This window comes from Typopeltis vanoorti, chromosome 15 (genome assembly GCF_054136105.1).
Source record: "Typopeltis vanoorti isolate ZY-2024b chromosome 15, IOZ_Tvanoo_1.0, whole genome shotgun sequence".
NCBI classification, from domain to species: domain Eukaryota; kingdom Metazoa; phylum Arthropoda; class Arachnida; order Uropygi; family Thelyphonidae; genus Typopeltis; species Typopeltis vanoorti.
Window position 1 is genome coordinate 60921075 of NC_143563.1, and position 144179 is coordinate 61065253.

A 144179-nucleotide genomic window follows, 5' to 3' on the forward strand; every position below is an offset into this window, starting at 1 on the left:
CCTGCTGCATTATATCTTTGAATATAACCTTTTTCCATGCAGCTTCCTAATTTCAATGCTCATCTGTTTCACTCCTACCTTACTTATATGCCCAACTTTGTCTATAATTGTATATATCCTGTGTTAAATGTGTTCTAATAATTCCCATGTTCTATCAATCTCTTCTCTTCATAGCTCATCATTCTGTAATTACTAATAAGTTGATTGTGAAGCTTTCAATAACAGGTGATTCCACTGCCTTATTCTTATTTAGTACTATAAAAATCTGGAACAGTAACATTGCTGTATTAATAATCAAGCTGTCATTAAGAAATACTTCACATATATTCATCTCATGGAAATGAGTTCTACATATATAATGCACATGGATGCAAAAATATGTATTTTAAAAGCTTTTATTTAGCATAATTTAATAATATATATCTCTTTCCTTTTATATGGATAGTTCAGAGAGAAAGAGAGATCTAATGATCGTTGTAAAGCTAATATTATTGTCTATATAATTATTCTTGTACAATGTTTATTCTAAAATAAGTAAAATAAAATTATACAACTTTACTGTAAATGTAAAAAATAAAAATAATATAAAAATAAACATTTATTTAATATAAAAAAGTAAATGTAAATACAAGTAAAAAAAATGAGTATTGTATAATAAATAGCAGCATATTGTCTCCTGGATAAACACTATGCTGTTTAACAGCATTCAGTACTTGCAATTGAAAACATTTCACTTTCGCAATCCTTTCCACAGATTGTTTTAATTCCTGAAACAGAAATACACGTTTCTAGTTAAGTTTTAGTGCCTTGAATGTATATGCACATGCGCAATTATACCTTTACTGGATGTAATATTAAACACAAGTTGTAATTAGCTCCACTTGTTCACTGTGATCTTTATCTTTACTTTTCACTTCTGTGGTCTGTTTCCTCACATCTATAAATTTCTGCTTAGGCTTTTTCTTTTTCCTAAAATAGTTTTAAGTGGTGTTATTTTTTGCACACTTTATATGGATTTTTCATATACAGACTTAAATTTTAAATTTAAATTAGGCAAACATACAAATGAAATGCATAATTTAAAATCAAGGAAGAAAGAACAAGTTTCAGGTAGGAATAATTTGAAAGATGATAAGTACAGATTAGGAGAACAGATATGAAAGAGTTACTGGAAAAGTGAAAAAAAAGAGCAAGTCCATGGTTATGTTGCTATGGTGTAACAGCAACAAACTAAGAAAAGCCTTCATAGTAAATGAGCTGATATATAGGAGGAAATGTGCAGTTTAGATGTTCAAAGTGAATCTGACAGACAGAAAAAAAAAAAAAAACCTTATGTAATGGGTTGCATTTTGGAATGGATTTGGAATTATGTCTAGCAAAAGTGTCATCAGTGAGTGAATGGCAGATTCATGGAAACTAAGGCTATTAAGGGGAATAGAGATGAGTGTACACACTCTTGAAGCAAGTGAATCTAAGAATGGGAAAGATCCAAGAATTCTAAATATAGTTTCTCAAATTTGAATAAAGTTGTCATTTATTAATCCTTGTCGAATCTTGTTGCATCGAACAAGAGTAGAAGTTTGGAAGGAGCAGGGTCTATTTCACTGCCTCTCACACACAGTGAGATAAAAAGAGAGAAAGAGAAACAAAGAAAGCAAAATATATAACCTGAGTCCTGGAAACCACAAAGGAAAGTGGTTGGCATGTCAAATTAGCTTAATAAACAGAAAGGTTATGTGGGGGAAAAGGAAATGGAATTCATCTGCTTACTCGAGATAATTACCAAAAATATGATGAAGGATATATGAGCATGCTGGAACTGTTAATAGCATTGGAGAATTTGTTCATAACCATGGTAGTTACTTTGACTTTGTCTCTGATTGGAAATGTGGTGGCTAAGCAAAGCAAAGTTTTCAGTTAAAAAGGAATGTATATGGAACTACAAAGTTGGTATTATAACAAACTTAGAAAACAGTTTACAAAGATTAGAAGTAGTGTCATGGCATAAAGTGCAAGAGAACAGTACAATGTAGCATCACAATGGAAATAGCAAAGGGTATTTGAGGCAAGCATTAACCACGCTACCGGCCAAGACGTCTATAGACGTTCACGTTATCATGGATGCGAAGTGCTTATTAAAATTGTAATACCATTGTTATAACAATGAAATATATGATGGATACGAAGCGTATGCGGATGCGTATTTGATCCATAACGGCCGGTAAGGTGGTTAATGGATTCATCATGCTCAGAGTTGGGAATAAAATGAGAGAGTGGCTTCGCTTCGTTAGGCAGATGCTGCAAAAAAATAAAGTATTATAGAGGAAATATAAAGAGAAATATAATTAGCATGCTCATGAGCAATACAATACAAGTACAGGCAAGAAGAGTGACTAACCATGATAAAGAAATCAAAATCAGATTATACTGTGTTTATTTGTATATTAATGAGAGATGATTTTTGGAGGAATATTCAGTTGTTTGCTGATGATGCTAAACTGAGGAGATAATACTAAATTAAAATTGATGTAGATATCCAGCAGGATGATTTGAACAGATTGACATTGTGGGCAAAGGAAAATGGTTGGCAATTTAATGCAGCAAGTTGTAAGGTTTGCTGCATTAAACAATGCTCATGGAAATATATATAGAAGGGACACAATGCAGAAACTGACCTGTGAGACCTGAAGAAAGAAAGAGTTAATGTGCTTTTTATGGATTTGGGATTTCTAACTGGACATGAAAAGTACATTAACATCATGAGTGAAATCTTGAGTAAGGCTTAATTTGAGAAAAGAGATCTGGTCTTGAGTTGAGCATTTTCAAAAATAGGGGGGGAAGAATTAAGATCTTTATTGCAAGAAAAGACTGTGTTTTGGAAACGTTGAAGGTAACTAGGTTTTAACTGCTCCATTAAAGGATGGTATGGAGATCAGTGTTTGAAGCACTTATTGAAGATGATTGGAGCTTGTTGGGTTTGTTCCACTTATTGGAGCTTGTTGGGTTTGTTGTATGTAGAATGATTAAGGTCAGACTATGATTTCCCATAGTCTGTTGTGAATGCTTTGTCAGTGGATGTATGTTATGAAAAGCATGTTAAGTATTATATGAATAGAGTTAGTGTTAATCTAAAGGGTCACTTCAGTAGTGACTTTTTAGATGCTGTGAAATGAAACCAGTGCAATAATAATAATAGGCTTAGTGTCTTAGTAGTTAAATAAGGTTGAGTATTTTGCTTACGATCCACTTAAAAAGTGTTTTGTTGTTTGTGTTTTAAAAATTATACTATACTACAGATATACGATATTACACAGCATACTTTAATTAATAATTCAAATTCAGGTATAATTTAAACTGATATTTAAAAAATAGTTCATTCTCTGATTAAATGTTCATTCTTAATGAAAATACATTCTAGAAAAGCTAAGCAAATCCTTTTTAATACATGCTGTTGAGTTAGAATTCATATAGCTATTAAACAATTTGTCCATTTATATTAGAATGCAGTCATTGGTATAACAGAAAATTATAATTAATAAAACTTACTGTCCAAATGAAAAAAATGTTTGATCCTTTCCAAAAATTTCAGCATCCAAGACTGTTTGGGGAAGATTATAATTCAGAGTCTCTGGAAGGAAAGCCGAACTGATACCAGCAATTATAGTAAGTCCAGCAAAAACCACAAATGGGATGAATGTATCATATTCTGCCTGCAATCAGTATTTGTGGTTAAAATATATTTTTTTAATAAGTCCTATGAAGAATTATATATATTCTATAAAGCAGAATAGTAAATGAAGATTGGGAATTGTATCATTTGGTGCTTCTAATTTGAGAAAATAAAAAAAGTGAGTAAGAATACTTAAATATGCTAGTGATAAATTACGAAGATGAACTAGTTATTTGCTAATGAACATTTCTACAACAGTTTATTGCAAGTTAAAATTAAAAATTAGCTTTTCATTTTAAAAAGCCTGGAGTCAAGTGATTTAAAAAAAAATTATATTTGCTCAAAAAATGTTTTATATGAATTTCAGTTATATAAATATTACATGTAAAGATATACACAAACAAAGAATATTGAAAATAAAGGAGCTGGGCATGTAGCATTAATTGGCATAACTAAAATTGGTTAATGGAGAGAATATTATTTTCAGGTTAACTGAGGAGATATCCAGGAAAGAATAGAAATGGAGACATGGAATTTTATGGAAGAATAGGAAGGAGAAAAGTGAAGAGACAGTACATTAATGATCACAGAGCAACTACATCTGCTACAATGGGAGTGGAAAATAGTAGTGCATGTGATGGCTTTGTGTATGAGATTGAAATAAATAGTATAACAGGATGTTGTTACAGGCTTGGGAATGTACAGGACACTGATTCTGAAATATTTAGATAAATTAGTTAGACATATATATAAAAGGAGAAATCCTAATGGAGGATTTTAATTATTAGAGTGGAGTGCAGGTTGGAAGGAGGAGATAGTGTATGCAAACAGATAGAGTGAATCTATTCAGTTTCTGAGGAATAAGCAACATGTGATGGAAGCAATTCAATTTTTCAAATGTTGGATTTGATTATATCCTCACAGGTTGTCATGAGGTGGGAGGGGGGGATATCAACATTGAAACCAATTGGTGAGACTGGTCATAGGATATTGACTTGGAAGGTTATCAAATGGGGAGGGGAGTTAGGTTACTCTCAAGAAGGGACATATGTGGAATGTAAACTTGTATATCAACTACAATACACGACTAAAATGTGCAACTGTATTAGACAAATAAGTGGAGTAAGAGGGAGTGAAATAGATGAACAGTGTCATCAGGTAAGCGGCATGGGAAAAGAGGCTGTTAAGGAGTACAAGACAGTCAGTAGTGATCAGATGCATAAGGAGTATAATGAAAGTGACAAGCATTGTAATGAAAAAGAAAAGTATAATATGAGAGAATCCTTTCTTTCAGAGTTACAAGATGATCAGCATTCATTTTTAAAAGTTATGGAAACAGCTACTGATGGCACATGTTCAGCCCACATAAGTTTTTTCAAGTTTTCCAGCAAACTCTTGTTTTAGGAATCTAAACAATAATTTCAGTCCTTATTGACCACCATCTGTGCTGTTTTTGTTCTAATGTGTCTGTGAGTAATTATGTGAGAGCACAAAACTCTCTAGCCCAGAAGTCAGCAATGCTGTGACTGCAGTGAATTTTTATTGCACTCTCAGAGAAATTATTGTAAACTGCTTTGGAGCTCGCAGGAGTAATTTTGCAGCATAGATCGCAGTATATCTGAGAGATACATTCATTACTAGTACGTGCTAAAATGCAAGAAAACATAAGGAAAACACACTGCAAATATAACACATGATGGTACAAATTAAGTGAATATTGAATCCAACATTATTTTATAGCCGAATATTGAAACTACAAGAGTTTCATGCCAAATATATAGAAACTAAAAGTTTCGGCGGATGCAAGCATAAGTAGTGCCTTATGGAGACAACTCGTAGTAAAGGTGGAGCAAGCTCCGGACCTCTTTCCTTAGTATTTTCCATAAATGTAAAGCACATCTTGCAGAGGTCAGCAACCTTTTTAATATGAAGAGCACAATATAAAATTTGAAAATTACGGAGGGCTCATGACAGGCATTTTTTCTCTCATTTCCGGCTTAGAAATTCTACAATTAGTTGTTTTTAAGAAAAATGAGATTTCAAATTTTAACATTATTTTATTTACCTCGCTTTTACAACATATTTTTGTCACATATGAATGAATATAAAATACCATAAAAAAATGAATACAAAAAGAATATTAATGTTAACAATTAGCATGTATCTATCAGATCAGATGCGAGTGCCTTGCTTTATCTATCATAATGGTAAATGTATTTGTTTATTATGCAATAATAGTGTGGCTATTTCTAAAAAAAGTAATATAGAAAAACATTTCAAAACCATTCATGCCAATTGTAATTTTAAGTTTAATTATTTAAATCAGGAGGAGTCGGCAACACAACGCCCGCGAGCATCACAGTTCCCACAGTATTGCACCCTTCATATTAAAAAGGTTGCTGACCACTGCTCTAGCCTATTATTATTATCAACAGACCTCCATGGAGTCAAGAGACTCGTTGCAGGAGGTCCAACTCTCACATGCACAGCTCATCGTACCTTGACCTAAATGCATTCACCACACTCTCAGACAATGCATTCCAATCACTATCCACACCCTTAAGCAATCCATTTCAATCACCCACCACTCCGTACAAAAAAAAAAAAAGAAAAGAAACTCCCCCCCCCCCTTGCTTACACCCACCTTATATAGCTTTCAGGTAATGCCTCTCATTCTCCTCCTGTCTCCAGATATTCTCTATGAAAAATCTTATCCACATTATTCTGGTAATTACCTCTTACCAACTTATATATCTTGATCGTATTTCTCCTGTTCCTTCTATCCACTAGGCTCTGTAATTCGCATTCTCTCAGTCTGTCTTCATATTCCACGTTCCATCATCATCATCATCATCAAATTCCTGCCATGTACCCTCAAGGGGTGTACAGGATATGACAGTACTACATGAAAAAATTACATCATTACTAACTTCCTATCTACAATTTTCCTCCAAATCAGTCTGTTACTTGTCAAGACTCCAACATTATCAGATCTTATATTTCTATCGTCTAAGGCACTTTGTACCATATCAATCCACCTATATCTTGGTCTTCCTCTGGGTCGTTTTCCTGCCAACCTGGCAGAGAACACTTGTTTTGCTAATCTTTCCTCTCCCATTCTATTTAAATGACCATACCATCTGAGATTACCTCTGCTAACGCATTCCTGGATGCTGACAATGTCAGGTTCTTTCCTATTATCCTCATTTTTAATATGATATTGCCATTGATGCCATCTGATCACGCCTCTAATCTTTCTCAGGACTCTCATATCTGCGGTCTCTAGTCTTTGGTCAAGTGTTTTACTTCTGACCCATAAGTTAAAACTGGTTTGAACACAGTCTTGTATACAGCTAATTTAGTGTTCCGACTAATTTCTTTCTTATTCCATATGAATTTATTCAATTGACTTCCCACGATACCAGCTTTGCAGATTCTGTTGTCTATTTCTATATTTAGTTTACCATCTTCAGTAAAAATTGTGCCTAAGTAGCTGAAATGTTTTACTTGTTCCACGGGTTCTCCATTCACAACACAGTTGACATTTTCAATGATTCTGCCTATTTTCATTGTCTTTGTCTTTTTATTGCTGACCTTCATACCATATCTATTACAACAGCTATTCAATTTAGTCAGAGAATCTTGCAGACTTGTAGCGGATTTATTTAGAAGTATAACATCATCCGCATAAAGCAAAGAGCTGACATTAACATCTCCAATTTTGATATAAGGTTTAATACCACATTCCTTCATAATGTGATCCATATAGATAATGAATAACAGAGGGGATAATGTACATCCTTGTCTCACACCAGATTTAACATTAAACCATCTTCCTGTACTTCCTTCAATTCTAACTGCTGACTCACAACTCAAATAAAGACTAAGTATTGCTTGATATAATGCCCCATTGACACCATATAACTGCAGCGTATTGAATAGCTTCTCTCTTGGCACCTTGTCATATGCCTTTTCCAAATCGACAAAACTTAAATACAGATCTTTGTTATATTCCCATGCTTTCTCGACTATTTGTCGTAAAGTGAAGATCTGATCCTGACAGCCTCTATTTGGCCTGAATCCAGCTTGTTCTTCACCAAGCTTTTCTTCCACAATTCTTCTCAACCGTTTCTCAAGTATACTTGCATAGATCTTGCCAGGAACACTCAGTAGGGAAATACCTCTGTAATTCTCACATTCAGTTTTATTTCCCTTTTTATATATGGGTACTATGAGAGCTCTACTCCAATCATCGGGAATTCGTCCCTCTGTCCAGGCTTTCTGAACTATGCAGTGCAGCCACTGTAAGACTCTTATACCACCACCATACTTCAGCATTTCTGGTCGAATATCATCTACTCCTGCTGCCTTTCCACATTTCAAGCCTTTGATGGCTTTTTCTACTTCAAGTATGGATATGTATTCCAGACTGCATGCCTGGTCAGTGTTTTTTATCACTGAGCAGTCATCACTGCTTGTTTCATTTAGCAGTTTTTCAAAGTAATTACTCCATACTTCAAGGATATCTTTTTCTCCTGTTTTCATTTCACCTTTATCATCTCTAATTCCTTTTACAGCACTCTTTCCTCCATTCCTAAGCTTCTTCAACAACCTCCAGAATATTTTGCCACCTTCTTGATATTTATTTTCTATATTCTTGCCAAAGTCCTCCCATTACTTTTGTTTAGCTAGTTTTACACACTGTTTAGCTTTCTTACATTTGTCTCTGTATTCTGTAAGAGTAAAAGCTGACTTATTTGCCAGGAACTTTTGATATGCTTTCTTCTTTTCCTTCACTGCCTCTTTAACTTCCTGTGTCCACCAGGGAGTTCTGATTTTTTTATCCTTGCACACAACCTCACCACATGCCTCTCTGGCAGAATCAATCAATGTTTCCTTCAGAGTTTGCCACTGAATCTCCAAGGTTTGATTCCTGTTCTCAAACTCTTTCATTTTCTTTTCAATAATATTTCTGTATTTTAGTCTACAGTTCACATCTGAGAGCTGCTCAACTTTTATTCGCTTTAAAACTTTCTTACATGTTATTCTTTTCAATATGAAATTCAATTTTATCCTGCTCAAGACTAAATAGTGATCACTTCCAATTTCAAATCCTCTGTACACTCTGGTGTTCTGCACCAGGGAGAAAACATCACTATCAACAATAACATAGTCAATGAGACTTTTCTTATTCCTAGCCTCTTCTCTCCATGTGAATTTGTGCACATTTTTATGTTGGAACATGGTGTTAGTAATAACCTGTCCATGTTCTGAGCAGAAATCCAACAAATATTTGCCATTATTGTTAGCTTTGCTCTTTTCTCCAAATTTTCCCCAAATATTTTTGTATGTCTCACAATCATTTCCTACTCCACTATTTAGATCCTCAACAAGGACCAACTTTTCCTTTTTCATTGTGTCAGTTGCTTTTTCTAAAGCCTCAAAAAATTCCTCCACTTCTACCTTAGTAGAACCTTCTGTGGGACCATAGGCACAAAAAAGTCTCATTGTCCAGTTCCCCATTCTCATATTTGCCCACATTACTCTACTTGAGACTGACTGCCATTCAAGAAGATTAGCCTCGTATTTTGTGTTGAATACTATGTTGAATTCCACGTTCCACAGACCACAAATCGACTTAGTAAATCATCCTTTTGAAAACTAGGCCACCAAATATGTGCACGGTAATCCATGTGCAGCCTAATCAAAGCCTTGTACAATTGAATCATAATATCCTTCTATACAGCAGTGTTCTCTGCATCATTCTCATAATCTGCTGTGTTGTGCTCACAATTTTAGCAAAATATCCACAAAATTTCAAGTTACCATCCACCATCATCTGCAGATCCCTCATCTCCTCCACTTTCTCTAAAATATCCCCACCTATCATATATCCCATCTTTGCTTCCACATTTTAAAACCTTACACTTTGCTACGTTAAACTGATATTCTCATGCTCGCCCATTCAGACAGTCTATTTAGATATTCTTACAATGCTACATCTGCTCCACTTCTCATAACTCTCCCCAAACTTTGCATCACTTGCAAACAATTGTATGTCACAATTTAATCCCTTTCCAATGTCATTCACATACAAATTAAACAATAATGGCCCCAAAATAGCACATTGGGGCACACCACTAGTGACTTTTCGCTTCTGGGATATCACTCCGACATACTAATATACTATCCAACCCCCATCTATTCCATTTTGACTACTAGTTTGTCATGTGACAGTCTATTGAAAACCTTTGCAAAATCTAACTCTCCTATTGTATATGCATTCCCCTTGTCCAATATATTCTTCACCTTGTTATAATAAGTCAGCAGATTGCTAAAACACAATCTTCCATGAGCAAACCCATGCTGTTCATTAAAGAAAATTCTGCTGCTGACAACTGAGTTCTGAATCCCTGTCCTCACTAGCTTCTCCAACACCTTGACCACACAAGTCCAGACAAGCTGACTGGACTGTATGTCACTCCCTTTATGAAGCGGAACAATTTTGCCATCTTCCCACTCCTTTGGAACTTGGGCTAATCTAAGACTCATTAAACATTTAAGTTAAAGCTGTTGTTAACTCCCTGGAACATTACCTTAAGACACATAGTGATATACCATCAAGTCTCATCCTTGTTGACATCAAGTTTACTCAATTCCTCGTATACATCCTTCTCACACACTAACAGTGGTTCCTCCCCCATTTCCACTGCTCTCAAGTTCTGCATTATATTACGATCATAAGGATGGAATACTTTAATGAACTGCTCATTAAACACTTCTACTATATCCTCCTCAGTATTTATCATCCTCCCATAATCATTCATTTTTCTATTGGCCACATATTGACTCCTTTTCATGAAAGTCTACATATCCCTCCATCTTTATTCCTGTCAGTATGTTATCCTTGTTCAACCATGTCTCACATATACCAACAATCTCTCTTAATGATTTGAAACAAAACAGATAACAGGACTCTAGCTTTGATGCAGTAAGGTTTTTTCCCCCACCAGAGGCCAGGCTAGCAGTGTTAATGATTCACCAAATTTAGAGTGGCTTTAGCATACCAAGTACACTGTAACATAGATTGTTTCTTTGTATTATGTGTATACTCTGGATGATGACCTTGATATGAAGATCAAAATGTTGGGTGATTGTTTTGATTTATATGAAACTAGTTTTTCTATAATGGTAGTTTTTATAATTTTTAAAAATGAATAATATAAGAGAAGATTGGTCATTCAAGCCAAAGAAAATTTAAAGATGCAATGCATTTTTAATGGTCATCTAGAGGGCATTTACCTTGTGACAGGTGAGGAGCTCTGTCACTGAATCCATTTTCTCCTGAGAATGAAGTTCTTCATCCTCTTGTTTATTAGGGCTCCCACCAACCAGGGGCAGAAGAAACAAAAAACATCAGAAGCTGCAACAAATACACCACTGTTCCTAATTATACACTCAACAAGTGAATGTTCAGTTGAAAAAATGTCACCCGTCTTCATCCAGAAGGGTTTGGAAGGATTGGCAGGAACTCCAAAAAATGTAAAGAAACTGCATTCAGGAGATATCCTTATTGAAGTAGCTACAGTAGCATAATCATAAAAATTACTCCATACAACATCAATCAGGGGAGTACTGATTACAGTCACCTCACAAAACTTTCCACTTTTCTAGAGACAATATCCAAGTGGGACCTCCTTGATCTTCCGAATGAAGAGATATACTTTGAAATCAAGGACAAAGGAGTGGCAGCCATAAGAAGAATAGCATTACATAGGAATGGGTATCTGATTCCCATTAGAAACATCATCCTTACTTTTAACAAAACAAAACCACCAATATATGTCAAAGCAGGATATTTCAACTTCTCCAATGTTGCTCTATATTCTAAACCCCTTACAGTGCTTTAAATGCTAGATATATAGTCATTGTTAAACTGCCTGTTGTGGTTCTACCATCCATGCTCAGTGTGGCAGTAATGAATGTTTAAATAAAAACTTTAAGAGCAAAACACCAAAATGCTCTTAACTGTGAGGGAGACCACCTAGCATACTCCCAAACATGCCAATGTGGAGGGACAAACAAAAAGGAGATACAAAAGTTAAAAACAGAGCAATATATCACATTGTTGGATCGTGAATGAGGCCTGCCGTTACTAGACAGACTTTCATTCAGGATACAACAAGAACAGAGCCTAAATCAAGATACCTGTACTACTGGTGCAAATTGTACTATAAATAAAAAGCAGCCAGGGCCTTTCATTAGCAAAGGAAGCTGAGACTATTTGTCGGTATTGGAACTTATAGAGACCTTGGACTGGTAGTACGAAGACCCATGTCATGTGATCTTCACATAGTGCATATATGTGTCACTTTAGTGATCTGTCCAGAGCCTTCTACTTTTAAATAATCACAGTGTTCATCACTCACTGCTTTTTCGTCTAAAGTAGTTGTGTTTTTGAGGGGGGGAGGGGAGTCAGACGAGTTGCATCAACACTGAAAAGCTTATACGCTAGTGCTCCTGATAACCTTGAATATGCTTATATCTATAACATTCTTAGAAAACAGCAATCTTGTCCTATTTGAAATTGTCATGTATTACCATGTAGAGCGTTTAAAGTTTGAAATAACAATTAACTGATTGAATGATTTATGTTCTATATGTCCTAATCTTGTTAAAATTAAACTTTGTGTTTCTTGTTAAATCGTAGTCACTAAATTGTGTTTGAGAGCAACATTGCCACTCACCAACACACACGAACTGTGATAAAAGGGGAAGATTATTTAAATAAATTTAGTAAGGCTAAGTAAAAGAGGGCACGACTGCAAAATCACTGAATCCGTACACCATTCTACCTTGCTTGGGTCAATTAAGATAAATGTCAGATTCAGGAAGGGCCCGCAACATTCAAGGGGTGACTCTAACTGGCGCAGGACAAAGAAATTTGTTAGTCCGTGATCCGAGGGAGCTTTAGATCCCAGGTCACAGGAAAGTACGCTAACAGGCCATATACAAGGCTCAGAACAAATATTCCGCAAAGTGGCGACATAACAATGGCACAGCAGTCGACAGGATGTGACTAGATCACAGTGAGCAGGTCTCGATCTCAAACACAACATCCAGGCAGTGCGAAAGAAATAATAGATTAGATAAGCCAAGAGTATAGGTATGGCTACACCATCGAGCTCAGAACTGAACAACCCCGAGTTCTTCAAAAGCATAAACCCCAAACAGATATGTCCTAAATTTTCAGGGGAAGGGAATGATGATGTAAGATCTTTCTTTTGGTATGTAGAAGAGCTAAGAAAGGCTGTCCGATGGAGCGAACCTCAACTCCTATCCTTGATACAAAGTGGGCTTATAGGGAATGCAAAAAAAAACGTTCTGCTCCCACCCCACTTTGAAGCGAGCACTAAATTATGAGGACTTCAAAAGGATGTTGACCGCTGAATTTCAAAAAAAAAAGAGTAATCAGCCAAACAGAAAAATTTTACAGGTGTCTACAAAAGAAAGGGGAGAGGGTGACAAGTTTTTTTAACAGGTTGTCAACCCTCGCCTGTGACATAAAAACCTTGCCACACGATGAGGAACACATTGAATGGCTGACACTCCAACAATTTCGGGCAGACCTCTCCTCTGAACTACAAGAAAGCGCATATATGAAAGGAACAAATGGCCTTAATGAATGCTACACAGCAGCCAGAGAGAGAAAGAAAATGATAACAGATGTGGCCCAAGCCTCTGAATGCAGAGAAATGATACTAAAGGGGGAGGAGAAAAAAATGAGGGCTGTACTGTTCTTCCCAGGGACCATGAGGGCATACACTACAGGATGCAAAACGCTAACATGAAAGGGGTAGACCTTGAAGGGAACCTTGCCCTCGTCGAGGGATTCATAGAGGAAACTCCATGTGATTTCCCGCTTGACATGGGAGCCCATATGTCTGTTATCCCTAATGCACTCTTCAAAAAACTCGACATGCCACGTGACAACATGTTGATTCCACTCCAACAACCCCACAAAATAATGGGAATAGCCAGAATCGAGCTGCCATCATCCACAAAGGTGAGAGTGAAAATATCAATACCCTGCTTTCCTGTTAACCTCATGCATGAATTGATAGTCCTCCCTGAGCTTCCTACTGACACAAAGTTGTTTTGGGGCTAAATTTCCTGACTTGTGTGACTTTGGGAACCAGTCAATATCACTCTGTGGAAAGACCTACCGCCCCAATCCCAGCCCAAACAATGACATCCACGTGAGCAAAACCATTGATGCCAAACAAATTTTTGCAGATAAGCCAGAAGGGAACCATGATGTATTGAAAGAAAGGCTGATAAACAGAACCATAAATCAGCATAGCTCTGATCACACCAGACAAGAAATAAAAAAATTCCTCGACTTAGCATACGAACGACATCCTGAGGTATTCACAGAAGGGATAACTGCCCTTACTTGCACAGACATGGTGGAACACACGGTGCAAGTAACCTCGGACTTGCCCATACATGTGCAACAATACCCAACACCACTAAAACACATGGACAAACTAGAGAAGCTCATGGAAGAATATGAGAAAGCGGGAATAATTGAAAAATCGGTTTCCCGTTGGAACAGCCCGTTCATACTGGTGGAAAAGGCGAATGGTGACCTGAGATTTATGTTAGATCTAAGGGAAGTGAACAAGGTCACCAAGCCTATTCATTTCCCCTGTATGTACAATAGAGTGGAAGGAGCAAGAATTTTTTCGCAGCTTGACCTAAACTCTGGCTACTACCAGATCCCCCTTAGGAAGGAGGACAGGCAGTATTTTGCATTTACCACAAGGTGGCAGAAATACCAACTGTGCCGACTTCCCCAGGGAGCCAGGAACTCTGCTATGAGTTTCCAGTGCCTCATGAATGACGTGCTGGCTGGCCTGCTAGGCAAAGGTGTCTTGTGCTTCCAGGACGACCTACTGATATACTCCTCTGCCATGAAGGAGCACAAGGACACCCTACTAAGGGTACTAGACAGACTGGACCAAGCCAAACTGTCACTCGAATGTTCGAAATGCGAATTCTTCCTCAAGTGCAATACCTTGGGCATGTTATGAGGGAGGCTGGGATAAGACCCTCCCAAAACAATGTGAACACCATACTAAACGTAAGACCCCTTCTACAATCAGGCAGGTTAGGAGATACCTGGGTATGGTGAACTTTTATTGAAAATTTATTCCCAAATGCTCCAAACTAATGAAACAAACTAGTTAATTTAACCAAAAAGGGGACAAAGTTTACTTGGAAAGAGGAACAGCAAGATGCCTTTCAAGCATTGACTACAGCTCCCGTCCTTACCTACCCGAGACTGGGACAGACCTTCTACTTTGCTGCGGATGCATCTAAGGATACCATTGGTGCAGTTCTAGAGCAAGCAGAAGGGACTGCACCAATGTGACGGTGCTTTCATAAGCAGGAGATTATCCCTTTTGGGAAAAAATTATTCTGTGATCAAGAGGGAGGCACTGGCAATTGTGCACAGCCTCAGAAAGCTCCGTCACATACTACTGGGACAAAACATCATCCTTGGATCAGATCACCAACTCTTATCCTTCATATCATCGATGAAGGATAAAAATCAAAGGATTGTGCACTGGTCTTTGGAGATGCAGGAATTCAGTATAGAGGTTAGTTATATACCGGGAAAATCGAACGTTGTCGTTGACTACCTGTCCAGGTCACTGACACCTCGGCCTGAGGAAAGCTCCAGCTATAACGGAGGAGACACTGAACAGGTATTAGTCATTCAAGGGACTGGAAAGGGATATCATCTGAGCTCCAATTTCAGGCATGGGAGAAGAAGGACATTATCAAAGCCCAAAAGACCGATCCAACTTGGGGGGGGGGGATTTACAAGAAACTGTCAAATGAAGAAAACATATCATGGAGGGCAGGGGCCTAAGATACTATATACATGGATGATGACCAAGCAAGGTGTCACGGGGAAGTGGAGGGAGAAAATCATTGTTCCAGAAGTCATGGTCCCTTGAGTGTTGTACACTTTTCATGACACTGATCTGTCAGGGCACCAAGGAATTCACAGAACATGGAAGAGGGTGATGGACAGGTACCTTTGGAAGGGAATGAGACATGATGTGGAGGCATATGTGTCCTGTCATTTATGTCAACAGAAGTCCCCCATCACAGGTAAGGCTCCCATCCAACCGTTCCCTTGCGCCCCTTTCAGGCCATGGCCATGGACATTGTGGGACTGCCCACCACCTCAAAAGGAAACAAATACATCCTAGTCATAATAGACATGTGCTCTAGGTTCCCCATAGCCATGAGGGACCAGACAGCAAAAACAGTGGCAATAAGCTCTTCAAAATGATATTCTCTAGATATGGAATGCCCGAAACCATGTTATCAGATCAGGGCATGAACTTCACTGCCGAGGTGATCCTACAATTATGCAAATCATTGGGGATAAAGAAACTATTCACCACCCCATATCATCCTCAGGCAAATGAGAGTGCGAGAGGATGAACCGCACTCTGAAGCTCACTTTAGCAAAACTGGCAGAAGGACAGATCTCATAGTGGGATATTTATCTTCCCCAACACCCTCTTCGCCTGTAGGACAGTCCTACATGCAGCCACTAGGAAGGCCCCCACAGTACTGCTTTATGGCTTCGAACCCCTGTTTCCCAATGATTTCAGAGCTTCCAAGGCAGAGACCGGTTTCCCCGATATTGATGAATACCTCGACGACCTCATCAGGGACAACAAACTGGCCTATGAGTTAGTAGCAGAGTCTAGTGACAGGTGTTCCCAGCACACCAGACGATACGCAAACAGGCTAAGGAATACCAAGGATCTCAGAGAGGGAAACTTAGTTCTGATGGAACAGAGCTTCAAGGGAAGGAGAAAAGGGGGAAAATTTGGTAGGGGTTCAGCTGGGCCCTTTGAGATAATCAAGAGGATAACTCCCATGATGTTTAGAATTAAGGAGACCAACCGTCGAAGAAAAGTCATCACTGTCCATTCTGATTGCCTGAAGCTTTACAAGTGTAGATCTAAGAGATTAGTTTGCATCGGCGACTCGTTGGAAAGCATCTGGGAAACAAAAGGGGAGACCGAAGGGTGGGACTAAGTAGAATAGGAAAAACTTGCCCCATTACAATCCACATGATAACTAATATTTAAGGAATTGACAGCGTATACTAGAAATATAGATTAAATAAACTTTAATATATACTTTCCGATATTTCGGCGAACGTCACATTGCCATCTTCTTGGGAACTTACTAAAAGACACGTGCACACAAGTACTAATAACAGCAAATGAGACTGAAGCTAGCGTTTCCTAAAGTCCTGATGGTGCCCCCTGGCGGGCTATATTGGTAGTTCTTGGCCTTTGGACTGAAGTTCTTCTGATAAAAGTTTCCCAAATTTGGGGCAGTTTCATGCATCCAAATTTGTTGAGGTTTGGCATGTTCCTAAAGGCCGAGGCTGATTCCATGAATAGTCTTTCATATTTGAACTTGCTGCGGTGTATTACTGTGGCTTTCTTCCATCTTATTCTGTGGCGAGTATCCAGAGCGTGGTCTGCAAGCCCAGAGTGGCTGTACTGGTAAAATCGGATGTAATCCTTGTGTTCTGAGATTCTGATATTAGCTGTCCTGCCTGTTTGGCCAAAGTAGGACAGTTTACAGCTGCAAGGGACCTGGTATACACCAGGTAGGTCTAGGGGAAGTGGTTGGTCTTTGGTGGAGCAGATAAGGGATGCCAGTTTTCTATGTGGTCTGTAACAAGTGGTCAAGTCATGTTTTTTTAGGATTTTATTGATTTTTTCCGAGGTGCCTCTGATGTAGGGAATTGTGATAGATTTAGAGTAATCTTTTTTGTGAAGGGGAGGGGGGTGGTGGGTTGTGGATAATTGGGTTAAGTATTTTTTGGAGGGGGTAGCCGTTGGCTGAGAAAGTGTCACGGATGTGATTTAGTTCAGTGGTTAGGGCTTGATCATTAGAACAGATTATTTTTGCCCTGTTGAATAATGTTTTAATAACTCCATATTGTTGTGAGGGGGGGTGGTGGGATTGTTGGTGAATGTATCTGCCTGTATGGGTGGGTTTTCTATAAACTGAGAAAACCAAGGTTCCATCAGGTTGGCGGGTGACTAATGTGTCTAGGAAGGGGAGGTTATTGTTTTCCTCTTTTTCCAGGGTGAATTTGATTCTAGGGTGTTGGTTGTTCAAGTGTGTTAGGAAGGAGAGGAGTAAATCCGGGTCATGTGGCCAAATAGCGAAAATATCATCAACGTAGCGATGCCATATGGTAGGTTTTTGTGGGGCTGAGTTTAAGGCTTTCTCTTCAAACATCTCCATGAAGAAGTTGGCCAAGGGGTGGGGAAAGTGGTGAACCCATGGCTGTCATCCACAATCACTCCAACAAGGAAATTATAAGGGAGAGGAAGAAGAGAATCTTCCTGATGAATATTCCACCTGCCACATGAGACACAGAGAGACCCCAGAAATGAACCGCGAAGATGAGCTCTGTCGAAGGAACCAAAGTGAACCAAGGAGGTCAGGTGAAAAGGGGAGGGGGGATCACAAAACCCCATGTCAAGATACATGCTGAGACCCAGACAAAATGGGAGAACAATTCCCAAAGAGAGGAGAAGCTGTTGCTAACTCTCTAGAAAGGGGGGGGGGGAAATTATTTTCCTTTTGTGAAAGAAAAATTTTAAGGAAAAGGGGGGGGGGGGGCTTTGTTGGATCATGAATGAGGCCTGCCATTAATAGACAGACTTTCACTCAGGATTCAACAAGAACAGAGCCTAAATCAAAAGATGCCTGTACTGCTGGTGCAAATTGTACTATAAATAAAAAGGAGGGGGGGTAAAGTGTATATCATGTAAATATTGAATGAGTGTATATCCGTTTACCAAAAGAGGGAAAAACACTGTAGGTTATGTTGTATGTGATATGTCAAGGAAAAGAGATATATGAATATTTGACAACCAACCCAAGAATAGGCTGTGTGAAACAGTGCATACTTCAGTGGTGACTAAAGGCCCCAAGGTCATGACAAACTCATTAGTAATCCTTACAAGCAAGTTTCGCGAAAAGAGACAAGCATTGATCATTCTCTGGGACGAGCTCTCTCACGCGTTGAAGTGCAACGTCATCGAAGCGACCATGACTGAAAGCTGCAGTACAATAGGAGTTGGTGGTCGGAAAAAAAAGGAAGAGAATAGAGAGAACATAAGACAGGAATAAGGAAAAATAAAGGGGGATGTGATCGAAGCACCGAGAAGAGGAAGCATTGACCGTAGAACAAAGGGGAGGGTGCCATTTGCAGACAGTCGGATGAAAACCTCTAAGTGCAGACCGACGAAGAAGCTCGGGACCAAGTGGAACCTCAACCGCGATGTCCTTCTAGAAGGGTTCATAAGTCCTGGAGATGCATGACGAAAAATTTCCATCGACAGCAAAGTTCCAATGTGCATTGATCCAAAAGGGGGAGTGCTCCACAAAGTGAGTAAAGTCCAACCAGGGTTTGCACGTGGTAATGAAGTGTGACTATATGCTGCATCAAATGGTAATGTAAAACTTTGCTATATCTAAATTATGTAAAATGTTGAAGGGGAAGCAGCCAGGACCTTTCTTTAGCAAAGGAAGCTGAGACTATTTGTCGGTATTGGAATTTAGAGACCGTGGACTGGTAGTCCGAAGACCCATGTCATGTGATCTTCACATTGTGCATATATGTGTCACTTTAGCTATCTGTCCAGAGATCCATGTTCTAATAATAATAATATATGCTTATATCTATAACATTCTTAGAAAATATCAATCTTGTCCTATTTGAAATTGTCATGTATTACCATGTAGAGCATTTAATGTTTGAAATAACAATTAACTGATTGAATGATTTATGTTCTATGTGTCCTAATCTTGTTAAAATTAAACTTTGTGTTTCTTGTTAAATCATGGTCACCGAATTGTGTTTGAGAGCGACATTGCCACTCACCAACACACGAACTGTGATAAAAGGTGAAGAGTATCTAAATAAATTTAGTAAGGCTAAGTAAGAGAGGGCACGACTGCAAAATCCCCGAATCTGTACACCTTTCTACCTTACTCGGGTCAAGTAAGATAAACGTCGGATTCAGGAAGGGCCCGCAACATTCAAGGGGTGACTCTAACTGGTGCAGAACAAAGAAATTTGTTAGTCCATGATCCGAGGGAGCTTTAGATTCCAGGTCACAGGAAAGCACGCTAACAGGCCATATATACAAGGCTCAGAACAAATATTCCACGAAGTGGCGACGTAACAACATACCAGGAAGCAAAGAGGCAGTATACCACAATAATAGCAACAACAGCTGCTAAACCCTCTTACACTGAGATGTCAACTATAAGGAAAGTTTCATTTGGATCATTGACAAGGATGTCGATCCCACCTTCTCACAACTACAACCTCCCTGAAAGGTATGATTTGCTCACTATTTCCTTTGAGTGAATGAAAGAGAGAAGGCATCATGGACTCACTCCTGAAGATATGCCAAAAAGGGTCCCCCTATATGAAAATCCTCTTATTAAAAAAATATTGGAACGTGCATCACAGAGGATATGTCTCCAGACCCTTTATTGGATGGCCCATTAACAGATAGCATGGATACCTCTCCTCCTCCTCAGGAAAATAAAACAATCAATATACTGATTGCTATAGAGGAAGTGAATTTAACAAAGTCTTGGATATTTTTTCAGAAAAAGAAGAAATGATGGATACTGGCCATCCACAATAATCAAAAAGGAAAAAATACAAGCCTAATGAAAACAAAACTACTCAACACAGGAAGCCAGATGATACCACCAAAAAGAAATAATGAAAACATTCCTTTGATGAAATTGTTGTGGATTCGGACAAAACATAGACGACATCAAGACTCTCTTACAGAAGTATAAACCAATGTTCTTCTGCTTGCAAGAGCAACATACCTGAACCCAAGTGATGATCCAGTCTCCATAATGTTATAATTATTCATAAGGGATGGGCCTGCCCACAAAAGAGTCACCATTCTTGGGGCCAACCACACTCCAACAAATCCAAATTAACACCAGTAGAGAAGCAGTTTCTATAAGATTCTCTCAGAAATATAATAACAGTATGCTGCATCTACCTCCCTCCCGCTGCAGATTTTTCTCAAGATGACCTTGATGATATTTTATCACGGTTACCATCCCCCTAACTTTTAATGGGGGATTTAAATGAACATAATGCTCTATGGGGTAGTGTCCAAACAAACATCAGAGGAAGAGTTAAAACATTCGGAATCAAGGAGTAATTTATGTTGCATCTCGATGGTGCAGCTTACAGGATTGCATACTCAACAAAGAAAGTAAAAAACCTCCTAAGAATCCATTCTGTCCAAAGCACCAACTTATTCAAATCCTCTTGTAGCAACAGCACATCAGAAATAACAATCTCATTTAAATTTGGATGTAGATAAGCTGTGCTGAAGGAACAGATTAAATCAAGTCAAATACACAGAACGTGAAAGTCTGATGGATGAAGAACAACCACAGTTATGATTATTATTATTATTGTTCCGGGCAACTCCAAGGAGTCGACAGACTCATCGAGGGAGACCCTAACATCATGTCAAGAACAACTATTCGACATTGACACTCGACGAATCATTCTGCCATGTACATTTTTCCTTTTACTTGCTACATATCTAAAAAACTGTTTAGGATTCTCTTTAGGTTGCATGGCCAATATTCTTTCATAATCCTTTTTTGCTTTTCTTACCACACTCGTTACCCTTCTGGCCTATGCTTTATACCGTTCATGTGCCTGCCGGTCACCTTTCTCCTTAAATTCCCTCCATAGTTGTTTCTTTTTTTGCAGCTCAAGCTTAATAGTGTTATTCATCCATTTAACCCCTACTTGATTTATTATTCGGACTCTAGGTATACAGTCAGCCACTGCTTCATGCAAACACTTCTTAACTGCCTCCCATGCACTATCAACTTCTAGTCCTTGCAGTTGTACATGCCATGGCACTGAACCAATCAAACTCCTAAGCTTGTCATACTTTCCAGCCCGATAATTCCACATGTACCCTGTCTTAATTGAATGATGGACTTGGATATAGGAGGATTAATCTTGTCTGTTGCCAGTCACTAAGTATTTTAAGATCCTTGAGAAAAAAAAGCTTGATAATGATTTTATTATTATTTAAAATTTCTCTAAATGTTTCGTTTTTACTTATTTTTAAATCACTATACATAATATAACTTACCAGATATACTATATATGGAAGTGTCAGAACTGCAGTAGCAGCTACAGTTCCACTAATCCCCATTCCAAGTGACCTCAAAGGTGTGGGATATAGTTCTGCTGCTTGCTGGTAAAGAGCCATAAAAGATATAGCACTGCAGAATTTAGCAAGGAGGGATGCAATTACGGGCATCTGGTTTATATTTGCAGCTACAAAATGCAACATAGATAAAAATGAAGTAGTCATACAAATGATGCTTTTTTAAAAAAAATACTCTTGGTGCATTTTTAAACTTAATCAGAATTTCAGAATGTTATTTTATAATCACAAAACAGTATTCTGATAATTAAGAGTTGTGTAAATCCATTATGAAAGCATTTCTAATCCAATGGAGAAATAGAACATATACAGGAATACCTTGTATAGCGCGGTTTTGAACAACACGGGTTTTGGTCTAACACGGTTTTTATTATTACACTTATCATTATTACGCTAACATTGTCAACACTGACCAGCAACTCCCAGCCGCCGCAAGTGATAATCGAGAGCCATGTTTATGCAGTAGTTATTTGATTGGCTCTAACGTAGACACTTTCTTTCCCTGTGGCATTTTATTATTTACGTTACTGTTAATATTTAATATTTTTTATTATTTAAGTATGAGTGAAAAGAGACAAAACAAAGAAGACACTGTTGGAGTAACAAAAAAACGCAAGTGGTTGACATTAGAGAAGAAACTTGAAATTAAAAATGTCACGAGAATGGCGCTTCGTTTGCTAAGATAGAACTTGAGAATTCAATGAATGAGTCATCTGTACGAACAATTATTCAGAGCAAAGAAAAGATTAAACAACATGGAATGAGCACCGCTTCTTATATGTCAAAAGTGATCACGAGAAATCAATCTTCTACAATGGAAAATATGGAACGTCTTCTAATGATCTGGATTGAAGATTGTAATCAGAAAAAGATTGCTTTGAGTCAAATGATAATCTAGGCAAAAGCAACAAGTCTATATGACAAAATAAAAGAAAATGAAAGCAAAAGTGAAGTGCAACCAGTGAAACGTTTATAGCAAGTCGCTGGTGGTTCTGCAATTTCAAAAAGCGTATGGGACCCCATAACGTAAGAATCCAAGGTGAAAGCGCAAGTGCTGACACTAAAACTGCAGAATTATTTCCCAATGAATTGAAGGAGCTTATTAAGAAGGAAGGCTACACAGATGATCAAATTTTTAATGCTGACGAGACTGGCTTGTTCTGGAAAAGAATGCCATCGTGCACATTTCTAGCAGAGAAAGAAAAAACACAAGCTGGGTATAAAGTGTCAAAAGACCGATTGACACTTTTACTAGGAGGTAATGCATCAGGTGATTTAAAATTGAGGCCACTGTTAGTGTACAGAGCGGAAAACCTAAGAGCTCTTAAGGGCTTTACAAAGAACAATTTACCTGTTCATTGGCATTCGAATAAAAAAGCGTGGGTGACTCATTCAATTTTCGAAGACTGGTTTAAAACTTGTTTTTGCCCTGAAGTTAAAAGCTATTGTAAAAAGAATGATATTCCTTTCAAAATTTTGCTTTTATTAGACAATGCGCCAGGCCATCCAACTCTATTGACCGACTTAGATGAAAATGCCAAGATTCATTTTTTTCCCTCCAAACACAACATCAATTCTTCAGCCGATGGATCAAGGCGTTATCTCCACTTTCAAGGCTTAAATAGTTCGTCTTACTATTTAAGACGAACTTTTGCCCAAGCTATTAAAGCTGCAGCAGAAGATTCTTGGACTTTGAGTGAATTTTGGAAGAAATTTAACATAAAAGATGCCATTCAAAATATTTATGAATCTTGGCAAGAGGTGACTCAAAGCAACATGAGAGTCGTATGGCATAATATCTTCCCGCATTGTTCAATTGCAACACCGAAAGAGGAAATCTCAACAGAAATTGTGCAGATGGGCAAAGATCTTGGTTTTACAAGTTTAGATTGTAACAATGTGAACGAATGTATTGATTCTTATTCAAATGATCTGGATGATGAAACCCTTTTGGAGTTGGAACTACAATGAGCCTATGAAGCAGAAGAAGACGAAGATGACCCCACTGATGTCATGGTTGAAGAATTTTCCTTTACTGACCTTTCAACTTTTGTGAGTAAAATCGACGAAGCTTCCAACTTTCTCATAAATGCCGACCCGAATTTGGAAAGAAGCATCAAAGTGAGACAAAGTCTCAATAATGCCATCAAATGTACAGAGATCTAGTATTTGAAGAGACAAAGAAGACAAGGATGGTTCATCGAACACTAAAAGACTACTTTAGTAAAAAGTAAATTACTGTATTCTAAAATTGAAGCAATATTTGTTTTGTTTTCTACAACTTTTATATCAGTTTAAAAGGATTTTATTTGTTATTTAGTTAATAAAAATAAAACTTTTTTTCATTTTTAAACATTTTTATTATCCTAAATTTTTGTAATAAACAAATTAAATTGAAAACCTTTATAAATAAACCTCGAACAATGCGGTTTTGCATAGCATGGACGCTTCTTGGAATCAATTAACCGTGCTATGCAAGGTATTCCTGTATACCTGCTTTTGACTTCCTTTTATGGCAGTATGAGTTTTTCATGCAGAACTCATTTACTCATCCATCATTCACAATAACAACAACAAATGCAGTTCTTGTGTGTGCCAACTATATTATGACTCTATGGATAAAACTGCTGGATTAACTGTAAATTCTCATGTAGTTTGCCTATGCTGTAATATACTTCTACAGGAGAATTACAATAAATTATATAAGATGACAAAAAATGAGAGAGATATTACTATATCCAAGCTAATAGTAAAGGAATCAGCAATTAAATGGTTTAGCACTATATGTATATAATAAAATTATATTCAGTAAGCATTGTTATGCCTGAAGCATAATAATGTGCATCAGATCTCAGATTGTCATGCTTGAGATTTTTGATGAACGAGGTGTAAAATAATTGATGTAAAACACTTGATGTAAAATAATTCCCTGGTTGCTTTTGTTAGTAGGGAACAGTATGTAACATTTTTGAAGCTCCTTTGAATTTCTTCACACAGTTGTAATTATTATAATATACTCATTTACTTAACCATTGTTGTAGCTGTACAAGTTCTAATTTAAACTGTATGTTGATGATATAGTCATTCATTATTTGTAGTAACAAGAAGGCCAACTTGTATAAATATAATGCAGCAAATGACATTATTGTCTGCAAGCTTTGAGATTTCAGATAATATGAAATTCTTGCTGGAATGGTACGTCTTTTCAGAGACATACAATAGGAATGCATGAGTATTCCTTTGACATCTGTCAGACTAAATTGCATTCCATAAAATGTCTGACACACATATTTTAATAATGTTATATATAGTTTTTTGATATAAATGAATGCCAGTGCTTTAAATGTAAATACTTTCAAACCAAATTCTTTATAGTTACATACATAACCTACAAGAGACATACATCTAATATATGAACATACATGTCCCTCCCATTCTAATTAGTAAATATGAATCTGTTATCCTTTAACAAAACACTCACTGTGTTTTAATAGTATGAAAAATTTGAGTTAGTGATTTGTATGCAGCGAGAACTTAGGCAAATCCAGCAGACTAATCCCTGATGATAACTGTATCAAGCTATAATCAGTGCAAAGAAATATGGCAAAAGAAATGAGAGATCTGGGAGTGGTGGTGGTTGAAATGACCTGAAGTTTAGATGTTTTATAATGGTGCAGAAATAATGAGGTTATGATTCCATTATATAAGACCATGGTCAGACCTGATATGGGTTATTGTGCACATGAATTTGGTTACCTGGTCTTTGGAATATGAGGTATGAAGATTAAGAGAATGCTTTTTGAAAAGCTTCATGAATAAGAGGAGGAGAAGAGATATGATTGATGGTGATGATTTATGGTTTTAAAGGTGCAAGGACAGCAAAGGTCATACTGTGCTATATCAAAAATTACTGCTATTATAGCAGTATACAAGGTAAGACAATCACAAACATCCATGCCTGCAGCGGGATTCAAAATCATGATTCGTTGGTTGGAGAGCAAGTATGTTAACCACTTGGCCAACCAGGCTGGCAGGGGAGGGGGGGGATATTATTATTATTATTATTACCCAAGACCTCATGGAGTCAAAGACTCATCTGGGAGGTCCTTTAATGGAATGAGACATAAGTTGATCAGGGGTTGTTACCAGGTTAATGTGGAATATTTTTTTTCATAGAATCAGAGAAAGAGGGTAGAACAAGAAGCCAACCCTGGAAGCTGTATAAGTAGAGTTTCAGCAAAGAAGTGAGGAGTAGGTCTTTGCATGGAAAGTAGTTGGTGAATGGGATGCATTGCCTGAAAACGTGGTAGATGCAATTGCATTAAATGAGTTTAAAGACAGTTTGATGAGCTTTATGTGAGACAGCATGAACCTCCATGCCCCCCCTCCCCAAAAATGAGTAATGAGTCTTTTGACTCCATTTAAGTCCAGTGTTAATAATAATACTGTAATAATAATTTCACAGGATGGCTGAGAACCTTTCAAGAAACTTGAGTTTCTTGAGAGGCTGATGGCTTTGGGTTTTTACAAAACCCAAAGCCATCAGCTACTGGGAACAAGTTTGGAATAGTTGTAAACTGTTCTCTGATGGCACTGGGTAGAAAACCAGTGAAATGTTAATACATTCAATAAATTAATTATATATTTTCCTCTGGCAGTGTTCATACCATGAAACACTGTTATGAATTTTGATCCATCAGTCATGCAATCTTTTATATTGCACTAAAGTTTAAGATAATTCTACAGAGTCCAAAAAAGCTTATTCGACTAAAAAATATTAGCTTGCTATAGTGAATGACAATATTACATTTATTAAATATAAAACTAACATTCTTTACATTTTTTATATATTATACTTTTATTATACAATGTTTCTACTAAAGAAGCTGCTATTTTATATGTAAATATTTGTTGAAAAAATTAATAGCACTAACAAATATTATTATTATTATTACCCCAAGACCTCATGGAGTCAAAGACTCATCTGGGAGGTTCTTTTATCACGCACCACATCTCATCATACCGTGTCTTAAACACACTCAAACTCCTTGCAGACACCACACTCTCAGGCGAGGCATTCCAATCATTCACAACTCTGCACAAAAAAACCTGCCTCTCACTCCCCTACTCACACCCTCTTTATACAGTTTCCAGGGATGACCTCTGGTTCTCCCCTGATCTCCCACTATTCTCTGTAGAACTTTGTGAATATATATAGTGAATGACAGTTTTGAATGTTTTTAATTTAGGGTAATAAGTTCATTGCATTTTCTAACATATTCAGAATAAACTGTAGCTATAACATCTTTACTTTCATTTTTTACTCTTTTAGTTAACTCACTTTGATAGTACTTGAATCTTGTTAGAGCAATATGCCCAGTTTTGATGTGTATACTTTTTTTCTGAATCACAACAGGCACATTGCACTTAAAAGATGTCCTGAGGCCAGATAGCCATAAAGTTAATTTGGAGAAGCCAGGCTATATTTGGTCTCAGAATGATGTCTCCCAGATCTTTGGCAAATTAATTCCACCATACTTGTTGAAGGGGGAGGGGGGGGAAGTGATTCATTCGTAGCTGATGCTGATTCAAAAAACAATGTCTCAGACCTATTGTGACTTCTGTGTAGGAAAGATATCTTCTTCCATTTAATCTTGTGTGTAGAAATATCCAAAGTGTGGTCTGACATATAGATGACCACAAATATTTTTTTGTTTTCTTCAACACAGATGTTAACGGATCTATCCAGTCTGTCCAAAGTAGGTTAAACTGCAGGCACAGGGAACTTTATACATTTCAGAACATACAAAGAGAGGGATGGGTAATGGTTGTAGTATTTTATAACAGTTGTAGCCATTGGCAAAAAATAAGTGTTGCAAAGGTACCTGAACTCAGTTTCAACAGCTCTGTCATTTGAACAAATAGCCCTGGCTTTGTGTATAAATGTTTTGAGGATACCATGCTGTTGAGCTCGGTGGTGTGATTGGTTATATAAATACCTTCCCATATGTATCGGTTTTCTATAAACAGAAAAGGATTTTGAACCTTTAGGTAGTTGTGTCACTAGTTTGTCTAGAACAGAAGACAATTGTTACTTTCTTTTTCTATTTGAAGTGTATTTTTGAATCGTGGTTGGTTGCTAAAGAATGTATCTAAACCTGAGGCCAAATAGCAAACACATCATCTACATAGTATAGCCAAACTACTGGTTAATGTTGTAGCTGTGGGAGGGGGAAATCCCACTGCAGTCCTATCTAGCTGTTTGTATATTTTTCCTTTCCATGAAAAATAACCAGAATAAATAGTGAACTGAATAATTAAATATGCTTAATAAAGCTAGGGTCTCTATCAAAGGTACATTAGTAAACAACAGTACAGTAACAAGGGTATGAAGCACCTGTGGCAAGTGGGGGGAGGTGCAAGTTAGACACTTGCACCCCCTAAAACCCAAAAATTTTGAAAAATTTAAATGTAACAAGTTAATTTTATTAAATGTAATATATTAAATACTTACTATTAACCCCATCAAAATGAGTTGCAGTGTGTTGCAGAATTTATGTGTCTAAAGCGGCGTATTGCCGAAATTTAAAAATACAATATAAAATAGCGAACTTTTATATCTATTTTTTTATTTTTTACGTTTTTGCACCCCAAACCTAGTTGCGCCCGTGGCGGGCACCTCTTTCGCCACACCCTCGTTACAGCACTGGTAAACAATGTAGTAATGTTAAAGCTAACCAGGAGGTCAGAATCTGGCAGGATTAGATTTTTTATTAATGCTTTGAAGTGAAGAGAAGTTTTAATTAATGAGCAAGCGTTGCCTGTGGGGGTGGGGTATTAGTTTTGTGAATTTTAGGAACTCCATGTATTTGAGGTGGTTTGGCATTAAGGTTTTTTGGTAATTTTAATTTTTGAAGAGCAGGAAATTAAATAAAGTAAATGTAAAAATAATAATGAGATTAAGCATGCAATCTGGAAGAAGGCATTATTGAGAGAGAGAGAACATGAAACTATAAAAAGCAGGTTAGGAAAGTAACCCAATTGGTTACCTTCCTAATTATTATTATTGCATGGGCACCTCCATGGAGTCCTTAGACTCATCATGGGAGATCCAAACTATCAACACAAAATGTATCACACCTCTCCTTGAAACCATTAACAGACAAAGCACTCACAACTGACTCAGGCAACCTATTCCACACATTCATCACTCTCCAAGCCAAAAATATAGCCCTCACACCCTTGATAACCACACTCTTACCCAACTTCCGGGGATGACCATGACTTATTTTTAACAGTATTAACAACACCAAATGAACTATTTTATAAAATGATGTTTTATCAACTTTCTTATATTTCACTGAATTTCAAATCAGATCATCATCATAAAAGCACACCACAGCATGCATATGCAACAGTGAGTAAGTGAAACAATACAATTCTAATGGACAGAAAGATCTAAAGTCCTATTTTGTCACCTCTAATGTTGAAAAAAACCTACAGCTGTGGGAGTTGCTCTTAAGATAAGTCTCCCAAATTTTTGGCTAATTAATGCAACGATATTTGTTCAGGTTGGGAGAATTCTTCATAGCCATGGCTGACTCAAAAAATAATCTTTCGGATCTGTAACGTCTAAATAGCACATGAATAATAGAGTGTTCATGAAAGCTCCGGATAAGATAAGTATTATTTTCAGTTATCGTTGATAAATTTATTTAATATTGCGTAGTTTTGTTTGCCTTGTGTCTCTTAGTGCATCTTTTTGTGTGTTTTTTTGGTGTGTTATAATTTATAATTTGATAAAATACATTGCAAGTAAGTATGGCCCCAGTACAAAGTGGCGGCCAGTAATGATGGTTCGCCATCTTTATCAAAGAACGGTAGTATAAAAGAGATGATTCAGTGTACTAGCTGCAAAATGTATGCTTTGCGGAGTGTGGTTAGATGATAATAAAGGAATGAATGTGTGTAGAAAATGTAGGGAGAATGAGAAATTGAAGAGTATTTCGGATCGTGAGTGTGATATTTTTGTCAAACTTCAGAATGAAGAAAATAGGGATATGGCAAGAAACGGTGAGGTTGTACCAGAGAATTGTGAGAGTGTGAATGATAGTATTAATGATTTTACTGAGAATAAAAAAGATGAGAGAGACGCAATGAGTGAGATCGCATTGTTGAATGGTGCGATACAAAGGCTCATACGCTCTAGCAAAACAACAGCTAGAGCGTATGAGCAAAAGTCGACTGAATGAACCAGCCAATAATAAAAAGTATGACAGGAAAAATAGACGTATGAGTGTGAACATGAACAAAATGAAGGATAGAGTGCTGTATGGAGACTCGTTAGTACGAGGTGTGATAGTAGAGGATTTGACAAAATCGTACCAACCTGGTGCGACCATAAAGGATGTAACTGAGTCTATTAGAGAGCAAAAGGAAAGGGTGAAAGAAATGATTGTTGTGGCAGGTACGAATGATTTGAAAGGAGACAAAATGGAAATGATAGAAGACCTGAATGAATTGTTTGAGGTAGCAAAAGAAAAGAGTGAGAGAGTTAGAATGTTTGGTCTTTTGCCACGGTATGACAGTGAAATGTTTAAAAGGAGGGCCATAATTGCGAATGATTTTATGCGTGGGTTATGTATGACGAGTGGTGTGGAATTTGTGGACGTGGGAGTGAGTTCGATGGGCGAAAGGAACTATATATATAAGATGGATGGCTTGCATATGAATGGTTACGGTGTAAGAAGACTTGAGAAAGTGTTGCTGAATGTGGTGGATGTGCAAATTCAGGGAAACTAGATTTATTAAGGGGGGGGGGGGGTAGATATACAGTCCTTAGGGAGGCAGTTGAATGTAAGAATGAATATAATATGCCCGAGCAAATAAGGACAACAGATCAGAGTGGGATAGTTAATATAAGGCATCAAGGTAGGGTTGGGGCTAATGGGGGTCTTAAATTCATGTACACTAATGCTAGGAGTATTAGGAACAAGAAGGAAGAGTTTTTGGCCATGGTTGGCACTTCGAGACCACAGGTTATTGGTATTAGTGAAACATGGCTGACTGTAGATGATATAGCTAGTGGGATTGAATGTGATGAGTATAGTGTGTTCAGTAATGACAGGGAGAATAAAATGGGGGGAGGAGTATTGTTGATGATAGCTGATGAGCTGTAGCCAAGGAGAATAGAAGTTGAATTGCAGGATAGAGAAAAGAACACATTTGAGGCCATTTGGTGTGAGATTGTGGCTAGCAGAACTAAATATACAATTGGGTGCTGCTGTAGACCAAGTGATGGAAAAGATGATGGTGACAGTATGCACAAGCAAATAGAAGAAATGAGTGGAAGGAGGGTAATTATTATGGGAGATTTCAACTATGGTCGCATTGATTGGAGTGAGGAGAGGACCCACGGGAGGAATGAATTGGATTTTATGCGGTTATTAAGGGATAACTATCTGCGACAGCATGTAATGGAAAATACTAGGGGTCAGAGAGTGCTTGACCTAGTAATTACATCTGAGGATTTGGCTGTAACAAATATGACCACATTGCCACCAATCGGTGAGAGTGATCATAGGGTCTTGACTTGGGAGGTGGCTAAAGGTGTAGAATTTTCAATTAAGACAGGGTACATGTGGAATTATCAGGCTGGAAAGTATGACAAGCTTAGGAGTTTGATTGGTTCAGTGCCACGACATGTACAACTGCAAGGACTAGAAGTCGATAGTGCATGGGAGGTAGTTAAGAAGTGTTTGCATGAAGCAATGGCTGACTGTATACCTAGAGTCCAAATAATAAATCAAGTAGGGGTTAAATGGATGAATAACACCTTTAAGCTTGAGCTGCAAAAAAAAGAAACAACTATGGAGGGAATTTAAGGAGAAAGGTGACTGGCAGGCACACGAACGGTATAAAGCACAGGCCAGAAGGGTAACGAGTGTGGTAAGAAAAGCAAAAAAGATTACGAAAGAACATTGGCCATGCAGGCTAAAGAGAATCCTAAACAGTTTTCTAGATATGTAGCATGTAAAAGGAAAAATGTATATGGCAGAATGATTTTAAAGAATGCCAATGGTAGGGAGGTAATTGAATCAGTTGATATAGTTGAGTTACTGAGTGAGCACTTTGCAAGAATATATCATCCAGGTGGTGACATTGCAGAAATGAATGTACCAGTAGATTATACGGGAATTGTGGTGAATGAAGTGGAGGTGAGTAGTCTATTGCATAACCTCAATGTCAATACATCTGTGGGATTGGATGGAATACCAGCTCGTGTTGTACGAGAAACAGCTAAAGAATTGTCAGTACCCGTGACCATTTTGTTTAATTTGAGTCTCGGATCTGGGTTAGTCCCGAGGGGGTGGAAAGAGGGGAAAATAGTTCCACTGCATAAAGGTGGTTCCAAGACTGCTGTTGTAAATTACCGACCGATTAGCATATCAGGAATCATTGTCAAGGTCTTAGAGAAATTAGTCAAGAAAAGAATACAGGATTGGATAGATGAAAATGGGATATTGTATGGGGGACAACATGGTTTTGTGAAGGGTAGATCATGCCTCAGTAACTTGCTCACGTTTTATAATGCAGTGACAGCTGAACTGGATAGGTTCAGTAATACTACTGGACCTTGCCAAGGCTTTTGATAGGATACCACATAGAACCCTAATCAGTAAACTGGAGCAGATGGGGATAGATATAGGGTTGGTGAGATGGATAGGAGGATGGTTGAAGGAGAGATACCAGAGAGTGGTTTATTCAGGAATGGAGTCCAAAAGATGAGGCTTGTGACTAGTGGAGTGCCACAGGGCTCTGTTCTTGGACCACTGCTTTTCAATTTGTTTATCAATGATATAGGAAAGGATTTGAGAGGAAGTGTTCACTTGTTTGCTGATGATGCAAAGTTGGGTAGAGCAATTCTGAGTGCACAGGATGTCAAAATTTTACAGGATGATTTGGATAGTTTGGAGGACTGGGCTAGGAAAAATGGATGTCAATTTAATGTGGCAAAGTGTAAGGTTATGCACTTTGGGGTGAAAAGAATAGCAGCAGTATATCGCATTGATGGAACCGTACTCCGGGAGATTGATGAGGCCAGGGATTTGGGAGTGTTGGTGGATAGGGAATTGAAGTTTAGGGGGGGCACATTGCAAAAGTGACTAAAACAGTCACCAAATTACTTGGCTTCTGAAAAATACTTTAACATGCAGAGACAAACAAGTTGTTGTTCCTCTGTATTGAGCCTTGATAAGACCCCATCTGGACTACTGTGCCCATTTATGGGCACCAGGGTTTCTTCGTGATGGGGAGGAAGTGGAGAGTATCTAGAGACGAGTGACCAAGATGATAGCTGGTCTGTGGAATGAACCTTATGAGAATAGGTTGAAGATTTGTGGGTTGCAGAAATTGGTTGATAGGATTGAGACATTCAAATTACTGATGGGTTTCTATAAGATTGATACAGAAGATATTTTTGAAAATATGACTGGTGGTGGGAGGACTAGGGGCCATAAATGGAAGCTGGGCAAGAGCATGGTTGACAAGGGTGTTAGAGCTAGGTTTTTTACTTGGAGAGTAGTGAATGAGTGGAATAAGCTTCCAGAGTCTGCTGTGGGTGCTACAACCATGAATGAGTTCAAGGCAAGGTATGATAGATACTGTGTGAATGTCGAATAGTTGTTCTTGACATGATGTTAGGGCCTCCCTCAATGAGTCTGTCGACTCCTTGGAGTTGCCCGTAACAATAATAATAATAATAATAATAGCACATTAGTTTTCTTTCATCTAATTCTATATGAAGGAGTGTCCAAAGTATGGTCTGCCAGTCCTGACTTGCCATAATAATGGTAGCGAATGTATTTTTTATGTTCTTCCAGGCGGATGTTAACAGATCTTCTGTCTGCTCATAGTTGGCCAAGTTACAGGTAACTTCATACACTCCAGAGTGTGCTAGAGGGTGAAGTTTATCCTTAGGATGGTTTTGGGATGCAAGGTCCAGATTCTTTTCATTGTGTATGTGTGTGGAATGGGCTACCATTAGATGTTGTGAGTATATCTTCAGTTAATGTATTCAAAGAGAAGGATACGATAGGTATTTAGGCTTATGTGACTAAAAAAAAAAAAAAAAGATCCCTTCCTCAATGGGCCTTTGAACTCCCTGGAGGAACCATAATAATAATATGATAATAACATTGAGAGGGTCCATAGAATGTCACTTGCAGTGCCTTATGAATAGGAGAGGAGGGGATGATATGATTATGAGATTTATGTTGGTAAAGGTTTGCCACAAGTTAAATATGAAAAATTTTATGAAATGAAAGGAGATAGGGTAGAACAAGAAGTCATCCCTGGAAGCTGTATAAGGAGAGTGTAAGCAGGGGAATGAGGAGTAAATTCCTTGCATGGAGAGTGGAATGCATTGCCTAAGAATGCAGTGAGTGAAGAACTGGTGAATGAGTTTAAGGCACAGTTTAATTAGCTTTGTGTGTGTGTGATTATGAAAACCTCTGCATAGAAGTCTAATTTAATAATAATAAAAAAATTAATGAACGTATAAAAAAAAACATTCCAACAACAAAACAAAAATAAACCAGAGAACCTGAAACCAAAAATATCTACACATTTCTCTCATATATATTGTTCTGTATTGCAAGTATCGTGGATTTACATTAGTGAATATTGGTATGTTTGTTTACATTTAAATTCAGTAGCTTGGAAGTTTTTTTTTTTTTTATTTTGGCAGGGAGGGGGAGACAAATCAGTTTTGATCAAAAGTAGAGGCGTTTTTTTTTTTTTTTTTCATTAAGTGTCCATTATGTCACAACAACTAAAAAAAGAAAAGTTCACTCTGAATTTTGCATTTTTAATAAATAGTGAAGAGTGGAGTATTTGTTATTGAATTAAATAGCAAAACATTGTGCTTATTAAGCAGTGATAGTATAGTTCGCCCACCGATTAGAGGTCCCTCAACCTGTGCATGTCAGAAAAAGGAGAATCCATTCCGATGATAGAGTAATCAATCTGTCTTCTGGGATGTGTTTGTTTATTATTACAGGTCGGAAAATTTAGCTTTTCTTTTACAAACATTGTAGATTTTAAAGTGTAACTATTTTGCTTGTATAACAGTTAGAAAAATCTACATAGAATATTAACAAAATTAAAAACGGTATAGCATAAAACAAAAATTTAACTAAGTTTATTTTTAATAAAGTTTTCTATAAAATAAAAATAATTATACAGAAAAACAGAAATTTTTTCAAATGAACTTATATATTCTAAACTTACAATTGAGAGAACTGAGACACTTTAATGTCCTAAACCGATTCATTATTTATGACTTTAACAAACCCATGCAAAAAAAGGTTGGAAAAAAATACCATTATCAAATCCTTTTAATCTTCATAGTCATCTGAATCGGTGTCCAAATCGCTTTCACTTAAACTGATCACCAAAGGTTCACATAATTCTTCGATAATTCCGTCTCTGTCCCAATACATATTTTCCAATGAGGTGACATGAAAGCAATATTTTCCCCAGTTTTGAATTGTAATACTTTCAATCGCCTGTTCTGAAAGCTTAAAAAGTTTCGACATGTCAATATCTCCAGTTACGTTGCGATGGCGAATGAAACTTTTCACTTCTGCCCAAACATACTCAATAACATTAATATTGCAATGATATGGTGGTAGCCTCAAAGCTAGAAATCCATGCTCTTTGAGCATTGTGTTGAATTAAATAGTTAGTTGTAGGCGAGTTTCTTTTGACCAAATTAAGCAATTCAATTTTTCGCATATCTGGGGAATAAGAAATGTTATTTGCAGAGAGCCAATCCATAAGAACATGCTTCTTATTAGACCAATTTGGAAATTTGGATGCTTTGTTTAATCGAATAGAGTGATATGAAGCGTTATCAATTATAACAACACCATTTTTAGGAAGGTTTGGAATCAGTTTTTCTTCTGCCCACTTTTCGAAGATCATAGAATTCATTTGCCTATGGTAATTGGCTTTGTATAGTAAGTTTGAATTCGGTAAAAAAACCCATTTCTCCACCCACAAAAAAAATTAGTATGTGCCGCGAGGCATTTCCAGTTTGTAGCACTCCACATTCTTCTTTAGACTGCCATCATTTTCCATAAGTTAAATTACTATCAATACAAGTTTCATCTAGATACACAATCAGTCTTTACTCCTCCCTGAAACGTCTTATTGCTCTCAAATACTGCATTCTAGATAAAACAATGTCACTTCGCTCCATGATAAGTTTCCTTTTATTCTTGGACTTTTTAAAACAAAATCCGATTTCATGAAGTATTTTCCTTAAAGTTTCTCTTTTCCAAGGAAAATTAATTTTTTCTTTAAGCACAGGAATCAATTTCAGAACAGTTGGCACTCTTTTCTAGACCACGTAAAATTCGTGAATAGTTCTTCTTATAACGTCTACATCAAAATCATTCAAAGCTACGGTTTCAATGGTTTTCTTTACTCTGGCGCTTTTTTTTTTAGGAGATTTAAATTTTGGCTTACCTTCACCTTTTGATTCCCTAAGAATTCTTTTAACAGTCGACCCCGATACACCCACAATTGCACTTGCACGTTTTATGACTTGAGAAAGAGGAACAAGGAGACGATTCTTTTTCTCAGAATGTCAGCACATTATTCAATATTCTTTTGCAAGAGCTACTGAAACGTTTAACAACAGAACTTGTTGACTGTACTGGATCCATCATACAAATTAATAATAAAAAAATAATGCAAAAAAGTGACAACAAAAATCAAGCTAGTACCAGTGACAGACAAGAAAGCACGTGATTTCGCATGTTGGCGACCAATTCATACATCCTTCATTTCTTTCTCCACTTCAGCATGAATTGACTATTCTTATCAAAATGCCAAGGAGAGATCTACAAACGGTGGGCAAACTATATAGTGCAGTACATAATGATATTCTGTATTTTGTTAATTATCTAAAATGTTGCATAAATTTTGTTTTCTATTTTATATATAAACACACAATAACCTTGATTTTACCTTTTGATCTGTAAAGCCTAAAATATTTTATATCTGGCCTTTCTCAGAAAAAGTTTTGCTGCACCCTGATCTCGATCCTCTAGATATCTACAATATTCATTGCTCTTGCAAACTAACATACTTTGAACAAACTCAGCTGATATCTGTCTGGAAGAAACTGTTCATCATCTACATTACAGCCATTCTGGGATGACAGATCATCAAATCCAATATTATTAAAATCCCTTTTATATCATAATATGCCACAGCAATAGCTGGCCTCGTTGGCTGAGTGGTTAGCGTATCCGCTCTCCAGCCAAAAGGCTGTGGGCTCGAATCCTGCCGTGGAGATGGATGTTTGTGATTGTCTTTGGAAATACTATTGGTAGTAGGCAGTAGATGGCATTGGTGTAGTTACAGTTGGTGGAGACAGAGAGTTGTAGATTAGGTGTCCTCCCTCGATGAGTCTTTGGACTCCCTGGAGGTGTCACGTAATAATAATAATAATAAATAATAAATAAATAAATGTTGTGTTTCCTTCTCTAAACATCAACATGAGTGATAATCAGTGTCTAAGCATCTATACTGATTATGTCATGTCTGATAAAATTCATCACAGCTGATCTAATAAGCCAGCTAATAGTGAAATAAGAGGAATTTATTCCAGTATAGCTAGAATAAGAGCCTCCATAATTCAGTTGGTATAGACAAAGCTCTTTGGTTGGAAAGACCTGGGTTCGATTCCTGTCCATGACATGAGGAACCTTTATCTGGTCTCTTTTGACTAAAGGTGAGTTAGCTGGTCTCATACAGAACTAGAGGGTTTTTACCCTCCTGGAAACTCAGGTTTTTGCGTCCCTCAGAACAAGCATACCAGCCAGTAGAACACACACAATTTACAGACAAGAATACTTAGAGGCATAGGGGTAACTGCCTATCATTTCCTAACTATAATGTGCCTGTTAAAGCCACTGATTGATAGATGGATGGATAGCTAGAATAAGTTTTATGTTATGTGTGAAGTAGAGTTTGGTTTCAGATATTTTCCTTACCTGAAGCAATGACTGGGAGAAGGCAGAAAATTCCAGTTAGTAAAAGTGATGAAACAGCACACCATCGTCTTCCTATCCGTTCCATTAATATCCAGCTAACAATATAACCAGGAATTTCCATGAGAGCAAGCAAAAAGAAATTGAGGAACTCATTACCATCAAGATTAGGAATGTTCAGCTGTAGACCATAGTATGTGATAACATTAGACACTCTAAAAATACAAAATGCAAATATAAAAATATGTGATGGATATTTATCCTGATTATCTTAATAAAGAAACTATATTGAAATTAAATACACACACACACAAAAAGAGAGAGAGAGAGAGAGAGATATCGTGAACTCAAAATACCTTAATGTTTCCTTTCTCAGAAACATAGCAGGAGATTACTGAAAGTACATTGGTCTGTTTTTTTTTGTTGTTGTTTGTTTGTTTGCTTTGCTTTTTTTTTTTATATACATACATGCATGCATGTAGTTTCCTGAATTAAGTAAGCAGGAAAAAGAAAGGAAAAACACCTGATGTTTTACTGATATCTGATATTGGTTAGGCAATAGGCTCTGAGAAGTCAGGGCCTTGCAAGTTGATTTTCTGTGTGTTATATTATTCAAGTTTAATAACATATGCAATCCGTAGTTACACATTTCTATCATTTAATTTCATCTTTTTATTCATTTTATAGATTGATTTTTCTCTATTAACAGCTCACATATATATATTTTTCTCTCGTTAAATGACAAATAATAGGCTTTAACTTGCAGTTTTTGGAATTCTGCCTTAGATGATGAATTTTTTTTATAATTAAAATATTTCTTCTTAAAAATATTTCAGAAGCTATTCAAAATTGTGCTGCTATATAGCAACTTAAGTTTAAGGCTTTTGTGTTAACCACGCTACCGGCCAAGACGTCTATAGACGTCTAAGTTATCATGGATACGAAGTGCATATTAAAATTTTAGTACCATTGATGTTACATTGAAATAATGGATACGAAGCGTATGAGGATGCGTATTTGATCCATAATGGCCGGTAAGGCGGTTAATATATAAAGGTCTACTTTAGATACCAACAAAGTCTATCATACCATTTCATAAACTTATCCACTTTCTCAGATAATGCATTCCATACACTTCCAACATGCAAAAAAAAAAAAAAAAAAAAATCTTACACTCTCTCTCTCTCTCTCTAAATCATCAGTCTCTTTCATGGATGGCTTCTTGTACTTTCCTTTCCCCTTGTTCTGTCCTTTAAATTATCTTTCAGTGACCATCACTATGGATAACTCCCAATAACTTTATCTCAGTCATAACAGCCTTCATATTCTATCTACCAAAAACTGCAAATTACATGCCCTAGGCCTATCCTCAATTCCAGTGGTCCAGACCTAACATCATTTTGTTAACTGTATCTATATCCTCTCTGAAGTTTCTTCACTTCCTTAAAATCCTATCAACCATATCTGAGTACAGTAATTTATACATGATTATCTCAGGGCTTTATGTGGTGGTACCACCATACCTTTACCTAGCATCCTTCTCAGTACTGCAGTTATTCTCTGAGTTGTCTTCATCCTTTATAATGTATCCTGAAAGCTTCAAATTCCTATCCATCACACCTACCCCAAGATACCTTGCCTCCCACACTTCCTCATGTACAGCTCCACCAATGAAATATGCAATCTTCTATCTGTGACCAAATTTCAAAACTTGAGCTATATCCCTACTTATTTTCCCACCTTCCCAATTTATTCAGTTCCTCCTGAAGAGCCCAACATTGGTATCATTACTAATAACTCTGCCGAGCTTCACATCATCTGCAAATAACTCAATACTTCCATGAAATTCAGTGACAATATCATTAACATAAAGGTGTTTAAATGCAGGGGTGTAATCCTAAAAGAAATAGTGCCAGGGCTCTGCCTTGGAAACAAAAATCCAGAGCACGAAGTGCGCCATTATTGTTATTATTATTATTATTATTATTGCAACAGCCGTATGGTAGAGAGATTGCCTCGTTTTCTGAAAAAAAAAACAGCAGCAAGCTGCTATTTTTTGACTGGAAATGCATTATAAGTCTCATTATTAAAAAATGAAAAAATCAGCTAACTCCGTTTATTCCCTTATAGGGAGTAGGCGAGGCCTTTATACCCTATATAGCTTTTGGAGACTGAGTGGGCAGTTCAATCTCCACCGGTAGCCAATCAGAGATAGCTGGCCCATGTCTATCACTAATTATAGCAGCCACCGATGAAGAGGGTGGCAAACAAGTGCTGCCATCTCTTGGTACCTAACCCTAACAAGATATGTTACTGTCTGAATAATATGGGTACTACGGTCGATTTTCTTGAGTTTACGGGATAAAAAACCCGAGTTTCCAGGAGGAAAAACCCGCTGGCCCGTGCCAGAGATCGCCTAACTCGGGAATCAGTCGAAGAAAGGCTTAGAAAAAGTTCCTCCAGTCGGCGACTAGACTTGAACTTAAGTCTGACTTCAAGTGACCAAGCGCAGAGGACGCAAGCGGCACTTCCACTGAGCTACACAGGCCTGGCATATCATTATTATAATTCTTATAATTTATTATAATGAATTTAAAATTTTGATAGTTTTAAAAAAGTACCAGGGCGTCGCCCTGGCCCGACTACACCCCTGTTTAAATGTGAAGCATGTGAGAGAAGGAAAGATTTTTATATATATTACATATTGCTTTGATGTTTTTGTTTATTTCTGCACCTAAAAAATAGGTTAGGCTCATACCACAAGTATTATTTAAATATTCTGATTCCTGTCCAGTATATTTATCAACTTTAAAACAGTTCTAGTTTTAAAATCTAGTGAATATCTCATATATTATTTTTGCCTTATATTAGTCTTGTAAATAAGATAAGAAAAATGTAATATAAAAGAAACACTATTTAATTAAATAACTATATAAATATAATTATTTACATAAAATTCATTTTTAAAAAAAATGCATAAGAGGTAAAATATCTCTCTCACATTCACCTATTTAATTTCAGGAATGAAAATTTCTCTAACAACAAAGAAAAGAAATTTCATTTCTAAAATCTTCCTAGTAGTTACAAGTTTGGCTTTCCAGTACAAATCAATTCACTCAATTTCCATATGAGAGCCATCTCACTTATTCAAAGTCAACATTGTTTCTTAATAAAGAATCTTGTGCTACCTCAGTAGACTTCAGCATAAGCAGTTATCAGAAAAATTATCCTACTTCAGAAAGTTATTCATGAAAAGAAAATGCTTAGAGTAAACTTGCTTGTGAATTATAAAATTGGAGACTCAATTATAGTCCTTGTAATAACTCATCCTTATATTCATCCTTATAAGTCATTCTGTGTAGTCTGTGGATTTATTTTGGAAAACATTAATAGTACGATACTAAAGAGAATTTAACAGAGTGAAACTTTTTATTTGATGTATAAAACAATATGAAATTCAACATTAAAAAGACAAATCTATAACAATATAAGAATAGAAAAACTGAAAGCATCAGATACGTGCTCAGTAATGAACCTATAGTATTAGTATTGATGCATATTTTAGATGAAGCATGATTTTTAGTGAAGATATCAAATGAAACATGGAAATATATAATTGAGTAAAATTCGTAGTACATTTGCTATATATCTTTTGAGAAAAACCCATGAAACATTTTTAAGGGCTTTTCAACTGAAGATGAATTAGCTGATGGGAGTCAGTTGAATAAATGTATATAGAATAAGAGAAAAATACTATAACACCAAACTGGCAGTATGAAGACAGTGTTTTAAAACCAAAATCTGTTGTATGAGCCTGAGTAATATTTCTGAAATAGCTGATTAATTTTTAATGTAAATCTCACCCATGGCAAGGACTAAGAAATAAAATCCTCCAGAAACCCTGCTCTAGACTCCTATAATCAACTGGGATTTTAGTGCCATTACTAGTATAATATGTAGTTATATTATAATAATAATAATATTATTATCATAATTTCTGATGAGGAATCAAGCAATATCTGTTTGATTCCTCATCAGGAATTGGACTTGAACAGATTATATGAGTGGGTAACAGTATGGAAATGTCAATTCAATGTTGTAAAGTGTAAAGTTCCGAAATTTGGCAGGAAATAATGGGGTGCAAAGTATCCTGGTGGGGAAATAATGGAGGAAGTTGAGGAGACAAGAGACCTTAATGGTGGACAAGGATTTGAAGTTCAGAGATCATATTACACAAGTTGTGAAGTCATCACATCAGTGGCCTTAACGTGTAGAAAAAGAGATTAAGGTCTTCCATATCATTGTCATAATATGATGTAATGACTTCACAACTTGTGCAATGTGACCTCTGAAGTTCAGATCTTTGTGCACAATAATCCATATGAGGTCAGTATGAGGCCTTGATCAGGCCTCATATTGATTATTGTGCAGAATTGGTCCCATGGTTTCATTATGATAAGGATATATTAGAAAGGTCCAGAGATGGCTGACTAAGATAGTAACTTGTCTTTGGGATATGAAAACAGGGAATACAATTGCAAAGTCTTGTGAATAGGAGGAAGAGAGGGGAGATGATTCAGACATGAGTTTGTAAAGGGTTGTTACCAAGTTAAAGTGGAAGAAATTTTTCATAGAATGGAAGAAGGGAATGGAACAAGAGCATCCACAGAAACGTATAAGGAGGGTGTGAGCAAGGGCATAAGGATCAGGTTCTTTGCATTAAGAGTGGAATGTGTTGCCTGACATTGTGATAAATACAGATACACTGAATGAGTTTAAAGTGTGGTTTCATGGATTTTGTATGTGAGAAAATGTGTCTACCCATGATGAGTATTTTCACCCAATAATAATAATAATGGAAACCATGAATATGAGAATTCTGAGAAAAATTGAGAAGTGAATCTATCAATATGATAGATTCATATATATATGATAGATATGAATTAAAATTATATTAAAAATGAAAATATTAGGAAGGACCTTGGCAATATTGGAGTGATGACAAGTGATAGACTAATTTGTAGTGTAATTATTGACAGAAAATTAGTAATAACGTAAACTTAATCATGTAGTACTGTCATAGTATCCTGAACACTTCTTGAAAGTATATATCAGAAAATTGATGATGATGATGATGCTATTTTTCTACTTGTATATGAAAAATATGACTTCTGTATTGATTTAGTTCTCAATATCTCCACAGGTATAGCTCCCACTGATGAGACCTCAACAAAGTTTGAAAATGGTCTGGGTAGTGAATCCTGCCGATGACACATAGCAATATACACATCTGAAAAGAAGTATGTAAAATACAATACTAAATCACTTAAGGAATTGACAACGTAGATAAGAATATAAATTAAATTACACTTGAATAAATATTTCCGATATTTCGGCAACGTCACGTTGCCATCTTCAAAAGGAACTTACAAAAAAAGCACGTGTACGTAGGCACTACAACACAGTAACTGAGAATGAAGTGATGAAGCTATTGTTCTTCTAAAAGTCCTGATGTAAGCCTCCCAAATTTGGGGCAGTCTCATACAACCAAATTTGTTGAGGTTTGGAGAGTTTCTTAGGGCTGAGGCTGGTTCCATAAATAGTCTTTTGAATTTGTATTTGCTATGGTGTATTACTGTAGCTTTCTTCCACCATATTCTGCGGTGTGTATCTAGAGCATGGTCTGCAAGACCAGAGTGGCTGTACTTGTGAAAACAGATGTAGTCCTTGTGTTCCGAAATTCTGATATTCGCTGTCCTGCCTGTTTGGCCAAAGTAAGACAGTTTACAGCTGCAAGGGACCTGATATAAACCAGGTAGGTCTAGGGGAAGTGGTTGGTCTTTAGTGGAGCGGATAAGGGATGCCAATTTTCTGTAGGGAATGGTGATGGATTTAGAGTAATCCTTGTTGTGGATGGGGGGGGAGGGGGTTGTGGTTTGTAGGTTTCAATATTTTTTGGATTTTTTTTGGGGGGGGGGGGGGGGGTAGCCATTGGCTGAGAGGGTGTTGAGGATGTGATTTAGTTCAGTATTTAGGTCCTTGTCGTTAGAACAGATTAGTTTAGCCCTGTTGTATAGTGTTTTCACCACTCCATATTGTTGTGAGGGGGTGGGGGGAACTGTTGCTGAATGTACCTGCCTGTATGGTAGGTATGGCAGGCCCTACATCCGAGGCACCTTAGAAAAAATTACCAAAATCTTAAAAAAACATGACTTGACCTCATGTTACAGACCATACAGAAAATTGGCATCCCTTATCTGCTCCATTAAAGACCAACCACTTCCCTAGACCTATCTGGTGTATACCAGGTCCCTTGCAGCTGTAAACTGTCTTACTTTGGCAGGACAGCGAATATAGAATTTCAGAACACAAGGACTACATCCGTTTTCACAAGTACAGCCACTCTGGTCTTGCAGACCATGCTCTGGATACACGCCACAGAATACGGTGGAAGAAAGCTACAGTAATACACCGTAGCAAATACAAATTCGAAAGACTATTTATGGAATCAGCCTCAGCCCTAAGAAACTCTCCAAACCTCAACAAATTTGGTTGTATCAGACTACCCAAAATTTGGGAGGCTTACATCAGCAGACCTTTAGCCCAATGGCCAAGAACACCTACTTAGCCTGCTAGGGGGGCACCATCAGGACTTTTAGGAGAACAATAGCTTCATCACTTCATTCTCAGTTACTGTGTTGTAGTACCTATGTACACGTGCCTTTTTTGTAAGTTCCTTTTGAAGATGGCAACGTGATGTTGCCGAAATATCGGAAATATTTATTCAAGTGTAATTTAATTTATATTCTTATCTACGTTGTCAATTCCTTAAGCGATTTAGTAATGCATAACCAACGTATAAGCTTGTCTACGAGAATTCATATACAAGTGGCCTAGTTATTAAGTTACTTCATACACAAACTTAGTCTACTCACACTTAGGTAGGATACATAAATGATAAAAACAAGAATATAATTTCTCATTTACTATAATTTTATTAGTAGCTATTGCGTAGCTTAAGCGATTTAGTAATGCATAACCAACGTATAAGCCTGTCTACGAGAATTCATATACAAGTGGCCTAGTCATTAAGGTACTTCATATGCTAACTTAGTCTGCTCACGCTTAGGTAGGATAGATAAATGATAAAAACAAGAATATAATTTCTCATTTACTATAATTTCATTAGTAGCTATTGCATAGCTTATCAGACAAGGCAAAATATATTTTATTGATACTTACAGACACAAGGTAATGATTAACATATGTTTTCTGAGACGAGAATAACGAAGGAAGATGGTTGGTGACAGGCTATTTTCTGCCTTCTTTTCACTCTGGAATGTTCGACCTGCTTCCTACATTTTAAACAAATAAAGAAAATGTCATATTTTTAATGAAATGAAGTGAAAGATTTTTATTTTTATAAAATTAGAAGAGAATATAAACCAGACTAATTATCACATTTTATTTAAAATTATTTGAAAATATCAGAAATTAATTTTTGCTGGCTTGGCCATGTGGATACCATATTCACTTTGCAACCAAGAGGTGGTGGATTTGAATCCTGCTAGCATGGATATGAAAACCTTTAGGTAGTGAAGCGATTTCACTGCTTGATATGCTTATAGAGATCAGTGTCATAAAAGACCATGTTTTGTGTATAGAATCGAATTCCTGTATCATCAGCTACTTGCCTTCTTATGGTACTTTAGAATACATAGTACTTGGAAATTTTTAAATTTCCTTTAGGGCAATTTTATGCACAACTTTCTGTGGGCATAAATGGCTCCTAAGCTCTGATAGCATACCACACCAAAACCAGATGTGTAAATTAAAGCAAATTGAGATGAATATGAAAGTGGTCGCATAAATAAGACAGTGGCTAATGGATAGATATGTCTGAATATTAAAAAGTAAAAAAGATAAAAAGTTTATCTTTTTTAATTAATAAATAAAAATTAAAAAAAAGATAAAAAGTAAAAGATAAAAAGATTCAAGTTCTGGGATTAAATATAGATTATTATAAAATAATAACTGAAATTGCACTGTCAATGAAGATTTTTATAATTAGGATCAAAACAGGTGGATTCTATATATTTTATGCTAGAATTTAAAAATAGAATAAAGACAATCCATTTGGTCGAACATACCAGCATATACATAGTATCACAATCCAACATTCTTTCATGTGCACCTAACATGCATGAGATATTATTCACCACATCACCCAGGATAATCCTAACCTGTTACCATGAGGTTTGGCTAGGTACACTAGCAACCAGTCCATGATGCTGTTTTTTTTTAGGGCGATTAATCAAAATAATAGTCTCACTCAGTAGCATATAGTCATCTATTTTGCACTTCTTTCATAATAATGATAATAAATTGCATTCTCACTACAGTACCTCAACAGAATCTGCCATCCCACAACAGTACTGTTATAACGTTCTGTTATCTGCTTGTCTTTATTTTCTTTACTTAATATTCGTGAATCGTCGACTGCCTTAACTATTGACTGCTGCCATTTATCTATTTCTACTGTATCTTATGTTGTAACGCCTAGTCTAACAAATTTATTTGTTTTATGGCTGCAGCAGTTAGACTATGTATTGAGTGTGAGATTATAAGATTTTAAACTAAAGACAAAGCAGATATTGTTTGTATTCCGCACTTATATTAATCCTTACCTTAAATTAATTGTGGCTTAATTATCGATCACATAAACTTCTATCTTGTGCAGGTTCAAAATTTTCAGGATAGTGCATTGACAGAATCAATCTAATGTGTTGTTCACAAACCATTTAATTAAATCCAACAGGAATATTTGCAGTTTGATTCTTATTAACATATATATATATATATATATACAATTCCATTAAAATTCTTTTGTTATTTTCAATTCTTCCTAATTCAAACTTAGTTCTAATTTTCTTACTTTAAAACTAAATCACAATCTCGAATATCCTGTCAGTCGTATATACACAAACTGACAATAAAGCATACCTAGGATAACGTAACCTTCATTCAGTATCAATTTACATTATTTTATTGTACCCATAAACAGACACATTTTATGTGCACTCTTGTTCGGAATTATCACATATATGGCTACTTAAATCTTGTTCAGCTCTGCCTTTAACATGAATCCTTTGTTCACACGAAAGTGCTCCTTCTTGTCTTTCTTTCCTTCCTTCTGCTGGCTCGTTCTTTATTTCTCACCTAATTTCCTCTTTGTCCAAGTCGTCAATTATTCTATACCCTTTTGGACCCTTAACATGGCAGCAGACCAAGGTAAAAGATTCAGAAACTTAAGACCTATGGCTCTTCTCTCTCGATTACCGACCTCAGACCTCGTGGTGGCAGACCCAGGTAAGAGAAGGTGAAAACTCTAAGACAAAGTCCTTTTGACGATTCGGCTCTTATAGGCCCAGACTTTTGTTGTATGCATCTCTCAAAACTTCCATATATGGCCACGTATTGACATCTGACCATAATGACATCATACTTTGAAAGTCTTTTGAAATTGCCATATATGGCAATTTTTAAAATTCTTCACTATTCTTAGAATTAGACATGAGATAACAGTATTAACTCATGATGACGTCATGTACCACATTATTTTAACAAAGGCTCATGGCTAATTTATTACAGTTACAAGATTATTACATACAAAAACTGACATTTCTTTAAGTGCAATCTCCCTAGAAAACCATGTAAAAACGAACCTGATAGTCACATAGTAATATATTATGAGAGATTTTACAGTACACCTGCATGATCACAAGATGCAACAGACAATAGGCCAGATTAACTTTTAAAACAATATTTTCTTTAAAACGAATATGTTACTATTTTGCATTGTGTTGCATATTTCTTGAAGTTCTTTATGAACCTCACCTAACAGGGGAAGAATCTTTACAAGGGCTTTTACTGAAGATGAGTTAGCCAGATGCATAAAGATTTCAACTCCAGGAAACTCAAGTTTCTTTTTGTTTTTTTTTCATTTGGCAAAACAGGCCAGGATAACACATTCAATTTATGTAGAAAAAGAATATGACCCACCTTATCTTATACCTTAGCAGGCAGTCTTTCCCAAGAGTTTGTAAGCACCACTGATGAATGAATGTCAGATGTGCATAGTATGAATCATATTTATGAACTACATTAAAAAAGAAGTTTCGATCCCAGTTCGCATATCGTTTTTGTTTTGAAAAAAAAAAAAAAGAACTTCCTGAACAAAAAAAAAGTGTCATTTTGTTGTTAATTAATGCTTTAATTTAAACCAAAATTTATATGATATAATTATATGTAATAATTAACAAACGTGTGTTGATATTATGATCAAGTGACCTATACAACTGCTGGATATCAGACCATGAGAATGGCAGGTTCAGTAGTGCCTTAACTTTGGAGACTAAATAGATGGGAAAAATACCAGGTCTCAATCCAGAGTTCCAATGTACCATATGTTTACAGTGGATGGGGTTAAAATTAAATGGGGGAAAAAACAAAAGATGTTGACCTACTGATCGATTTATTGACCTGAAAAAAAATATGTTCACCAAAATGGGGGAAGGAAAATAAAAACATTGATCAATAGAGGAAAAGCCCAGGATGCTCTTTGTCTGATGAGCTAATTGGTCTTAAGATCGACAATGCTGAAAATAATGACTAGTCACATCTCATCTTCATGTCATGAAAAAGTAACTCAGCTTTATATAAATGTATTTGAAGCTCTGATAATCATGTCTGTATTGTCTTTGTGGGGGGAGATCTTTTCAGTTAAAAAACCCATATAAAAGTCCCTCACGACCGACCTGATTCTAATCCAAGTTTTTCAAACAACGTAATGTAGCTACTGATTGAGGAAAAAAATTATTCCTACAAAGATAAGTAAATTTTAGGCGATTCTCTTCAAATGAGCTTTGAGAGAAAGAGAACATTGCAGTTAAATAATTGATTATAAAATTGAGTCATTCAGCTATATTCTGTTAAGTGCTGAACAAATACGCCAGCCTGGCTGGCTAAGTGGTTAGCATATCTGCTCTCCAGCCAAAAGGCTGCAGGTTCGAATCCTGCCGTGGGCATGGATGTTTGTGTTTGTCTGTGGAAATACTGGTGGTGGTCAGTGGTAGATGGCATTGGTGTAGTTGTGGTCAATTGGTGGATTGAATGGTGGAGACAGAGTTGTAGAGCAGGTGCCCTCCCTCGATGAATCTTTGGACTCCCTGGAGGTGTCGCATAAAAAAAAAATAATAAATATCTTCTCAAGTTCTTTCCATTTTGTCTTGAATTCTGCTTATCCAAATCACTAACATTAGTATTCTGGTAGTTGGAATTTAGGCCGAAACTACTTGGTTATAAAGACAGTGTATAACATATGCTAATTGTGCATGTGTTCTACTATTTTTGCAATGATAAATCCTAAAAGAAAAACATTTCTACTAACGTATGAAAATAGCTAACTCAGATTCACTAGAAAATCCCTTGTGACTCCTTACATCCTACATGGGATTGAATCAAAGACATTCTAACCAAAGGGCCAATCTCGCGAAAGGGTTATGATAATAGTCTACCATTAGAATTCGTTGTTCAAAGGTTTCACTATTAAATTCTCCACTTTGAATATGTTTCTTATAATTGACCAAAATGTTTCCATCCCATTCTTCTTCTTTTTATTTTAATTGCTAATTTCTGAATTTAGGACAGCTAATTCTCTCAGCTTAGCTAAATTTAAATAATTCATAAATCACTAAGAAGAATGTGAGGTCACAGAAATCTCAACCGAGCCATTTTAAAAATAACATCCAGGACTGTGCTCTTGAGTTTAAACATGTTTAAAAATTTCGACATTAAATGAGTAAGATGAAAATAACGGTTATTTTCATGCCCTATTAAGCAAACAGAATGGTAAACATGAAAATTATCTGACCCATGAACTCAGACTTATTCCAAAATACGACATACGTATACTGATAAATGTTGGTTAGACATACGAGATCCCTCCCCCCCACCATTAGGGTCTCCTGTACTACAAGAGAATCCATTAAATTTACAGCTGTTGTTGCTGTGATAATTAATTTTCAAATGTTATTACTTGATGACATTTCAAAAATAATTTTAATTTTAGAAAGATAAGGAAATTTAAATATATATATATATACATTCATACTTTCTATGGGTCCCAAAAAATTGGCCCTAATTTTTTTGTGCCCCTAGCTAGAGCTTCATGTGCCTTTGCATAAGATCAACCTTGCTTTCTGCAGTATACATGCAAGACACAAGTCCAGGATAGACTCCACATTTGTATATCACATTTTAATTAAGGAATCACTTATTCTTATATTTTTATGAAATGAAGTATAAAATCCATTCCATCAACTTACTTTTATCTGTGTAATGAGATCATTTGAAAGCGACCCTAGTTTTCCATTGACTTTGGCGATGCGAATTAATACTTCAGCTGCTTCCTCGTAGCGTTGTCGAGACAATAACCAGCGAGGAGATTCAGGTAGATACCTGAAAGAAATATCCATTTAGAAATCTAAGAGCTTTAGAAATGATTTAAAGGGGGAGGGGGGGAACTCAATTATGATTATCGTTACTTACCTCCAATAGAGAGCAAATGACAAGGTGCAAATGGAAGAAGTAATTACACCAAGAATAACCCAGTGACGAGATAAATAAGCTATTAAGGAAAGGGCACACATCCCTAGCGTCCAGACAATGTTACTAATCCCGTTCATCCTGGTTCGCATTTTTGGTCCGACCATTTCTAAAGCTGAAAACAGGAACGTGTTAGTTGTAAGGTGCAACTATACTGTGAGTTCATATACATTCATTGCTTGTGTTTATGTGAACAGTATCAAATATGTAGTACAGCAGCATTACTAAGATTTTTGTGTGTGTCACAGGTGCAATTAGTTCTCAGAAGGGGCTTTGAGAGTTTAAATGTCCACCACATTGCTGCGTTCCCCAGTATAGTGATTAAGCCATTGCCTCTTCACTTGATTACATTCAGCTCTTGTGCTGCCATGACTAAGTCAAAGGAGTAGTCCTTTGACTTAGTTGCATGAAAACTATAAAAATTAGATGATTTTCTTGAAAACTGCTATCAGGACAGATTTTGGCAAGACTGCTGTTCATCCGAACTGGTGGCAATTACTCCAGAACTTTTGAATGAGTTAATTCAGAGTTAAGTTCTAAATTTATCAAACATTTCTTTCTCTTTTACTATCTTACTGCTACAATTCTTCAAAACAGGCCTCTTCCTTTCACATTTGTTGGGATGCTTATCCAAAAGTTCTCCTCTAGCTATAAAACAGAAGAACGATCTTACTTCCCATCCCCAGAGTATGTATATGTTACCGCTAAAGTGCAGAAATCAGTTATTCTGCAGATTATCTAGGTATTGTGCAGATTAACTACGGTGATCCGTTAATGTGCGGAAAATTGTTTCATTTCTCAAATTACCTAGGTAATCTGCACATTACCTACTAGGCACTCGTTAAAGTGAAAATAAGATCTTTGCTGGAACAACAGCAACGTTTCTGTACGCTTAAATTAACATAATGTTATTTATTTATTTTTCGATATCTAAAGAATCAAGTTAATACAATCAACGAATTAGTTGATAGAATCAATCATCAATCAATTAATATAATACAAGGAATCAAACGGTTTAAAATATTATTACAATTAAGAAAAAAACATATGATAAAATTATGTTTACTTATTAAAAACCAAACTAAAAGTGGAGGGAGAGGGGGGAAGGAGTAGGGAAAGGAAATGAGAGAAACAAACTTTTGAACTTTAACGATACGGAAGCCGTTAATGTGCACATTAACGGTTTTTGCACTTTAGCGGTAACATATACACTAGTTTCAACCACTTTTCATCTCCTAAAGCAGGTTGTGAGATTTTTTAATAGCATTTTGGTTTATGCATCATATTTTATTTAATTAAATCTATGGCTTCCTACCAGAGATATTTTCACCCTTCGAATAATGTTGCAGATGATCTGCTTGTTGAAAAGTTTCCTGATTTGTTTTTCAATCTTATGAGTGAATTCTCGAAATGAAATTTTAAGAACACATGACCACATCATCTTTTGTTAAAATCTAACCTAACCATATCCAATGTTAATGTCTTCTACTTCTTTAACCGTGAGCCGTTCAATACGTCTTCAGTATCATTCTTAAACCTTTGATCCACATGAAAACACTTGCCCTACCAACGTTCGTCAGCAAATGCTTTTTTTAAAGATTTCCTCAGCGTCCATGCCTATTTTACCAAGTTTCACACGAAATTTCAGTGCCTATGCGTTCCTTCTCTACAGATGACGTGTTAAAATGCATGAGAAGCGCTAAAATCAAGTGAACAAAAAGTAAACCACGAATCATTGCAGAAGTAACTAAGTGAACAATCCGAATAGGACCCATATAGCTCCGTGACTGTGTCTTGAAATGTTTCTGAATTATGGCAGCAATCAGAGAACTTTTGAATTGTGCAACGTACCTTACTAACTGCCTTTTCAGTTCCCCCCGAAGTCGTCTAAACTGTCGGTTCTCCCAAATTTCGGGAAGGGGGGGGGCTAACCTTCAAAGAACTGAAACCGTTTTTGAGAACTTCCAAATAAAGTGCTTACGATCAAACAAATGATAAATAGTTAAGAGATTCAGCTACTAAATAACTACCTTGTTTCCAAACCATTCCATACTAGAGTGGTATAGAGCTTATGATCTATAATAGAGTTGTTTCTAATTAAATTTCTCCAGTGCTCTAATTTTTAAAAGAATCGGACATAAATATACTAAGATACTTAAGGTTATCAAATGCTAGTAAGTTCAGAATGCTTCTAAACTTATCAAATTAATTTCTTAGCAAAATTGTATAACATACAAAAATCCAGCATTATCGTTCCCCCATCCTTTTTGGCACAATGGCCTATCACAGCCAAGTAACTTGACTTCATAGAAACCTCCATGCCTCACAATATGGCTCATATATGATATTTTTCTTTTGTGTAAGTTCTTTATTAATTCCATGTCATCTTTGTATTAATTATTAAAAAAAAAAACAATTGGAAAGAAGTCAACAGACACCATAAGTGTGAGGAACAAACAGCCATACAGCCATGGCGCCCACCTTAATAAGATATAGAACATTCGTTCACTGCGATGAGTTTAGCAATCCTATGGGCCATCCTTTCCATAAGCATACGATAGCAATTAATGGGAATTTTGGACATTCTTCCTGTAGGCATGTAATGAGGTGCTGGACTGTTGTAGTGCAGACGTCTCTTGACCACACCTGACACTCTACATCCCACAGATGTTCACTAAGCTTGAGAACAGGGCTCTGTGGAGACCAGTCAAGTGTGGTGCCATTCACGTCCATACTTGAACCTGTAGCAGCAGCCTTATGACATGGTGCATTGTCTTGCTGGAAAAGACTATGGTCAGTTCCGTAGAAACATCACAAAGTAGGAGGTTGCATTGTCCAGAATGTTCAGATACCTCTTGAAGTTCAATGTTTGTGGTACCACAAACAGAGATCAGAGGCCAAACCAGGAAAAACAGTATCGTACCATCACACCGCCACCTCCAAAATTCATAGTTGGGGTTACGCACTCTGGTAAGAGACTTCACCGGGCATCCACCACACCTACATCTGTCCATCTGCTCAGTCAAGGGTGTAGCGTTATTTGTCGTTCCATTAACACAGCTTTGCAACTTCCACGTCCTGTTGTACATGCTCTTTGCACCACTGAAGACAACACTGCATGTTGGGTGGGGTAATATGGGGCTTGCATATTGCAGTCCTACTATGGAATCCCATGTTGCGAGCATCGGTTCTGAATGATTTTGTGCTGATTTGAGTTCCAATCGATATCTGCAACTCCGCATTCAAAACGTGTTGGCCGACGAATAGCGATTTTTACATATTATCCTTCATAGCACCCTAACGTTCGGTGAGTGTGGTGAATCGTCCAGTGTGTCACTTGCAGTTGATTCCCTATACTTCCGTCATCGTATGGTGTCACTGATTATTGACTTGGGATGTCCCAATTTGTCAACATGCCTAACAGGTATGTTGACAAATATGAACCTAATAACATGGCATTCTATCACAACGTCTCTTTCAAACTCCATCGGTTTCCTTCTTGCAGCCATTTCACCCGGACACAGTTGCACTGACTTGGGAGCATCATATTCCTCTAATTTATACCAGCTACAAACACGCAACTTGTTGCACGGCACGATGCACCTTGCCCTTGGGGTGTCTATTGATTTATTTCCAAGCAGTGCATGTTCATGCCACTTTATAATTTTAAGTTTGCATTCTATTAGCAACCATTTACGTTTCTTAGGCAGTGGCGTAATTAGGGCTTTTGTCGCCCCTTTCAATAGACATCAAAAATACTACAAAAAGTCAAAACGACGTATAGGGAAATAAATTAAAACACCATGTTTATTTTTGAAGTAAAACTTTAATTTCAGCATTCTAAAATGCTATTTTTCTTGTTTTCTGTTAGCAAAATCGTTGACATTGGCGAAGTCTATTTCATAGTAATGTACATAATTCTTAATCAATTTTATTTAGAAAAACTCCTCTCACAACTAGCAACACTTACACCATTGTGAGGAAAATTCGCAGCAGTATTACAATATTTGGAACTGAGTTCTCGAGACTGTATTTTAGAATTAACTGCAAAAGTTTAAAAGGTTTAAAGTGTCGCCCGGGGCGGACCTCCCCCTCCGCACCCCCCCCCAGCTACGCCACTGTTCTTAGGTGCCTCACCTCCTTTACATTTCCTTTTTTCAGCATAATTGCGTATGAAGAGATAATAATTCACACATGAAAATCTCGAAAAGCAGTCGCATCTTTGCTGCTGCAATCCGAAACTGTGGCCAGATATTTGAATGCAATAAATATGGACAAAAACGTTTGAGAAGTTTTTGGAAACGCAGAACTTTTTTTTTTTTTTGTAGTATTCGAAAACGTATCCCGCCTTCATTTTGTATTGGCGTAAAATGTAATCAATAAACTGAGTTTCCAACAAAATTATAATCAATATACTGTAAAGTATTTTATACTCATTAAAAACCGCATTATAGTGAAACCAGCACTCTTTGAAAGCTAATTATGCGAGGCAATTACTGGACTATTATCTAATGCTGGAGGTATGATTCGTGGAGCGGTTACATACAGAAAAGGAACTGAATGATTGCTTTCCCTGATTGATGTGGGTCAATTTCAACTAAAGTCTGATAGTTTAACAAGTAATTGATATAAGTGATTATAATGGTAGATTTGTTGTGTTTAATTGAAATTTACATGTTATTTATTTGGCTGTATTCTTTTGCCCTGTCTGCTTATTAATTTACTTCTTGCTTTTATTTCACTTACCAATAATGTAAGGAACTTGAAAGGCTACAGGCATCAAACTACCACATACCATCCGGATAACGATGAAGAGAATGAAGTTGGAGACAAATACAGAAGATACTCCACTAATGACGGTAATGGCTACGAGAATAAAAAAGGTAAACCTTCGACCTGTTCTGAAACAGAATTAATAAATAAATCATTACTTTCGTAACTTCGAGGATGACACAAGTTAGTGAAGATATAAATGTATAATCTTATCATACCAACTATAAACATTGAACAGAGACGTTCTTCAATTAAACTTGCATATTTGTTAACAAATCTAGATATTTTGATTTATTTTATTCATAAGTGAAAAAATATACAAAACAGTAAACGAGTCTGGAGGCTTTAGAACATACAGGGTTGCCAACTGCCCTTTAAAACTTAGTCGAAAGCCCATGCATTTGTAAATATCCATAAAAAATTTAGATTTACTTTATAAACTTCATTAACACGTTTTCAAGATACATGCACCAAAAATTATGAAAATCACCTAATTCATTTTCAATCTGTAAATAAAGTTAAACGAAATTGCTCAGTGGAAGTGGTGCTTGCATCCTCTGCGCTTGGTTGCTCGAAGTCAGACTTAAGTCTGAACTTTTTCTAAGCCTTTCTTCGAGCGATTCCCGAGTTAGTCGATCTCTGGCACGGGCAAGCGGATTTTTTATCCTGTAAACTCAAGAAACTCGACCGTAGTACCCACATTATTTCAATCAGTAACATATCTTGTTAGGGTTAGCTACCAAGAGATGGTAGCACTTGTTTGTATATATATCTAACACAAGGCAGGCTTTTAAGTCTTTTTCCTACAAACGCCAACTGAAAGAATTCTGGAACTGTAAAATGTTCCTGAATTCTTTCAAAAAACACTAATGACAAAGCTGCAGCCTAATTTATCTTTGTTAAGTATGTAAACAGCATATAATATGTTAAAACAGACATAAGACCGTGACGAAAGCGAAGTATTCACAAAGCAGGAAATTAGAATAAAAAAAAAAAATCAGAGGCTCGGTAATTAACCCATTCCAGTTGGAACGGATAAAAATATTTAAGGAGGGCTAACGAGGCTCGTTCTGCCTTTTAATTCCTAAGATAATCCCCCCCCCACACACACACACACATGTGTGTGTGATCTTAGCTGATCATTTCTCCTGTTCACTGGCGACATCCATCGCTAGATAAGACAATATAACGGAAACAATTCTCTAGTTGAAAACAGATTCTTCAGAAAAAATCTCAATGTAAAAATCGACCGAAAAGTGTAATAAAAACTATTTCTTACAAGCATTATTCTCCCCCATGTGGTCATTGTAAGCTATGCGAGCTTCATATACCATGCAGTTTACATGAGTCGCACATTTTACATGAATATCATCGGTTGTTAATGTACTATGTGTAACCCTGTGGAATTTCCATGTTTTTTTCTGGCGAATAAATAAAACAGTTTATTCACTTAAATGAAAAAGAAAAAAAAAAACAGTTACTCTGCAAAATTTACTCAAAAATCAAATAAGTAGTAAACATTCTAATGAAATTAAAATTAATAGTTCGTTTAGGTTATCCATTTGTAATTTATTTTATGTACTACGATTTGACTAATACTGTTCAGAGTAATAGTTTAATATTTTATTAGAATTTATATGGATAAATGAATGCCAGAGGCACAGTGGCGTAGCTAGGGGGTCAGAGGAGGCGGCACTTTGAACCTTTTTGAACTTTTGCAGTTAATTCTAAAATACAGTCTCGAGAACTCAGTTCCAAATATTGTAATACTGCTGCGAATTTTCCTCACAATTGCTGTAGGTGTTGCTAGTTGTGAGAGGAGTTTTTCTAAATAAAATTGATTAAGAATTACGTACATTACTATGAAATAGACTTCGCCAATATCATCGACGATTTTGCTAACAGAAAAGCAAGAAAAATAACATTTTAGAATGTTGAAATTAAAGTTTTACTTCAAAAATAAACATGGTGTTTTAATTTCTTTCCCTATACGTCATTTTGACTTTTTGTGGTATTTTTGGTGTGTATTGAAAGGGGGGGGGGGGGAACTTAGGGATCGTCCCGGGTGGCAAAAGCTCTTGCTACGCCACTGCAGAGGCAATGACTGCTTGTGTGAATACAAACTGCTGAATCGTTAAAGCGAAACTATACGAATCAATGCGTCATGCTTCATTCTTTCAGATATTTTTCAAATATTCTCACTTTAAAAGTGATTTCTCACTTTTAAAGTGAGAAAAACAAACCTGGCAGTGTCATTTTGTTACGGTTCAGAGATGGGGAGTTCTCATTTCTTTAAATGCATTATCCAATTAAGATGACAAAAAGTTTCTGACCTGTTAAAAGGCTTTCATTTTTATTACGAAAATATAACAAATTAACCAATTATAAACAAATTAGTTCACTCATATGGAGTAAACCATCCTCTTTTGAAACAGGCAAACCGGCCAGAAGACCACACGCAATATACAGACATAGGACGCTACGGGAATAGGGATTAACCAACCCATTCCGTTGGATATGGTTTCGAAAATCTGCGTGGAATCGTGTCGGTCTATGTGTAAGCGTAAAACAGGAAGTATGAAGTTTAAATTCAGTAATTCTTTCACTTAAATCTGTAGTGAGGCGCACTATCACAGTGAGAATAAAACTTTCCAGGCTGAGGTAGAAATGTCGCACTGTAGAATACCCGTGATGTGAGATATTGCTTAGATACAGCTATTGGCATGGTGTCAATAATGAGTATGAATGTGCCAGTTCCATACCAAGCCAAGTGAATATTCTCTAGTTATTGTTCTACCTAACAGAGTTTGTACATTGCAGATCAAACTGAAGAGTGCAAATCTAGATTCATTTAAACTATGCAGTATTTTTTTCAGCTTCAAAATTAAGTCAGTTCAAATGCTGCTAACAGCACATTTTTCTGTCTGAAACAAGTAGCCTAGAAATAGGATAATAGTTCGAAATTATATGATTCCAGCAGTCCGTATGAGTTAATCTCGAGTTGACTTAAAGATATCAGTCATTCAACCAAGTTTTTTCATAGTTTTGTGTTTCTTCTCTTATAATCTAATGTTTTAGTCCCAGTTATCCTTACCGGAAGTGAATCTCCCCCCCCCCCCGCTTTCTCTAACTATTTTTTATACTAAGCCAGCAAAGGTTGGCCGATTGGTAGAGCCTCTGCTACTAATGGCTTGCAAAAAGTTAAGCAAGTTTGAGCGAGGTTAGTAGCTGGAAGGGATCCAATCGTTCGATGGTGTTGGCACACTCTCCCTCGATGAGTCTTTGGACTCTCTGGAGGTGTCACATAATAATAATAATAATACTTTTATAAGATTACTCAAAGTAATCAATAACATTTTCAAACCTAGCCAGTTAAAAAGTATACGTTTATAAAGTTCTGCAAACTTTCTCTGCAGTATGAAAGTGAAAACGGACCATAAAAATTACAGGGAGGAAAATAAAATAAAATAAAATAAAACAAAACAAGAAGAGGAGAAATGAAATTCATACTCGTAAGTGGGCTGTACGCTACGAGTATATTTTCTATATTTAGTGTTCAACATATTTTTTTTATGGGAAATTCCACCCACGAAGGATTGTAAGCCGTTCGTGGGTTTTTAGTGAGAAGACTATACTTTTATTTGCTTTCAGTGTACATTTTTCTTTTTTTTTACTAAGAATACCACCACTGCTACTGCCCATCTTTAAACCGTCATTTGAACAAAACCGACCAGCGAACAGACACATCATATCAGTGAGGAAGCTGAGAGTTAGCTAATCGAGGACTTCTTCTCTACATACGAAACACGGTATTTTTTCAATGCACTTCGGTCTCGATAAATAGAATTGATCTTGCACCGACTAAATGAAAATAATCATCCATCTAATTATATATCAATATCAGTATATTTTGTATTTATTAAAATAATGTTCCAATTTTTATTTGGTCTCAATGCACATCGTTGATTTACTAAGAATATCGGTATTATCGCTAATCTGTCATCTGGAAATTAGGATCTGAAAGCGCAAAACTTTGAAATTCGTGGCAAATTAAAAAACAGAAATAATAATAATAATTCGAAAAGATTACATGGCCGCAAACATTTTTCTAAAATAGTTTCTCGTTTAGTATTTTTCGAATGAAATAAACCTGTCTCTACTGAATTCAGATTTTCGATATGTGATAAGCCTGAGAAGAAATCATAATGAAAGCAATTCGACAGTGGAAACTAGCAAGGTAAACTAGATAAACAAAATAACAACAGGAAGTAATGAATATTAATCGATCGATTAAATGTGACAAAGTATGCTGGGACATTTCCAAAAACAACAGATGGCGAGCTTGAGGGATCTAACACGAAGATCGATCATATTTAGCGACAAGGATAAACAAACAAATAAAAAATGGAATGTTTATTACGCCTCGATGATGCAACTGATCGGACGCGCCTTTCAGCTGAAAAGATCTCGATTTGATTCGTGTGCACGAAGAAGGAATTTTTTTGCTATTCGATTTTCGACGACGGCTGATTTAGTCTCGAACGGAGATTAAAGGGAAAAAAAAATTTAATCCAAATATATATATTTTTTCATTTCCCAAGATAGTAAATTGCGCTAATTTAGTCCCATTCTCTTATTCTTTTTTTTCCTCTCTTTTTTTGACATCGGTAGTCACTCTCACCATCGCCGGGAAAGAGTGCATCCTAACATTAACTAGTATTTACTAGTTACGTACTCGCATGTGTTCCGCAGTCGTGAGTTACCAGATTAAAAAAATCCTACTGAAAAAAAGATCTAAGAAAAAGTTTCTCTAGTACAGTGGTTGTCATACTTTTTTCCCTCACGGCACAGAATTCTTGTGTAATGAATCGCAGCATATTAAATGTCTAAGTTGGAAACAGTACAGAAGTGGGAGACTCACACATGCGCAGTTTGCCTTCGATAATAGCAGCTATTTTCATTATTATCAAATCTCCATGGAGTCAAAAGACTCATCGAGGGAGGCCCCACTGTCACACATACACAGTTTATCGTACCGCGCCTTAACTCGGGCAATCCATTCCAATCACTCACTACTCTCCATGCAAAAAAAAAAAAAAAAACACTTGCTCAGATTCTCCTTATACAGCTTCCAGGGATGACCTCTTATTCTCTTCCTGTCTTCGCCCTCATTCTATAGAAAACCTTCTTCACATTAATCTGGCAATAACCCCCCCCCCTTAACAACTTATGTATCATATCCCCTCTCCTTCTCTTATCCACTAGTTTCTGCAAATTGCATTTCTTAAATCTGCCTTCATACTCAACATTCCAGAGACTAGAAACCACCTTAGTCAATCATCACTTGATCCTTTCTAACACATCTTCATCTTTTTGAAAACCAGGTGACTAAATCTGTAGACAGTAATCATTATGTGGGCTGATCAAAGCCTCTACAACTTTTACAACTCGGTGCCCTCCGCATCATTCCCATATCTGCTGTGCTGTCCTCACAATTTGTTTAATATGTCCCCAAAATTTTAGAACCTTGTCCACAATCACTCCCAGATCTCTCGTCTCCTCTTGTAAGACATTTCCACCAATTGCATATTCCACATTCCATCTTTGCTTCTCAAATTTCAAAACCTTACACTTTGCAACAGTAAACTGAGAATCCCACTGACTTGCTCATTTAGAAAGTGCATTCAAGTCCTCTTGCAGCATCTGCTCTACTCCTCATTGTTCTCCTCAACTTTGCATCATCTGCAAACAACTACATTATCACAATTCAGATCTCTTCCAATCATTAACATACAAGTTGAACAGCAATGGTCCCAAAACTTGTGAGTTCAAAGTTTGATGTCTCTGAGGTCGGTACGTATGTGCAATAGATAAATTTGTTTATTTTGCTTTTTTATTCAATAAATTTTTTAAATGAACAAAGAGGATGACATTTAATATGAATAAGTTTTTGATTAAACGAACAAAAGTCAATGATGAGTCAGTTGCTTTCTGGGGCTGACTTGCAATCGGTTTGTTCTCAAAAGTGAGAACAAACCGATTGCAAGTGTAAGTTCGATACAATTCTTACAGAAGGTGCAGTCTCTTCGTGCCCTTTAGTACCAAGATATTTAAACTTTGAACTTGTCCTAAAAACAGTCGTATTCCAGGATGGCCTGTTGAGGAAAGCTTAGCAAGAAAGTGTATGGTTCCCAGTAAATTGAAAAGACATTTGAATATTAATTTAAATGTTATATATATTAAAAATAGAAAAAGAAATGGAGGAAAGAAACTATTGATATAAGTATCTAGTTATGAAGCTGTCGAAATAATAGCAAGGAAAATAGCCTCAAGCCGTAGCTACGGATTTAATTTTTCCTGGCTGCAAAGAAATCCATGTGAGGGAGCCCAGAAAGAAATATCTAGTTCTAATATCAAAAGATACTATGATAGACCTTCAGATATTCAGAGAAATGTCATAGGCTCACTTCATATTTCTCGGTAATTGACGTTTTTTGACTTATGTCAATTAATGAGATAGATTTGCTGAGAAAAATTTCATTATTAGAAAAAATTCTTTTTTGTGCACTGAATTACTTTCAACTTCAGCAGGATTAGCTACATTATAATTCTGTTTTTCCATCACGATCGATAAAAATCATCTGTCTTGAGAAAAACGGTCTTTCTGTTTGTACAGTCAGTGCACCTGGAAGATTAAAGGATTTGTTTCAATAGTAAAACAAAATTCCAGAACGTAAGCTCAACTTCATACATCGTCAAGCTCTGATAATGAATATTCCAACAGTACTTAAAAAGTGTACAAGACTCAGTTGTTAAAATGGTCAAGCATTTTAACAAATGAGCCAGGGATCGGAATCTCACCATAACACGTTAGTTCTTTATATCGATATTCGCGATATATTAATTCTTGCGAGATTTTATGAATTGAGAAAGGAGCTGTTAAATATATTTATCCTCGAAATATCTCAATTAAATGATGAGGAGTGAGAGAAAATAGCAAAAATAGGCAACGCTTGCATACGTAGCCGATTCTAGGTTTAATCATTTGAATCACATATTTTCTTCTTTCGCTGGAACTCCATCTGATAATGATTTTAAATCATCTCTTACCTCTTCAGGATAAAATGAAGAAATATTTTCCTCATCGCTGTCGACAAATCAGTAGGACTGCGTGTACAATTATTATGCGATGTCGCTAGGTGCCACACTCCATCTACTTATGAATAAACAAGAACAATTCGCAGAATTTCATTCGCATCATACACTACAACTGAAATACGTTGAACCTCAAGTTTTGGATATTGGAGAAGAGGAAGAAGTCAGCGATAGCAGAAGAAGCAGTAATCTTCTGCTAAAGTTGCTATCCTTTTCAATCCCTTGCCTATTCCAGCTGAGTTTTTCTCACTAATAAACATTCAGAATAAGAAATAAAGACTTCTTCCATTGAAGGAAATGAGGGTATATTTCTTCATCTATTCTTAAATGAATGGAACTTTTGTAGGAAATAAGAAATAGCATCCCAACTTTTCTCATTAAATATTCAAATCTTCTATTGTACGCCATTTAATTTTCCATTTTACATCAGCGAAAATAAATATAATAAAATGTTGATAATTTTTCTCTTTTATTTTCTTTTAAAAACCGCCCTGTGGGGTATCACGAGGATATTTATTCAGCAGTGAAGCATGAATTCCTACAAACATACCGATATATATATACACACACCCTCTGTCCAAAAAAGAAACCGAACTTTTCGAAAATAGAAGAACCTAGTCGCGCCACCTGTTGTATCTTTTTGTTGTCGAAAGCGGCAACCTTCATTAGGGTTGTGGCAACTGTTTATGACATTTGTTTCATTAGAAGCCGAGTTATAGTGCCAAGAGTGACAGTGTGTTTTGGCGAACGGTCGGTGGTCACGATATTCTTGCTGTACGAGACGAATTCTCTCTATCAATCGCTTCAAAACTTCGAGATAAAACTCACCATTGACCGAATGCCAGGCGGAACGAATTCTTTGTGGATAATTCGCTTGGAATCGTAGAAACAAATCAGCATTGTCTTTACTTTTGACTTCTCCAAGCGACTTTTTTTCGGATGCCCCTCTTCTGGTGGTCTCCACTCAGCACTCTGGTGCTTTGTTTCGGGCTCATACTCAAACAGCACGTTCACCAGTAACGATCGTTTCAAGGAAATTTGAGTCCTTACGAGGTTTTAATGAGGTCCCTGCAGTGTTCAATTCGATACATTTTTTGGTCGTCGGTCAACTTGTGGGGAACAAATCGCGAATTCAATTTACGAAGGCCCCAAACTCTCGGTCAAAATGTTATGCACAGTTGATTTTGGAATCCTCAATTCATCTTCAATCAATCTCACGGACGATTTCAGGTTTTCTTTGATGAAATCACGCACTTTTTGGATGCTAATTTCGCTCAGTCCAGTTTTTGGACGGCCCGGCTTTTTGTCGTCCTCAAGTGTCACACGACCACTTTGAAATCGCTTAAACCACTCGTAAACATAAGTACGGGATAAGCATTCATCACCGTATGCTTTTCGAAGCATTTGATGCGTTTCGGAAAAACTTTTACCAAGTTTAACACAAATGTCAATCGCAGCTCGCTGTTTGAAACTCATTTTCCGACCGTTCGTCAAAACACACTGTCACTCTTGGCACTATAACTCAACACAACCTTCATTAGTCTTGACAGAAGACTAATGAAGGTTGCCGCTTTCGATAACAAAAATATACAACAGGTGGCACCTCTAGTTCTATTTTCGAAAAGTTCGGTTTCTTTTTGGACAGGGTGTGTGTGTATATATATATATATATATATAATCATTCCCGAAGTGCAACTAAAAATGGATTCTTCGAACTCTTGAATTAGCCGGTGTCTCATACAGTGGTGGCAAAAATTTTCCCCCCAGAAACAAGGGTTTTTTCATCCCGAAAATCGGGCAACCGGCCAGAACATACGTAACTGGCCCTAATTGCTACGTTCAGAACTCCCAAACAGCACAAAGAGTTTCAACTCTTGGGATCCTAAACATGGAAATTCATAAAAAAAAAAGGGGGGGGGAATGCCAATAAACAGCGGGTGATTGTTAAACTTATCCATACTATGCATATTGTAAGTAAGAAAAATTAAAATTCATATTAAACAAAATTATTTATAATTTTTCTTTTATTTGCATAACGTAACATCCAAAGTTTCGCAGGCACTATAACTCGACTTCTAATGAAACAAATGTCATAAACACTTGACACAAGACTAATGAAGGTTGCCGCTTTCGATAACAAAACTATACAACAGGTGGCGCCTCTAGTTTCTTCTATTTTTGAAGAAAATAGAAGAAATAGACGCGAAGGACCAAAAGTTACCATGAGGCTACGCAACCCTGTAATCTCGACGGTTTCGACGAAGCCTTTTGGTTATGGGTTCGAATTCCGCCTAGGAAGACGCGAATGACCATTATAAGGGTTTTCAACTGAAGGTGAATTCGCTGATCTTATACGAAAATGGAAGGATTTTTCCTCTCAGAAATTCACTCTAGTTTTTCGTCCAGCAAACCAGCCAGGAGAACACAAGCAGTTTACATATAAAATATACATTTAGGCATAAGACCTTATCCCAAAATTGTAGTTACGAAAATCAGGGATATTTAACAGATTATAGACCTGTAGGTACCGCGGATTATTATCATTACTCAGGCCGCTAATTGCATTATTTATTTATTTTTATGAAGTAGTTTTTAGATGTGTCACACTTTTTTTCCTCTCTAGAGTTGTGTCTTAGTTGGATACAACTTTTTCTCTCTGAGAATTCAAATATCCCCACCTTCCAAGCCAAGTAATTGGAATAGGTACTTACACAATTATGCACTTTGATACCAGTAACGTTTTTAAGCAGTCATACAATGCGTAAAATCCCGCAAACGAAAAAGTTATTTTGAATAACTTGCTTAAGGGAACACACCAACCAGTTTGGTCTTCAATCTACACCATTAAAATCCTTTCCATTTCGGCAATAAAGACTCACGTTCACGGACAACTTATTAATTATTAATAATAATTAATTTGGAGGTGTCCCGTAATAATAGTAATCAGGGCGGGCGGAAGCGGGCATGCAAAGCATGCGTCGCCGCTACGAAGGGGGCGCCGCCATCGGGGCACGATTCATAAGTTCATTTTTAAGAAACAAAATTTTTATCATAAAAACAAAAAATTCTTAGAATGATCAATATTAAAATAAATAAGGCCGGATACACCGAGTAAAAATTTAAAAAAATTGAATATTTCCGCCTCTTTGATCAGCCAGCTGTTTGCAATTTTGCAGCGAGAGCAGGCTAAATGCTTGCCTGCAGAATGTTGTGTATACTGCAGTCTATCTAAAGTGAAACGGTGAACGGTTTTTATGCGTACCAGTCATATGGTACGCATCTCAGTAGGCTAGTGACAGTAGCGCAGTGCGGACTATTATTTCGTCTCTGTGTCGTGTTGTGTAATAATTTCTTGTGGGCATAAAACAGAAATGGAATCAAAAATTTAAAAAAAGTTATCCGGTGCACAAAATCTTAAGAGTCATGCTGCAAAAGAAGCAGATATTAAGAAACAAACTGGGACTCTTAATAAATTTGTTAAAATATTCTGATGCAGATTGTAACCAACTCGATGCATCAGAAATCAGAGTTGAAAAACCGTGCACATCATCCAGTTTGCATGAAAGTATTGTTGCAACTATTGAACAAGATAATTGAACACGATTTAAGTGAAAAACAGTTAGGAGAAGATTTAGTTGTAGTTGACCACGAAACTAACACATTGTTAGTCTCTGTAAATTTAGAAGATCCAGGTGAATGGGGAAATATTGATGAAAATTTACGAGTTGTTTTAATTGAAATGGGGCCTGTTTAAAAGAAAAATATATATCCCAGAGATACATACAGATACATATGGTCGTAAATTTGGCGACACGTATTATAATAGAAAAATGGTAAAACGGGGAGCTCGTGCCAAGAACATGGCTCATTTATTCCGAAACTTTAGATTCTGTTTTTTGCTTTTATTGCAAACTTTTCGCACCTACTGAATCAAGTAGTCTTGTAGAAGGTTATAACGATTGGAGAAATGTAAGTACAACTTTGCAAAGACATGAGACTAGTTTAACTCACATGAAAAATTTCTTAAAATGGAAGGAACTTGATAAAAATTTAAAACACAAAACTCCTATTGATTGCCAGACTCAAAGCATGTATGAAATGGAAAAGAAACATTGGACGAGTGTTTTAGAACGCTTGATTGAAATTATAAAATTCCTTGGTAGCCAAAATTTAGCTTTTCGCGGATCATCTGATAAATTATATGAAAGGAATAACGGCAATTTTTTAAAATTAGTCGAACTGTTTGCGAAGTTTGATCCCGTTATGGAAAATCATGTTGAAAGGGCCCTACAACGAAACAATACACTATTTGAGTAAAGACAGTCAAAATGAGATACTGGAAACTTTAAGTAACGCAATCAGGGATACAATTTTATTATCAATTCGAAAATCTAAATATTATTCCATAATTTTAGACTGCACACCTGATGCCAGTAAAACAGAACAAATGAGCATTATTATTCGCTTTCTTTCCTGTGACAATGGAATTGTCAAGATCAGGAAAAACTTTTTAGGTTTTGCAGATATATCAGATTCCACAGGACGTGGTTAATGTGCAACAATAATGGAACAACTGGAAAAATGGAACATTCCCACTGAAGACATGCGAGGTCAAGGGTATGACAATGGGGCAAATATGAAAAGGAAAAAATATGGGCTCCAAAATTTGCTTTTGAACAAAATTCCTCGAGCTTTTTACGTGCCATGTGCTGCTCATACTCTAAATTTAATCATTAACGATGCAGCCAAAGTGAATGCAGATACAATTAGTTTCTTTGCAATTATTCAAGAAATATACAATTTCTTTTCATTCTCTTACAAACGTTGGGCAATCCTTTTAAAGTTCGTAAAAAAACTAACATTGAAAGAACCATCAAAAACGCGATGGGAAAGTAAAATTAATGCAATCCGCCCTCTACGATATCAGTTAGGAGAAATTTACGCTGCACTGTTTAAAATTTTAAATAATGAAAATTTTAATAAAGAAACTCAGCATGAAGCACAAACATTATGTGCTAAAATAAGGACTACAAATTTATTTGCTCTCTTATAATTTGGCATGATTTACTTAACAAAATAAACCCTGTGAGTAAAATGATTCAAGACGAAAATATGAACATTACACTTGCTTTAGAATCTGTCGAAAACTTAAAAATAGTCTTACAAGAGTATCGGCAAAAGAACTGAGTGAAGAGATGGATGGAGAACAAGAATTTAAAATTGGTACGGAAGTTCGACGACGAAAGCAGACACGACAATTTGACGAAACGCCACAATCGCCAGAAGATAAATTTAGAGTGAATGTTTTTTATACACTTCTAGACGTTGCAATGTGTTCGTTAATAGGACGTTTTGAACAACTAAAAACATATTATGATAATTTCAATTTCTTGTATAGATTACTACAAATTAATAACGAAGATTTACGAAAAAATTGTGACGATTTAGAGATTCTCTTGAAGGACGGCGACAATAAAGACGTAAATGCAACAGAACTATATGACGCGTATGTGCTTTCCGGGATATTTTTCGGAAGGATAATTTAAATATTCAAAAGCCCTTTCGATATTCTTAATTTTATTGTGTCCAATAATTTATCTTTCCCTAACTTTTCAATTGCTTTAAGAATACTATTAACCTTACCTGTTAGTGTAGCGAGCAGTGAAAGTTCCTTTTGAAATCGATTAAAACCTACTTAAGAACACGTATGTCACACAAAAAAAAAGGCTTGTTAGTTTGGCGTTAATAGCTATTGAAAATGATATATGTGCGGAATTAGACGTTAACACCATTATTTCTAATTTTGTGAATATGAAATCAAAAACCCTAAAATTTTAATTTAAAAATTTTCAAGTATATTTATGTAATTTAATTTATTTTCTGTTATTCTGTAAAGATGTTATTTTTTGAATATTTATATTAAATGTTCTAATTATTTCTGAATTCTTTCCTTATTTTCTCATCTATTTTGAGTTTCTTTTATTTTCCTAAAAGATAGTTCCCCTTATAAAAATTATTAAGAAAATTTTACAAGTTACTAAGAATTTAATAACTTGTAAAATGCAAGAATTTTTTTAAACTTTAGTTCAAATAAATTTTAACTTTAAGTGAAATTCATTTTAATTTTGTTAGCGATTCTGGTCGCTATAATCCCTGTATCATTATATTCAACGATTAAAGTGAAGTGGCTTTATCAAAATTTGCTTCACCTTTTGAGAATTTTTTGAATATTCTGGTTTTTAAAGATTTTCCTGCCTAGTCAACACCCCCGGTTCGTTACATTTAGCGAACCAACGCGTGGCGGTTCTGTCAAAATTTATTTAAGAAATTTCAAATAATTTAAATTTTTATTATCGTAAAAGAACCACACACGCCCGGATCTTAGACAGAAATTACATGCGGGCGGCAAAGACCCTAGCGCCGGTTCTGATAGTAATACTGTAGTAATTTTAATCTTAGCAATCAATTATTCTTCTTTTCATTGGAAGCAAGTGCTATATAAGTAATATAAGTGCTATAATAATTAATAGCATTAATTATTATAGCACTTTTCACTTCACTTAGAACTTTATATTTGCTTTAACAACTATAAGTGCTAGGTAAGTTTAGCCTGCAACCTCTCTTTAGTGTTCTACACACCATCACCAAATTTATTAATTTTCATCTATTACTATCTGCTTTCCATTCTCATCGTGCGAGAGGAATATTTATATGGGCTTTTGCAATGGTGAGTTAGCCGATCTCATACAGTGGTAGCACGGTTTTTCTCCAAGAAAGTCGGTTTTTCATTCCGCGTACAAACAAATCGGCCACGAGAACTTATGCAATTTACAGAAAAAAATACTGTTGTTGTTGTTGGTTTAGTGGACGGTAGATGGCGCCGATTGTAGTAGTAGTAATGTCGTTGTGCGTAGCTGGAAGATTGAATAGTGGAAGTAAATGTTGTAGTTGGAGGATTAACTAGTGGAGTAGAGGGCTTTTGGAGGTGTCCCGTAATAATAGTAATACTGTAGTAATTTTAATCTTAGCAATCAAATATTCTTCTTTTCATTGGAAGCAACAGCACCCTTACTTTAAATCTTATCTGTCATTATTGTCAAAAAACAATATTTTATTCTTAAAATAATAGTTAAGCTATTTGTAATTCACAGCGAAACACCAAAACAGATGTAGAAGCAACGAGGTTATAAACAAAGTTCACGAAAACTGCTCATCTGTTGATTCACGGGAGCGTTATGTCTCTAAAACTATTGTATGAGCTAATGCAGCGTGGTAAATGGGTATTGACAGGGCTGTCGCCAGATTAGATGTGCCTTGAGGCAAACAATTAAATGTCACCCCTGATGAATTATAAGACAAAAATATAAGAAAATCTCCAATCGCGAGTTTGTTTTTATTACAAGAGAAACATTAATGCAAAACGATTACATAATAATATTCATTAAAAGTTTGCTCTACGGGGATATCGCACAATAAAACTGTTTATAAGCGCTTCTAAATTTAAATTATAAGCTATCTCTGCCTCTATCGATATAGTTGCTAGACCAACCCATCTTTCTTGGGTCATTGCTGTTTGCAAATAATTTTTAATCAGTTCAAGCTTGGAAAAACTGCTTTCCGCACTTGCAATGCTAACAATTCCTGTTAGCGTAGCGACGGCGTCTACCGCAATATGGCTGAAAGAGCGCCCTTATTAAGCTGCGCCGTGAGGCAGGCCACCTCTATGTTACACCCTGTCGGCGGTACTGGGTATTGATCATAACTGAAAAACGTCGACGTCGTAAAGCGAAACGTCGTAATGCGGGGTATTACCATACTCTAATTTTGCCATGGCAAATTGTTCAATGGAACCAAAAATATGACACAATGGAACATATGAGTTCTATTTAGAAACTATTCGAATCAATGTGATTGCGAGCGAGCGCACACATACAAAATGACACATTAACTCTTAAGAAAGTGAGTAAGATTAATTTCATACAGTTTTATAAAGAAATGACGCATACATCAGAATTTACAACGCAATAACAAGGAATCCGTACATTCTATTATCAAAATCGCAGTTTCCACAATTAAGCTTGACATGACGCATTAACTTGAAAACAATTTAAACGAATTATGACATCGAGTATTTCAAGAATGAGAAAATAATGCCTCGTTACCAAACTCCAGCATCCCACTTCGCTAACATTAACGAAAACTTCTAACAGAAAAGGAAAATAAAATAGTAAATTAGCTTGAATGGTCATGCGCATTTAACTATCAATGCACAAAATGTGAATTTTCCTCAATGAAACGAACTTTCGAAACTTCTTAGACAATAGTTTTCTACTTTCTACTTCTCAACTAAATGCCATTCCTAGTCGACCTCGTGAGCTCATGGCTATATGAGAAGGGGGAAAAGAAAGCCTTGACTGAGAAAATAACCTTGACTCTTGATCGGTACAATAAGAATGATAAGTTGCATATATGCCCATTGTGATTACACCTAGCACAAGTGTTCTCTCTCTCATTTTGTCTAGTCAGCGATTTTTTTCAACAGACCTTCTGGTTTTCATTGATAATATCATTAAACTAGTACAAGGGTGAAATGCATTTTACGGATAATTTGCTATTGTAAACGTATAATTATTGGAGAAGTAGGTTCATGTGCAAGAAACTATTCATTTGATTCGCTCTAGCAGACTGCTGCACGCTTTATACAATATACTTAATTGTTCTACTGGAGCATAGTGGAACAAAAAAAAAATAATAATAATAAATAAAAAATAACGCATGCGTATAAAGGTTTTCCCAAAAAATAACAAATATTAAAATAAAGTTTTAATATATTTAAATAGTGTGCACACGAATTGAGAAACTAAGAACAAGTACTGCAATGAAGTGAATGAAGCAAACTGTACACTAATTTAATTGAATTTTTGTGGTTCAAATTTAGAAAATTTGAACTAGAATTTTTATCGTTCAAACTTTTATTCAAAAGTTTGAACGATAAAAGTATCGGAAAAAGCAGATGAGAATTCATGCAATAGGAGCATATTATTTTGACTTCTTAAGCAAACAAAAATGAAATACCGCAAGTACGACAAAAGAAAATATTAACTGCTACAACTGAATAACATCGCCACGCGTGAAAATAGTATGCGTTTACCAGGTGGTTTATCCGTCATGGAGGATGAAATACACTTGAGTTTTCGAAAGGGTAACCCTACCATTACTGCATGAAGCCACTAACTCACCTTCGGTGGTAAAGCTCTTATGAAAATTCTTCGTGTTCTAGGCGGATTTAGATCCAAGTCTTTCCGAGTGAAGCGCCAATGTTGCATCGTACCTGAGAACTAAGCTACCGAGAGAGAGAGAGAGAGAAGAAAATCGCACACCAGTCTGGACTTATCTTATTTGATAAGAAATAAGACAAGTGTCAAGCTTCTAAGAAACTGTGATGTCAGATTAGCCTATTCGTAAATGTGCCATTTTTTATGATATTATTATTATTATTATTATTATTATTATTATTGCTTGTTGTTAAGCATCTGTTTCACGAGCTGAAGAATCCTAAGTACATTTTTGCTATGCTTACTGGAAAATCCAATACCAACAGTCGGTCAAACTAAAATTTCCAGTTTTGATGACACGTCTTATACTCGAAACTTCTTACTTTCACTAGGAACAACTATCCTTGACCTATTGAGGGAACCCTTGCTGGTTGTCGAAAAGCACCGTATACATTTGTAAGACATTGGCACAAACGAATGGGTAACGCATCTCAGCAAAGAATTCACAAAGCAGTTTTTAATTGCAAATGTGAACGAATACGTCTGTGCGCATGACTCCCTTTTCCAGTGTTTTTGGGTTGATATTAATGAGGAATTATGCGTAAAAGAAGAGGAATAATGTAAAAGAGAATGAAACGAAGTAAGAATATGATAAAATTTTGTTATTTAACAGAGAGCGGACAGTTATTTTAGTATGAACCTCGCATTAAGAGATTTACAATATAAACACGAAAGCCACGGGTCCCGAAGCATTTTACGTCAAGGGCTACTTCTCCTGGCAAACTATCTTGCATGCTATGAAACGTGCATGTGAGGTATTGCAGGAATATCTTTATAGATAAAACCCAAAACGTAACAGCAAATAAAGCATTTATTATCAACGATTTATGAAAAATTTGATACTATCTTCATGAACAACACTGATCCCTCTAAAAAAGGACAACTATTTTCTCTTGGTCTAAATCAACAAGCTATGCAATGAACCCTGAATAAGACGATAGTCTTATTCAGGGTTCATTGCATAGCTTGGATATAATTATGGATATTATGGATATAATTTGAACAATCATCATCTTCTTTTTCTCTCTAATGGCTTGTCAAAGCCAAGTACGTGGCTTCATACAAATCTAATCAATTTCATAGACAGGTTAATCCTATCTCCATAGTCTGCTATGTCAGTCAAGTGCATGTATTCTCCGGCTGGTCTGTCAGTCTTGCGAGATGAATAAACAAATTTTCCAAAGAAAAATCCTGCAACCGTTTTAATTTAGTAATGGATTGAAAAAATAATTTTTTTTCTTTTTCATTTTAAAGATTCAGAAAACAACGGATTTATTCATATAAAACCTGCATTTATCATTCACAGAAACTAGAGAAATAATATATTTTCAAATTAAAAGTGTCTCTTTCCTGCAATAATGTGTTAGATGATTTAACCACCATTGCCTGGGAGGCAAGTCGTTGATATACACACCTTTAGGTCAAAAAGACCTAAATTCCAATCAGAAATTAAGAAGCTTTTTTTTTTCTTTTATTTTCTGGTTTTTCCTCTGGAAACAAACAAATGTTTAGAATACGTGCCAATTGACGAGTATAACGTACTAAAGCCTTGTGCCATGTCTAGGCGATAATCCAAAACACCTAGCAATCATCTATTATTCTTGACTAGAAAAGGGTTGCTATCCTTGACTCTTACCCTTGGACGGTGTCTTTTAAGACAAAACAACTGTCAGGAAGTTTCAAATTCCTTAATTGAGTGAATGCAGTAACAGATTTCGAAAATTAGTATTCAGATCGCGTGCTGGATTAGCAAGCCATGACGAGCACAGTAGAGAATCATATATCTCGACGTGTTAAGTGGAAAATTTTTGGCTTCTAATGCTTAGCTATTTGTCTACTCTTAGACTTATCACAAACAACCAAACGTTTTCCATCAAGCAGAGGAAAAAATCTAAAAGTCACTTTTTAAGCAGAATTATGCACAGTGCCAATTTTGTTTGCCAGTACGTGGATCATTGAATATACAGGTATCTCCAACATTAAAAGCCTTGAGCTTTAAACTATAGAGCAACAAGGCTCCACCCTTTACTAATCCAGTTTTTGAAGTTGATATATCGGTATTGTTTTTGCCTTTTTCCGAGAAACTCCTTATTTCCACAAAGTTCCTTGTGTATTTGGGGGATAGGTCGAGAAAACAAAAAGGACAGAAACATGATTAGATGAAAAATAGAAGAATGATTATCAGATCCAAAAAAAAAAATGTCGAGGTCTGAAGGTCATATGATGTAGCGCAGTCGGAAAATCAAAGTGACAATGCGTCCCTCAACTGGATAAGACCTTAGTTCGATTCTTCTTCTTTATGGGCTTTTTTTCAGCTGAAAGTGAGTTATTCGATATCATACAGAACTGTGTGGGGGTGGGTGGGTGGGTGGGTGTTGATTTTTCTGTTATTGCTGACAGTGTTTTCCCTCCGGGAAACGTTTTCATCCTCATCCGTGCAACATAAGCAAGTTGCTTATGTTGCAAAGGTTTCAAGTAGAAGATGACAAATGGACGACAAAAAACGGCCTTGGTCAATACCTATTGTGAATAGTTATCAAGCTTTACAATAATACTAATGTATTCGTCTTTTTTCTTTTTTTTCTTTTTTTGTCACGCTCGATAGTCTTGATTGCAACGCAAAATTAAAATAGCTATACAAAGCAAATAAGTCCACGTTCACTTCTATTCACAGTTTACAGAACATTATGCAATTTCATAGTTTTTTTTTTCTTTCTTTCTTTGATCATCGTATAACCAAAACATTTAAAACTAGGAAAAGCAAGACTACACTGCTCGATACCCCTTTGTTGCGCTTAAACTTCGGTTCGCTGTTCCTAGTCGATGCTCAAGATCCGTGAGTCCACTTTTTCGTGAGTGACATCTCGATTCTCTATGTTTTTAATGATCTAGAACAAAAGAAATGATGAACTTCCGTGGCAGGAGGTATTGACAAATATTCATTTTTTGAAATGACCTGGATTTGAATCCTGATTTCGAGTCAAGAAGAAAAATAAAATAAAATAAATATATATATATATTTATTTATTTATTTTATTTTATTTTTCTTCTTCTTCAAAGGATAGAGGTTTTTGAAGAGGTGGCAAGTGAGTTTCCTTTTCTTTACAGTTCAATACTTTATTTTATACTATTTTACTAACTTTACTATTTTGGTATTTATTCTAGGAACAGGGTAAACCCTGCAGTCTCTCCTAGCTCAGTCTATCCTAACCTCCGTAATTCAGTTAGCCGTATTCGTTTAGGAGAAAAATAATTACTATAAGAGTTTTATCAAATGAATAGCGGGTCTTATACGGATGTGAAGGTTTTTCCCTCCGTAAACTCGGTTTTTCATCCCGCAGAAGAGGTAAACCAGGCAGAAACATAAACGCAATTGACAGACATAATACACTAGCCCCCTTCCCCCCTAATAGCATTAGTTGCTTCGTACGTAATTCCAAACAACAAACCAACCAGAGAAAAGCAATGTGCTCTACCCCTGTCTTTTTCTATTATTGCTTTTGTGGAAAAAGAACCGCTATTTTGAGTCATTTTGCAATAAGAACTGTATGCGACAATTTTTAAATTCAGTTGCGTTACATTTCTTTAGTGCTGGGATTATTACACTCTGTTTGAATTTCCTGTTCCCCCATCCTGTAATTTTCTTTGACAAGTTTAAACAACTCAGATGTTATCACATTATCTTCGTACATTTTATCAGTTCTGTTCTCGTTTTTTTTTTTTTTTTTTTTTAAACCTGTCCATGTGCCCTATCAAGCTTCTCAAAGAAGGTAAGTTCTTCAACCTCGGTTATACCCTCTAGTTTGTCTATTATATTCGTATAAATGTTGTTCATTGTATAATTTTTCCAATTGTTGTTTCTTTTCTGTATTTTTCGATCTGTTAAAATTTTACCGTTTTGATCCTTTATCGTGGTACTTCTTGGTTTTCTTACAATGCTGCATCCGTCTGTACACTCTTTGGAAAGAAGTCAACGGACACTATAGCGTGAGGAACAAACAGCCATGGCGCTCACCTAAAATGTAGGACCTCCTTCAACTGCGATGAGTTTAGCAATCCTATAGGGCATACTTTCACAAGCGTACGATAGGGTTCAACGAGAATTTTGGACCATTCGTTCCTGTAGGCATGTAATGAGGTCCTGGACTGTTGTGGGGCGGACGTCCCTTGACTTCACCCGACATTCCTTAATCCTACTGATGTTCGATAAGCTTGAGATCAGGGCTTCTGTGGAGGCAGGTCAAGTATGGTGATGTTCACGTCCATAAACCACACAGTTACAGCAGCAGCCTTATGACACGGTGCATTGTCTTGCTGGAAAAGACTATGGTCAGTTCCGTAGAAACACCACAAAGTAGGAGGATTGCATTGTCCGGAATGTTCAGATACCTCTCGAAGTTCAATGTTTGTGGTACACAAACAAAGATCAGAGGCCAAATCAGGAAAAACAGGACCATACCATCACACCACCACCTCCCAATTTCATAGTTGGGGTTACGCACTCCGGTAAGAGAATTTCACCGGGCATCTGCCACACCGACATTCGTCCACCTGCTCGGTAGAAGATGTAGCGTGATTCGTCGCTCCATTAACACAGCTTTGCAACTTCCACGTCCTGCTGTACATGCTCTTTGCACTACTGAAGACGACGCTGTATGTTGGTTCGGGTAATGTGGGGGCTTGCATATTACAGTCCTACTATGGAATCCCATGTTGCGAGCCTCAGTTCTGAATGTTTTTGTGCTGATTCGAGTTCCAATCGATGTCCAGATGGCGGTTTTTACATATTATCCTTTAGCACCCTAATGTTCGGTGAGTGTGATGAATCGTAGAACTTGCAGTTGATTCCCTGTACTTCCATCTCAATATGGTGTCACTGACTATTGACCTAGGATGGCCCAATTCGTCAATAATTTGCTGAACAGATAGGCCTGCAACGTGGCATCCTATCACAGTGCCTATTTCAAGCTGCGAGAAGGGAACTGACGGAAAGAAGTGTTAAGGAAAGAAGTTTTTCAGGTTCTCTTCTTCTTACTTTGCCAAGTCATTTTTCTGTTCTTTATTGTATCATATCCTTAATATCTGAATTTTTCCTGAAAAACTTCTTTCCTTAACACTTTGAGTCCTAGACCTACTGTAAATTTTTTTTTCTAAGAATTTGCTTCTTTTTTTTTGTCATTTTTTTCTCTGAAGCCCTTGTTAGCATTTAAATTCATTCGTGTTTTAAGTGAGCATGCGCTTTTGTGTTTGTTATTTGGTGAAGTGGAAGAAGTTTGTTATACTTTAAGTGGGAGATGAATTTGTTCGCCTAGTGTGAGACCACCGCCTCGTTTACTGGAGACCTGAAGTAGCTTGAAAAAGTTTCATGTTTTGTCTGTAGAGCAGAGTTTCCAGACTACGTAAAAATAAAAAATTTAAATAAATAAATATATATATATATATATATATATATATATATATATATTAAATTGATTTAAAAAACAGGGGAAATGCTTAGCCCACCTACGGTACAAACGTACTATAGGTTTGAAAATAACCTTTCGTGAGTGGGAACCACATTAAAAAAAAAAAGACAACATATTCAATAGAATTTTCACATACTTTTCGATCTGTAATTCATTCAGTCTTCGCGCTGATGGAATTCAAATTGCCGTTAAGAACTATTTAATCTTACCTGTCACAAAGAAATCCATACAACGGACTTCCCAATGTTCCTCCAAGATATGAAAGAGTCATAATGAGACTGACGTAATGACTGTCGTCGCACACCAGATTCCACTAAAATAAACCAAAGGAATATATATATATATATACAGTTAAATGAATTTATTAAATATTTAAGGATTTATAATTTAATTTCTAATATGCTCACCTTTGTAGCAGCGGTCGCATCATACGCAGATGTGTTATACTCCCAGCCATTATTACATTTCTGAATAGGCCACTCTGTCTGTAACATTTCCACCGTCTCAGTCCAGTTCTCTCCCCATTCTGGGAGAGATGCTAAGATATTGGTGTAATTAGTGGCATACATCTTACACTGACTAGGTCCGGAATCCGTGTGAACCCGTGACAAGAACTGTTTGTGCTCGGAAGACAAGTTAGATGAAAAGAGTTCGGGGACGTGGCACCAGTGGTCTGGGACAGCCAACATAAACAGAATGTTCAACGAATACAAAGGAACCAAGAACATGGAAGGGATGACAAATATAATCAGCATGGTGAGCTGGAAACGGCCAAAATCCCCAACTTCCTTGAGAATGTCTTCGAACTCCATGGTAACAACTCAGTTGTTTCTTATATAGAATATTCAACTGAAGACCTGAAAAACAGATAATGGCGTTTATTTCTAAAAGAAATAAATATGCACAAAAATAGCTGGAAAGAGTAAATGTGAATGGTTATTAGTTATCATTGTAAAATTTCGGTAATCAAACATAAGGTTCTGTAATAAAAATAAAGTAAATATGGAATCTATACATAATTATATATACAAATACAAATCTATACAAATACTAAACCTCATTCTGGGACTTTTGTTTGTAGCTCTGTAAATATCAGCTAATAACCGGTTTTTGTTGGTTAACTTGACTGTTAACCGACAAAAAGAGTTTCAACGATGCATATGCAGTTATAGTTTGTAGCTAAACCAATTGCCAATTGAAATACGATTCATAACTATCTTTTGTGCGTGTGTGTGTGTGTGTGTGTTGTTCCCACCCACGAAAGGTTTACTTGTAAACTTATAGTACATTCGAACGTTGAGTGGGCCAAGAAATTTTTTTTCTATTTCTGATATATATTGATTTTTTTTGTATTTTTATTTATATATAAAACAAAACAAGTAGTGATACAAATATTTCCTAACTACTCTCTACTACTATCTTAATCTGCTGCGATTGGTACAATCCTTGCCCCCCCCCCACTCAGCTAGGTTAGTGTGGAAGACACAGAATCATTTGCCTAAATTCTGTTCTGCCCTTTTATTTATTTATTTTTTTTTTTCATTTACATACCGGCCACCACTCAATTAGAAACCTTTATGCAGATATAAACGTTACTTACGCAGCGTATATAAGCAAAATACTTGCTCGTGTGCATCACCACGTGTTCCAGGCAACTATTTAAGAATACTGCTGGTCAATAATTGTCAATAGTGTTGATCACAGTGGAGAAACAAAGGATCTTTGTTTATTTTGTTTATTAAACTTCTGAAAAATCAGTCGGCTCTGCTGAAGACGAGTCGATACGTGGGGGTACGTCAAAAAAAGTTTTATATTGATAGGAAAAAAATTAAGTAATTAATTAAAGATAAAGAACATTACTTTCTTTCATCAATTAAACATATATCTAATATAGACAAAGACGTTATAAAGATCCCGTAAATTTAAATTTGCGAGTAGCGCACATTGGGCGACTTTGCATACGTAATCGTCTGTGGCAAAGCTGTCATGTTTTTTAAAACTAGGGAGTAAATCTCTTACTTCTTATCACTGCCATTGTTTGTAGAGCATCCTAGTGTTGACAAGCCCAACAATTACGATAAGTGGTTATTAATGCTATGCTACCTTGCTGATATTTTTGAAAAAGTAAACATGCTTAATTTGTCTCTTCAAGGAAAAGGTAACATCTTAACAATGAATGAGAAAATAACTGCATTTCGAAAGAAAATGGTGCTGTGGAGAGAGAAATTTGAAAAGGGATGTTTAGAAATGTTTCCATCTTTATCTTATTTCGTTGCAGAAAATAATGTAAATGTAAAACAAACAAAAAGTCTAATATCTGCACATTTAAAAAGTTTAGAGACATATTTTTGTAACTTATTCACAGATCTTCCTGGCGAAGAATTTCAATGGATTTTATACCCATTTGCAGAAAATATAAAAATTGACCACCTTCCGATTATTTTTCAAGAGCAATTAATTGACATTAGATACAACACAACTTTGAAAAACTAATTTCAACAGAAATCTCTTCAGAATTGGTGGATGGGACTGAAGTCCGAGTATAGCAATTTAGTAAACACAGCAAATGATGCACTCCTACCGTTTAGTTCTACTTATTTATGTGAGGTATCATTTTCTGCAATGACAGGTATTAAAACCAAATATCGAAAGAAATTAAACTTGGAACCAGACCTTCGTATCGCAGTATCAGAAGCCATCAAACTAGAATTTCAAGAAATTATGAAAGAAATGCAAGACCATTGTTCACATTAAATATTGCAATAAATATGTTTGTAAGCTGTTAATAATAAAAATAATGTGTAAAAATATCTAGCTTTTTTAATTATTATATGATGATACAAGACATATTTCCTCTTTATAATACTTATTACAATAGATTTTGGCTCAATCAATTGGGGGTACGCGCTATTTATTTTTTCTGTCTTGGAGGGTACGCGATCAAAAAAGTTTGGAGACCACTGGTTTAAACAGTGGCAAAATAACCCACATGGCCTGTCTAAGAGGCGTAAGAGAGTCAGTCAGGAATGAGATCACCCGTCGTGTGAAAATGCTTGTACGGACAAACAGAATTTCTCTGTGCAGAAATTGATCCCGCAGCATTTAATGAAAGCTATTCCCGACCCATATCTCACCGAACTATGCGCAGGAAATCGAAGAGGATCGGTATCGGCAGTCGCATGTTTATACGGAAACCACTGACTTCAATGGGCGGTATGTGAAGAACTCAAATATCGGCAAGCAAAACTGACGAAAATGTGATGAGAATGAAAGGAGTTTTCCATGAAAAGAGACGGTTCAGTTTGCAATTTAACTAAATAGTTGAGAAGCTCATTTGGATCATGCCGAAGAAGTTTGAAACAAGATCCAAATATGAGAGACATAACTGCAGCAAAATCTGTATTTTGCAGCGCAGAAATTTTTGACCAAAAAGCGAATGTTTTGTATCCTTCTTATTCCTTTAAATCTTGCCCCCCCCCACGATTTTTTTTTTCCAAAACTCAAGAGTTTCCTGCATATGTTTTCAACAATGACTCAAAACGTTGGGCTCACTGTATCGTATGCGCAAGAAAACTACTTCGAAGGGAGCAACATGGAATACCAAGTAAGAATTTGAAAGCTATGTCTCAAAATTCAGTAGTCAAAAGCATAGAGCAGTGCTGCAATATTAGCTGGTCTCGTGAGGAGGTAGCAGTATTTTTTCTTCCAAGAAAATTCAGATTTTTCATTCCACAAAACAGGTTAGATCACAGAATCTACAGATAATAATAACACAATGGCCCCCATGTCCTTAGTTGCTTCGATTGAAATTCCAAAACAACTTCTACGCAATAAAAAATAAAACATTATTTTACCTCTAAACGTTCTGTGAGTATTATGTAGTGTACAAAATTGCTGTTTCATTCCCCGTATTTTGCCAAACAGTCGAGTTCTGTAAAACGAACTAATATGTATAATTCTAAACTACATCTGCTTGAATCACCTTTCATTTTGGCAGTTAGAGTCCAATCTCTATTTATTTCACAAATAGAATAGATAGGACTTTTCCTTCTTGTTTATGAATTGTATGTAGAATTTATATATAATGCCAATAATTATGTATATATGCGGTTAAGCATATTTTAACTGTATTTAGTAATGGATATAGTAGGCCGATCAAGAGACAGCAAGCCTATATTATCATGCGTGCTGGTGTTGGAAAACAGCAGTTTGAGTATTAGTCTCATTCTTATCGTTTTATGAATAAACAAAAGCAACAACTAATAAACATGAACTAACATCTGAAATCGTTTCAGAATTTCCGCGTATTTAAATCTATAATTTTGGTACAGCTTTTTTTAAAAAAACTAATATAACACCGAAACAAACTTATAGCCAGTTTTTCAAAAGATAACTGATTATTATCGAACTGATACAGTTCGGATAACGTTAAGTCAGTTTCAGTATAGCTATCGCAATCATGGTAAGTAAACTTTCTGTGAAGACGGCCTTTTAAAGCTGATTTGGCAGATTAATGCAAACAACGAAACGGTCGAATCACCGAGCAAAATGCAGCACTTTGGCATATGTGAAAAACTTCGTATGGCAGCTTGTCGCGTAAACAACAAGAAGAAACAGTCTTACCAGATTCTAGGTGTTCTCTTCGTTTCTAGCTCCCGTGAAAGAATATCAACTACAAGCCATGAACTTTAAAAAAGAAGCATATAAAGTTGGATCCTGAATCATGTGATATTCTGTTGTATAAGTACTCCACCCTAGCGGCATTTGTTTGAAATTGTTAACTTGTGAGGAACTGAACATCGTCAGGAAATGATTTGACCTGAATTCCTTTTCTGATTTTCCGATCAAATTTAATCACCTCTGACAAGAGCCAAGAAGATTAGTTTAGTAAGAAGATTTATCAGGATTTTTCAAGCTCCTCTTAATTCCGCTTGGTGACATGGATGTCTCAGGCGAAGGAACAAAATCTCTCGACACCCTATCTCTCAAGTGTTATTGCACTGTGGCGTTTGAAATAGAGGCGCCAAATATCTATAGATAGCTTTTGTGATACGTTAAGATCCAAAGTAAGTAAAGGAAAAGTAACTTGTATTAAAAATTTTTTTAATATGAACATTCAAATGCCAAGTCACTAGCTTATATCGCATGAACCTCGAACGCCTTCACAAACATCTGGACGTATTATTACCAACGCAGCAAATTTTCAATAACTTACATATAAGTTCATTAAAGAATTCATAGCCCAACAAACGATAACTTGTGAACAAGAATAAAACGGTCTCTACGATTTTGGTAACCTTTAGGAAAATTTATATCGACATAAGGAGACGTGAAAACAATCAATAAATGGAACTAAAGGAAAATTATGAAACTATCTAGAATACATTAATTTTCTTTATCACTGTCGGAAGAGGTTTTTTATACTTATTCCTTAATTTTTTTTAAGGCTGAATAATTTCAGCCTTTAAAAAATTAATTTTAACATTTTAGAATTTTAAAGTTTAAAAATAATTAAAAAATTGAAATATTTAAAAAATATTTGCTATATAAAGCAAAAATTATAAAAAAAAATTAATTTTCCCTCACTGCAGGTGAATACCAAGGATGGTGCGAAAGATGAAGCGAAAAGAAAACTGCCTTTTCTTAGAATATTGATCTTCCTAAAGTAAAGGCCAAATTATTACTAGTCATCTTACGTTTATTTAAAAATTATACACCTTTCTTTTCTGCTTTGAACTCTTTATTAATGCATAAAACTTTTTTATGCGAATCTCATCCGTGAAACGTTTATGAATTTACTACACATTAGTACCATGTGGGTGCTAATTAGAAACGCGAGCTAAAATCGGAAACCCTGGTCTAGAAACTCAGGTTTCGATAAGCAAGGCTGTGGTCTCGTCTCACACTTGGCAATGAAATTCGTCACATAAATAAAGACAGTCACAAACATACATTCAATTGGAATCGTAACTCGTGAATGGCGACATTAGGAGATTGACAGAGACAGCAAATGAACTCGATCGAAAGGGTAGAGAGAGACTGCCACTACGACGACTTCCTCTGGGAACAGAGCTAACAGAACGGTGGTAGCAAGATTATTTCCTAGCTGACTTTGAAGAGCGCTGCCATTACATTTATTCCAACATACAATCCGACGGCGTAACTATTTAAAAGCAGAACCTCAACAAGAAGAAATACTGGGTCCGTCCATGATTCTGGCGTAACTGTAAAATCACTCATACTGCATACATACCGGAAGAAATAAGGAAAAAAATATACCCAGTGTGTGTTCTGGAGTATAAATGGCTTTTGGCCATTTCAAGTTTCCAATAAGCAAAGCGGTGTATTACATTGGACGAGGAAACTCATCTACTGTCTAATATCACAGAGACCTGACCTTTCCTATGAGGAGTATTTACTCCACACTTGAACCATGTTAGTTCACTCTTAGAAAGTTTCCTGCAGTCTGTTTAATGCCTCTTGGCTACGCGATATATCCAGAGCTATTAACAGGCCCATCGCGTAAAGAAGTAGGCAAACGATTTGTTTGTTGCAGACAGAATTTCACTGAAGTTTGGGATATGTGGAAAGTGGTGACCTGAAATCATTTCCATTAGCATTTTATTTTATAGGTCTGAAGTTTAGCTCTACACGTTGAAATAATACGACCTACTTGGATATCTTGTTAAGAATATTTTCGGTCCCTCTCCAAGAGTTTTTGGTAAAATTGCTCAGAAAATTTGGTATGAAAATCAGCATAACAAAATATGTCAGTCGGCAAGGAAAAAGAAAACCTCAAGCTGCATTCCCAGTAATGAACCTCCAGCACCAATTACACATTTTAGCTAGTTACACTACTATTTAGGTAAAATGTTTAGTAAAGTTCACAAATAAACTATCAAAATATAAAACAGATTCAGTAAAATTGTTATGGTTGGAAGCCAACTGAATATATTTATATGGAACAGCAAAGAAATCAGCCAAAAAAACAAACAAACCCAGAGTCAAGACAATATCCAAACCAACTTTAACATATACATCGGAGAAATGGGTTAGAGATAACACAGTTCATCGAAGAATGAAGATCGGAGATATGAGAATTCTGAAGAAAATTAGGAAGTGAATAGATTGCATCAATAGCAGAATCATATTAAAAATAAATAGAAAAAAGATGAACATTATGAATATTTAAAAACGCATAATATCCAAATTCATATGCGTATTCTGTAGTCAGGAAAGTATCATATCCGTATTTCACAATATATACATACGAGGGTGGCCTGAAAAGTTCTCGGCTTAATAATGAAAAAACGAATTTATAATTTCAAAACATAAGTTCAAAACAAAAGAGAGAGGGAACCAAATGTAGAGAATAGGGTGGATGTTCCAACAATTCACAGTGCAGACCCGTTAATTTTCTCATTGCCAAAACACCTTTGTGTGCAGGTGCATTGTCCTGATGAAATATGACTTTTTTTCCTTCTGCAAACCGGGTATTTTCTCATGAATTTTTTCGTCTAGTCTGGTTAAAATATAGGAATAATATTCCACAGTAATTGTTTTTCTCTTTTCAAGATAATTAATAAAAAAATGCCTTTAGCATCCCAAAACACCTTTCTTGCTATTACCTTTCCTGCTGATGGAATCGACTTTGCTTCTTTGGCGCTGAACAACCGGCTTCTGTCCACTGCTTTGACTGCTGTCTGGATTCTAGTGTGTTATGATGAATCCGCCTCATCCATAGTAATAAATCGATGCACAAAATCAGCTTTAGTCTTGTTAAAACGCTCCAAGCACTGTTCAAAGATTTTCATGCGAGTGCGTTTTTGATCTGTTGTGAGCAAGCACGGAACCCATCTTGCGCAAAGCTTTCTCATTTGCAATTCTTCATGCAAAATATATCCTGCACGTTCTTTTGAAATGCCTATAGTGTCAGCAATTTCAAACACTTTGACCCACCGGTCATCGAATACCATATCGTGCACTTGATCAATGATTTCTGGTGTTGTTACACTTTTTGGACGTCATCTTCAAGGCTGGTACGGCCACGTTTCAACTCGGTAGCCCATTTCTTAATTGTGGAAAACGAAGGAGAAGAGTGCCCATAAACTTTTATGAACTTCGAATGAATTTCTTTTAGCCTTCTTTTACAAAGAATTTTATAACAGCACTGTATTTATCCATTTCAAGGGATACAGACAACACTTTTGCTTCAGACAGCTGTATAAAACAAACTATTTTTTGAAATTTGCAATTTCACATGATGCGTATGGCAGATGTTCCAACTTAGAAAAAAAAATCTCGCCGATAGTGTTGCCATCTATGGTCGAAGCCGAGAACTTTTCAGACCGCTCTCGTATTTCCTCCCAAAAAAAATTACGTTTGCTTCTAACGCATACGGAATAATCACACGAGTTAGGATTCAAACTCATAGCCTGTATTGGCAAATTTTCATTAGTTAGCAATCGGTCTGGTGACCGACTGGGTGGTGCCTCCTCTCTCCAACCTCCAGGCTATGATTCCGGGAGAATTCTACTGCAGCATGCGTATTTGTGAAATTCTTTAGGTATATAACTTCCTTCTGAGTGTGCGTTATGTTTCTTAGAACAGAGTTCTGTAATTATCTAACTTTTAGTCCATCCCTTAATGCACTATAGGAATCTAATCTTTCGTAGCTGGAAATATTAAAAAACTTGGAATGATTGAACATATCGAGTAAATCATTTAACATATCGTTCTTAATTTCGGATTCTATCTAGCGATTCTATCTATTGGACGTTTTCAATAAATAAAATTTTGTTACTGTCGAGAAAAATGCTGGGTAGAACAAGGGACTAGACATGTGATCCCGTGAGACGGATATCCCCTCAGGAGGAAATGTCTAGTAAAAGGCGCCAATATTTAGAGACATGACTTTCACAAGCGGTGATGGCAGAGGCCACCCCGTCTCTGACAGAATATCCTAATAACAATTTCGTAAACATATTTTACTAAGAAATAACCTAAAGATTTTATCAGGAAAAAACTTGGAAATGGCCGTTGGTGAATAGAATCGATTAAAATTGAGCTATTCCACTAAATAGTCGTAACAATCATATTTAACTCAAATTTGGTTTTTACCAGTCTTGGCCAACTTTTTCTTGGTTTTACCAATCTTAGGTAACTTTTTTTTTTTAACAGCAAAGATTTTAAAAATTGCCATTTGCGTGTTACTGATGCCAACGCAAAAGTAGGTGTATGTAGCTTTCACGAAATTATCTCGATAGACTCTCTCTCTCTCTCTCTCTCTCTCTCTCTCACACACACACACTGCAAAATTGCTTAACATTTCTTTCAACAAGTTACTGCTGCTTGGGTTTTAAAAAAAATGCACTTCAGCGGCATGACTCAAGCAGAATATTATCATTTCAGACCAGTTAAAACCGGATTTATTCTCACTAAAAGACGTTATCGAAACGCCACAGGAGCTGCACACACACACACACACACACACATGTTGGCATTTAACCTGTAATTATGACGCACGCTTGACAAAAGAACCGAACTTATCACTTGGACGAACCTGAACAGCGAAAAAAACATTTAATGAAATACCCTTTAGTTGAAAGAAAATATTTTTAATTTTCCTGGTATTTTACAAGACACAGTGAATCATGAGTAATAACTGGAAATGTCTTGGAGCTATTTTCGTACGGTCGATACATATTATGTCACAAGTTTGCTTTAATTTAGTGGGGTATTTATTTAGCTCTCTCATAACTGTAATATTGTATCACTATAAGATTATTAAAATGCTTAATTCTGTTTATTGTAGTTTAACTTAAACTAACTTTATAAAGTTCGAATAAAAGTGAAGATGACAGTGTTTGCTTTACATATGTTGTTTGTTTTGCTTTGGTGCTCATGGAGAGCAGAGGGGTTGGGGTACTGGAATTAGACAGCCTGTGTTAACAACAATGAATATACATCATGGACTGGCATGAGCCTCAAAACACACACAATCTGGACCGTGCAGCAATGAAAATATATTCGATAGAGCGACGTCATCCTTCACGCACTCCCAGTCTAGTAGACGTGTTTAAGCAAGGAGGAGGAGGAGGCTTGAAGAACACTTTCGACCTGAGTGTATTGTCCAAATACACGTGTATGAAGCTTGGAGGTTACATTGTAATTATGTCGAGTTGCTTTCCATGAAATCAATTATTCCAGTGATAGCAGTTAATCACGACTGTAGGTTTCGCACTGATGTCCTGAGCAATTTTGCTTCTCTTCCCTTGAGACAGATAATGTTGAAGTTTTAGCCCTTACATCTTCAAATACGATAATGCTCCAATGTGATAGAACAATGATTATAGAAAACGTGGTTTGAAAAGAATAATATCAGGAAATTGCGTGGGCAGCACAAAGCCTGACATCAAACCAAAAGAATATCTGTGGAATGAAGGGAAAGGCAGAAATTAGATCATGGCCTATTACGACATTCTCTTATTTTATTAGAACATAGATTCATCACCATCAGGTTTCTAGTAGAAATTGGCAGAAAATCCTCCACGATAGAATGAGGCAAAATGTATTAAAACTTCTATCAAAAAAAAAAAACATTTTGTTCATCATGTGTTTCGTAAGTTTGTTAGTCTCATGTTCCGTACTAATTAACTAAGTACAGGTATTAATTATAATATAATGACATGTTATTTTGTTTTTATAAATTCTACGACGAATGTGTCTGTAAGTCAAACATTGCTGTTCATTCCTTATTTAAAAAATAGCTTAAATTCTAATTCACAAGCATAGATGCAATACGCGTTTTTTTACATCTATTTGATGTTATTTTCTGCATTTTTTGAGACAGCCCTTATCATTATAATTCTGCTAAAATATTTTTGTGGATTGTTTTAATGTGGTCGTTCAAATATTACTGTAATATATATGAAAAACGATTTTATAATATACAATGAACAAAAGATGATTATTTGTGAAAGTTAAATCACAATTTTGCTTCTAATGGGGCAGGTTGTCATCCATGATTACATAAGAATATACGACACTAGTATATACGAGGGTGATCTGAAAAGTTCTTGGCCTAACAATGAAAAAACGAATTTATAATTTCAAAATTATTTTTATTTTTCAACATAATCTTCCTTAAGACTAATACATTTATTCCAGCGCTCCAGCGCCATTATCCCGTCCCTTAACGGTTCTCAGTAAGATCTACAAAATACTCCTCTACAGCTGCAATCACCTCTTGATTCCAAGGAAAACGCTGACGAGCGAGGAAGAGTTTTAGTTTTGAGAAGAGAGAGATAGAAGTCAGAGGGAGCCAACTCTGGGGAATAGAGTGGATGTTCCAACAATTCATAGTGCATATCCCTTAATTTTCTCATTGCCAAAACACCTTTGTGGGCAGGTGCATTGTCCTGATGAAAGATGATTTTTTTCTTCTGCAAACCAGATCTTTTCTCACGAATTTTTTCGTTTAGTCTAGTTAAAAGATCGGAATAATATTAACCGGTTATTGGTTTACCCTTTTCAAGATAATTAATAAACAAAATGCCTTTAGCATCCCAAAACTGATGGAACCGACTTTGTGTTCTTTGGCGCTGAACAACCGGCTTCTGTCCACTGTTTTGACTGCTGTTTGGATTCTGGTGTGTAATGGTGAATCCAAGTCTCATCCATAGTGATAAATCGACGCACGAAATCGGTTTTTATTCTTGTTAAAACGCTCCAAGCAATGTTCAGAGATTTTCATGCGAGTGCGTTTTTGATCTGTTGTGAGCAAGCGAGGCACCCATCTTGCGCAAAGCTTTCTCATTTGCAATTCTTCATGCAAAATATATCCTGCACGTTTTTTCGAAATGCCTATAGTCTCAGCAATTTTACGCACTTTGACTCGTCGGTTATCCAATACCATATCGTGCACTTGATCAATGATTTCTGGTGTTGTTACACTTTTTGGACATCCTTCACGTGGATTATCATCAAGGCTGATACGGCCACGTTTAAACTGGCAACCCATTTCTTAATTGTCGAAAACAAAGGAGAAGAGTGCCCATAAATTTTTATGAACCATAGACTTTTTATGGTTTAACGCCAAAAGAAAATTAATTTCTTTTAGCGTTAAACCTTCTTTTGCAAAGAATTTTATAACCGCACGATACTCAATTTTATCCATTTCAAGGGATACAGATAGCTGTATAAAACAAACTACTTGATGGAATGACTTGCAATTTCACATGGATGCTTATGACAGATGTACCAACTTAGAAAAAAAATCTTGCCGATAGTGTTGTCATCTATGGTCGAGGCCGAGAACTTTTCAGGCCACCCTCGTATATATATTGTGTGTATATATATACACACCAATCATCATCATCCACTTGGCTGTCCTAACTCAGCTGTTGTATTATTGCGATATGTTATTCTGAGCACATTCACTGGTCGGGGTTATCACTGACAACCCCGACCAGTGAGCATATTCACTGGTCGGGGTTGTCAGTGATATATTTTGTGTCCTATGTCTGGAAATTTGAGAATCCTTCAGTTTCTGCTGAAGGAAAAAAAATCTCTAGTTTGGGAGGAAAATGGAAAATTACGACAAGACTAGCTAACAGCGCTTTCAAAAACATGCACACCACACTCAATGCAGACTTGACTTGCACTATTGTTCTTTTCCATTGCATTTTCGTACTTTCGATCTTTTCGACAGTAATAATCTTCATCTCTCTCTCTCTCTCTCTCTCTCTCTCAACATCATTCTCCGTGCCTAGTTCAAGGGCGAGGAAGTGTTGTTCTATTTGGTCATTAGAATATCCGTTTAAAAATTTAAAACATCTTAATAAACTTTCTTGTAAATTACAAATATTTCACCCTAAAAAAATTATAAAAACATGATATAGTAGAATATAATGTATGCACTCTTGTTAATATACTTTCTAATAGTTTTCAATATACTTGAAATGCATATGTGACAATGCATATCCGTAATGGATATGTGGAAATTGTATGTACTGTATATAATTTCCACTGTCCACAAACTAGTCTGTATCCTGATGAAGACTCCTTCGAGAAACTTTTTGGCCTTCTTATGAAAGGTTCCCAAGATCAACTCAAAAATCATATTCTATCAATTTCGTCCATTTGATTAATTCCATAGAAGTGCAAATTAAATGCAATGTTCCTTTTAAGGAACATGTCACAATGTGTCGGATCGTGTCACGTATGAAGAACTATAGCAGAAAATGACCTCATTAAATTTCACAAAAGCTGAGAAAAAGAGCTGAGGACATTTGAAGACTAGAAAATCATCATCTGGTGTGGTGAATTCCGATTCCAGTTGTTCCTTATTGGAACAATTAGAGATACATACTGTAGGAACTGGGGAGGGGGGGGGACTTATAGTTACAGTCGTACGTTTGAACTGCTCGGTGTCTTTTTAAAGACACCGAGCAGTTCAAACTAAACATGATAAATACCAACTCACCGAAACTGGCGTTCCTCAAGGCTTCATCCTAGGTCCAATTTTATTTCTATTCATATCACCTATGGTCAATGAATCGGAAAAGGAATGTAATCAATTATGATGATGATATAGCTATAGTTTTCTCCTCGACGACATACCAAACTTAAGGCGTGACATGGAACGTGCTTTATTGAGGCTGCACACATGGTTTGGTAAAAATAAATGAAAAATGAATATTCAAAAAACTAAATTTATCCTCTTTGACCCTGAAAGGAAGGGAAGCACGCTTGCTAGTTAAATACCATTCGATGTCACTTCCCGTAACCCGAAGGAACTGATGGCGATTCATTCGAAGTGTACATGGACCGCAATTTGAAATGGAAAACTCATATTCAATTTGCTACTAACAAATTATGCAGATACAAATTATACAGATTACATAATTACGCATAGTATCTCGTAACTTTTACAGAGACATCATTATGCAATAATATATATTCAAGAATTCAACATGGAATCTGCAGCCGGGAAAGAACATACAAAAATATTCTTGGAAAATTATATTTATATAAAAGAATCGTAAAGAAAATTTTAAATATTATAATCATACTGCAGTTAGTCAATCAACCTAAATTCCTTTCAATGTTAGGCAGTTATATTTTTACGGAATACTTTTTTCATACTTTTTTTTATATCGAAATAAACAATGGATTAATCTCAGTGATCAACAAGGTATCCTTGAGCAAGAGGTCTACTTTACGAGACAACTCACACGATAAACAGTATCCTGCATTACCATTTTGTATTCCTGGCACAAAGAACTTTCTCTCTTATGAAAAACGGAAATGAGAAGTTGGAAGTAACCTTTAAGAGAGAATTAAGATTGTTTCTTGGGGCCATAAATGACGCTGAAACATTGTTCACTTTTCGGTAGACAATAATAAACTTTTAATGCAAGTTTGTTTACTTATTTTATGTCAAACTTTTATTAAGAACAAGAACCGTGGAGGCATCAAACCGATTCCTTAGCTTCAAATTGTAAATATTCTAGAGAGTAATAACATAGATTTAGAAAGAGACGGAGGAAGGAGTCAGATAAGGAATTTACATCGACCAGAAAAATATGTAAAAAGCGATATAGATTCTTATAGATGGGATTGGAACCCAGATCTATCCTACCAGATGACACGGTCGTTACCAACAGCGCCACAAAGGTTCTCTCATGACGAAGGTATAGATATATATTAAGCAAACCACAGGCCTTCTGACAAAAAAGATTTATATAGGAAATGCCTTCTCTATTCCTAATATTATATAGCCTTGCACTGGTTAGATAAAAAAACAGCAAACTTCTTATTACATTTTAGTTCATGACCTACCATATGAACAACAAAATACTTTTATCTTGAGCTCATTTCATCAATTCTTCAAGAGGTGTAACAAACTTGTATCTCACGGATTTTCATGATTCAGAAACTTCATCTGAAGGTGTGCATAATATGTATTTCTGACAAGTTTGTAATATTTTGTTACCTATTTTTCATTATAGATCTTACAAAATGTGTCAGGACTATTTGCACGAGCTCTTGATGAATGACAAAATATGGAGTCTAATGTAGTTAGTCTTCATCTTTTCCTACACATTACAAAATTAAATAAAACATTATGTTAACGATTTTATTCGAAATCGGTATCTGAATTACCAAATGACAGTAAACGTTTTTCAGACTCAGTAAAAATCAGTTATGCATGTCAGTTCAGAGCCACCTATAACTGGATGGATTTTGACAACATTTAATAATGGATCTTTATTAAAAGTTGTTGAACTGTATCAGTTTTTCGAAGCCGTTCTGTCCCCGAAGACACTATATAATCATCCTAAGTATGCAACATCAGTCATCCATCCATGAAAAATCACTGAACCCAGTAAGAATACTTTATCGAGACACCCAGTAGTAAAATTTTAATGCAATTTGTTTGATCTTTTACGAAAACTTTCCGAGGCACTTCAGTTTTCTTTTCCAACGTATCTTTTGTTAAGTACGTTTCACAAAATGAACAATCTAATTACATTCATGCAACAGACTGGTCGTAAGTTATTTCAAGATTCTAGCGAAACAGATCTTAACTCAAATTTGGTATTTGGAACCTTTAAAAACTTTTGTTGAGTCATTCCGGTTTTTGTTTCAATCGAACCATTTAAAAGGGAATACACAAAAGAATAAAACATATCGATATTTTATGTATCAATAACTCCTCTGTGGTAGGTTAAATTAAATAAAATCTGAGATTTAGTATCCACACAAGAAGATGTCTAAATAATTCAGGTAACTCTGTTGCAGACATTATAGTAGTTCTAGCGAAAAATAAGGGAAATTATCGACAATTGAAAATTAACCCCTTATATAAGCAATTATAAAAGGCGTTATGCTGACATACGTGGCGGAGTGTAAATATAATACTGTACTAGGAAGTAGTTGTTCAACTTGTCATCACTTCAAGACTTGTAGAAAGATCGTATTTCTTTCTTTTCTTTTCGTTTCAATGCAAAATAAAAATTTGAAATGATAATACTGTTTATTTTGTTTACTGATTATAACTGAGCTGTTTTGATTTGGTTATCTACTGTAAAATTATTCTACAGTAAGTAGGCAAAAAAAGTAAGGAAATGATCATATGCAATCATAAAAAGGCGAATTAATTAAAAGCATTTTTATAGTGACATATTCGTTATTATAACAACTAAATCCAGAATCGTTTGCTGGTATATGTTTGTAGATATGATTTCGTTTTATCTACTTTTGATGTTTTTCTATAATCGGACAAATAGTCCAATTGCAGAAAAGAAGAGGGGGGAAAAATTACTGAAAAATTATTTCATGATGTAGGTTGAACGAAAGACTACTTGAACAACGATAGTCTTTGTGTAACACTGTCCGTTCCACAATTTATGTCGGTAATGACAAAACTGGGTTATTCAAAGAACTCTATCGAATAAACGGTACCTTTGTAAAAGTGTTTATAAAATCCAGGGTGTCAAAAGTTATGGCGTGTCATATGGGTATCTCCATGGAGTCAGAAGACTCTCGCGGATACGTCATGACATTGATACGTCAACTGATTTTTAACTTATGTACTCTAAACATCAAATTCTGTTTTTTGTCGATTTCTCTACAAAAAAGAACAAACTGAAATCGAAAAGTTTCGACAAATATATACAACAGAATGGCGCAACAAATTTTTGTAAGAACTCCACATATATCAAAATTGGCGCACAATTCACCCTGCCAGTGCAAGATTTCAGATAAACTGCATATGTTTATTCGTACTTTTGTACGAAATAAATTTGTGAGTGTAGCTTCGATTAGGTTGAGATGATGACTTTTTTTTTTACTGTCTTTTTTTATTTTCGCGAGAACAGACCCTTTTTATCCTGCTTGCAGTCTTTGGATAGTTATCGGTATAATTCGGCGTGGCTTAAGTAATTAATCCCTTTACGCATATCCGATACACGAGTCCAGAAAAATCCTTGCTCGAAATAAATAAACGAGATTAGATTTTACTTTTTTTATTTTCAATGAAGTCACAGAATGACTTCTGTAGAGCTACACATAATCACATAATCTGAAGATTTACATCGTTATCTCCTTTAACCAATGCCATCTCGTTTTATTCCTCCAGCATGCCGTTCGCCTTCAACATACATGTAATAAATTAATGCGCGTTGATGTAATTATGTCAAGAAAGAAAAAAGACTTCTTATAGGAACTGTTTTATTTAAAAAGACCTTGTTTTATTTAACTTTAACTCACTCCGTATCCTCTGCGTTTACCAGAGGATACGGAGTGAGTTAAAGAATACCAAACTTATGTAACTCTTATAACAAGTAGGAAAATAATTCGAGGCAATCATAAAAAAAGGTCTCCTAATGCGACATCATTCCTTATCACGGTTTTAAGCTCCTTTATTCGTGATAGAAAAGGCGAAACATATGCGAGTCCCTTTTTTAAGTCCCTCTGTCTCTCAGTTTATCCATCTCTACATATATAACAGCTGCGCGATTATGTTTTTTAATCCAGATATTTTGTTAAACTACATTTCCATGTTGCTCTTGTAATAATAGTAATGATGGAAATAGCAAAATGTATTTGGTGATGGAGCTATCCCCCTTACTAACCAAAAGGCAAATTTACATTTAATAAAAAATTACTTATGATATAAAATTTAGATTATATTAAGGGTAGTTTAAAAGAACAATCTTAATAGTGCAATTTCAGAAAGTAGGGATGACAAGATATTTGGAAATGACATTGATGAATCCAAACGTATAATTTGAGAATGAAACTCAGTTATGTGAAATTTAGACACATACCTTGAATAGGCAAAAATGAAATATGAATATAAACAGTAAACATCAGTGGAATAAACTACAGATTTAGAATCCAAAATTATGAATCCTAAAATTTGGAAAAACTAAAATTAAATAATAAAAGAGAACCCCCCGCCCCCAAAAAAAATAAATAAATAAAAAAAATATATACAGGACCAGCGACATGACGGTCTGCTGGCCGTTTCGTAGAAAAAAATACGGATAAGTTTCTAAAAGCACCACACGAGCGAGCTGGATCTAAGATGTAGACACGCAGAATGATGACAGTAGGTTTGACATAACGAAGTCAAAAAAATAACGCGGCAGATAAACGGCTTATCAAGGCTTCTATTCTGAACAAAGACAGAAACAGGAATACTTGAAGGTAAACAGTAAATTAGACCTCGTGGAACTTTTGACACAATGCCCCAGACAGAGAATATCAAGAGTCAGTGAAGGAGATAAAGTAATCTCCGGAGATATCGTACCTTGAACAAACCAATTACTCATATTTTAATATGAAAGAGAAAGGAATTTTTACGAATACACAATAAACAATATTTTTGTTTTAAAAAATCACATGCGGTTGCTGATGTACTGTAATTTCAATTGTCTAATGACGAGCTGACTATTTAAGATGAAGGAGGGGGAAGTTAAATGTATAAGATGTATAACAAAACAGATGCACCTTCGGCTACTATGAAGCGAGTGCACGTGACATGACGACGCTAGGCTCACCATACGTGGATGAGATTCTTCGAAGCAAGAAACGAAAATAACTAACAGTCTGATGATTTGTAAATTCGAATTTCTCCAATTCGACTCAGCCCATATGATTGCTTTATCCTTCTACTCCTTAAGGAATGTGGATCCAATAATGATTGTAATTATGCGCATACGCTTAAAATTAAAATCGGGGATTCTGTAATTTTTGACAAATGGAACGTGAAAATTTTCCGTTTCAGATTAAAATTGCTCGAAAATGAACTACCAAAGATAATAAGGGTAGTGTAAGGAGAGGATGTCATTCGAATTTTTAAGTGCTCCGAAATGAAAAATTTTTTTAATTATTTCTTTTATTTATTTGGAGCAACTTAAACTCACAATTTTTTGGGGATTTCTAACTTTTCTCTTCTTTGTCCCACGAAAGTGGGTAAACATTTTGGTATATTATTCTTGGTAGCTTTCATATGTATCTGTTAATAGTTTTCGATCTAACGATCTGGGGGACCCTGAAACTTGCAAGATCCTTATACGGAAGCTCATGAATAAATGAATTCCATCTCCACCAACAATGGCTTCTCCATCCTGTCACTTTATTATTATTATTATTATTATTATTATTATTATTATTATTATTATTATTATCCGTACACGAACTGCGACCCGCTTTACATGCAGACCTCCAGTAGCTTAACTAAAAATGAGTGCAAGTCTCTTAGTCTGAATGGCGGGTGGTAAGCTCAGCTCCACTTAACAAAATGGAATCGCTCCGAGCATATATTTCATGCTTTACGTCAGTGGCTACAGTTGAGGAAGTTTCAGCAGACATATTAATCACAACCTATTTAAGAGAGAGAGAGAGAGTCAGTTGTGCATAACTGGTTTGGCGATGAAAGCTTAGTTGTTATTATTATGTTGTATGTGTTTATTTTGTTGTATTTCCGTTTTATCGAGAACAGTTATTGTGCGTTTAGCCTGCAATTTATGTCCCGCAGGTACCAGTAAAATAAAATATATGTGCAAATACAATTAAAATTATTGGACTGCTTTTTCTTTTTTTCTTTTCTTTTTTGCTAAGTAAATTTAGTTGATGGTGGGGGGGGGGTTACAGTTTTTGAGAAAGTTAACTGTCTATAAAAATATTTGCAACATCACTGAGTGCGTTTCACGCCGTCTTAGATTTCAATATTCTGAAAAGAAAATACAAAGTAATCCCGGATAGCCGAATAGATAGCGTCTCTACTTTTTTAATCCCATAGTTTAAAAGATAACTACGTAACGCTTTGTATGGAAAGATTTGCATTTGAATCCCATCAAGGAAACGAACGATTGTAAGGACTTTTCGACTCATGGTGAGTTAGCCGGTCTCATCCGGGGGTTGTAGAGTTACCCTCCCTAAAATGCTGGTTTTTCATCAGGCAAAACAGAAAAATCGACCAGAAGAATACACGCAATTAACAGACACAATACACTGGTCTCAGATTTAGCCGCTTCGGCTGCTTTGAATGCCATAATTCAAAACAACAGACATTACATGTTTCTGAATGTTTTTAGAATAGTAAATGAGTCACATCTTACGGTAGGATATCACCGCACTGCTGTATGGAAGCCTGTAGTCACAGTGTTTCTCAAACTTCAGATGTCCGTGTATCCCTTCCTAAATTCTATCTTATCTGAATTAAGATATACATGTAAGAAAAAAAAATGCTTTATTTTTAATAGAACAAAATTAATTCATATAATTACTTTTTTATCAGTCGCTATCGTACGCTCTTCGTGTTGTTGCTGGCTCACAGCGCACGTTCATATACGAAGCTAAACAAAGTTCAAGAGTGATCGCCCGCGAATTTTGAAAACTATGAAGCAGTTATTTCAGTAGGGGAATTTATACATAATATATAATTTATTGAGAAATATATACGTTTAAAATAATTCTTTTTTTCTTAATAATGATTCCATGCATTAATGATGCATAGCCGAAAATTGCCACGTACCCCCTGAAGACCTTTCATGTACCCCCCCCCCCCCAGAGGTACGCGTACCACACTCTGAGAAACATTGCTGGTAGTGGATTGGCAAAGTACCTTGTGTGGTCTCTTAATTAAAGTTCTCGGATTATCTAATCCTTACTTTGACTACGATAATAACGTTCAGTAGGTCTAAAAGTTTTCGTCGGTGAATGGGTGGGATTCATAATAAAATAAGAAAATAAAAAAACAAAAAATAGTTTGAAGTATGGCGTATTCAAATGAATTATTAATATAAAGAAATAATTGAACGACAGATGACTATCATGTCGTTCAATTGACAATCGACAGATGACTAAGATGATTTTATTATTCAAAAAAATAAAATAAACATACAAAATAAACTGCAAAAAATGGAAATTCGGTCATTGTGCAAAAGGGCGAGTAAAGCAATTACGCCAGTATATTATGTCTAATAATTTTAGGGCCAATATGTGTCTGTTTCGCAGCAAAAACCTTGCCAACTCCAGATGAAGCCATTCTAATTCATCTCCAGTTGACACGTCCTTATAAAGGTTCCTCGCATCCTTGTCGTTGATGGGATTTAACGTAGGTCTTTCCAATCAAAGAGCAAAGGTTTTGACTTTCCCAACTTTTCGATCAAATTAAATTCCATTAATTCATTATCTAGAACTCAGAGAGACAAGATTACTGAAGACAATTTTTTTCTCCGATGTTACTATATATTCTCAATATTCACACAAAAGAGAACGACAGAGAGAGAGAGAGAGAGAGAGAGAGACTAGGGTTTCTTCCACAATCCCGTAGAAAATTCATTTTTTTAACAGGAAAACAGTAAACGATTCCTTAAAAAATGTCTACAATTTATAAACGCAAAATGAGTCACAGCCAGTGCATGGATGAATAGTTTTATTAAAGTTTAATTAAGGTTACTGCCACCAACGAATGGTATTGTGTTTATTGGAGGCAATAACCTGTATATAACAGAATAGACGACCTTGGGCTAGTAGTATTATCCTCGTAATTAGAAACACTGCACTGTGTCTCCCTCAATCCTGATACAAAGGTTTCCAATACAAGCTAAATATTTCTCAAAAAAAAAAGAAAAAAGCAGAACGTATACATTAAAGGAAAACATAAATTCTATATTAGCAATTAGGAACTGCAGCACTACTGATACATGGATGGAAGGGGGGAAGAGAACATTTCTTATATAAACTTGTCTCTTTCCAACAGCTTGTACATACTTGCGACAAGGCCAGTTATTCATAACCCGTTGTCCGCGCCTGCCGGAAAATATATGGAGGTCACTAAAATGGCGTCATAATTCGACTCCACCCTCCTCAATCTTCCGCTAAAAAAAAAAACAGTAAGCAAGGTCATTAGCTGCCGTGGACTTCAAAATGACCATGAGAAAAATTAAGTACATGCATAACTTAGACGATATTACCAAAGAAGAAGAGTCAGATTCTAGTTGTCAGGTGTTTCCACCCATAAAAGGTGACACATACTTAAGTAGTGCAACATTTATAAATCAAGTTTTTCCCCGCCGCTGGGGATATCATAATAATCGATTATGTTAATAATCATTCAAAGATTAGACTTTTAAAACAATATTATTATTACTATCATAATCAGTCCTCCATAGAATTCATATAAAAAAAAAATCCATCATGGGATATCAAAAACAAATGATGCATCCGTACGCTGAGGAGTGTTACACACATTCCATAATGGTTCTTTTATTTGATTCATTTAAAATGAAAATAGCAGGTAATGAGACCCCATAAAATTGTGGTTTACAGCGGAATGGAAATTAATTAATATGCTCTTCTGAAGATAAGCTTGTATATCTGCTATCCATCACATAAAAATAAAAAGTACACAGTTGAGAAACGTGAGAAAAGAAATCAACTGAAATTACAAGTCATGGTGATGTTTAAGACGAAACAGTGAGTTCAATGAAATTACAGAATTGATCCCTTAAGTAGAAATCCCAATCGATCATGTGATAAATTGTGTCAAATAAATTATATTAAGTTTGAATTCAGAGAAGCTAATTAATTTGTTGTGAATTAATTAAAAAATGCAATTAAAAATTTATTTAAAATAAGTCACTTGGAACAAATAATATAAATCACAGAGCCAACTCCATCCGCAGGCTGGATCTTACTGTAGTGTAAATCTATTTGGTCCGTACAAAGATCAAAGTGTTTCTCTAATCATTTTTTATTTAAAAATTAATAGTTTGTTAATGATTGTTTAAATGCGCAGGATGTAGGAAGAAAAAGTGCGAAATATAATTTGATGAAGAGCTATCTCCATAATAATAATAATAACTGTGTTGTATTTGAAATATATTTCGTGTCCCTTTCCAATCACCTATTTTGAAATATTGCAACCGACCTCAGATGATTTAAAGGAAAGGAGTGTAGTCACAAGATTATATATTTAGGCATCATTGGAGAAAATAAAAAAATAGCCTTGGCATTATATTTGTTTAGTATAAAATTTCGAAAAAAATTAAGGCTCTAAAAAATAATAAATAAATAAATAAGAATGCGGAATAAAAAATATTACAATTCTTATTCTATCCTATTCTCTCATATATTCCCTGACTGAGCTACGAGGCTCCGCAATTCTTATATACAATAAGTAATAAAAATGCAAAAGTATGGAAGAAGTAACATTTCAAATATAATATTAATATTATTGAACAAAATTAACACGAAGGTTTTTTTTTTTTTTGTGATGGAAGATCATGTATGAATACAGTATATGCTTTGAGGTAATTCGTATTCATCGCTTCTTTGACCTAACAGTAGCTTTTCATAAAATAGTGAATCACTGTTAACATCAGTTTTTACAGACACACACTTTTAAAATCAAGTAATGAGCCAGGAAAAACTATTACACTCATGGAACAAATGCACAGAAGTAACCGGTGGAAGGAAAAAAAGAATAAAACAGGATAGGGTGACTCACTTCATCTATTTGATTTTATTACGGGGGATATTATTATTATTATTATTATTATTATTTTTACATGACACCTCCAGGGAGTCCGATGACTCATCGAAGGAGGGCACCTACTCCACAACTCTCCGTCTCCACCATTCAAATCCACCAACTACAACTATACCAACGCCATCTATCGCCCATCTATAGTAAGAAATACTAAAGATAAAAAATTATCTGTTAAGATGATGCTGTTGAAAAAGCGAAAACTTGCAAAAATTACTGTATAAATTTATAAATCCTCAGTAAAAATAGAAAGGCGTTTTGTGAGCATATCAGTATCAAATATAAAACTTTTTTTAATAGAAATCTTATTTAATGGTGTTGTGCTTATGCGTATAATCTCCTTGCGCCTTAATTTGTTTTTAATATTCAAATTGTGATCCAACGAAAATACTTATAAAGATATCCCACCACTCATCTTAAAATAAATTTCCTCTAAAAACGTGGCGCAATTTAAAACAGTAATCGAAATTATTACCTAATGATAGCACTTACAAAAACGGTGCTCAATTGGCCATTCATTTTAAAGTTTATATTTTACTAGTGTAAAAAACAATAATAATAAAATAAAATAAAATGGTAGGATTCGAATTTGAACTATCATTCGGCTATATATTCATATATTTTTTAAAATTTGTTCAATAGCCGTGAAAACCTAATCTATAATATATCCATCCCTCTCGTCCGTCCTAGAACGGGTTGAGTCCCCTCCTGATGGGGGTTAGTGGAGTATTAATGCAGCCGGTTCGCCACTCCTTTGCTGCATCCCCTAAGGGCAATATTCATGACTGTAATCCGTGGATGTTCACGGGGACGGTTTGCCTGTTCGCGGGATGAAAAACCCCAGATAAACTGGGGAGAAAAACCCTGCTGTCCATGCCCAAGACCTGCTAACTTGGCTATGGCTGAGGAAGATCCTTGAGCTCCTCACGTCATCGATGGGAATCGAACCTAGGACACTCCTTCCCCAGGCATATGGTTGCGAAGTGCATAGCCACTAGACTAACCGCGCGGACTCTATAATAATATATATAATACTGAATTCTGTAATTTGTTATTTGTTTTCAGTATACAAATTGTAATCCAAACGAAAACTTCTATAAAGATATTCAATCATTCATTTTAAAATAAATTTCCTCTGACATGGCACAGCTGTACAAAAAAGGAGTTTTTCAGTAATATGAATTGTCACCTAATGAAAGCACAAGTGATGGAATTTTAAACTTTATATTCTCCTAATGTAAAAAAAAGAGAGATCATCATAATAATAAGGATAATAATGATTTATGCTACAAGCAGTGGTGAGCTATAAGGGGCTCGCGCGAGCCCTTTGTTAAATTTTTCTCAAATTTGGGAGCCCTTTGTTTTTCTTGTTTACTTTTTTATTTTTGAAACATATTAAGCGACAAACTCATAAGGTAACCTAACAAAAATTAGTCTATTTGGCAGTGTATAGATTATTTGGAATTATTGTTTCAACTCCTCTATAACGAATGCGCCCAAGTTTGAAAATAAAATAAGCGCATGCGCTATCTTTACCCTTCTTCCTTCTGGTAGCCAATCGTATCGTAAAACCAGTAGTCAATCAAATGTTTTATAAAAGATTATAAAAGATTTCGTTCTTATTATATTTTGATAGTTAAAAAATGTTTTTCTTCTTATTATTATTATTATTATTCCTGACACCTCCTGTAAGAGAAATTAACACCGTTGATTGTTTGCAAATATTTCATGTTTAGATCGTGAAATATTTGTTTAAAAATGATAGCCTTCAGAGGTTGATTGTCCTCTCATACGTTTTGATTGAAATTTGTAAACAAGCTGTATTAATAAAAGTTTTTGTATGAAATACGGCTTCTTTTTTTTTTTTTTTTTTTTGCTCAACGATGCGAGCCCTTTGTTAAAATTTCCATAGCTCACCACTGGCTACTTCTTCTTCTTCTTCTTCTGCAGCTTCTCCCACTTAAGTGGGGTCACTGTTTGTTATGAGTCTCCTCCACACCTTCCTGTCTTGGGCTGTCACCACATCCAAGTTCTTCATCTTCAAGTCCTCTTCTACCAGCTCCCTCCATCTCAATAGGTGCCGGTCCCAAGCCCGGATAAATGCGAGGTTTGATGTCAGGAAGGGCATCCGGTCGTAAAACTTCAGTGCCAACTCAAACTATGATTATGAGCTCACCACTGGCTACAAGGAAGGAAAAAACTAAGTAAGGCTCCAAAGGTAATATCCCCCTTTAGAGATGACTTAGTTAATGAGAAGTGTTGTTTTCCCATCATGAGGGTCGATCCTATGAATGAATCGTGTACTCATTGTTTTTCATGTCAAAATTCCTTGTCACCACATCTTGGGCCAAGAGTCACTTGATGATAAGCTGCTGAAGAGCACACAGCTGAACAGTTATAAACAACTAACTGATCACGTTCAAGTCGAAAATTATGAAAGATTTTATACAAAAAAAAATTTAACATGTCAACGTATATTTACGCAAAGAAAATTAACATGTCTACATATATTTACATAAATACGATACGTTTTATCCAATCTTTCGTTCAATCTAAATGCTGAATGCAATCTCCGAATGAAAGCGTTTAATAAACGATTAAAATTCTTGTTGAGTACAGTATGCTAGTGATCGAATTATTTATTACTTCAATAAATAAAAACATAAAATAAAAGGGTTAACTTTTAGGTCTAGCAGAAGCAGATACTAATAATAAAGAAAAGGAAAACACTGGGTTGTTTCATATTATTCTTGGAATACTCAATTCGCAAGTTTCTTTCTCTGATGCATCATAGAGTTATCGGCAAAATTATTAAAATATTGTTTCATGGTGAATTCAACAAGAGTTGCAATAAGAAAAAGAAGGGGGGGGAATCAGTTATTCCGACTAACGAAATAACACGTGACCATTTTAGGATAAGTCAACCTCAGATAAAGGAGTAACCTGACTTGCTACAAGAGTTTATATGTCTTGTTGTTTCAGTGCTGCAGGCAACTTAAACTAGGTGATAAACTGCCATACATTGAACTGAGAGTAAGCTTCGTGCACAAAGAATTGCACTTCAAAGTGGTAAGGCAGTCAAGTGTCCTAAAGAGCTGGTTTATAATCTTCTCTTTGGCAAGCCACGCCGGTTATAATGCACTGAGAAATTTCAGTTTATAACCTGATAAAAGTTACGTCATCCTCAAAATGTTCTTGGCTGTTCTTAGGGAATATTTAATTAAAATTGGTTCAGAGTAACGCAACAACACACTAAAAAATTGAGGTCATTATCGCAATAGCAATTTTAAATTCTTTCTATAAAATAAATGTTGGGAGAATCCCATAAGTGATAGCTACGAAATCATCCAAAACATATTTTCTTTATTTTGTTTAATCTTACTGCAGCTTATTTTAAAGTAGATTTTTTTTTTCTTTGTGTAGAACATTACCTAGTTTAGAAACGTTTCCAAATTAGGTAACCATAAAATACTTACACCACAGCTAGACAAAATATGTTACACCACTGAGAGTCATTCAATGCAACCACAACTGGTGTTAAAATTAAAATCATCACATAGCACCCACCTCTTTCCAAAATAGTAGAATAAATATGCTACGTAAATTCTTTTATTATGTGTACAGTATAAAATAATACAAAAATAGTACAGTGTAAAATAATTTTGACTTCCATAAAGAAAAAATAAATCATGCAAAAACAATAAAAATTAACTTACAAAAAATAAGATAAATGGCTTTATATGCTAGAAAGACGTCTATTTTTTTTTTTTTTAATTCTTTGAACTAAAAGCCTTTCCGCATTATTAACACTTATATTTCCCGAGTCAAGATTAGATAATTGCGCCTCCCGATGTAGTGTGTAAAAACAGTTATTTTAAGGGGGAGGGAAAGCATATTGTAATGGTCGCCTGAAATGTTATAACACGCACATTATAAACACTGTATGGTATTACGTGTTCTGTTTATTTTACTTTTTCATCTTATTATCTTTTTTAATACAATAACGAATATTAAAAACTTGTCTATTTCTGCTCCTCTCCCAATCTCGTGCGCCGAGGTTAGTGCCTCACTCTCCTTGTCCTGAATCCTTTCCTACAGTATGCTTTATGTTAGATAAATTTAATTATTTTCGATAAATATAACTAAGATAAACATAATTATTTATTTAATTCCAACTACAGTGCCGTAACTACCGTCATAGGGAGCGGTACTACAAGAGCGCTGTCTCAAACTATTTCTAATTAAAATTATTTATGCTTATTCGTATTTAAAAAAAAAAAAAAAGGAAGCAGTTTACTTTATTGTAAATGCTAGCCTCTTGCAGTTAGAGTCGTCGCACCTTGACCTTACCGTTATTTATCATATATTATCGCCGCATTGCTAAACTAGTGACTGTAAAAAACGCATTTTCACATTAAAGGAACGTTTATCCATTTATTTACAACTGATGTCAAAATTTATCTCAATAAGTTAAAAGCAGTGCTAAAGCGGTAATAACTGCAGCAGTAAATTTCAAAACTTGAAGGTGTTCATTTTAATTCAAGAAAATGAAAAACTTTTCTTTTTGTTGTTGTTGTCCCCCCCCCTCTCCTGAAAAGTAATCAAATCCACATTAGTTAGTTTAGCATGGTGGTGACGATATGTCCAACTGTGTCTTATCAATATAGCTAACAAAAAATAATAAACTATATCTATCATACTTGATTAAAACAATTACCTCCTAAATTTTTTGGAGTACTGGTTTTATCAAGACAGCTGATCTCGTTCTGTTTCTTTTCAGATTGTTTTATATACATTGGACGGAATTTTAACGAAGTTTATCCTCTATATACAACTTTTTACTGTTTTACATCGACAGATGACAAGAATGACAACTATAACAGCATGTTGGAGAAGAAGAAAAAAACACTATTGTAAACCTGATTTCTATACAGTAATTATGTCACGTAGAAAAATATGCCGTATTGTACCACGTAGGTTTGTGTGGTTAATATGCCGAATTCTCGAAAGACATTTTGAACGCATTCCATATCGCACTAGCAGTCAACTTTTGTTTTTGAATGCAATAATCTATTCCCTATGATTCTAAATTACTTAACTACAATTTCTAATTGATAAATAAAAATTATTAGAAATACCAATAATCAAAAACTCATCGTGGCGTATTCTCACATACAATGAATTATATAAAAAATTAAAAAAAAAAACATTCTTTATTATCAATTTTAAACTGTTCCAAGATGAAACATTTTTTATGATTTAAACAGATTTAGGAATTCAGTTGTAAATAATATTCACAAAATAATCTTCTTGTTAGAGATACTATATATTTAAACAATTTTTAAGGTAGAAAGCGATGTCACTTTAATCAAAGGAAACATTACAGGAAACATTACACACTTTATTACGATGTTTTAATTATGTTCGCTTAAATCAGAAATACGTTAATGTATTCATTAAATTACCTTCAAATCCAGTCTAAGAATGTGTACTACATAACCATAATGTTAAGTAGGGAACAGTCGTGCAAATAGGTCGCAATCAATGCTCTTGTAGTTACTCAAGTAAAACCGGTAACTACTTTTGTTCATATCTCTACTCCATCTATGCAAGAGTGATTTCAGCTAGAAAATTACACATTTGGAATAAGCTCAACTCTGTAATAATATTATCCATAATATCTAACCTATGCCTGAAATTCAAGTTTGTTTGCTTTTTAAAAAAAAAAAAAAAAAAAAAAAAAACGTCCGAGAAACACTTCGCTGGAAGTGTAGCAAAAACAAAAACATTGATAATAATTTTAAGCAAGAATATGGTCTCTACAGAAAAGTAACATACAAATAATAGAATATTTTTCTCACTTTCCAAGTAAATTTCGATATTTTAATGACATTAAAGCAGCAAAAATTCTCCAAACGATGATTATTAAGTTTCCACCTATTTCGTTAACAACTTAAGTGGCGCTAATGTCGAACTGCTTAAAACATTTTAGAAAAATATAATAATTACAATATTATTCCAATAAAATCGCAATTATTGTAATTTATTCCAATGATAAAATTACCTGAAAAAGTATGAAAATATTATTTAATTTTCTATTCTCAAAAATTAAAATCTAATTTAAAGTTAAAAAAAAAGTAGGTCAAAACTGACAAGTAGAGATCACGGATGCAAATTAAGTCATTCACTTTTTAAATTTTAAAACAGTTTCTAAATATGCGGTCTTAAAAAAAAAATTACCGGTCCCCAGAAAATATAAAAATTCGAATATTCTGGCACTGAGCTGTCAACAGAGAAAATCAAGCTATAAACAATAAAATAATAATAATAATAAACGCTAAAATGTCTAACTATTGCTTATTCAAGTTTAATAACATGCACACACATATATAAAAAATATTTAATCCGAGTCCGTTACCTAACCGATATCAGATAATAATAAAATATATTTTTATTGGTATCGCAAATTTATTTATTTATTTACGTCTGCAAAACTACATAGATGTATGTAGTTTTGCAGAAGCTATGTAAATTTTATATAAAACGCTGATTTAAAATATATACGTCAGCATTTATGATACTGACTTTTGATAATAAATAGCAAATGATTACATTTTATTATATATAAATAACTGCGTGAAAATTGAGTATCTTAGATAAGTTACTAACATTCATTTTTTTTTGTTAAATCTAAGTTATCTTCATTAGATGTTATGTATCTATATTATGATTTCATTTATGACAATTCTTGTTTACCGAACTGATATCCTATACAAGGTTCTACTTACTGAAGCTTCTTGAGTTGTTATCCAGGCTCACGACTAAGCAAGCAAGCACCCCTTACCTGTCACCTCTAACCAAACCTATCATCGTGTGTTCAGGTTCTAGCCGTCATTCTGACTTACTTTGTATTTCACCAGCATCATCACAAGGCCGAACACACGCACACAAACACACACCGGAAAACCACCCATCTACTGACGTTGGTGTTGCAATATACAGAGAAATGCCCGTGGTGCCTTCGGCGCTATGCTGTCATGTATGAGGCTAATGGAGGTAATTTCCCCATTTTTTTTTTTTTCTAAGTAGTCTTAATATTTAACCAATTCATTATGTCAGGAATTTCCAAAGAGATATATTGGTTGATTCATTTTCAAAGAAAGCACCGACCTTTGTAATATAGATCACAGAAACAAATCAGTGAAATGATGGTGTAGAAAAAATTTGCCGATGGATTAGATATAATTTGATAATGAAATTTTCTGAAAAAAATATTTTAAAAAGAAAGAAAATGATACTTGAATTAGTTCTCAGAACATAAAAATCGCGTTCACAAGTTTGCCAATATATATAATCAAAACTCAAAAAAAAAAAACAACGAAAAGTTGACTCCACAAGTAACAAGGTAGTGAAATTTTCAATACTACCCGAATGTTGGATAGGAAAACTCCAGTATTATTAAATTTAATCCTTAAATTATCCTGGAAATCTACTTTTTTGGAAGGGGGGGGGGAAATAATTTTGTAAAATGAAGCAAACGTTTTTATCCACTTTATCTTCGAGGACAAAATCCTGCATTGTAATGAATAAATGGACGTGTTTTTATATCACTTCCTACCCAAAACTGCCCACTATTTTTAAAGTAAAGAAAGAAAATGATCAAATAAAATATATTTCATTTTTCAGTGTTTCTATATAATCAATGCATTTTTTGAGAAAACAACTCTTTATTATTATGATGATGATTTGGGGTTGCTTTTCACTATCTAGAATGTCACAGTTTGTTTCTTTCAATTATGTGAGAATTCAAAACCTATGTTGCGGATGCAGTTGCAGTTAGCTGGACATAAGACAACAAGAATTATTCTTGCATGACAAACATGCTCGTGGAACGAGAATCCCAAGCACAAATCCAGGGGGCGGGGGGGGCTACAAAGAGTACAAGCAACAGTACAAGAACGCTACGCTTCATAACACTTGTAGTGAAATTATATTTTATTATTTGGTCTCGACCAAATGACTTTTAAGCTGCACTAAAACCTTTCTGAAATGCTCTATTGTAAAACTGTAATTTTTTTTTCTAAATATAAAATTTAAAATAAATGGAACCTTCGATGTTTTTCCTGAATAACTGGAGTTGCAATCCTAGCAGACACTGAGGAAGACTGTTCCAGAGGATAAGGTAGTGGGATGAAAGAGGAAAATTAGAAGTCGAATTGTGAATGGATGATATAGACCACAGTTGTTCACATTTCAAAAGGTTTAGAGGAAAGTGGAGGAATGATGAACTAGCTCAGTAGAAGCGCCCATGAAAATACCAAATGAAAAGGCAAAGAGCAGAAATAGAACGCTTGTTTAAAAAAAAAAAATTGCAGTAAACTTGTTAGAAAAGTCATCAACAATATATATATATATATATATATATATATATGAAAAAGTTTTAATGACTGTTACCGAGAGATAAAAAGATGACAAATATATTTAAAAAGATACTACTAGTTTACTAGTTTCGTTGAATAGATCAACATCCTCAGGTATCACAATCAAAGAAATATATAAAAAAATTACAGAGACTTAAAATTGTAATAACAGAACAAGTATAAAAAGACAGTAGCGTGTTTGAAAAACAAATGCGAGTATGAGTTCCAAACAAACGTATACTACGCGCTATCGCGAGTGCGCCAGTACTGAACAGAAGCAATGTGTGCGTCAGAGAGATTGTAACTCAAGCTGTTGTTGATATGAGAGGAATCCAGAGAAATTTCCCTGGATTCGACAATCTTTCTTTCGATTCATCGTAGCACACATGGATGTTAGAAGTTTGAGTCCGGTTTACAATGTGTTGGCGGCCTTCGTCTGAGTTAGCTGAAAAGAGAACGTGGCTAGAGAGAGCGCTAGCTCTAGTCCTGTTATAGGAGATATCTCTACGGTGTTCTTCCAAACGTAGAAGGATGGATTTGGCAGTCTGCCCATAGTATGGCTTTCCACAATCACACAAAATCTTGTACACTCCTAGAAACTGAGTAGGAAGATGTTTCTGTTTATGTTTGCTAAGTAATGAACGAAGTTTTGGAAGCGTAGTGAAGCAAGTTTTGAAGTTAAATTTCTTGAGAATCTTGGCCAGTTTTGGTGAGAGAGAGCTGATGTAAGGCAAGGAGATGACGGCTCTTGGGGAAGAGGGATCTTCAGAAGTAGTTGAGTGCCTGGGGGAAAGAAATTTGTCAATTTTCTTTGGAGAGAAACCATTGTTAATGAAAGTTTTTTTTAAGAAAAAGGGGTTCATTTTTAATTTCTGTTTCTTCTGTAAGTAATGATTTGGCTCGGTGAGCTAAGGTGGAAATAATACCACATTTTTGTGGGGGATAGTGATGGGGAGAAGCATGAAGGTATCTATCAGTATGAGTAGGCTTTCTAAAAATTGAGAATTTAATGCTCTCAGCACATCTGGTAAGTTTGAGGTCTAAAATGAGCTAGCGCTCTCTCTAGCCACGTTCTCTTTTCAGCTAACTCACACGAAGGTCGCCAACACATTGTAAACTGGACTCAAACTTCTAACATCCATGTGTACTACGATGAACTCGAAAGAAAGATTGTCGAATCCAGGGAAATTTCTCTAGATTTCTCTCATATCAACACAGCTTGAGTTACAATCTCTCTGACGCACACATTGCTTCTGTTCAGTACTGGCGCACTCGCGATAGCGCGTAGTATACGTTTGTTTGGAACTCATACTCGCATTTGTTTTTCAAACACGCTACTGTCTTTTTATACTTGTTCTGTTATTACAATTTTAAGTCTCTGTAATTTTTTTATATATTTCTTTGATTGTGATACCTGAGGATGTTGATCTATTCAACGAAACTAGTAAACTAGTAGTATCTTTTTAAATATATTTGTGATCTTTTTATCTCTCGGTAACAGTCATTAAAACTTTTTCATAATATTCCAACCGAGTAAAAATGAATTCGCATAATATATATATATATATATATATATATATATATATATATATATATATATATATATAACGAGATGAGGAAACTGAGTGCGACGCATGGAATCGTTACAAAACCATTTTATGTAACATAGAGACATGTTGAGATTGGTCCACGGTCCTCATTAACCCCCCCCCCACACACACACACATACAGTTTCTATGTGGGTCATCTATAGTTTACGAATTAAGCTTTCAAATCTGCATATTCTTCGAAAAAGAAAATCAGAAACTGGGATTTTTCAGTGGGTACACACACACAATATATATATATATATATATATATATATATAACGACCCTAGCCTGTGGCCCAAAGTTGTTGTTGTTGTCAGGGCCGGCTCTATCGATGGTATAACACGTGCATTTTCACGGGGCGACAAAATTGGCTTAAACTAAACGGGAAATAAGGGGGAGGAGCGGCAAAATATGCTACTGCACGGGGCAGCAAAATTTCTAGGGGCGACCCTGGTTGTTGTTCAGCAATCTAGTGCTTAAAAAGCTTACAAACATCCATGTCAACATCTGGAGTCGAACATATAACCTAAGTAAAGACGTCTTGCATTTTTCCCGGTAAAATCGATAATCCCATCTGATATTCTAAAATTTTTCTTCGTGGATGGGAAAAATCGCTAACTATAGTCCTCGGAGTTTAAAATTCTAAATATCTTATGGTCGAGGTTAAGTACAAATGCCCAGGGAAAAATTTAAGGGATTACCCTTTAAAATAATATATTATTTTTACGAAATACGGAACTTGCTAACCGCCGTCCCTATTTACGGGCGAACTCCACTGAATGTACTAGATTTCTTTGTACGAGAAGCTGAAGGTTAATGTTTATGCTACACTGGCGCCGAATGAACATGCTTTGCGTGAAAGGATCATTTGCGGTTGTACGACAATCCGGGACTTCTCAAAAACGAGTGAAGTTATTACAAGTCCCATTCTCTCCACGCAATTCGCTAGGCATGTTGTCAGGATACAACTGTTTTCGACTAAAATCTGTAAAGGTGGATGGCTGGGGGTGAAATCATATAAGCATGACACGTGAACACACTAGGTGGTAAACAAGCAGATAAAACCTCGTTTATTAATAAAACAAAATGTGGAAAGCGATGTCATTAATCAGGCTTTGGTTCTGTAACTCAAATCCCAATGTTTCATCATAGATAATTTTCTGAGTAACTTCCGAACTTCATGATTCATCCTGGAACATAATAAGCTCTTTCTTGTTACTTTAAGAAAATGAACTTCTTATTTAACTTACTGAAAACAGTAAATAAATGTGTCCCAAATCTTTGTTATTATACGTGCAAGGATTTCAAAGGTAAAACTGAAACAAATAATATACAGTTCACTTTTATCCTCTTAAAGAAAGGTGTTTCTTGACTAAGCTTGATTCTATGTTGTGGTCACCTTGAACGAATGCCTAATAACTTGCTAATCCAGCCAGTCAGCAGGTTAATAACCCGCTGAGATTTGTACGAAACCTGAGCGACTCGTCAGTTCAGTAGAAAAAACAATGCGATAAAACTTCGCGGCAGTCTTTGACATTGTTGTAATTGTTTTCAGGTACTGCGTTTTAAAGATGGTCATGCCATACGACAGAGCATTATTATTATTATTATTGTTATTATTATTTTAGGTGTCCATGTAATCATCAGACTTGTCGTTGGAGGTCTTCGCATTCTACGCACAAAGGAAATTGTCATACCTCATCTGACATTATCAGTAGCATTCAATAGCTTCCCCACCCGCCCACCCACTCTGAAAATCCATTCCACTCCCCATGTACATAACCATTTCCTGCCCATTTGCTCACAGCATTCCTTTTAAGCTTTCAGAAGTATTTTGTCATCACTCGTTCAAAATTTCGGTAATTATCCATGTATCAAATTTCATCAAAATTCGCACATCCATCAGATAGAGAAACAGTACACGTGAAAGATGAGTGCATATTTTAACCCCCCCCCCAAAAAAAAGAATCCAGAAACAATAGGATGCAGGAAAGAAAATAACTCTTCTTTATGATTTAATTTGTGTCATTCTAAATATGACGTGCAAAGGGAGAGTCGTCACTATGTTGTGCTTATTGCTAACTCTCAAACAACCAGCACGTAGCAGCCCAGGTGAAATAAGCGAACTCTCCACGCAACGAAACAAATGGGGTCGCAAAACCTAGTTGAAATACCTTTCTTACTGGCCTGAAATTCAGTAAAAACATATTCCTTACCGGTTTGACAACTTATGGCACTGTAGACAATTACGCTCCGTCTCCATTCATCCTTTGTCTGTGTCATCTTCACTGTACATCTAACTTTAAAACTTCAAAACTAAGTCTGTATATTTATTAAATAGTTGTTTGTGTTTAAGAATTAATCTATTTCCCCCCCCCCCCCCGCCCAGCACCGAATTGCTTTCCTTCGTGATTTCTTCTTCTCCCCCCCCTTCAAAAAATCTAAGCGAGCAAGAGACGTAATTATCCTATTATTTATTTATGCACTATAAAAAAAAATATCCGTGGCGTAAAATGGGTCAGAACACTGAATGATTAGAAATTGGAAAAAACATTTCACCATTTTAATACAGACAAAATGTCTATTTCATTTTCGAGGATGTAAGAGGAACCTAATATTGTCATGGAAACATTACAAAGAAACTACAGTATTTTATTGTATCAAGAAACAATCATATCTAAATATTTAAGAAATTTAACAGAATTCCAAACTAATTTTTTTAAATAAAAATTTGACAAAACAGAACATCTTTATCATCTATCTTAAATGATAATTATTATTCTACTAATATAAATGAGATAAAATTATAAATTTATGTAAATAGCCTTTTCCATTAATCCTATCTTTCTATGAATTCTCTTGACGCTTTGTCATCTGGTTTTTACGACTTTATGCAATCTTAAAAGGAAAAGCTTTATCAAGGAAATTTAACCGAATTTCTTTTACTAATGGGTTCGCCAAGTGAGTACGACATAAGTGGTTTTAGGAGCTTGCATGATGTAGTGGATGTGGTTTCCAGTTCATGCTCCGTTAAGTGTGCCTACTGTTTCCTGTTGACTATCATAGTATTTCTCAATCCATGGGTCCTGAGATACAGATTTAGTTAGTTTCCGATGTTGATGTGGTTTTATAACTTTGTTTCTTTGTTTAAAAGGTACCGTGAGTATAAAAAAAAAAAGTTTTTTTTGCACGGTTGATGACATTTGTGGGCTAAGAAATTTTTTATGCTTTAGGCGAGTCTCAAGAAAAACTTTTCTTAGGTAGCGTATCTGGGTCGTTAGTCCCCCCCCTCCCTCCCCGATAGCTCCTATAGCGATTGGAAGCTCGCGATGTAGTGATCATATCATTGAAAATTCGCAAGGTAAACACCATTATGTCTTTTTTTTATTTATTAATAAGAGCACTTCTTATTATATATAATAATCCAATGAGAAAAGACAAATTATAGTTATGTACGATAACATTACCAGCGCTGTCGTATATAACTATTGTATGTAAACAGAAAAATCCAATAAAATTTTAGTAATATTTCAGGTTCCTAAAAAACAGTGTCCACTATCTTTATCTACACTAGTTATTATTAAACTGTGGGTTGTGAAAAAGATTCTAAGGGGGGGGGGGGTGCAACAAACACTGATAAACATGAATGAATGAATTAAATATTTATTATAGACTTATTAAAATTATTATACACTACAACCTTTCATTCTACCTTTGCTAAGTTTGTTATTTTTATTTGTATATGTAAAGTTCGTAAACTATAAAAATTTAATTATATAAGATTCAATATAACTGTATGTGTAAAAAAATAATTAATTTAACATTACTGCCAGAGATCATTAATAATTTAATTATCACTGAAGAATTCAGTTCAAACATTATACAGTAACTTACACAAATGACCACTGATGTGACTAGATATTCATATCTACTTCTCCCTATTGACACCGAACCCAGGTGGATCATTTAGTGTTTGCCATTGTTCCAGATATCAACACCAATGTAAAAATAAGCGTCAACCTTCATTTCAATGCCTAGTTGATTCTGTTTCCAGCATCTCGTTTTCAGATCTCTAGGTTCGAATCACACTGTGTCACGAATCTATGAATATATATCGCATACACACGAGGCCGTGAGGCCAAAAATGCCGTGTGTAGGCCTTGAATCATCATTGTAGCATTCGTACTTTTACCTTTCATTTCCATAAAGTGGCGATTTGTTTGGAAGAGGGAATCGGTAAAGGTCATAATAATAATGGCTTCCCCCCCGGCATAAATTGATTTCGGTTTTCATTTAACACAGAAATCGTAATTACAATTGAGTACCTTGATGATCACGCATTTTAATAGTCATTTGCGCCGAACGAAAAGATGAGTTTCCGGATGACAAAGGCAATTATTCAATTTGCTTTTCTTCTTATACAACCTATAAAAAGTGAAGAAATATACATGCGTTCGTGAAAGAGGAAACCAGACATTCTCTCTCTCTCTCTCTCCCCCTCCCTATCTTTATTTTTATGTTGGAATTTAATTTAGCAAGAATACCAACATCTTGTGAAACGCAATAAAGAACAAGTGTCATAATAGTTGTCCTTTGCAATCTTACATCTTGATTATTTTCATTATTTTACGCAATTCCGTTTGCTTCCAGCACTGATTACTCAAGGCATGTCATTTTATCTATTTTAGATCTCGTAACTCAGTTTCGAAGACATTAAAGAATACACACTGAAATCATCATGAATATATTATTACATATTATTATACACACAAATGAAACTTTTCAAAAAGACCGTTCTAAGCAGATAAAACAAATTTAGCCCAGCTGAATTTAATACGTCATAAAATCATCATGATAACAGCCATTAGACTGGCTGATATCCGTTTGCGTAATCTGGGGGGGGGAGTCGTTATGTACGGTTTGTAAAACGCAGTACACGATAAAACTGCATTTTATCCTATAGGAAACAGAGAACCTTTATAGAAATCTTTATTTCCTTTGTCTACGCGTATTCATATAGGCCCAAGTGGTTGGATTTAAATGAAAATTTGTTTTTTGAATGTTGCGCTAATTTTTTATGTGACTTCCCACCCACGAAAGTTTTATAAACTTACAATACATTAATACCGTGGGAGGACTAAGGATTTTTTTCTATTTTTATTAATTTTATATATTTTTACGTAGGAAAACCTGCTTTAGAGACTAAACATGGAACTTTTGCGAATTCAGGCCTCCAATAAGCAGGGAAGTCTTACGCCGAGCGATAAAATTCACCTCCCACCTAAAGACAATCTCACACTATCAATTACCACGCAGGGATTCGAACTGCAGCCTGTTAGATGGCGAGTGGATATGCTAAACCACTCGGCGAACAAGACCAGCATTTTATTTTCTTCTTCCTTTTACGTCTATAACGACTGAGCCACAGCGGCTGCTTAAACTAAACTAGAATTAGTTAGAAAACGCATCATTTTATGATTCTATATTTTTATACACTTAAATTGAAAACAATAAAATGTTCGAATATTGCATGGATAATTTCAGTGAGTTCACATTCTCACTGAGTTATTTTCCGACTTTTATACTTATTAATTTCTATTTATTTCCACTTATTCACCTTCATCACTGAAGTTATAAAATGAATTCAGGATTTTTATCAGTCTTTTTTTAACGCTATTGGTATTATGAACCTTAAAGTTTTTTTTTTTTTTGTTTTTTTTTTCATTCAGGCTTTTCATCACTACATACAGTACCTGCTAGCTTTTGTTTTGTTTTAAAAACAACTGCGCCAAACTCCTGGTTTTACAAAAACTAACCAAACAAATTGTGAAGGCGGTTAAACTATCGATTTAAGAAATGTGTAATGAAAAGAACGAGAACGGTACGCACCATTTACCAAATGATGATTAATTACTGTATATTTACTAATAAGGTCGAGTTGAAATGATGAAACGTAAGTCCGTATTGGCTACATAGTGGGAAAATGTACTTGGGTAAAGTAGCAGCTAATTCATAAGGCCATTCAGGAAAGCCCTAAGGCAAAACTTTCAGAATTGAAAAATATATTTATTGTCCTAGAAATACTTGCCCTTGGCGCAAGTGCAGCGTCCTAAAAATAGCCTTTTTTTTTTTTTTTAATATTTGGAAGCAACAGCACAGCGTACTATTACTTCCAAATTCTCCAAAGCCATTATCGTCGTAGAAATATTGTCACGCCCGTCAGCTGTCACAAGCGTATTATTATTATTATAAGAGAGAGGGAGAAAAAGAGAGATTGACGTTGGATTAAATATGTGCAAGAGAGAAATATGTGCCCGAACAAAGCTAGTTACTGCTATGACGTTTTGTGACATAAAGCGTGTCATATCCCAGCTTCGCGGTTATTCGTTTTTTGATAAATGCATACCAACTTGGTTATAAGATTAAACCTTTTTTTTTCTCTCTCTAAAATACTAATACTTCATGGACTACAATATGATGTGTGAAAGACTAACCCTGCTCTGTGCTTCCTTTTTTTCTCAACGTCTTTTACATGTTCTGACATGCGGATCTCTCCAGACCGTTCTGTCTAGCCCACATAACAACTACCAGAAGTGAGCGCAATGAATTTTATAAACTCCTAGTTTCTTTATGAGCGGATGTGGAAGATTCATTGGATCTAAGAACGTACAAATCTTATACATAGAGATGGAAACCACTTTAATGTTGGAATTACGAAACATTCCTGAAATATGTTCATGACATTCTTGATGTAACTTAATGTGATCGCTTTGAAATCCTGTTGATTAGATGGAACTGTCGGAGTCATGTCTAAAAGTTTGTTAATCGTTTTCAGCTCGTACCCACTGAGGTTGAGAGTATGTCTAAGGCAGGGCTGTCCAACCTTAGGTAATCCAAGGGCCGCATTTAATTATCCATTGTAATTGATGGCGGTGTGAAGATGAATTGTATATATAACTTCTTATGCACTGAATTAATTTATAGCAATAAAGAATCTTAAATTTATTTATTTATTAAAATATTTATTTATTATTTATTTATTAAAATAAAGAATTAAATCTGACTCACTTAATATATCATCCTTCAAAATTTGGTATCTTTGCAGCACGGAAGAATGATCGTTCTTTTCATAACCTTTGTAGAAAGTCTGTTTAGACGTAAACACTTTCTACAGAACTGGAAAGGAGAATTCCTGTTATGCTATGATGACAGTCTGATTACATTTCAGAAATGCTCTTGAAATAACTTCGTGATGAGAAATCTTCTCGTTTCTCTAAATGTTCAAACAAACAGGATAATTTTAAACTCGTATTTTGAAAACAAATACAACGAGATAATTCTGAAGGAAGTTACAATTTTATTGTTTATTGCTTACTAAAATCCATCAATGTCAGATGATTGTCGCGTAAAAGACAAAAAGTGTACGTGATCTGAATCGAATTGAATGGAAAAACCTGATAAAATAAGCGGCTTTTGGGAAACCCTGTTTAGTAAATGCCAACTTATTGGGTGGAGGACCATAACGCAATTTATGCTTTCCAGCGAAAGTATAATGATAATAAACCATTACGTCCAAAATTGGTTTCATTATGAAATGTTCAGAGAAGGAGGGGAGTTATTTTGTTTTGTTTTCAATGATAATTCCACCCACAAAAATTGAGAGAGAGAACTATAACATCAGTACCATGGGTGAGAACAAGGATTATATTATCTAGGAATCTACTCGACCAAACATTCTCTTTACCAAGCAAACTTTAGCTTCCAATGAACAGGATGTTAGTGAAATTACATCGGACGATGAAAATTATCTATCTTAATTGGTGCCTCAGCAACAACGCTTCGCTGCACTGCTCTTGGCCTCGTTTTCTCTACAGCTGAAAATACTGCTCACCCGTATGGCTGAACAGCGCCCATATGTATTTGGTTGATGCCCAGCTTAACACCACTATGCTCCTTATTTCTGGAACTGTAAAATCAACCCCAACCTACTGGCTCCCACTGCTAAGCAACATTCCACCTCCACACATCCGCAGATCCAACTTTCTTCTACATGAATACAGCAAAATCTTCCAATCCACGAAGACATCCCAACCCTAGAAATAAACAGGCTAAAGTCAAGGCACCCTCCAATCTTAACAGCAAAAAATCTTGCAGAGACAAGTTTCAACATGAAGGAGAAGTGGAAAGAGTCCTGGTGTAACACTTAAACAGGGATCTTCCATGAATTAGTGGACCCAACACAGATACCTTCGGGTTTTGACCTACCTCGGAAAACTTGGTCTGCCCTTAACCGAATCCGCACCAACCATGGCAGATGTGCAGACCACTTTTACAAATGGGGGCATGATTGCCTAACCCAGGTGCGACTGTGGATCACCCCGCCAGACAATTAATCATATTATAGCAGAATGTGTCCAACGTGCATACAGCGGAAACCTGTCAGACTCCTTCCATGCTACACCAAGTGCAGTTGACTGAATAATCAACCTAAACATTCGGTTGTAGCCTATTCTTGATTCTCTCTTTTATGACTGTATTGTGTGTTATTATTGTACGTATGTCTATTACTATGTCCATATATATTAAGGATTATTGTAATGTAACTTTTCATGTGTGAGCCATACGCTAAACAAATCTATCTTAATTAAAATAAAGTACAGTAATGTCTGTTTAGAGGTGTTGATGCAATTTAATTTTTGCATGGTGCTCAAGTGCTCTCCTCGCGAACCATTCCCTTATCCGAAGCAGAGGTCTTCAAGATGAACAATCTCTAGTTGATAGAATTGTAATATTAACATCGGGACAATGATTTACTCTGAGAACTAGATCGATTAGGCTGAGATGGAGGAACGATCCAACGGTCGAATGGTTCAGGCCGTGACCCCGTTGAGGCTTTCTGATAGAATGCTTCAGCAACAACGTTTCGGGTGATTTGTCTAGCATGACGCTGCGGTTGGCAACTAATTACACATATCTAATATTTATTTTTTATTTCATTTTATTTTTTGTAACTTCCATTGACGAAAGATTTTAAATCAATAGTGGAGTATATTAGTACTAGATAGGTTAAGGAAAATAAATAAAAAATCTGCTAAAACCTTAATTTCCTAAGGGAAATTAAGGCTTTAGCAGATTTTCTTCCAAAAACTATTGACGAGACTACTTATCCCTAAATCATGCTTGAAAACTAATGGCAGCTATTCTCCATCCTTAGCCAATCACAGAACTGCTGACCCAGATCTATCAATGATTTTCAATGATTTTAATTGGCATCTGGAGAGGACAGTACGGCAGACAACTGCCGCCGTCTTCTGGTCCCTAACTCTAACTTTATATATATATATATATATTATTACCTGAAAAAGAGAATAGGTTAAGAGTTTTTATATTTTTATATTTTTAATTCATTTTAAGATAAAATGAAGAACTCTTAGTGTGGAATAACTACATCCAAAAACTATTGAATAATTCACCAGTAAACTTTGCCACAGATACTTTGTCATAATAATAATAATAATAATAAACTTATTACATCTAACAATTCAGAATACAATAATCTGAAACTGCACTAAAAACTAAACGAATAAGAAAGCAGATTGGATAGTATACGGCAGAGGCTATTAACATATTATAAAGGACCTACGAAAACAATAACTAGATGTTTGCAGTACAGTTCTAGCTACATACAAATTCCATCCACCAAACACCTCTAATAGAAACACGTCAACTGAGGAGGCTGGGACACCAATTTAAAAATCTACCTTCACCATATTAAGTACTCTGTATACAGATCAACTAATGGGCACAGGGAAAGAGGAAGAGCATGAAAATAGTTTTGGCAATACATAAGGAATTATTTATTTTTTGAAAAATTAGACTCATGCACCTCTGACATTTACCAGCTGGCACGTAAGAACAGCAACTTGAAATATAAGCATATTTCAAGTTGCTGATGATGGAGACAGTGATCTCACACTAGACGATGTAATTCACAAACATCCATAACCAGGACGGAATTCGAAACAGCAACCTTTTGGTTGGGAAGAATACATTAAATTCTCGGTCTACTAGGCCGGCCAATTAATTGCGAAGTGTGATTAAAAAATAATAATAATAAGACTCATTGACTTAGATATTCGAACCCATGTCACTTTTCTAAAATTTATATCTTATCTGGGCAGTGACTCGATCTTTTATACACTCCCGTGTCTAAGTAAAGTAAATTTGATCCTGAATTCAATATCTAAGTTTCAAGATAGTTAAATTTTCTAGCACTTACAGGCTTATGTATATATGTTGAGCACATATATACCCAACATACACTATCTACCAATAATTGTCCAGACATCCATTATTTGAAGTTATGGAACATTCCAGGTTTGTTAATACCATAAAAACAGGCGTATAGATAGCAGGAAGCAGTATTTCATCAAAGTAGTTGAATACAGGTGGTATGGCAACACGATGTGAACTCAGTGACTTCGAGAGAGATGACATCGTGGGCTACATTGGTGGTATGCTGCTGAACGGGAGCAACCAAAATCAACGGTTGGCGATGTGATCAACAAATGGAGACGTTCTGGCATCACTAGTGCAGGAAAATACCCACGGTGGCGGCTGAAAATGACTGACAGGAACAGGAGGATGTTAAAACGGATGGGACGCACAGACCATCAGTAATTAGTTCCAGCCAGTAGCACCATGGTGAGCACTAATACCGTACGAAAATAACTTCATTTACTGGGTTTCCACGGAAGAGAAGCGGCACATAAGCCGAACATCACAACAACGAACAAGGTGACTCGTCTGTCCTGGTGCAAAGAGCACGTGAACTGACCAGTGAAAAACGGTACTCTGGAGCGATGAATCAAGGGTCACCTGTTTCACCTGATGGCAGGGTGTGGGTATGAAGGCATCCTGGTGAACGCTTGTTTCCACATTGAGGTGTAACCGCCCTAAAGTTTGGTGGTGAAGGAGTAATGGTGTGGGGTGCATTCAGCTGGTTTGGAGTGAGACCACTGGTCGTTGTCCATGGTTCCAAGGCAGCTTAGTACATTCATATTCTGGGTAATTATGTGCTGCCTACACTGTGGAGCTTTTATGGAATGGACCCTTGTCACTATCAATCAGACAATGCCCCATGCCACAAAGCTGCAGCTGTTATGAAATGGTATGAAGAGATGGATGTTCAATGACTGCCCTGGCCTGCACAGAGTCCTGACGCTAACCCCATCGAACACCTGTGAAACGAACTGGAGCGGCGATTGAGGTCCATAGCAGCACGTCCTCGATCTATCGTGGAACTCAGTGCTGTTTTGATGGAGAAATGGAGACAAATTCCACCTGTTGTCTGCCACACATTGGTGGAAAGCCTTCCTCCAAGGGTGCAGGAGGTGATCAAAACCAAAGGTGGACATACCCAATATTAAAGTTCGCCTGTTAGCATCAACTATAAATTGTTAAAGTGTCGGGACAATTATTGGTAGATAGTGTACTTATGTTGAGTACATTATATATATATATATATATACACAGGTTCGTTGTTTTGGATCCTGCCATTATCCTCCGAATAGATATTGTTTGCTTGCTTGATGCGCAAGCTCATTACTTGAGAAAGAAGTAATATTTATTTGTTAATAAATGCATGCATTTATAAGCATTCCATTTAGGCTTTTATTTTTATAGACAGAAGATGTCTTAAGCTTGCGCGGCAATAATTGAGCTTTGCGTTGTGTATCGAAGGCCGATGCTTGCTCGTCTAATCAAAGCCACCTTGGTTTGCTCGGTTGTGTGAGTTTTCAGGTCCTCTCTATAGCACTGTGATTTCATGTGCGCGCATAGCCATTTCCTCTCCCTTCACGTCGTCTTAAACACAGGCCAAACGCATTCAAAGTAGCTCTAGCTAGTGAGCTTCAGCCAGCCTTTACAAGTGTGCGTGTTGCTTCGGAAAATTAAGTTACAACCAACTTTTTATGACGATGTTATTGACCAGTTCATAAAGAAGAACCGTAAGGTAGAATTTGTATTCAAGTAGCTAAATTGAAAAAGATAGATTATCATTTGTAAAATAAATGTTGTATTTGTATGATTAAATGTACATAAATTTCTAAATATATAGTTTTAAATGGTCAGTAATTTATTATCCCGCTAATCAGACTTCAATCACACCTCTCATTCCCTGAATGATAACAAGAGTAAGCGTGAATTTCAAGACCAGCATTCGCCCCTGTCGTGTTGAACAGTTTTATACCATGAACTTGAACAGTGTTATGCTCTTTGATACGTTTGGACAAAAAACTGGATTTTACGTCGAGTTGTACATCGTCACTCTGCTCAAACTGTCGATTTGAGTTCGTAAGCAACGATACTCTGTTCACTGAAGTTTTTCTCCAAATCTAATAAAAATAAAAATACGAATAAAAAGAGGATATATGATATAATTAAACTATTAATCCACTATCCATTGACTCTTGAACTCTATTATCTCCCCGAGCTATTTTTTCTTTTTCATGTAGTCTCTAGTTCCTCCTTTATATGAATTGCATTTTTTAAAGATCTACACGCAGATTCAAATTCATGTGTAAAACTATAGAGTTATTCTTCTTTGTTCCTAACCAACCACACCATAAAAGATGATAAATTATTAAAAATGTTTCGTGTTTTTGATAACGATAAAAAAATTCATTAATTTTTCACTTCGAAAAATATTATTTGAAAGAGATAAAAGATACGATGATCTTGTTAAATAAGTCAAAAACCATTATTTAAAACGTAATTTAGGTGCTTTCCAAGTTAAGTAGTATACTATAATCATTAATTTTTCATAGTGTGTATCTCGTAACACTTACTGAATGGCAAACCATTCTAACTGGAAGAAAAAGGGTATTTTCCCGTTATTACCTGTTATTCTTCAGAAGGAAAAGTTGCACTGACAAAGAATATTTCAACAATAACTTTGAAAAATAGCAGGAAACAAGTAATAGTTCAAAAAAGTTAAAGGTCAAGGTTATGTTCAAAGAAAACATATTGCACTAAACGAACTTTAAATTATTAATATGCTATAATGTATTTGGCAAGAAACTACTGTCTTCTTTTATAAATTATAACCCGAGACCTTTTTTTTTCATTTTTTTTTTTTTTTTTTTTTTTACAGGAAGTGTGTCACCGTTCACCATTAGAATTGCATGCATGCTCAGAAAGTATAATATTTTCATTAGGTAACCTGTAAATAAAAAATAAATTGTTCTCTTTTTGGTTTGGTTTGATGAAATGGGATTGTTAGGTATTTTTATAGTTTGTTCTTAGATGGATTTCTTAATATTTTCTTTTGTTTACTATTCCTCGTAATCGTTTCAAAAATTTCTTTGAAAAATCGTCATGTAAATTGATGTCACCTACCGAGTGGTACCCACTTTCCAGCCAGTAGACTGTGAGTTTAAATATATATATATATATATGTGTGTGTGTGTGTGTGTGTGTGTGTGTGTGTGTGTGTGTGTGTGTGTGTGTGTGTGTGTGTGTGTGTGTAACTGTAAAAGACTCTGATTTTGACTTTTCATTACACTTATTTTGTAAATCTCACTGTAGTGAACACTATGTTCCCTTTTTGGTTCTTGTAGTTAAGGAATGAAAAACAACCCTGCACAACAGGTCGTTCAAATCGCAGACTTGCGTCTAGTAAAATTCCAAATTGTTATTTAGCGTGATATATTTTGCTTTCTCTCATACGTTCAGTGTTCAGAATACGAAGAAAAGCTATAAAAAGCCTAATACGAAAGAATAATACGAAATATGCATTGAATAATGGTATAATTGGAGGCACGAAGTGTGGGAAAGAGAGAGAGAGAGAGAGAGAGAGAGCTTAATGCTTTGCAAAGAAGTTAGATCATTTCTTCAGAAAAAATATCGAACTTTTCAGCAAAAACGCAACTAACATATTTTAAATTAAAAATCATTACAAATTACTCAAAATCGAAAACTGCTGAATATAAACAGAATCGCATTATTGATGTGAATGTTTATTATTATTATTATTAGTAGTAGTAGTAGTGTTGTTGTTATTATTATTATTATTATTGCATATCATGATAATATTTTTGTCTTGGTCCCTATCTATCAGTATTCTTTATAACTTTATAATTATTTATCTAAAATTTAATTTTGCACTGTCACTGTATCATGCATTACATTCTACAACATCCTGTACTTAACTGAAAATATAATACATGAACTGTAATAAAACGCTTGTAATAGTTTGTCAAACTTTGAAAAAAAAAAACATATATCTTATGGGATAAGTGGCTACTAATAGGTCATTATTCATAATGTCCGGCCATTATAAATAATGACTAAAACGACCGCGCAGCCTGATAAACATTGATTAATTTATTAAACTGACCAGACATTATGAATACATCTACATTCCCTTTGGGCAATTTGATTTTCAAGAGAAAAAAAAACTCCTAACCTAAATGACGATCATCTCCCTTTGTAATATTTTTATATCTCGTACTTTTTCCATGCGGTTTCTGCCGTCATGGCCAATAGCGATATGGGCATCATGTAATATCTGAAATATTTCTTCAGTGTAAACGTGATTTTTAATTAAATTGCCATATATATATATATATATATATATATATTACAATACCAGTATGTGATGTTTATATATTATGGGCCAAGTCACTTTGGTTTTTGATTCTTTCATGTTTTTCCATCCTTGTCAAATACGTACATTTTTGTAAAAATTTGAGTGACTTGGGCAAAGTTCCCTTCACGTCTCCTAACAAAAAAATCCGAAGAATCTCCCCCCCCCCCCAACTCCTACCGCTTCTAATAATGCCAAAAAAGGTATCATTATTATCACTTTGCCCAAGAAGATGATAGCAGTATTCATATTGACCTGTCAATATGAATCTACTCTAATATAAAATGATAAGCCTTCTTTTGTAACGTTTTTGTGTCACGTTTTTTGTCAAGTTATTTGAAAAGTTTTGAAACTCAGGGACTACCCTGAGGGTCGAGTCTTCAAAATTCGAGTCATCGGAATTCAAGGAGAACCGGCCTGCCAGTTTGGAACTCGGGGGGGGGGGACGTCAGGGGAGGAGGAGCCACCCTAGTATATATAAGCTTGGAGTGTAATCAGGGAGAATGCTGGTCTTGAAATTCACGCTTGCTCTTGTTATCATTCAGGGAGTGAGAGGTATGATTGAAGTCTGATTAGCGGAATAATGAATTACTGACCATTTAAAACTATATATTTAGAAATTTATGTACATTTAATCATACAAATACAACATTTATTTTACAAATGATAATCTATCTTTTACAATTTAGCTACTTGAATACAAATTCTACCCTACAGTTCTTTATGAACTGGTCAATAACATCGTCATAAAAGGTTGGTTGTAACTTAATTTTCCGAAGCAACACTGGCTGAAGCTCACTGGCTAGAGCTACTTTGACTGCGTATGGCCCGTGTTTAAGCAACAGGGTGAGATGACGTGAAGGAAGCAGAAATGGCTATGCGCGTGAATGAAATCACAGTGCTGAAGCGAGGACCTGGATGCTCCCACAACCGAGCAAGCCAAGGTAGCTTGACTGGCGTCGGCCTTCGATACAACGCAAAGCTCAATTATTGTCGCGCAAGCTTAAAACGTCTTCTGTCTACAAAAGCCTAAATGGAATGTTTATAAATGCATGCATTTATTAACAATAAATATTACTTCTTTCTCAATTAATGAGCTTGCGCAGCATGCATGGAGAATTCGCCACTGAGTGTAATACACCCGATATAACAGTGGTTGAAAAAAGAAAACAAGGGTGTTATGTTTATCGAAATATCAGTAGGAGATAGTCGGATTGACGACAAAGAAACTGAAAAAATTACAAAGTATCGCGATTTGCAAGTCGAAGTTGAACAAATCTGGCAAAAGAAAACGAAAGTTGTTCCCATAATAATAGCATTTTCAAAAACATTGAAAAAACATCTAGAAGCACTCGAGTTAGACGGATTAAAAATTGGGCAGCTGCAAAAGGTCGCTTTGTTCGGCACAGCTTTCATTTTCAGAAAGTATTTCCACAACTCATAGGCCCTTGGGTAGGGCTCGAATTAGTGGAATATAACCAGCCCTTTAATTAAGACTGAGGAAGCAAATCTAGTTTTAATGAATATTACACACACACACAGAGACTGAAACAGTTAATCATGCAATCTATCCTATGAAATCGTGAACTAGATTTGTGAACTAGACGTGAAGCTATTACTGTGATCGTTATTACTATTAATAACACATTAATTGTTGTACTATAAGAATAGCACACTGTGAAAAGTATGATATAAAATGAATGAATTCAACATTTCCTACGACTAACAAAAAAAAAAGAAAGAAAGAAAGAAAAAGAAACTATAAATGGAAATTGCGAATTAACTACAAATTGAAATATAAATGTAAATGTTAAACTGTTTTATAGCAAAACTATAAATTCTAAATTGTTCTTGTTATGACTACTATTAATTTTTAACAACAACAACAATAATAATATATTGTCGTAATTATAATAAATTTAATAATATGTAACAATATGTACACTACAGTCGTATAATTTCTTTAAAAGATAATAATTTGTTGTTAAAATTTATTATTATTATTATGCAGTTTTTGAAGTCATGAAAAATAAATTAAGCGGAAATGTATTTTAAAGATGAACCTATACATTTTAATAGTTCTTTTTATTTATTTTTTTGTTAATTTGTTACGTATAAAGGAGGAGCTATAAAGCTGTCAACTAAAAAGTGTCACCACTTAAAGATTAAACTGAGATTTTTTTTAATCAAATAATTTATAAGCAACTGTGCAGCAAAAAAGTCCACAAAAACGTTTTACTATGAACGAAACCAGTTCATCTCTGATCATCAAACGCGAATATTCCATCCAATCCAAATTGACTTTCATCCCGTTATCATAATATCGATGTGGCTTCCATTTCTGTTTACAACCCACCTATTAGTAACAGGAATAACATAATTGTATTAGTAACAATTCACTGGAAAATTGTGAGCGAAATCACCAGTTACGAGAAAGACGTGCTGTGAATCGTAAACAATCGTACAAGGACAAGCTGTTAATATTATAATTACACCGGAAGGACAAATCACCTTATGTATCAAATGAGTTATTTTTATTCATAAGAATAGCTTATAATTATAATAATTATATTATTTTCTTATAAAACTTAATAAAGTGATCGATATATAACAATATGCTTCTGTCTCCGGAAAATACACACAACGATTATTAATGTTACAAGACAATTCATTTCCCCGCAAAGGCAAAATGAGTTCGGTCATCAGCTGTGTCAAGTAAGCTGTAAATTGCGTTTGTATGCAGTAAACATTTAATCAGGTCGCAACGCAACTGGAAATCTTTTTTTCATTCACTTTTGTGTACTGCATTTGTTACATTAATTCCCGAGAAGAAATTGAAACAACTTAGAACAAGTGAAACAGCGCGAAAGGTTAGAACACTCCACCTAAGAACAGAAGCTGTTGCTAGATAATCGCACTTCCTGATCAACATAAGAATAGCTTTTAGCGATTAACCCTGAATGGATCATCTTACCATAAATATTTCTTCTCCGTGTATGTTAATAATATCATGAAATGCACCTAATCATAATTATTAGGTATAATGAACAAATCCAGGATATGAAAAGTGCTTTGGTCTGTGCTTTATGAAACTGGTCGCGGTTGTGAAGTACACAGCTAAGAACCTCAACGAACCGTTGAGGTTCTTAGCTGTGTACTTCACAACCGCGACCGTCTCGAGGATAAGGATGTTGGCCCTATGCTTCCCGGTGTCTCCTATGTCTGTAGATGGGTGTGTTCACAGGGTCGATTTGTCTGTTCTGTACGGAAAAAAAAACCCTACCTCCGTATGGGACCCGGCTAACTCACTTTTAGTCGAAAAGTGAGTTAGCCGGAATATGCAGATATCAAATATTTTTTGTGTTTTCAGAAAAATATTTGATATCTGCATGTTCAACAAATAACTGTGGAAGCATATTGTTATTGTTTAGCGATCGTAACGAAAATGGTATGGATTTCGAGGTTTTCATTTCTTTTCCCCATCATACTAAATATATAAAAAAAAAATCAGCAGTTGAACTGTGGCAAATATCTTCTGCTTTTCTTTATTTCTTTATTTATTTTGTTCATTTAATGCTTCTTAATGTAAGCTTAACTGTACAACTTAGGATGTCACATATCAGATCATCGCCTAAATAATGTTGTCTTAACATCTATAAAACTGAGTCTTTTTAATACCTGGCTATTAATATTAGTTACTATTTATATTAGGCATGTAAGGCTTTAAGCATACAAGGAAGGAAATCTTGAAACGCCCGTCGTTCACTGTCATTCCAAGAGCAACTGTAGGAAAAATTATCAACGTTTGGTACATGGATTCCAATAAACTGTCAGCGATGAATCGTTTACACGTCACTGCACTTGCGTCAAAATGAAGCGCTTTTTTGAATCAACTCGTACTAGAGAATGGGAAATGGATCTCCAGTATAAGTGAAACACAGCCGACAGCAGATTCTCTTGCATCTGCTATACGCGAAGTGAATTGTCCGGTGTAAGATTTCGCCCTGCTTCCTGATGGTCTGAAATGTCTTGAAAAAGTTCATGTGTGGTGGTTAGTTTCTACAGCACGATCCGGGATTATCTAACCTGTAGCTTGCCCAAGGTACAAATGTGTCAAATGATTTTGACAACCTGTCGATGAGTGAGTGGTGGATTGCCGTGTTCAGTTAACAGAATATACAGGATATGATTTATTTTTGAACTATTGCAACACAAGAAATCCGTCACACTTGAAATCGCTGTCAAACAGCTCCAGCGTTTATACAATGCGCAATAAAAAAAATTTTAAAAGACCCAATCGCAAGTGATTATTTATAATAAGGACAATGAACATGCTTATATTAAATCAAGTGTGCTTGACTTAAGTTAAAGAAATTTCTTGGAAAACGATTTCGCATCCGCTGTATAAGTGAGACCTTGTACCAAAGACCGCTAAATAACCAGAATTATTGAAGGAAAGTATCTGAAATTTTTTAAACAGTCAAAGATGTTCAGTCAGATTCTGTTTCTAAACTAACGTTATTTTTATAAACTAGAAATCAAACTACTTGGAAGAAAATTGCAAAAGGTCACAGAGAACAAAGAAAAATATACATCTGATTAAAATTCGATCCGATATATTTATGTATTTATTTTTTTTTTTAAAATGAGATTCGATAGTCTAATGCAGGGGTCGCCAAACTTCTTTGACCGTCGACCCCTTCAAGAGTTTCTTGACTTTTTATCGACCCCCTCTATTTTACTATTACGTAATTATAATAGGTTAAGCAAAAAGACTTTTGTTGATAAATACGTCATTTTGGCCTGCTTGATTGACCTCCGTAACTATTTTTATGACCGTGCTCCATCTTACAGGTCCTATTCATGTTGCTGTTCCCACGATTCACTCTTAATTGCGTTGTCATTCAGGATGGATATAATTCAAGTTAACCGAATTAAATATTACCCGTACAATGATGTCGTATATATTTGTATCGACCCCCCAATCTACCCCTGAACCCGAATCGACCCCTAACAATGTTATATCGACCCCTAGGGGTCGATATCGACCACTTTGGCGACCACTGGTCTAATGGAATGACTTGATATATAGGCAACTTGAACTAAGTTTGCAATTCTAAAATGCATTATTGTTATAAACTAAACGCAAACGTACTTTGTTTTTGTTGGAGCTTTGGAGTTTGTTGTGACGATGTTCTTCTGTTCGGTTCGGATCCCGTCTGCGATGAGAAGAATCTTTATATGGACTGTTCAAATGAATGTGAGTTAGCGGGTCTTGTATGGAAGCAATACAGTTTTTTTCTTTACAAAACCAAGCAAACCACCAGAAACAAACAACAAATCAAAATATATTTCACGAAATAGTGTACGTGCAGTGGCCTCAAGCGATGATTCCTGGAACTCCATGAAGGTGCCACGTAATGATGAATATTATTAAGAAATAACGATAAATAATTAATTATCATAATCTAGCATTAAAGCCGGTTTTAATAATAATAATAATAATAATAATAGCTTTTCCGTTTCCAACCACAACTAGCAGTCATAGTTCTGTCTGTCCTGGAAACTTTACAGACAGGAGTTGAATCCTATTCTCCTTCCTGAAAATAACTCGAAACCTCGGGTTTCCTACCCTCACTATTCGTTCATTTCCAAGCCACATTCATATTTTTCAAGACTTATTGAGATCTGGTTTGTTAGTACGGATTAATATTTATGGGAGAGAGAAATTCTTCTTCTTCAAAGGGAACATTTGATTGGAGTATTCCTGTGGTGATAAAAGAGAGAGTGATGGAATTGGGTTTAAAAGTTGAAAATTTGTCATACAAATTTTTCTTGACTATTTCTGTTAATTATAATAAAAACCGTCACTCTGACTAAATTACCAGTTAATTATTCTGTGATCGTACAGATAAACCTGATCCAAGAGGGAAACGGAACAAACCTAAAACCACAGCAAACATGAAGAAGCAATAAAATAAAATCGCAACCGAAATCAAAGAAAGTATTACTTACGATGCGTGGCTTACCAATAAGCAATATTGGTCGTATTGCAACACCAAGTTAAAGCAATATCGCAAACAAAACAAGTACAATTAAGAGAAGTCTATGAGTTACTGTCAAATTTCATTTCACAATATTAACAATTAGTTTGCCCTAAACAAATAAAATTAGCATTCTGGAACTTTTTTTAAACTTGATTTCTGTCCACACGCTTCACACCCGAGGGATATTTTTTTTATATAAGTGAAGATGAGGAGAAAACTAGAAATGCACTTGAGACTATTAAGGTAGGTGATCAATTTTAAAAACAAATAACACTCACAGAAGAGAGAAAAAGGAAACAATATAAAGAAGCTTCATGGGACAAAAAAAAAAAAATCAGCTAAAAAAGGCGTTTATTCCCGTATAGGGAGTAGGCGAAGCCGTTTTAGCGCTATCTAACTTTTGGAGACTGAGTGGGCAGTTCTGTCTACACTGGTACCCAATCAGGAGCTTCATGAAATTAAGCTGCAAAATTTAGAAGCCAAAATTCTTATATTATTACTCCATCCCAAAGAGACAAAAACGTATATAAGAAAGAATACTAAATTAAAAGCATCTTCAAACATATGACGAGATGAATGATAAGAATTTAAGCGTCAGAAAAGTCGAAAATTTTCTGGAGCTTAAATTAATGGAAATTTTTGAGTTATACGACTTGGTGATATTTTTTTAAGAGTCGCTAACCGTAATTATATAAAAAGTACACGTCATTGATGTGAAATCAGATGTCAAGTTGATATCAATTAGAGAATCTGTACCAGTGGCGGCCCGTACATAAGCACTGCGACACTGCAGCATCCCAAGGAAACAATGAAAAAATTAAATTTTGTTTGTGTTTATAAATAATAACAATGCTTACAACATTATATAAATGCAGTTCAACATATTAAAGGTTACAGCTTATGTTTTGACATTGATTGAATAGTTAATAATTGGAATTGTTCGATTAACGCTTTAGATTACGAAACAAATGCACTGCGATCTAACGCCGATATTCGTTTGCTCTTGTCATTGCACGTTACGTCATTCCCAACTGTAACTGCTCAAACGGCAGTGTATTTTTTAGTATGCTTACGCGCCTTATTTCTGTGAGATATGAAACGTTTATTATTGGCGCATGTGCATGGTGAACTATTTTTTTGTAAATCTTATTTTATTTTGTTAAAATAACATATAATTATTTATTTATTATAGATACAAGGCTGAATTATGACGAGTGTCACTGTTGAAAATATGACAAGAATAATATTTTTTCAATTATCGTTACACGAAACAAATGCACTGCGATCTGACGCACGCCGATATTCGTTTGCTGTCGTTGCACGTTACGTCATTAGATACGCTGCCGCTTGGGCAGTGTATCAGGGCCGACTCTACCGACGGTGCAAGACTTGCATTTGCACGGGGTGACAAGTTTTTTTAGGGGTGGAAAAGTTGTCATAAACTATACGAAAAATTAGGGAGAAGGAGCGGCAAAATATGCTACTGCACAGGGCAGCAAAATTCCTAGGGGCTGCCTCTGCCTGCGCTCGTTATTTCTGTGAGATATGAAACGTTTATTATTGGCGCGTGTTCGTGTGAACTATTTTTCTGTAAATCTTATTTTATTTTGTTAAAATAACATATAATTATTTATTTATTATAGATACAAGGCTGAATTACGACGAGTGTCACTGTTGAAAATATGAAAATAATTTTTTTTCAATTATCGTTACACGAAACAAATGCGCTGCGATCTAACGCCGATATTCGTTTGCACTTGTCATTGCTATTGATACGAATTATTATTGATGTTTGTTCGTGGTGAAGATGAAATATTTTTAATAAAGCAATTTTTAATATGCAAATTTATTTATTAATAAATTCGTTATTGATTAGGAATTTTTTTTTTTTTTTTTTTTTTTTTGTATATGCAACCCCCACTGATCTGTACATAGCCGAAATTTTTCGAAGCTCTTTCTAAACGTTTGGTCTACATTAGAGCAGTGGTAAACAAGTAACACAAACCCCTTGGTTGCAACCAATTCAAATTTCATTTAGAACACAAATCTTGAGAAAGTCTATTTGAGTAAGGTAAGTTAGGTAGGTTTTATACAATGGGAAGATTTTTTTCCCTCCCGACAACTTGGATTCTTCCCCCCTCCCCCAATTACATAGTATGGTTTTCCTTCGCAGCACCTCAGAGGTCAAAGAAGATGATTTTCAGCTCCGAGTGTGAGCCCGAGCGATGAAATTTATCTGCCACTTAACCCCAATGACACAGTGGGATCCGAACCCACGATTACTGATTGGAGATCGATACGCTATCCGCTTAGTCAACCAGGAGGGTATTACAACCATAACTGACACAAGTATTAAAATAAATAACTTTCAGGTGTTTTTAACTTGTTTCCTTTTTTATTCAAAATGTTTTTCTTTCTTTCTTGTTTTATTTTATTTTCGAAGAGAAGTGGATATTATCCTATGTTCTGAAGTTGACAAACCATATCATTTTTCAACTAAATATTTTAGCATAATTTCGAGTCCAAATTCAAGAATAATTTCAAAATCCAAAATTTTAGTAAAAATAAAAATAAATGGAATATTTGAACCAGCTCATAGCGTTTAAGATATTTATCTAAAGCACTTTAAAGTTTTTAAGGTATATAAAGGTGTAAAGTGGATATGCGTATGCTATTATAGTCAGAGTGAAATCCGGGCAAATGAGATGCGGCAATTTATTAATTAACGATAATAATCTAATTTACAGTTTAAACACAAAACAGTCAATTATTGTGCGTTTCATACATGCAAAGTGTAACTTTTCTTTCCGTGTGTGCGGTTTAAATTAAAGTTGCTATCTCTTATCCCCCCCCCCCCCCACACACACACAAATACTGGACAGCTGCATGCTTTGGCTGTTAATGGAATAATAATTTATGATAAAATTCATCTCTAATGCTATTTTCTAAATAGCTTTTCTAGGCTATAAGAAGAAAGAACAGTTTTGACATATAAGGTCAAGAACACATTCATAAACAAATAACATATGCATTATTATTTTGATCTAATTGAAAATGTACAACCGTTTCATAATCCAGGTCCGAGCATTTCTGTATCTAGGATTAGCGCATCTAGGAATGTTTTATTTTTGATGGTAGGCCACACGTGCGTGCATTTTCGTTCCAGGAGTAAAATACTAAATATGCGGTTCCTGCAATTTGTCGCATGCCTAGAGTAAAATACTAAAGCTTCCTCGCCAATCTGAAGAACGCCTCGTTCAATTTTTAGTTTCATTTATAAACAGTTTCTTTAAAATAATGCATCAATACATGAAATAATAAAAAAAAATCAAACTTTTTCTTTTTCTTCGTGTATTTTTTGTATATGTTGTTCCCGTGACGTCTCCTGGAGCGAGAGCACACCAGCCATCTAGGTCTCTGCCCAAGTTACAGCTCCACGCACGTGTGTATAAACACATACACTGAGATTATTGGAAAGAAGATAAAGCACGTCAACTACTTCCTCCACACATTCTCTCTTAATTGCGCTTATGAACACGAGTACTTTCTAGGTTTTACTAAATCAAGCTTTGGTAAAAAAAAAAAACTCATAAAAACTACTATGCTGTAAATCTGCCAACATGTTTGCCTTTACCTATTTATCATTCCTTTGACCTCTGAATCAGCCAATATAATTGCACTAAACTAATGATATAGAGGCACCCTGCTTTTTCATAATTATGTCACTTTTATCCTTTGCTTCAGGGACAATGAAATTTGTACCTTGACTTATTAGAATTGTAGAAGCTACTGCTTCCGGATAAGCTCAACATTTAGCACTAATGAAACATCGGATTAGTTAATACGATGTTTAATTATAAAAAAAGTATTTTATCTTACGTTGTTCAAGACGACATTCTGACCGGAAAGGGCTACCTTTATCCCACATGTTTAACCACGACTACTACTACTCTTGTTTTAAATACAGTAATCCATTTGAATACTACTATTTATACTCTAATATATTATTCTGAGTATTATCACCACTTCCTTTATCGACGAATTTTCATGTTACGTTTTTATCATCCATAGTATCCGATTATTACACCTGTTTACTCAAATGTTTTGCGCCTGCAAAACTATTTGAAGAGGAGGCTCTCTTTATGCACTGGATAACCTTGATAAGCTAGTTTCATCACCTTTGCACATAAAGTCAGTTTTATTATTTCCTGTTTATGTCAATATTTTTTCCCCGTCCTCTTCTCTGTTTCACATGGGTAAGTCCCTCCTTTGTTCCCATGGCGATTTTTACTATCATGTTTCCTTTAATAGAACCGCTTAAAATAACTCTTAAACATTTTTGCTGTACACACAAGAAAGAACATACGATGATATAAGAATATGAGTTACATTCACAACTCTGCTACCAGTATGTTGTTTCTTGTGGTTATATCGGTTGCTTTAATATCATTTTTATTTTAGGTGTTTATCAGAACTTTCCAGACCCCCCCCCTCATAAGTTCGTCATACACGAGATTTGAACCGACGTCCTTCCGATCAAAAGAAATCGTCGATACCGACTGCGGAGGTTCTTGTCTGCTTTTATTAAATTATTAAAAAATCTATCAAATTTTCCAATCCTTTAACTAAAATTTCAGATATTTAGTTCCGCTTCTTTTTAAACTTTACCGTAATTTTAGGAAAAAGGAAATCTGCCAGAAGTTGTACCCCCTTTTTTGTGTCATGCATTTCATTAATCCGTTATTTAATTCCCCTCTTTTTTGCATCCTTCCCTTTCTTTCCCCTCTCCTCTCTTCCAGATTCTTTGATCTTTAGCTTCCGTATCCTAATTTTGATTCTTATGATTTCCTTCTTAACGACTTTATTTCTGGGGTTTATCTATATAATTTACCTGCTTTACTTGGCCATGAAATTATTAAATTTTCATAGTATTTTCAAGCAACTTTCTTCATTTTTTTATGCTAATTCCACCCATGAAAGGATGAAAATCCACTGTATATTAGTATATGATTGATAGAACAAGATACGGAAATTTTTCAAGTCCATCAGGCCTCCAATTAACATGGTAGAAGACATTCCCAAATATCTTCTATTCTAATGAGGAATTTGAATCTATAGCCTGTTAGTTGGAGAGTGAACGTACTAACCATCCAGCATATAATGCAAGCCCAAGCAAGCCCGTCAAATCTAGATAAGCCTACTTTTTTAATTCCAGTTTTATTTTTATTCATTCCATTTTTTTAAATTATGTATTAATCTACTCATCGATGAAATTTAAATGATGAGCTTACATATATATATATATATATATATATATATATATATATATATATATATATATATATATATAAAGCCAAGAAGCGATACCCCAGGATGACTGAGGTTATCCACTACCTGGCAACTCGCAACGAAGGTGGAGCAAGCCCCAAGCACTTCGCCGGCTTCATATTTTAGCCAAAAGGCCAAGAAACGAAAAGTGTGGGATATGTTCTTATCAGGTTAATTTATGATACTAGTGCCATTAGTCTCCAAGATAAACTAATTTTTCAAAGGCGGCTGTGTGTGTGGCATACTCCACCTTTGCCGTTTTTTGTCCTGGTGTACCACTACCTTTGGGACCGGATCCCTCCATCGGGTAAAAATGAAAAACGATATGTATACTCAGCAAACTGAAACAAAGTTTTCACGAAACAATGTGTCCTTACGACATACAATAAAGTAAAAACAAAAACGTAACAAAGTTAATATAAAACATAAATGTTATTACCATATAAATATAACATTGAAAAAAAAAAAATAAACAAAAACAGAAATTTGGAAATATGTTTATTTGCACGGGTGTGCATGCCATAAAAATAGAAGGATTCATTTTTATTCAGAAGAATAAACAGAGTTTTGCTCACTACCCTTCGAAATAGAAATAAAAATGTCCCTGTATAGTGATAAATATTCTCTCCCCCCCCCCCCCAACAGACACCATACTGCAAATGCAAGAAAAACAAGTAGCTTTAATGTACCATTCCTAAGGGACACACTAGCATGCCTATATATTTAAAACTTTTAAAAATGCGCCAGCTCAAAGCAAAAAGGACATAATATACCATGAAAGGAATCGAGAAGAAAATCGCCCAGCGTGAAAACGTGTTAAAGTTACGAAATCTATGAGATACACTCTGATATTTTATATTTCATTTTAAAAAATGTTTGTTGCAACCTGCAACACTGATTTCGCGGCCTACTAATGGGTCGCGACCCACAGTTTTAAAAATGCCAGGCTAGGCGGGCATCGTGATTTATTCGCAAAATTTCCTTCTATTTGTTTGAATCTAGTCTCCGACTAGAACTTTTTTTTTTTTTTGAGAAGAGACGCCTCCCAAAAATGAATATCATTTTCCAAATTTGGTTTTGTGTGTGATCCAATAGATCTGGAACTAGAGGGAAAGATGTAGCTATTACTACATCTTACTACATCTTAGGTAGTGATCGCCAGTGAGTTTTAATCTTTAAAAAATCACTGCCTCTACAAATACAATGATAGACAGATTGAATGTGTTTGAAATGTAACGTATCTAAAAATACTTCAAAGACTACTGTTTTTTTTTTTTTGTTTGTTTGTTTTTAACTTGGGATTAGCAGTAGTATATGTAAAATGGTGATACAATTTAACTAGTAAAATATATTTAATTACAAATATTACAGTTATTGTCTGACTTTTCAATTGGTCAAATTTATATGCCTAACATCAATTTTTAAAGTGAACCATTTTTTTTTTCGTTCTATATATATTGGGCTTATCTTTTGTGACAGATTAACGAGACGTAAGTAAATATACTGCTGTACAAATGAAACTGGGGAGAGCTTTATTGATAAATAAATAACGGAGTTAATCCTATTAAACCGGCGTTTGATGGCGATTTTGACTTGTTTCCTGGTTGTTGTACGAATAACACATGGTCCTTACACAGAGGCAAACATTGGAAATGTATGAAAAGAAATAATGTATCTCGGGAGTGTCGAATGGCCAAAGATAACTTAAAAAAAAAAAATATATATATATATATATATATATATTGATATTGCATACTTTTATTTCACGTCAGTTCTATTCAAGAAAAGTTCAAGTGGATTTTAATTCTTAAAAATGATAAATAGTTTTTAAAATGATTAAAAAATTATAAACAAGTTAGGAAAGGGAATAATATCTCTCTATGTAAAGCATTTTAAGCTGAAGGAATGTATCTGAGGTGAAATAAGGGCTAACAGCCATGTGATTTTTTTTATTGTTTGCTTTTTGTTTGTTATTTATTTATTTTATTTTTATGTTTATTTATTTAGGTGGAATTCTGTCATATTTTATTTTAAAGAGGATGGAACTACACTTCATTTGGGCACTCCACTCAAAAGGAGTGCAGACATCGTCCAGAAGTTTAAAAAGGTAGTTCCGACAAGAAAATCATAGTCGATATATGTTTTATTATCTAAAATCTGCTGGTCTGGTCGGTCAAGAGGATGGTATCGCCGCATCTCCAATCAACATTGGTCGCCAGAAACGAATTTCTGAATTAACTAACGATACGATGTACAATAGTTTTACAACCTTTCGTGAGTGGAATTCACATAAAATGAAGCTAATGCTCAATTACATATATTTAAGTTCTCATCAGGACTCCAGAGCCTCCGTAGCTTAGTCCGTATAGACTTTGGTCGGAAAGACCTGGGTTCGATTTCCGTCAGTGACGTGAGGAACCTTTATCTGGTCTCTTTCGACGAAAAGTGAGTTACTCGGTTTCATACGGAGGTAGGGGTTTTCTCAACCGGAAACTTGGATTTTTCGTCCCCGTGAACACACGCATCTACAGACATAGGACACACCGGGAGGTATAGGGCTAACCACCTTATCCTCGAGACGGGTATGGTTTGAAAGGGCTAAGGACAGCTCTGAATCGTTTGTAGTGCTGTTCGAGTCCATATCTTCTTTCTTTTTACGTATTAGGCCAATACGTAAAAAAGGAAGGACTCGAACAGCAGTACAAACGATTCTGACTTTGTGCAAGAGTAGCAGTGTCCCTGCTTACATTCGAGACCGCAGTCGATACCTTCGCGATCGATCTTAAATCGCAAATCTTCTAATTGTGTGTATTTTCCGCACAAATGCTTATTTCGATAGTAAGCTTCATTTTTTATCGCTCAGATTTTACGTTTCCTCGAGATTGCGTACTTTATGAATGGTACCTGCTAAAAAGCCCATCTAAAAAGCGACTATAAAAACTTATCCAATGTTATGTTCTCTTCAATTCTCAGACGCAAATATCTAACGCATACTTTTGAAATAGATATGCTTGACTACACGTAATCTGTGCATGCGCCATATGACAACAAATTTGCTCCTTCAGCGTATCAGAATGGCCGGATTTACGCATAAACTAAACATGCTATAAAACCTAAAATTTAGAGGAAGGGGAGCTTTTAAATCCAACCCTGAGCATCACGTTAACCTGACGTTTCGTAATGACTAAAATTTTACTTTAAGGAACAAGTTCTCCAATCAGAGAGACATTGCTTACAAGTGAACCAGAGCTACTGCCCTATCAGGCCATGTCCTGTTTTCAATAAACACGAACAACGAAAGCCGCCAACATGAAGTAAATTGGACAACAACTTCAACCCTACACGATGAGGTAGAACACCGCATTGTCGAGTCAAAAGAAATCACCTTGGATCCTCTTCATATGAACAATAATATCAGCTATAATTTGCCTGACTCTTTCAGTTCTACTATCAGATGCTGGAGATCGCGTGGTTCCACACACGCACAAGTATACAACAATAGAACTTTAACACGGACTATAGCTCAAGTTCATAATAACTGTAATTTACAGTCTAATATTATAGCTTTATAATTGTATAGCTTTAGTGTCTCAATGTTTTTTTCAGTGTCTTTTAATAGCTTTCTATGTTCTTAACGCCTGATGAAATCAATCCCGACGAAACATGTTGCGTTTTCAAATAAATCTCAATTTGTTATAAATCTCGGATTTTTAGTCAGTTTATGTTAAAATGAACATATCCAACCTCCGAGTTAATAGTAGTAGTCATATATATATATATATATATATATATATATATGTGTGTGTGTGTGTGTGTGTGTGTGTGTGTAAATAATAATAAGGAGCATAAATTTAAACTTTTCCTCATGAAGCAAAAGTACTTAGGAGACTGAATATAGAATCATTTGTCACGCTTTGGAATTTAAAGAAAACATCTGATAATAATAATAATAATAATAATAATAATAAATACATAAACTACTAGAAATATATATACCGTTAGATTTGTCTGAAGTTATAAATTCATTTTATTCGATTCTGTTTTAAAAGCATTTAAAAACACTACAGTAACTGAAGTAAATTAGAAACTATGGATTTAAGTGAAATCATGTTCTGGAACTACAATAACAATTTACGGTAACCACATCAATTAATCAACTGAATCATCTAGTATGACATAACCTGTTATTACCAAGATATACTGCATCTCATTATATAATAATGAGATATCTTGATATGTCTGTAATTGCTTCGTTATTTAAATTCAAAATATATCTCATTTAGTATATGATAATGGCAACGAAGAAAAATTTCTTAGCTAACAAAAAAATTTTTTAAAAAAAAACAAAAAAAAAACGCTCTTTTTTTTTAAACAAAACAAGATAAATGAAAGAAATCCGTATATGTTTTCTGTATCTAACGGAAATGATATAAAGTAAATAAATATATTAAAAATTAGAATATAAATATTAATTAGAATTCTGCATATTAATGACAATTCGAGTTTTTTGAAATAAAAAATAAAAATAAATGCTGACAGCGCTGTAATGACTGAAAAAAATTGCTGCTAAATGTTGCAATTTTTCAGTTAAATTACTAATTGTCGACAACAGTTCTTTAGACCATTTATTTGCAATCCTGCAATAATTTCAATGCAACATTTAAACATATTAATGACTGAAAATTTATTTATGACTTACTTTAAAGAAATGTAAACAATATTTGCTGCAAGACATACAAAGTGGCAAGGTTAAAAACATTAGACTCAAGTCAGTGAATACAATCAACTTCCGAGTGGCGTGTGAATCATCGCTGATACTCTTGCAATTATACACAACAAATATGGAGAAATAGGGAAAGAATTTTTCTAATATTATTTTTATAGGTATAATGCCAAATCACTTTGTACTGGATATTAAGAAAAACCTTCAAGAAATTCATTGGCTAACAACTGGCTAATGAAAATAAGGAAGGATCAGCGAATAAAAATTTACGTACACTGCGCCACCAGGTGTGTATACGTGAACAGAATTCTATAATAGAGTATTTTATTATCATTACATAAAAAGTAAATAAATACACATACAAAAATAATAAATACGTTTAGTATAATCAAAATTCCTTCGCTCGGTTGCTGTTGCAGAAATTTTTACGGTTAAGTTTAAATTGTACAGATTAATTAGCTTATATTTCTTTCCTTTTGTTGTATATGTAGATCCTTCATTCCATCTTTGATAGCGTGACTTTAGTATTTCTGGAATCCCTGCAACTTTCACTTGTGGTTACTGAAGATAATCAAATTTTATACTGCTTTCTTCTTAATCCTTTGTATTCACGATCTGGCGTAGTATGGTGCAAAGTATTCCCAAATTGGAATTTAGAATTCTGTCCTATCAACCTTGTTTCTAGCTCCCTTTCGTTTTTCTTTTCAGTTACATGTTTTGGTTATTTTGCTATTCGTGATAATTTTACTGACAAACTGATATAATCAATTAGGATGGTAAATCGTGCCTCACTTTTATATATATATTTGATATATCGTAGCAATATGTAAATGAAAGATGAATCCTTAACGCGTTTTTCGCACTCTTGTTCGTGCAGATTATGACTCTAGACTTGCTTCCCAAACTTATGGATGTAAAGGCCTCCCCCCCTTGGAAAAATTAAAATATTTCACTGCCCCCATCGAAAAAAAATCGTAATACAGACATATTATTATAATATTTATTGTATTTATATTCTATATAAAACATACACAGCGAATATCGCAGAAATCAAATGCAAATATTATATTTTTAGCATCTTACATACACATTTCACATGGCACACTTAGTCTTGAAACATTTTAAATTTGTTTTCGTTATATTTCACGGTTCCCCCCCCCCCCTCAACAAAATTAACGGCCCACAGTTTAGGAAGCTCTGCTCTAGAGTACCACTGGAACATCACATTATTAGTATTCCAAATACACGAACATGAGATCTACCTTTCTCTTTTCATTATATGCAGCAAATCAAAAACAAAGCATAATCTGATTTTTGCAGTCGTGGACCTAGAGAAATCACATAATACTTCGTTGCTTCTGGTTTCTGGTGTTATTTATGACGATATGTTGGTGGTGGGAACAGTTTCAATCATAGACGGTCCAATGTCAGCAATGAAACAATGTCTATTCAACCGAGATCTCAACTGCTCCAGATAAATTTTGCCCTTAAAAGCTGCTGTTCAAAGCAGATATCTGAAAATTAAGAGCGCTGCTGATAATCTTCACTTTGTGAGCATGTAATTGACGCTATCATCTGCGACTATTTCTATACAAGAGCGTATATAGTCAGTCACATTCTACACATATCGGCAACCGAATTAGAAACTTTTATGCAGATATGCGGAAAAGTATATGCAAAATACTTGGTCACGTGCGTCACCACGTGTTCTAGGCAGCTATTTAAAAATGCTGTTGCCAGCATTCTTAAATAGCAAAGAGTAGAGTCAACTGATTTCGCAAAAGGTAAGATATCCCGAGTGTTTAATCAGTGGAAAAAATAATTCGCATTGCTTGTCAAAGAGGCGTAACTTTGGTACTAAGGAAGTCTGTCGGGAACGAGATCGGCGTCTGAGGCTTGTACGAACAAACAGAACTTTCTGTGTGCAGCGATAAATCCGTGGAACGATGGGACAAATGTGTCCAGTTTGAAAATATTAAAATATATGGATATGTGGTTTAAACATTCCTCTTTCCATTTTTATATTTCGATACTTTCACACATACATTGATATGAACGTATCGAAATATAAAAATGGAAAGAGAAATCTTTCAACTGCATATCCAAATATTTTAATTTGGATATGAGGTTTAGAACGTATCATCAAGGAATGAAGGTTAGATTGAAGATGAGTGTGACTTCACCTTAATAGATTAGTCCTCCCAGCCACAAGATCTCAATCCCACTATCTATCTCCGGGATATAGAGGAACGAGATATTCGTGACGAGGACTTCCAAAAAATCTGAGTGAGCTGCAGAAATTGATAATGTCTAAATGGAGTAAAATCTATGAAGAGTTTCCGAAACTAGAATCAATGTC

General features: G+C 35.4%; 1 protein-coding gene across 1 annotated transcript; it reads right to left on the reverse strand.

Annotated features, from left to right (window-relative positions):
- Positions 1–854: 854 nt before the first annotated feature.
- On the reverse strand, positions 855–78308 carry LOC150098797 (carcinine transporter-like). The gene is made up of 10 exons (XM_090405755.1): positions 77904–78308; positions 77706–77809; positions 55515–55669; positions 50712–50883; positions 50489–50621; positions 45345–45457; positions 38106–38317; positions 21961–22148; positions 3547–3710; positions 855–969 (listed from the first exon to the last, which is right to left on the reverse strand). Exons 1-10 carry the CDS (start codon positions 78306–78308, stop codon positions 855–857), a joined length of 1761 nt encoding a protein of 586 aa, XP_090261881.1.
- Between the last annotated feature and the right edge of the window lie 65871 nt (positions 78309–144179).

Bases quoted from the DNA above. Each gene is read 5' to 3' on its own strand.
- LOC150098797 (XM_090405755.1), bottom strand. From the start codon at position 78,308: ATGGAGTTCGAAGACATTCTCAAGGAAGTTGGGGATTTTGGCCGTTTC. The intron at 77,810-77,903 runs GTGAGCATATTA...GGTTTATTTTAG, and splicing joins ATGCGACCGCTGCTACAAAG to TGGAATCTGGTGTGCGACGA. The intron at 50,884-55,514 runs GTAAGTGAAATA...TCCTGTTTTCAG, and splicing joins TCAAGTTCCTTACATTATTG to CTTTAGAAATGGTCGGACCA.